We start from the raw sequence: 139,281 nt of genomic DNA, 5'->3' as shown, positions 1-139,281 counted from the left end.
TCAGCACCTCCTGGGACTGACCTTGGACCTTTCAGCCCCCCTGTTCCACACCAGGAGCATCCTGCAGTGAGTCCACCTGAATCGGACACCTCGGAAAGCCTCACCCCCCCGAAGGGGAGTCCTGCATCCCCAACTTCCACAGTCCCCAGTGACTCTCAGCCAGCGCTGTACAACAGAAGGTTTGTTAGGGGTCTGGAATCCAGCCTGGGAAAGTTCTGTGTTCGCACAGGAAGCAGGAAGATTCAGCAATGTCCATCTTGGGGAGACCCCGAACTCAGAGCCTGGGCTCTCCCCTCGAGTCCCCAACCCAGCAGACTCCTTGCTCCCAACAGCCCGACTCAGCCAGGCCCTTTGCCCCTCATCTGTCCTTTGTCCTGTTTCCCTGGCAACCTGCTCACCTGGCCTCCAGCTCGTTCTTTGTTCTCCGACTCCTCCCAGCCAGCTGGCCTCTTGCAGCAGGTGCGCCCCGGCCATCGGTTGCTAGGAGACAGAATTTGTGGCCATTGTCTGGGCCCAGGCAGCTCGACAGCAGCCACACCTGCCCTTTGGGGGTCTCTGCCAAGATTTAACCCCCTTGTCCCACCACCGAGATCCATGGTCCCAAAACACTTCAGGGTCATGCCCCCCACCCCTGTCCATGCTCCCCCTGAGTCGTGGCTGGGAGTGGGGCCGCAGCTACAGGGGAAGGGACACAGACAGGGGTAAGGGGGCTGAGGCAGGGGCCAGAGCTGGAGCCAAGAGTGGAGCTGGGTGGCTCCTCCTCCCCACCCCCATGGGGGCTGGCCGGGCCCAGTTTCATGCCCCTGAATGTTACTCCATCCCCCTGAGCTAGAACCTGAGACTCCTTCCCCTTCCCCAGGCTGTGGGCGGGAGGCATTTCACAGAGCTCTCGGAGCTATAGCCTGTGGCTAAGGAGAGAAAAGCCTCCTATCCCCTCTGCTCTGGGGCTGGGTTTCTCCTGAAGCCTCTGCCCCCCACCTAGTGCCTAAAGCTCATCCCTGACCCTTGCTGCTGCTCCTTGCTATAGACTGTGAAAGGAGCAGAGGCAGCGCAGGAGCCTTCTGGGGACGCAGATCTGAGGCTTTGGGAGAGACACATTGTCTGAGCCATCAGAGCGCTGCAAACCCTGCAACCACCCCCTCAATCCGGGGCCTGTTCCAGCCCTGAGTCTGGGCTGCCGCGATCCCTCCCCAGAGCAGGGCGCCCACAGATTACAGCCTGGAAATAGGCGTGTGAGACTAACTCCTGTTCTCCCTGATAGTGCCTCCCCTAGGCCAAGTGGCATCCCAGGCAAGACATGTCTTCGGAACCTCCCCCAGCCCCGCTCCATATGTTAAACCATTGAATACCTTATTTTTATTGCATTTGTAGCTCATTTCATGATTTTGATGCACAGTTTGGATGCATGATTTTCTATCATATAAGACAATAAATGTTCATGCTAGAATGTGTAAAAGGGTATTTATTCATGCCATATATAAGCAAATTAAAAAATCATTTCTTTTAAGCATATAGAAACTTTTAATTTTGACAGTAACTGAAATGTACTAACATCTAGCAATGGAGCACTCACCAGCACAGGGTGGAACAGTATTAAATAGTGTTACAGTCGGAGACAGACAGCGTTAGGATGTTAACCCCAGGCCCTTTGTTCAAAGGTCGCTTCTCTCGCCTTTCCCCCATGAACTGAAGCGCAGCATTTGAGAGATCCAGAGACTAGTTGATGACGTTTCCAAATGCTAAAATAGCAAGTGATGTCCGTCTTGCATTGGCCATTATTGACTGGAGAGATGGTTTATGGAGAATAAACTCCAAGGTGAGAAGTAGCAGCCCAAAAAGGCCCCCTGCAGGTGTTGAAGTAGCTCAGTTGGGAGAGCATTAGACTAATAAGTCCCTGGTTCAATCCCAGGCTTCAGCAGGCTGTTTCATCCCTCTTCCTGCAGCAGTGGGCTCTTTCCTGGAAGCACAGTACTGCCTTTACTCAATGCAAGTCCCTCATTTTGGGCTTCACTGCAGGAAAAGGCAGCATTGGCTTCTGCACCCAGTTGGCCCACCGGACCTTTCTTTCTTCTTTTTCTGCTTCTCAGCAAGGGGAAGAAAAAGAAGCTCCCCTTCAAGCTAGAGTCACAAGGGTGATGTAAGGACGACTTCCTGATCCCTGGCTCCAGTCCTCTGCTCTTCCAGCTGACCCATCAAAGAGCTGCTGCCAGTTTCTCCAGGTTCGCCCATCAGTGTGTGCCAGGGTGAGCACCACCAAAGTGCAGGGAATTTGAGGGCAGGGCAGGGCAGTGCACTGTAATGGAGTTTCTGTAGTGTAGTGGTTCTCACATTTGCCTAACCTGCATCAAGCCGGCTAGGCAGAACTGACACCAACTTGTCTGGGGTGTTTCCCACAAGCAGAGCACAAGTTTGAAATACGGGCAGCATAGAACCAATATTCATAACATCAACTACAAAAATGACACACATCTAGAGATGGCATCATTATAATCAGCCAATCAGAACCTCTCCATAGACCCCTTACACACCAGCCTTTATACAATATTGGCTGCAAATATAGAACAGTGGTCGCAACGGTGATCTATAAAGTTACAGATTATATCAATAACGTCACAGGAGGTGACACGGCATCAGTGAGACTGATAGGAATACTGCCTCCAGTTTCGGTGTCCTCATTTGAAAAAGATGTTGTGAAATTAGAGTTTGCGGCAGCAAAGAGCCACCAAATGTTCTGAGGGCTGGAGAAAAATGTCTTCTAGTGAGCTATTGAAAGAGCTCAATCTGTTTAGCTGATCAAAAGAAGATTGAAAGGTGACTTCATTGAAGTGTTGAAGTGTCTTAATGGAGAGAAAAGAGTGGGTATTAAAGGGCTCTTGAATTGAGCAGAGAAAGGCCTAACAAGACCCAGTGGCTGAAGCAGAAAAGAGACAAATCTACATACACCAAGGCACAAATATTCAACATGAGATGATTCAACACAGGAACAAGCTACCATGAGAGTAGGATTTGCCATCTCTCTTATTGTCATTTAATGAAGACTAGATGTTTTGAATGTGTTTGCCCTAAAAGTGTTTCAGAAGCCATACAGAGGCCTGTGATATGGTGGGGTTTGTTTAGATGTTCTAATGGTCTCTTTTTCAAGTATAAAGTCGACTAATTTTGAAAATCTGAGTTTAGCATTAGCAGCGCCTGATGTTTCTGCCTAGCCGGCTTGTCCAGAACTTAACGTTTCCTGAGTGGGGTGATGAATGTAGTAGCTCAAACCTCTCCAGGCCTTCAGGCCAGGCGTGGGTGACATTGGCACAAAAAGGGGAGGTGTGGGCAGTGACATCACAAAGGTTTTTTGCAGGACTCTCACCATTGGTCTAGTAGGGGAGGCAGGACTGACAGAGAGATGCTGACACTGTATGACTGGGGTGAGGTCAGGGAAACCTCAGAGATCTTCTGTGGTTTTGTTGGGCAGCAAGTCTCCTTTCCTCCAGGTCCTCTTTGAGACTGAGACATATTTGGGTTCATGGACGTGAGCTGTGAGATCCTTCTGAGCTTTTCTCCTTCCTTCAATGATTTTACCAGAAAACAGAGATCCCTTGTTTAGAAGGTGGAGAGCCTCCCTGAGGTTTGAAACTGTCTGCCCTGATCCACTGGTGAGAGCCACCCTAAGGCATGGAAAAACATGAGTTTAAGGAGGCTAATTTATTCCAATGCGATTTTGTCTCAGGAATCACTGGACATTAGCTTAGGCTTTGAGCTTCTGACCTTTCCTCCTGCACCTCCCTCCTTTCTTCGTCTCTGCTTGATCCTTTTTCCTGTTCCTCTCCAACACCTGTGAGTGCGGCAGTGTGGTGGTGAACTGGCACATGCATGCCAAAAGGTTGCTATGTGTAGTGCAAGGCTCACAGTTCCCACTGTGAGGTCCACTTAAAATGGGCTGAAGAAGGGTTGGAGCAGTAGTGATCCTACCAGCAGACTCATATCCATTGGCTTCTGTGTGAGAACCTCAGCCTTCCTGCCCTCAGCTCCCACCCTGATTGCTGGGAGTAGGGTTATTGACAGGGAGAGACTTGGTGTCCTTGTTGTTCCTCACACCACAAAATTGTCAGGACCAGTTCTATGTTTGATGAATTTTGTTGCTTCATTAATTAATGGTCTCTATAATCTGATGATTCTCTCCAAATGTCAAAGAGTCCTCAAATACTCTAAGCCAGAATAAATTACTGTGCACTGTTGTTATCTGAGTCATCTGTGAGCACTTATCTGGTGTCATTCAGTGTATGAAATTCAACATCTGATGGTTGATTGAAAATCAGGCTTTGGGTCCTATTCCACCTGCCCTGACTGGGCTGTGTGACTCTAAGAGAAGCCAATTCTCCTTTCTCAGTAGCCTGAGAGCTTCTCTCTTCGAGTAGGAAATAATGATCCGCTCCACTAGCTCAACACACCTCACTTCTTTCCCAGCACACACACTGTCTCTCCCCAGAACACAAACAGTCCTCTACTCCCGCCACACACACCGCAGTTGAAAGCAGCTGGCAATCTAGTAAGATGCCCGTGGAACGGTGGGGATCAGAGAAACTGCATCACGTGATGCTGTACCAGCTCATGAGTATATCACTGCAAAAACCCTTCCCAAAACACTCCTGCAGCCAGTTGCACAGTGGGATAGTTACCCACAGCACTGCTCTCTGCTGCCATCCACGAACTGCCATGGAGGTGTCTGGTGACAATGAGCAGAGCGCTAGAGAGCATTATCTCGAATGCTGTCTTGAATCTGAACACTTTAACTAAAGCAGCAATGCTGGGGTTGGTGGCTTTTTTCCTCACCCTGAGCAACTCCAGCTTTTATTCCATTCTTGATGCTTCATGGAATAACAACAGACGACCGAAGAAAGACGTGGACAGGGTGGGTCTCAGGGGAGGGGCAGAGAGTTTTGAGCGGTGGGCAGAGCAGGTCTCGGAGGTGGGGGCAGTGGGCAGGGCAGGTCTCAGGGGAGAGGCAGAGAGGTGTGGGTGGTGGGCAGGGTGGGTTGCAGGGATGGGTCAGAGTGGTGGCGGCTGGTGGGCAGACCTTGTGGTAGCGGGTGGAGAGGCACGAGCAGGAGGCAGGAAGGCCTTGGGGGAGGAGAGGAGCGAGCGAGAGGTGGATCAGCCGTCCTCAGCCAAAGAGGAAGAGCGAGGGTGGGAAGTGGCCAAACAGGAGCAAGGGGGAGCACAGGTGGGGCCTCAGAGAGAGAAGGGGGCAGTGCCATGGTCTGGGCACCAATGGGCCCCCCACTTCTAGGGAGCTTCCAGCGCGCTCACCCAGCCTCCCCAAATGCAAGAGCCATGGGCCACCTATTCTCTTCATCTTCACTAACCAAGCCCCTCCCCAAGCTATGTTGTTGGGAGAAGCCCTCCTGTTGGCACAGCGCTATCTGCACCGGGGTTAGGCTGATATAACTGCATTGCTTAGGAGGTAAATTTTCACACCCTGAGTAATGTAGTTGCACCGATCTAATTTTGTAGTGTCGACCTGTCCAAAGAACCTTGGGAGTAAAACTTCACCTGCTCCTCTGCTTTACTGAATCCAAACACCAGCAAAGCTTGTCAGGCCCAGATGGAGGTTGGCAGAGAGTCAGGTGTGTGCAGACATGATCCCTTCAGCAGCTGTAGGCACCATGGCTTAGCTGGCTAAAACCACTGTTTTGTATACAGGACATCCTGGGTTCAAGTTCCAGTGGTACCTTACTGAGTTGCTTTTGGGGCACCTGGTACTGGCTACTGTCAGAAGACAAGATTCAGAGCTAGATGGACCTTCGGTCTAGCCTAGTGTGGTTTTCCTTATGGTTTGAATTACACTCACAGGCACTGATGATAGAGTTACTGAAAGTTTGGAAGTTAGGAGCTGATAGGTCAGTGGTCCAGTCCCTTCACAGACGACCCCATCCCTCTGGGACAGGGTAGGTCTGAGCTCTCTCAAATGCTCATTGTGGCTGCCAGAATCTGTGGGCAGCTCGTTTAGTTTATGCCGAGGGTTGAGTCCTGTTTTGTGCACTGTGTCTGAGAATGAAAATCCTAACCTGCCCTTTGAAATAACAAAAGCAGCAGGACGTGTTTCTGTCCCTGCCCCAGAGCAGACAGACCGATGGAGAAATGCCATGAGTCCAGGGTAATACTCCCCTGCGGTTTTACCATTTCCACTTGCTAAACCCCCTCCCAACCTTCTGGGCTCCTGGAGCAGGGGACTGAGCCTGAGCCGAGACACGGACACTGCAACTTTACAGCCCAAGCCGCATGACCCTGATTAATGTGACATGGGCCAGTCATGGGTGTTTCATTGCACTGGAGACGTAGCCTAATGTTATGTCTGCACTGTGATTAACACACCCAGGGCCTGTCGCAAAGCTCGGGTCAGCTGACTCAGGGTTATGGGGCTTGGGCTGCAAGACTATAAAATTACAGTGCAGACAGATGGGCTTGAGCCCACCCTCTGAGACCCCACGAGGGGTGAGGGTTTCCGAACCCAGGCTTCAGTGTGAACACAAATATCTGCACCACAGTTTTTAGCCTCTCAGCTTTAGCTTCATGAGGTCAGATGGTCCAGGCCAGCCACGCTGCCATCTTTATCCCAGGAGAGATGGACGTGCGTCTCCATTGCAATGTCAGCCAATGGGTGGCACGCTGTGCTCAGAAGCCCCATATTCACCACTCTCATATGATGATGATACGGTTTGTACAACGTCTGCCTGGTGAGGTATCATTTCAAAAGTCTTGGTCTGTTGAACATTACTATTGTGTTGGATTGTGTGTGTAGCATTGGCTGGGACGTTTTGCTCTGTGTGTGTTACTGAGATGAGGTTGGGAACTGCCCACCACCAGCCTTTCAGGTGTGACAATGGAGGAGCCAGACCCACTGCTGGCCCATTAAAGGGAGTCACACTCCCAAGGACTATCCCAGGAACCGGGTACAATGCAGACTTCTCCGAGATAGCACAGCGACAATGGACACTGCTTGACTCCCATCCTAGCAAAGGTACTTCCTAGCCAGTTGGAAGAAACTATGAAAGGGGCGGTAGAGACATTATGAGTTGGCCTCTCTCCCACAACTCAACAGCTGGAAACACACCTGGATGACAAAACTGATTCAGAAATCAGAAGAGAATAATAATAGTACATTCAAACCAAAGTCGCCAAACAGACTAGTAGTGGTTTTTCAGCAGAAAATTTTCAGTTTGGGGAATTTTGTTTTCTCAATCAGACTTTGCCAAGGGAAGCAGAGAGAAAATGGTTGAGTTGTCTCCTTCAGAACAGCTTGGCCTAGACACTGGCTCTGGTTCACTGTTGTGGCCTTGCTCAGGTGGGGGTATTTTAATTATTTGGGGAGGTCCCAGGGTGTTCAGGGCAGATTATGAGGCTGTTCCCTTTTGAGATAAAAACTAAGAAATGCTGGACTAGAGAATTTTTTTAGAAATCTGGGATTTAGATATTTTATTTGAAGCAAGGGGGGAGGGGCAGCTGAGATTCTGAGAAGGTTTTTGCTTGCAAGAAGCAACATTGTTTGATCTGTCATTGTACCAAGGGGGGAGATGGTTGTCTGTAAAGGAGAGTGAAGACTAAATGCAGCCCATGAGGATGGAATTTGAACCCTGCGTGCAGAGCACAATGGATTAACAGTCCATCACCTTAACCACTCAGCCACCTCATCTAAGCTGCTAAGACAGGGACAGGAGGAGAAATCTAAGGCCGGCAGAGATAGGGCCACTAAGGAGTTTTTAAATACTAAGCATAAGCAGGGGCTGAATGAGCTCCCCCGTCACATCTAGTGAGGAGCTGGGGGAAGACTTCAGGAACAGGCCGTGTTTGCATAGACACCCCTACTCTGCCTAGCTATGCAGCATGAGTGGGCCGCTTCCCCAAAATGACCAGTTTGGGATGGTGGTGGGTTGCAAATCACTAAAGCATTGAGTGCAATGAAATGTTATTCTCCTCCCTGTATGAGTGAAGGGCAGCAGAATGTACCTAGGCCATCCTGAGGGAGGGGTGGATGGGTGGGTGAGGAATCGCTTTCATTGGACGGCAGAGAAGTGATTGAGGACGTCCCCCTAACCCAGTGGTCCCCAAACATTTCACACTGCGCCCTCGTATCCATGGCTGTTGCCCCTCGGAAGCCACGGTCGAGAACCGGGGCTGGGAGTGGGGCTGGTGCTTGCTGGGGAGAGGGGTGCGGACAGGGGTAAGGGGGTCGAGGCCGGGCTGGGAGCCGGGGCCCAGGCTGAGGGGGGTTGAGGAAGAGCTGGGACAGAGTGGGGCTGAGTGGGGCTCCCTCCCTGCCCTCCATGGGGGCTGGCTCAGGCCCTGAGGTGCCCCCATCAATCTTCCTCTGTGTCCCCCTAGGAGTCACGCCCCTCATTTTGGGGACGACTGACCCCTACTCGCTAAGCAGGGGCTAGTGATGCCAAAGCCCAGGGAAAGGGAGAACAAGTGTGGGGGTCCCAGCACCGGAACCCTGCCCCCCCCCACTTCTGTGTGTGGCTCCGCCCCCTCCCAGACCTTCCACCCACGGCCCCACCCACTGTCACCTCTGTTCCACCCCTTCCCCCACTGGCCCCACCCGGTCACTCCTTTACCCCGGCCCCGCTGCGGCCCCGAGACCAGAGAAGCTCTGTGCCCTGCTGCAGCCCCCGGGCCGTAGCAGGGAGTGGGAGCTCCTCCAGCCCTGGGGCCGACATGGGGGAGACTTTCCCAGGGGGGCCTAATTTGGCCAGGGCCCCTAGTCATGGGCCCCACTGTCCCCTCGGCAACGCAAGGTTTGGGGAGGCTGAGCCCCCCCGAGCCTCCACACGAGCCGCCCAGGCTACCTCGGCTCAGTGGGTGGCCAGTCTCCCTGTGTCTCTGCTGCTCGTGCTGGGGAGCCTGGCCGGCCTTAGGGGTGGGGCCCCCGGCAGCCGCCCAGGGCTCCAGGGGGGTCAAAGGGCACCGTGTGGCCGTGCAAAGGTGCTCACTGCTCTCCCTGCCCCAATGCTCCTCCGTGGCCCCACAGAGGCTGGGGAGCGAGGAGCAATACTATGTGCTCCATGCGTCCTGGTCACTTTCCCCACCTGGGCTGGGCTGTGAGGGGAGCATCAGAAGCTGCCGCTCTCTGCCCTCCTCTGACGCAGCCCAGCTGAGGAAAGTGACCTGGATGCAGGGAGCTCGGATGATGTCCCTTCTCGCCCCCCTGCCCCTGCTAGAAGGCTGCTGTGTGGTGTCTCCATGGCTGCACTGTCAGTGATGCAGGTTTCTCGATCCCATTGTTCCAGGGGCAGCCTACTAGATACAATTGAGCAAGAAATGCTTCCCAGTGGTTTTTGGGACTGGAATTGCTCTTTTCAACAGCCATTGCCATTTTTTTCCTAGTTTTGTTTGTTTAAAAGGAAGACAGTGATATTGCAGTGGCAAATTCCCCAGAGAAACAAAGAACAATAAAGGCTCCTCAACTTTTCCTCATTTATGGAGGACAGTCTTATAATATGCATCCAGATATCCTCCAATCACACAAGCTGAAAATTGTTCCACTTTACTGCAGTTCTGTAACCATGGGAACCAGTCCTGTCTGTGTTCTGTGCACATCCAAAATTCCTGCTGAATGACCCGCCCTGGGAGCAAGTTACCAGTGACCCAGGGCTGGGGCGGAAGCAGGAGTGCAGGTAAGGGGGAGCCCAGGGCTGGGGCAGCAGGGAGTGTGGGTGGGGAGCACTGGTGGGGAAGGGGGAGCCCAGAGATGGGGCAGCATGGGGTGTGTGTGGAGGCGAGCCCAGGGCTGGGGCGGCAGGGGGTGCGGGTGGGGGAGGCCCAGAGCTGGGGCGTCAGGGGTGCGGGTGGGGGGGGAGAGCCCAGGGCGGGGAGGCAGGGGCTGCGGGGGAAGCCCAGGGCTCGGTCAGCAGGAGCATGTGGGGGGGACCCCAGGGGTGGGGTGGGGGCAGCCAAAATATTTTTGCTTGGGGCGGCAAAAACCTAGAGCTGGCCCTGCCTCCACGCACTGTGAGGTGGGTAGGAGCGGATCATTATTATCCCTACTTGAAAGAGGGAGAAGCTAAGGCTGAGAAAGGAGAATTGAGTTCTCTTAGGTCACACAGCCAGTGGCAGAGTTGGGAATAGGACGCAAGAGCCCTGATTTTCAAACTAACCATCGGATCTTGAATTTCAGACATTGAATGACCTGAATAAAGTGCTCTCAGATGAGCTCCAGACCAACAATAGTGCATTGGAATTATTCAGCAAGTATTTGAGGAGAACTGCAATGTTAGAGAGAATCGTGAACTGCTCAGAGACCATTAATGCAGAGAAGCAGCAAAATTCATCAAACACAGAACTGGTTCTGACTTATTTACTTGTTCATAAAAGAGAACACCAAGGACCTGAGTCTCCTCCCTGTCAATAACCCCCTGCTCAGCCAATCAGGGTAGAGACTGAGGACGGGAGGCTGAGGGTTCTCACCAGAGAGCCCAAAGGATGGCCCAGGTCATTGGTGGGGATCACTGCCCGAGCACTATTTCAGCCCCACATTTTTGGGTGGACCTCCCACAGTGGGAGCTGCAGAGCACTCCCCTGCAACGCCCCCCCCCCACCCTCCTGGTGTTGGGAGGGGAACAGGTAAAAGGACAAAGGAAGCAAGAGAAAAAGAGGAGGGAGGAAGAAGAGGGAAGCTAAAAGAACAAACCCTAATGTCCCCAGTGATTCTAAGGGACAAAATCCCAGGCGTGGAATAAAATTCTGCCTCCTTAAGCTCGTGTTTTCCATGCATAGAATTCAACTGTCACCAGATGGATCAGACTGAACAGGTTTCACACCTCCAGGAGGCTCTTACCTTCTAAACAGGGACGGCTGTTTTCTAGTAAAATCACTAAAAGGGAAGGAGAAAACTCGAAAGGTTCCTCCTGGTGCTCACGTCCGTGAACCCGAATACTCTCTCAGTCCTCAAAGAGAGACCTGGAGAAGGAGACTTGCTGAAGCAAAGCCACAGGGGTCTCTGAGGTTTCCCTGGCCCCTCGCCCCTGTCCTGCCTGGCTGATGTCAGCATCTCTCTGTGAGGTCACCACCTCCCCACCACCTCTGACCAATAGGCTGAGGGCCTGCAAAAGGCCTTTGTGATGTCACTGCCACACCCCTCCCTTGCTGTGCTAATGTCCTGCCCCTGGCCAGGCACTTTGCAGGTTTGAGCTACTCCCTGGGGATCACCCCACTCAAGGAGCGTTCGTTCTAGGCAGCAAGCTGGCTAGACAGGGAAACATCAGACCTTTGCTCCCAAAGCTACACTCAGTTTTTCAGAAATTAGTCGACTTTATGGCCAGAAGAGACCATTAGAGCATCTAATCTGATCCCCTGCATATCACAGGCGTCCTGTATGACACGAGCTACTTTTGAGGCAAAGACATTCCAGAAAGGCATCTAGTCTTCATTAAACGACATCAGGAGTTGGAGAATCCACCACTTTCCTTGGTAGCTTGTTCCTGTGGTGACTCATCCTCGCTGTTGAATATTTGTGACTTAGTTGTAATATGAATTTGTCTCTTTCACCTTCCAGCCATTGGGTCTTGTTAGGCCTTTCTCTGCTATTTTAAAGAGTCCTTTAATATCCAATCTTTTCTCTCCATTAAGGCAGTTCAACACTTCAGTGAAGTCGCCTTTCAAGCTTCTTTTGATAAGCTAAACAGGTTGAGCTCTTTCAATAGCTCACTATAAGGCATTTTCCTCCAGGCCTCACAACATTTGGTGGCTCTTTGCTGCCCCAGCTCCAATTTCACAACATCTTTTTCAAATGAGGACACCAAAACTGGAGGCAGTATTCCAGTATCAGTCTCACTGATGCTGTGTCACCTACTGTGATATTATTGACATAATCTGTAACTGTATAGATCACCATTGTGACCACTGTTCTATATTTGCAGCCCATATTACAGAAAAGTGGTCGTGTAAGGGGTCTATGGAGAGGTTCTGATTAGCTGATTAAAATGTTGCTATCTCTAGATGTGTATCATATTTTGTAGTTGACATTATGAATATTGGCTCTGTGCTGCTTGTATTTCAAACTTGTCAAATGCAGATGTGCCTGTGGAGGTCCGCTGGTCGCAGCTCGGTGGAGCATCCGCAGGCGTGCCTGTGGGAGGTCCACCGGAGCCGCGGGACCAGCAGACCCTCCACAAGCATGTCTGTGGGAGGTCCACCGGAGACGTTGGACCGGCGACCCCCAGAGCGCCCCCCGCAGCACGCCGCCCTGCTTGGGGCGCCATAAATCCTTGAGCTGCCCCGGAGCACACTCACTGCTGTGCAGCTCTGTACGTGTGGCCATGGCTGAACAGCAGAATTCCTGCCCATTTCCCTACTGGCTGGAGCATGATGAGAGTGTGTTTGTGGTTAATGATGTTGCTGTAAATTGTTCATTCCCTGCCTTGGCAATTCAGACAGTCCCTTTTCCCGTTGTATCGCCAGCACCTCTGTGATTCCAATAACAGGGGCAGGTTTTCTCTGGGCACTGAGATTTTTGAGGGCATTGGTGGCTCCTTTCTTTCCTCACCCTGGAGTAAACTCAGCTTTTTATTCCATCCTTGATGACTCATGGAATAACAACAGCAGCAAGAAGAGGAGAGTGAATATCTCATTGCCAGGGGGAAGGTGGACGCATTTCCTCTGTCTGACCATTGCCATTGCAGGAGAGAAGGTTTCAGTGGAATCGAATGCCCTGGCTCAGACAACAGACACAGGGAGGTTTTGCTGTTCATGGATCTGTGCAAAGGAAATTGTGTGTCTGTGTGAAAATGAGGAGGGATATGAAATGCCCATGTGGTGGTGCCTAAGGCAAAAGGGAACCCTAGAGGATTGGAATAGGATAAGTTCTCAAGCAACATGTTTCTTACTTTGCCCATCTGTTAGTTTTGATGATTATCGATGGAAAGATTTTGCCATTGGGTCATGTGTTTTTACACAGAAATTGACATTTACCAACAAATATGTAATTCTTCCAAGCCTGCCTAGTCTGCTGGTGGTGAGTTTAGAGGGACACATTCACTCTCCCCACCCCCCATGCCAGGCCAGTGCTCTCCAGAATGTCAACTTCCCACAGAGCTGGGATCCTTCCCTCATCTCCCCCCAGACCGCTGCCCCACCCCCACTTCTGGGTTCCCCTCCCAACACTGTCCAATGCCCCTGCTGGCAGGATCCCTTCCCATTCCTTTCATTTACTGTCGCCCCTCTGAGCAAAAGCTCTGCATTGTTCCCACACTAGGAATTGAACCCAGGCCGCCTGGGTGAAAACCAGGAATCCAGATCACGAGACCACACGGGACTTGTATAGGCAATAGCACGTTTACACATTCACACCCAACAATTCAAAGTAGCCATTCAAAAAAACTTCAGAAACAGACTTCAAAGAGAAATTGCAGAGTTACAATTGATTTGCAAACTTAACACCATTAATTTGAGCTTGAATAAGGACTGGGAGTAGCTGGCTCACGACAAAGCAATTTTCCCTCTCTTGGTATTGACACCTCCTCATCAATTATGGGAGAGGACCACATCCACCCTGACTGAATTAGCCTTCAGCACTGGTTCTCCTTGTGCGGTAACTCCCGTCACTTCATGTTCCAATCTATATTTATGCCTCGATCTGCAATTTTCACTCCAGGCATCTGAAGAAGTGGGCTTTTTACCCACGAACGCTTATGCCCAAATAAATCTGTTAGTCCTTAAGGTGCCACCGGACTCCTCATTGCTTTTAATTCCAAGCTGATCTTAACCCTTTCAGTACCCTTACAAACTCAGATGCTTCTCACCACAGGCTGGCTGGTGGCTTTTCAGCCAGGCTCTCCCTTTCATCAGCGCTTCAGTTGCTTGGTGTGGGGGTGTCTGTAGATGTAGGTGGCAGAGAGAGATAAAGCCTAGCAAATGTCTCTCCTTTTATCATGTCCTTTCTTCCCTCATGGCTTTGCCCTCCTTCCCCCTTCAGAGTCAGGTGAGCATCACTGCGTCTCTCCAAGCAAGTCTGAGCACTTCCCCTGGGGTGTCCTCATGCAGGTGAGTCATTGCATTGTAGCTCCCTTGCTGGGCAATGGCCGTCGATGGGTTGTTTGACACCCTGTCCGGGTGTTGGTTACTTTCCTTGCTGTTGCCACTGGGGATCTAATATTTGGCTGACTCCCCCACCTTACAGCACAGTGACAACCACACTGCACAATTCTCATAACTTCATATGCATGCATGGTATACATCTATGGGTAGAGAAATGACTTTCAGCAGATCATATCCTTTCCCTGATACCTTACAAGTCATGCTCTATATGTAAGATCTCAATGATATGAAAATGAGGATTATGGGGGTTACAGCCGCTCCCCAAAGGTATAGTATGTCACACTGAGATTCTATTTTCCTTTGTTCTGTAACAGCATTACAGGGATCAATGACTGACCAATGGCATTTCCAAGTGCTAAAATAGCAAGCGATGTCTGTCTCTCATTAGCCATCAGCGACTGAAGATGTGGTTTAATGAGCCGGGCTTGAAGGCGAGGTGGCTCTGTCCACTGCCATCCGTTGCGCTGCAGGGCCCCAATTCCATGGGGGCCAATATGTTACGCTCGGAGACGAGAGTGGGGGGGCTAGGGGCGGCAGAACTGTTGCCACCAAGGTCTAGCTGCCCAACTTCCTCCTGGTACTGCTGGCCCCCCGTCACCTTCAGGTAACCCAGGAACTGAGGCAGGAATAGGCGAGGAAGCAAGTAAAGCCCGAGCAAGGAAGGCAAAAGTGAATCTTGTCTTCATGGGCCGCTCGCAATGACGTCCTTTCTCTGTGCCACAACTGACAACAACATCCCAGACAGAAAAGCAGGAGGCCAAAAAGAAACCGAGCAGCTGCTGAAGTAGTTCAGTTGGGAGCGTGCTAGACTAACAGGCTCTTCTATCCCCCTTTGTGCACGGGTGGGATGTTTTCTGAAAGTGCAGCAGTTCCTTTAACTGCCACGAGTCCCTCATTTCAGGCTATGCAGCAGGAAAAGGCAGCATGGGCTTCTGCACCGAGTTGGCCCACCTGACCTTTCATTCTTCTCTTGCTCTTTGTCAGCAAGGGAAGAAAAGAAGCTCTCCCTCAAGCTGGAGTCACAAGGGTGACATAAGGACGACTTCCTGAGTCTGGCTCCAGCCCTCTGCTCTGCCAGCTGACCCATTGAAGGGCTGTCACCACTTTCTCTAGGTTTGTCCATCGGTCTGTGCTAGGGTGAGCAACATCCAAGCAGATGGAGTTTCTGTAGTGTAGTGGTTATCATGTTTGCCCAACATGCAAAAGGTCCCTGGTTCAAAACCAGCCAGAAACATCCTGACTTCTTTTCCCAGATCCTTGCTGTTCAGGAAGGCCTCCTCCTTCTCCTATTGGCCTGTCCTGGGATAACTCCAACCCCTGCATGACAGAGGGTGCTGACAGCAGTGGAGAAAGCACCTTGGCGTCAGGCTGGAGAACCTAGAGGAGTGCGGCGTGTCACCTTTTGGAGGCTTGTGGCTTGGCCTCCTCTGCTGTTGGAGGTTGGCGGTGGAGGCCGGCTCTTCCTGCTGGCCTCCTCTGCGTGACTTGCCAAAGGAGGAAGTGAGGCAGGAATGGGGCAAAGAGGAAAGTCGAGCTGAGGAAGGCAGGGCAGAAAGTAAGCACATCATTGCGGCTAAATGGGGTTAGTAGAGCATCACCATTCATTCTGCAAAGCCGGGGGAGGTGCGGTTGGCTGCTGGGAGGCAGAATCCTGTGCCTGCCTCTTGGCTTCCCAGGGGTGGCTACTTGCAGCCCAGGAGAAGCGGGGTTCTGGGGGGACGGAAAAGCAGCAATGGCGAGGCTGAGTGGGCTCCTTTCTGGCCGACATGGTGGGCTGTGGGCTGTGGTGGGTTTGGGAGTTGCCTGTAAGCCATAAGTGGACTTGGTGCAGTGAAAACCGCTGCTCCATTCTGGCTGACCTGGGGGAGCCATTAATGACTTGGGAGTGGGGGCAGGGTGCTGGCTGTGAGCAAATGGGATCCAGAAAGCCCCATCCTGCCCCTCCAGGGGCCGAGTCTTCTTCTTCTCTCCTGCCATGGGGAGCCCGGCCTAGAGCCTGCCCAGCATGCACTGCAGCTCGAGCATTAAGCCTTCCTGTGTGGCCTGTGCTGGAGCTGACCCTGGACCCCTGTGGGGCACTGTTGGGGGAAATCCCGACTGCAAATAATTCTGGCCACAAGATCAACCCATTGGGTCGAATGGGGCAAGCTGGAGGCCTGGTGCCTTAGTCTGTGGGGCCAGCAGGTCAAGCCATTTTCCTGCATGTGGGGGAGGCAGCCGCTGTGGTTCGCCCTTCCTGCTTCCTGCGCTGCTGCACCCTAAAATCCCTGTCGGCCGTCAAGATGGGCTGGGAGCCTGGAGAGAGGAGGCAAAGGGGTGGCCCGAGCCCCCTTGGCCACTGCCCCTGCCCCAGGCAGCCCACAGAGACCTGATGCCTCCCCAAGTGACACACGGAGATGTGCCGGCAGAGCTAAGGCGGCTCCCTGCCCACTCTGCCCTCCTCCCTGCCACACTGCTCCTGGAAGTGGCCGGCATATCCCTGCAGCCCTGAGTGCAAACGCCACAGCTGACCCGCCCCGTATCCCACTGCCTAGGAGCCACTGCCGGAGGTGTGTGCCAGTCACTTTGGGAGCTGTGCTGCCCGAGGTGGCACCTCCACCCCCCGACCACCTCCTGCACCCCTACCCCTGCCCCAGCACAGAGGCTCCCTGTGTCTTGAACAAGCACTTTCAAGGATTGGCCAAGAACTTCTGCTCTGTTTCTGTGAAAGAGACACAAAAAAGGGAGCCCAATGGACAAGTTTAGTTCGCAAGCACAAACTGGCAGGGCCAAGCCTGGATCTCTCAGTTACTCAGAAGGCTCTTCAGCCAGATCTTCCCAAAGGCCAGTCTCTAGAGGCTTTTGTGACATGATGTACTTCAAAATAGCTCCCTGTAGCTCACATAGTCATCATTCATATATGGCTGTGATATGTCCTACCAACCATTCCATGTAAGTTATCATATGAAAAGTCATGATCTGCTGAAATCGGTTATTCTGTCCAAATATGTATAGCATGAGGGTGTGTGAAGTTATGCATTTTGCTGTATGGTTGTTACTGAAATAGGCTATAATTTTGCTAGTGACCCCTGCCGAGGAGGGTGTTCAACAGCCATGAATCAGCAGAGGAATTGTAATTAAGGGATTTCCAATTCAGTGACAGATGCCCAAACACAACACTGTGGGGACCGCTCAAGTCTATGACTCAGTTGCACAAGACCACACCAGGAGGATTCCCCAACCTAGTGACTCAGCAGAGCCCACCCGGACACGTCTGGGCAAGTGTCTTCTAGACACTTGAACTAAAGATATAAAATAGGAGACTGGGGCATCATGTTTTTGCCTTTCTCCTCCCCCACCTATGCTGGAAGCAGCAGGAATCCTGAGAAAATGAAGGTCATCTGAGGACAGTAATCCAGGTTTTAGGGAATTCTATGTATTAAGGAGGGTAACATCCAGTAGGATGAGAACATTGCTTGACCTAACTACTGCCTAGTGTAATAAGGTGTAAAGTTTAGATTTTGCTGTGGTCATACAGTGCTTAGTGCTCTGCGTTCTGGCCTCAAGAGCCATGGATGCAAGTGGAGTTACGATGACCTTTTCCTTGTCTCCACATTTCTTATGTGCCTCCTTCTGACACTTGTCAGAAAAACAACTGGTTTCTTTTGCAAGCCTTTGCATTTGCAAGGCAGAGGCAGTCTTCTCTGTTTCCGCAAAAGATTCACCAAAAGGTGGGAAGAGCAGACACATTTGTTAAGGCACTACTGGGAGCTGCATCCCTAACTCCACCAAGCAGGTGAGTCACCCAGCTTAGCCACGGTGTGACTCTCTGGGACTTTTCTACCAACCGCTCCATTTTTCATCGAATGACAATCAAAAGGAAGGTGACATGACATCTGTGTGTGAACATCTCCAGGGAATCACAAGGATGTGTGGCGAGGCTCTCGTGTTGCAGCAATTGCAGTCGAAGCAACCGCCATGCCAATGCCAGTCATAGCAGTGTTTTCATCAACTCCAGGTTTGTGATTTGATTGTTTCCAATGCTTCTCTCCAAAGAAGCCTTTTCCTTAGCAAGCAATGACTTGGATACCAAGGGAGGCCTCTTCTGTTTCCTAGGAAGACGCAGGAAAATGTGAGCAGAGGAGACAAAAGCCGTACACCAAGGCACCACTGGGAGTTGAACCCAGGATCTCCTGTTTACTAGACAGGTGCTTTAGCCAGCTAAGCCATGGTACCTGCCTGAAGAAAGTATTTGCAACTGTTTCATTTGATGGTTCAAGTCAACACCTGCAAATTTGAAAGTACAGACGTTCCCCATTTCCCTCAAGACTTGCAGACCTTGAGGTGTCTGGCTCTCTGTGCACAGAAAGCCACAGCTGAGTAGACAGAGGGCTTCTAAGATGTGCCTCTCCCACCAGTCACTGTGATCATATAATGGTTAGTGATCTGTGTTTCAGTCGCAGCAACCTCGGCTCAGTTCTGAGTCATGGTAACCTTTCCTTCAGCTCCAGACTTCTCATTTGCCACTTTCCATGTGTGGTGGGCTGTCTGCCTGAAACAAGCAGGAGAAAGATTAAGGCAGCCTTGAAGAGGCTGTGCAGAACCCAGCCTATCAAGAAAGGGCTTATTGGGAGAGCCAATCAGGAGAAGGCTTGCTGGAGCAGCCCATATATAAAGAGCTGCTCAGCCCAGCAAGAGTTAGTCACTCCTTGGAGTTTGAGGAGGGAGGGTTGGCTGCTATGAAGGAAGGCAGGAGCAGGGAGGGCACCATGATCATAGTGCTGGGGTAAGGGGTACATGAGTGACCTCCTGGCTGACTACTGCCAGACTAAGGCCCTATACAAAGGTGGAGGAAGGTTCTAGGTCTGTTGGGAAATGGTCCAGGGAAACAGATGGCAGGGTTGGAGGTTCACACCTTTTGCCTCAGTAGCCACTGACACAGGTGGCTACACCCTGGACTGCAGCCGGCCACTGAGGCAAGTGTCTGGGTAGAGGACATCCCCTCCCCCCCCCCAGCAGCGGGGAGAGAACTGAGTGGGGCACAGCCAGAGGGCTGTGACCGTAAGAGGACACTGAAGTCCTGAGAGCAACATGGATCCTAATGATAGAACCGATGGTGGCCAGATGCTACTAGATGAAGGCGCACCGGTGAACCAGAGCTAATTGCTAGGATGGTCAGCAGGAGGTGCAGCAGTGAGGCATGCCCCATGGCACCAAGACTTAGCCGCAAGGAAGGCTCTCTCTGTCTTGAACAAGCACTTAGAAGGATTCTGCTGACAGATCTTTTCTTTTTCTGAAAAGAGCTACAAAAAAAGGAGCCAACAGACACACTAGGTTCGGCAAGGAAGAACTGCCAGGCCAAGCCAGGCTCTCCTGGTTAGTAGGAAGGTTCTTCAGCCAGCTCTTCACAAAGATCACTATCTAGAGACCTTTAAACAGTCACTGCAGATGTTCACCACAAAAGAGATGCCAAAATGGAGTTCTCCACTGCCTGCAGCCATCACGCTACCAGGAGTTCTGTGCACAGAGAGGCCCCTGCTGGTGGGAAAAGGCTTTGGTAGAGACTCTTCTGACACCACCCGTTCTCATATAGTGTTTAGTGCTCTGTGTTGTGGCTTCAGCATCCACAGATGCCAGTTCAATTGGGGACATTTTCCTGTCTCCACATTTGACTAATGGCTCCTTTCAACACTTGTAAACAAAAAGACCTGTTTCTTTTGCAAGCGATGTACAGCTAGGCAAAGGCAGTCTTCTCCATTTCCTCAAAAGATCACCAAGCTGTGGGGAGAGGAGACACATTCAGCCAAGCTGGATGCTGAATCTCCTCTTTATTCAGCAGGTGTCTGTGAAGGACATAAATCTACACCGTGTACAGGTCAAGAATAGGACTTTATTACACACAGTGCTGGCAGAGTGGGCTTATTAGGCTCAGAGACACTGTTAATTAATTAATTACAATAGAATATATAGATTTTCCATGGGCGGGGGAAAGTGACAGGCTAGGCAGTTCCACACCCCGGGACAGGTTTTGCAAGACAGGATAAGCACATTAGCCAATGATTAACAGATTAGATAATATCTCCACCCATGGTCTCAAGTTACCAAGTTAACATTTCATGAATACTTTGATAAAATATTATTAGTATAAAATATATATGTTGAATTCTGATTTGGGATCCATAGGAATGGAGCAACTCCTTTGATTGTCCAACAGGTACATTCCTAGGGGTTAAAGCAAAGAAAGAGTGAAAGTATATGGCAATAAAGATTGTTTTCTGTGTGTCTTAAGGCAGGCATTGGTCCCTTGGAAGGGAGGTGGAAGGATGCCATATGTTATACTGACGTGCCAACTTTTCATAAACTCAAGGTTGGATCTGTGGGAAGAATGTCTCCCTAGAGAAGAAACAAACACAATAGGGATTCTTTGTTCAGTCTGCAATTCTGAATAAGACACAATCATTTAGTTCTAAGCTCCAACACCTGGCAATTTGCTGACCAGGCCTATCTTAGCAAGCAAGGCTTTCTGTTTACCCAGCTTTCTCTTAGCTGGTCACTATTTGCTAGGCCTGTAGTCCTTGACCATAATCCGGACTTTGGGTCTGGAAAAGAACTGGCACAATCCATAGACCAGGTTGTTATACAAAACACAGATGGATTTGAACCCTTCACATACAGTAATGGCAAAGTTCTTGGTTCAGGCTTGTAACAGTGATGGAATAAACTGCAGGTTCAAATCAAGTCTCTGGAGTCTATTCAAAGCTGGGATGGGTCATTCAGTCCTTTGTACAGAGCTTCAGTTTGTAGCAAAGTCCCTCCAGAGGTATGAAGCAGGATTGAAGACAAGATGGAGACGAGGCATCAGCCTTTATAGTCTCTTGCCATGTTGTCTTTGCTTTCTTTGTCCCAAGGACACTCTATCCAGCACGTGGCATAGAAAACCTTAGAGTTCTCTCCATAGGCAGGTCCCTGCTACCTTGCTGAGTCACAAGGCGTATCTGCCTTCTCTCAGTGGGGCGAATGTATAGCTGATGGTCCTTAATGGGCCATCAAGCAGGCTAGACAGAACTGACACCGGAAGCAGAGCACAAGATTGAAATACGGGCAGCATAGAGCCAATATTCATAACGTCAACTAAAAAAAAGATACACATCTAGAGATAGCGTCATTATAATCAACCAATCAGAACCTCTCCATAGACCCATTGCACGACACCTTTCTACAATATTGGCTGCAAATATAGAACAGCGGTTGCAACGGTGATCTATACAGTTACAGATTATGTCAATAATGTCACAGGAGGTGACACGGCATCAGTGAGACTAATACTGGAATACTGCCTTCAACTTTGGTGTCCTCATTTGAAAAAGATGTTGTGAAATTGGAGCTGGGGCAGCAAAGAGCCACCAAATGTTGTGAGGTCTGGAGGAAAATGCCTTCTAGTGAGCTACTGAAAGAGCTCAACCTGTTTAGCTTATCACAAGAAGATTGAAAGGTGACTTCATTGAAGTGTTGAAGTGCCTTAATGGAGAGAAAAGATTGGGTATTAAAGGGCTCTTGAATCGAGCAGAGAAAGGCATAACAAGACTCAGTGGCTGGAAGGTGAAAAGAGACAAATTCATATTACAACTAAGGCACAAAAATTCAACAGCGAGGATGATTCACCACAGGAACAAGCTACCAAGGAAAGTGGTGGATTCTCCATCTCCTGATGTCATTTCATGAAGACTAGATGCCTTTCTGGAATGTGTTTGCCCCCAAAGTAGCTCTTGTGTCCTACAGGAGGCCTGTGATATGCCGGGGGTCAGATTAGATGCTCTAATGGTCTCTTCTGGCCATAAAGTCGACTAATTTCTGAAAAACTGAGTGTAGCATTGGGAGCAGCATCTGATGTTTTCCTGTCTAGCCGGCTTGCTGCCTAGAACGAACATTCCTTGAATGGGGTGATCCACAGGGAGTAGCTCAAACCTCCAAAGTGCCTGGCCAGGGGCAGGACATTAGCCCAGCAAGGGAGGGGTGTGGCAGTGACATCACAAAGGCCTTTTGCAGGACCTCAGACTATTGGTCCAAGGTGGTGGGGAGGTGGTGACCTCACAGAGAGATGCTGACATCAGCCAGGCAGGACAGGGGCGAGGGGCCAGGGAAAACTCAGAGACCCCTGTGGCTTTGCTGCAGCAAGTCTCCTTCTCCAGACCTCTCTTTGAGGACTAAGAGAGTATTTGGGTTCACGGACGTGAGCGCCAGGAGGAACCTCTTTCGAGTTTTCTCCTTCCCTTTTAGTGATTTTACTAGAAAACAGTAAAAACCTGTTTAGAAGGTAAGAGCCTCCTCGAGGGAAGGGGTGTCATGGGGTGTCACAGTTCGGATGCCGGTGGCCCCCCCATGTATGGAAGTTCCCGCCCCCTGCTCTGTGTTCGCAGTGCCGGAGAGCAGCATTCCACGGCAGTGATTTGCTCCTGGCTGCCGGAGCAGAGCAGCAGGCTCAGCTGTCAGAATTTCCTGGAGCTAGGAAAGGGGAGGGGCCCAGCCTCTTTAGCAGGAATGCAGGGCAGGTGGATTCACGGCGGGCATTGTGGGATACTGGCGGAGGCCAGTTATGGTGATTTAATGACCAGCAGCATTTACACTGGCACTCTGTCACTGTAAGTTTGCTGCAAAAAGCTCTAGGCCTCTCATCGAAGTGGTTTTATTTTGTCACCAAAACAGGGCAGTTTTGTCGCCAGACGTGGCATTGCAGTGTGTACACCAGCCACACCAAGCTGCCGACCGAGGGAGCGTTGTGTGTTCTTCACACACCTGAGCAATATATTTCTGCTGAAACAACTTTGTAGTGCAGACCTGGCCAAAGATTCACTCACACACACAGCTTGCAAGGAAAACGTCACCTGCTCCTCTACTTTGCAGAATCCAAACACAAGGAAAGCTTGTCAGGGCCTGGTGGAGATGGCAGGGAGTCAGGTGTGGGCAGACACTATATCTTACACCTAGGCAGGCACCATGGCTTAGCTGGCTAAAGCACCTGCCTTATTAACAGGTGATCCTGGGTTCTACTCCCAGTGGTGGCTTTGGGGGCACCTGGTATTGGCTACTGTCAGAGGACAAGATTCAGAGCTAGATGGGCCTTTGGTCTAGCCTAGTGTGGTTTTTCTCATGGTTTAAATTACACTCACGGGCACTGATAATAGAGTTACTGAAAGTTTGGGAGTTAGGCACTGGTAGATCAGTGGTCCAAGCCTCTTGTAGACACCCCCCCACCTCCCTCTGGGGCAGGGCCAGGTCTGAGCTCTCGCACCAAACGCTCATTGTGGCTGCCAGAACCTGTGAGTGGCTTATTTCGTTTGCACCCTGGGTTGAGTCCTGCTTTGTGCACCGTGTCTGAGAATGAAAATCCTAAACCACCCTTTGAAATGATGAATGCAGCAGGACGTGTCATTGTCCCTGCCCCAAAGCAGACAGACCAATGGAGAAATGCCGTCGAGTCCAAGGTAATATTCACTGTGGTTTTACCATTTCCACTTGCTAAACTCCCTCCTATCTGCCCAGCCCAGGTGTCCTCTGCCTCAGCTGCTGCTCCCGGCCTGCTCTAGCATCAAACATGCAGGGCCCCCAGGGGAACAGAGGCTGGGACAGGGCAGCAGCCTGGGCTGGGCTGGGCAGATGCTGGGAGTTCTCGTTCCCTGAGAACTGGCCTGGCTCCCTTCTCAACAGCAAACAACTCAATTCCACGCCCCCTCCCCAGAAAAATCAGCCTGGAGCCAAGGGCAGCAGGGGATGATTCCCTCGAGTTCCCACCGAGGCAGGAGAGAACCCAGGGCCTTTCTAGCAGAGCTTATGGAACTGACGTGGGGAAACCAGCCTTTAATAACAGGCAGTTCACATTTAAGCTCAGTGTTTTTAACAATTTTTTACAACCTTAAATCACCCTTCAATCGCAGTGTCACTATCCATAACATTGCTTCAGCCTTATAGGTTCCCAAGTGCAAAACTCAACATCTCTTCAAACACAAGAGAGTGCAGATCAGTCAGTGTTCAGAGTCATCCCACATAAAAGAATCATGTTGCGGTACATATTGGCCTCATCATGTGGCCGTTGCCTTTCCCTCCGCTCTATTAAAAGTTTTGGTATTTTTCACAGAAACTTTCTTCCCTCAGGAGAGACCTGGGAACCAAGGCTGCCAGACAAACACCTTTAAGAGGAGGCGTAACCTGTCAAAAAATGATCTCCCTCCTTCAGTTCAGTGACAGCCTGAAATGTTACTTATCCCGGCAGAGCCGGAGGATTGAAAGCAGCGACATCAAATCCCTGTGTAGCTAGCAGGAATGAACACAAACACACCCTGCTATCTGAAGAGATGTTTAGTTTTACCCTTGGTAAACTAGAAGTCTAAAGGGAAGGAAGGTGGTGCCATATATAAAGAGTGAAACACAAAACAATTATCATAGTTATGCCCATAGTGACTGCAAAATATTTCTATATTCTTATCATCAGTGTATTATTTTCTCTGGCGTCTATACATTGACTATGCCTTGACCAAGAAATTTGAATCTTGATAAAATAATCGAATACCCCTGGTTAAGGCAATGGACTTGATACCCACTCGGGTGTCCCTACACAGGTTCAGGTACTGACAACAGTGCTGCCTTTTAGCCATAGCTTTTAATCAGGGCAATACATTGATCCTGTGAAATCATTCCCAGCCAGAGTCCATCGCCCACATTCCTTAGGGCATTGGGCCACCATGTGGACGTTTCATTTCCCTCCTCAATTTCACACAGACACAATTTCCTTTGCACAGGTCCATGAACAGCAAAACCTCCCTGTGTCTCTTGTCTGAGCCAGGGCATTCAATTCCATTGAAACCTTCTCTCCTGCAATGGGAATGGTCATGCAGATGGGACGAGGCCACCTTCACCTCTGACAGTGAGATATTGGATCAGCTCTTTCTTTACGCTGCTGTTGTTAGTCCATGAAACATCAGGGATGGATGCAAGGCTGAGTTCATGCACCAACCCCCTGAAACATTTCAGCGCCCCAGAGAAATCCTGATTCCGGCTATTGGCATGATCTGGTGGAGATTCGAAGAGGAACGGGACGGTCTGAATTGTCAGTGTGGGGAATGAACAACAATCTATAGCAATGTCGTTATCCACAAACACTCTCTAATCATGCTCCAGCCAGAAGGGAAATGGGCAGGAACTCTTGTTGTTCAGCCATGGACACACCTACACTAATGCACAGTCAGGAGTGTGCTGGGGGAGCTGGTCTGAGCAATGTGAAGTGACAATTCAGTGAGAACAGAATCATTGTGTAGTGAAGCACCTATACACCAAGTAGTTGTGGCCGAGTGGTAAAGGCAATGGACTAGAAATCCATTGGGGTCTCCCCAGGCAAGTTTGAATCCTGCCAACTACGGAAGCATCAGTGTATTGTCACTGCTCTTGTTGTAGTGCCTGAGCATCCACAGAGCCAGACCTGGTCTCACTCTGAGGCTTTCTACACTTAAAATGCTGCTGTGACACTGCTATAGCACTGTGGAGTAGACAGTTGCTACAGTGAGTGGAGGGGTTTTCCATCCCTGTAATAGCTACATTGACAGAACAATCTGTCCTTTCATTTAGCACTATCTAACCATGGCTTAGGGCAGCTTAATTATACTGATTCCAGGGTTTTTCACACCCTGAAAGATGTACTTCTTAGAGGGGTTATCCCATCACCCTCCCATTCCCTGGTCCTTCTCGCATGACCTGAGAGCAGCAATACCCGCAGTTCAAGAGGTGCAAACAATTCCATGTTTATTGGGGTAAACTTCCAGCAAGCAATGATGCCAATTTCCTTCCTCGGTATCGCCCTTCCCAGCTCTGACACCACAGAGGCTTGTCTATGTCCCTGTTCCCATTCCCTCTTCCTATTCCCCTCTTAGCAAAACATAACTCCAATTCCCCTACCCCCATTCCATTCCCCCCCTTACTTCCTGATTGACTGCAGACTATACAGTAAAACTGGAGTTCTGCTTAGCTATACCTTAACCAATCATTTTACTGAAATGTAACTAACCAATCCTAACATATTGTAACATGATTATCTAACCAGTTATACCCCACCACCTGAATTGCTTTACACCCAACAAATTAATTATCCAGCAGACAGAAACAATCACAGAACCAGACAGAGATTATGCAGACAAGCAATAGGAAAGTGGAGACTACAGTGATAGAACAACAAAGAAATGAGGATTTCAGACCCCAGCTATTGATAAGTGAGTTGTCGCTAGACAGGATGCTATCATGGTAGAGGTTGTGGATGCTGGTTGCTTAACTGTCTGGCCCCCAGGGCAGGATTTTGAGGGTCTCAGAATGCCAGCACCCATCACATTCTCCTCTGATCCATCCAAAGCAGCTTTACTCAGCACTCTCTCAATAGTCAGTTATGTTATTTACAAAATTGTAAGTATCCCAGCATCCCATAATGGGGGACAAAATAGTCCTCTTGCCAGAAGTAGCTTTACCAATAGATGAAACCTGGAATTTAAACGCCAAATAATCACACTATGTTTGGGATCCATTTAAATTCCCCTTCCAGGTCTTTGACACTTTCATCTCCAGCATAGCGACTCTGATATAGGAGGAAAGAAATCAAAGCATCATCTCCAAGCACAGACAGCTGAGAACTCTTCCTCACATGATATTTTGAGAAGTGGAGGGATAGAATGTGATAAACTCTGCACAGAGAAGCCAAAATGTAACAGTTCTGGAGTGATGGGGAAGGAGGGAATCTCTGAACCACCCCATCTCCTTCCAGTGTCACAGAGACTGAAATGACACTTTTTTCCCCTGCTCCTCTTTATTTAACTATAACATGAAAAATTCCCAAAGTAACTGCTCTTCAGCACAACCCAGAGCAACGTGAGAACAACTGGCAAGGATTCAATCTGTATCACTGGCGACTCTAACAATCACTTTGCAATAGGAGGAATGGTATAAATGTGACGCTCCCTGGTTCCTCACAGGAAGGGCACACTCCAGTTACTTGTGGGATAATTGAGTTGATAGAAAGGACAAATGGGCGCAGCTCAAAAGAAGGCAAACTACAAAAGGCATAAATGGGCCACTCATCTGGCCAAGCTGAGGGATAACGGTGCTGCAAACAGTTCAAACAGATTTAAAAAGTTGTTATGTGGGAATCAGGAAAAGTATTAAAGAAAAAAAATGGATAGCCCTAGAGCGTTTTATGGTGTTCACTGCCCTTGCAGATTCTCTGATGGCTAACATGGGCTGAGTGCCAAGAGGTTTTCCCACATTCTCTGCATTCATAGGGCCTTTCCCCTGGTGTGGATTCTCTGATGTTTAGAAAGGCCTGATCTGAGAGTGAAGGTTTTCCCACACTCACGGCATTCACAGGGCCTGTCCCCTGGTGTGGATTCTCTGATGTTTAGAAAGGTCTGATCTTTGAGTGAAGCTTTTCCCACACTCACTGCATTCATAGGGCCTGTCCCCTGTGTGGATTCTCTGATGAACAGAAAGGGCTGAGCTGCGATTGAAGCTTTTCCCACAATCACAGCATTCATAGGGCCTTTCCCCCGTGTGGATTCTCTGATGTTTAGAAAGGTCTGATCTGCGATTGAAGGTTTTCCCACACTCATGGCATTCATAGGGCCTTTCCCCCGTGTGGATTCTCTGATGAACAGAAAGGACTGATCTGCGATTGAAGGATTTCCCACACTCACGGCATTCGTAGGGCCTGTCCCCCGTGTGGATTCTCTGATGAACAGAAAGGGCTGATCTGCGATTGAAGGTTTTCCCACACTCACGGCATTCGTAGGGCCTCTCCCCTGTGTGGATTCTCTGATGTCTAGAAAGGGATGATATTTGAGTGAAGGTTTTCCCACACTCACTGCATTCATAGGGCCAGTCGCCTGTGTGGATTCTCTGATGATTAAGAAGGGCTGAGTAGTCACATAAGTTTTTTCCACACTCTGTGCATGTATTTTTTCTCTTTCCAATGATGATTTCCTGCTCTGTTGTGGTTTCCTTGAGGTCCTTCTGAGTTCCCTGAGAGGAAATACGTTTACCCATTTTCACCCCGGCTGGTTTCCTTGTTCTCTTCTGGTCCGTGCTGAATCTCACAGGATTTTTCCTCCTCATGACTCCTGGACACATTGCTTTTTGATCTTTGCAATAATGCTCTGTGCTTATCCACTTGCTGAACATTTTTCTGCTGAGAATTCTGCTCCTCTTTCTCACATGCCATTGCACCACCTGCTGTGAAAAAGACAGAAACATCAAACAGGGATGAAAAGTGAAAAGCCAAAACAACCTAAGTGCTGGAGGGAGGTCAAATAAAAATCACAAACTGAACTCCCCGATACTCTTCCCCAAACAGGAGAGAGGAGGGATCAATTTGGCTTTCAAATGCCATCCAAATTCTCAGGGGGAAGGGAGGAAGCTACTGCCTGGTGTCTGCTAGAATCTACGGGAAGCCATGAGCTATAGTTACCCTGAGGATATGACCCCTGCTGGCAACAATAATGAACTGAGAGACCTCTCAAGGGCTTGGTAGGGCATCCCAGATGTTTCCTTCAGGCACTTTCACACTCAAGAGTTGGTTTAATGTTTCCTCACCTCTGCAGGAAGATCTCAGGGTCTGTTTTCCCTCTGAACCCTGCAAGTCTGAGACCCACGGCTCTTCCCCTTGTTCCAGCTGGGAGATCACATCAGGTTTGGAAAATGGAAACCCTGCTCAGATGAAAGAAAACAAAGGAGTTCCGTTGATTTCATAAAACTTTGTCATAAAAAAACATTCTATTAATTTAACTTTAATACTTGGTGTGAGCCGGTGTGTCTGGGCTAGTCCTCACTGAAAATGCCAAGACCAGGGCAGGCTGAAAAAGGGAGAGCAGAGGCTCCCCAAACTGGTGGTTAACATGGAAGTTAAACTCACCAACCAGTCACCAACTGTACATCTGATCCCCCACACTGGTTATCGAGAAACTGAAAAAAGAAATCACACGGCCCCCTTTATTGCATCCCAGTTCTCTGACTCCTAATCAGAACCTAGGTCCAGCACAGTGAGAGGTTATTTAAAAACTCTGCTCACATAAACAAAGTGTTCTTCTGACCCCAGAGTCAGCCACATTACCAGGTCAGTATAGGTTTGGATCTTACTCAAAATACTACGATGCCAGCCAATCATTGGCATCTAACCTAAAGGTTTATAAGCAAGAAAGCATCTAAACTAAAGGTTTATTATAAAAGAAAGAAAAAGGGAGTTGTTAAATGGGAAAGCAGTCAGACACATTCAGAAATCTATACAGCTGGTTCTTAGCAGTATTGGTGAGTTCCTGGCTTGAAAGGCTCTCTGGTACACATCCACATTATTCAGTCCTTTGTTCAAGCCTTCAGCTTGTAGAAAAGTTGCTCCAGAGGTAGGAAGAGGAATTGAAGACAAAATGGAGATGATGCAGCTGCCCTTTATATTCCTTTTGCCAAGTGGCTTCTAATTCCTGTGTCCCAAACACAAGCTTCACAGCACATGACATGGAAAAGCCTTGGAGTTCTCAGTACACAGTGTGATACAGCCTGGCCAGAGGGCAGCAGGAGAGGGTTAGAAGGGAGCCTTATTCCCTGTAGAGGGAAGAAAGTTTGCTATAGATTAACTAGAACACCTGAAGCCAATTAGAGCACCTGCAGTCAGTCACCTGATAAAGACCCTTTTCAATTAAAATTGAAAAGGAAAACAATACATCTGGAACTTAGGCTTTTGCTAGATCTTAAAAGAAAATTTTTGTAAGCACCCAAAATAGCTTTCTTGGGGGTTCAGCTTAAAGCTTACAAGCAAACACACACATCTGGGATAGAGCAGAGGAGATCCAAAAGCCAAAATAGGTATGGAAGATGAATTTTCATACCTGCTTCAAGCCTTACACAGCATTGCTACTCCGTGTCGCCTTTTCCGGAGAACAAGAGACAAAGGGAAAGTTACTTTCCCATTTAAAAAAGTTCTAGCCTTTCCATTGGCTCTTTTGGTCAGGTGCCCACTCCTTTTCTTTTACCTGTTGGCTTGTTAACCCTTTACAGGCAAAGCAAGCAGAGAAGTCGCACCAACAGGGATTTTACAGCAATCTGCCTGGCTGGGTGTTTATAAAAGGGAGAGCCCTCCCCTCCCCTTCATTTATCACTGTAGGGCTTGTGAGGTACCATTTTAAAAGACATAATCTGCTGAATATCCTCCTGTTAAACTGTGTAGCAACATTGTATGGAAAGTGATGAGATTTTACGCTATGATATTACTGAAAAAGCTGCAACCCTAACCCTAAGTTCCTCAGAGACAGCAAGGCAAACAGCTGGTCAAATAGCCATTCTCCACCAGGGGGAAGGTGTGAAGAAGACATTTACATTCCATCACAGGGACCACTTGAAGCTCGTATCTATGACAGCCTGTCACCATGACTCAGCTGAGAACTGAAGTGGTTTCTAGTACAAAGGACTGAATTATAAAAAGAGGTGAGGAAAATGCATGAGACTCTCTCTCTCTCCCCTTTCCTCTGCTCATGACAACTCCTGAAGAACTGAATGTGGGCGGCAGGGGCAGGTTAGGGGGAGTCCTGGCTGAAAGGAAAACCAGCCTATCTCAGCAGATGGAGAAACATTTGTTTTAAATCCCTTTTAGCTTGTTAAGTTAAACATTAGTTTGTGTTTTATCTTTGCGTTTCTTTCATAAACAATTCTGACTTTTATGCCTCATTACTTGTAGTCACTTCCAATTTTTTTTTTCAGTAGTTAAAAGTCTTGGTTTATTGTTTTATCTAACCAGTGTGCTTGGATTAAAGTGTGTTGGAAACTCCATTTGGAATAACAAGGCTGGTGCATGTCATTTTCCACTGATGAAACAACAGATTTCATATGAGCTCCCATTGTTCAGGAGTGTGCTGGACAGTGCAAAATGCACATTTCTGGGGGAAGTCTGGGAGCAGAGAATTTTCTGGGGTTCTCCTGTGGGGTACTGTAATTTGTGAGTCACTGACTAGCAGCACTCAATACTGTGTAGCTGGGAGCGAGTTACATGCTGGAGACTGCGTGTGAACTGCCCAGGAGTGGCTGCTCTCGCAGTAGAGCAGTGTAAAAGGCACCCCAGCTTGGGGAACTGAGGGGACACAGCTGTTAACAGTCCAGATTGTACTGTGCTTAATGTCACAGACACTCAATTTCAAAGAGTCTCCTAAAACATACAGAAAGTAAATCCATGTCCCAAAAACCGAAGTCTCCCTGGCACTGCTTCTTGCTGACAGATGGGTCCAGATACAAGGACAGAGTCCAGGGGAAGCTGGAAACATAAGCGTGGGGTTCAGTGGAGAACGGGAACAGGAAGGGCAGGGATATTGAATGCAGGATCTCAGCAGTCCTAGATGTCAGGATAACACATAGTGCAGCCCATTGGCAAACATAATCCCAAATATACATAGAAAATGATGGGGTCTAAATTAGTTATTTCCATTGATTTATACAAGGGCAATAAGATATTCTCTGTATTACTGTCTGTCCCTTTTTAAATAATTCCTAACATCCTGTTTGCTTTTTTGACTTCCGCTGCACACTGCTGGATGTCTTCAGAGAACTATCCACAATGACAAAAAGATCTTTTTCCTGATTAGCCTAATTTTGCCCCCATCATATTGTATGTATAGTTGGGGTTATTTTTTCCAATCTGCATCACTTGACATTTATACACATTTGCCATTTTGTTGCCCAGTCACTTAGTTTTGTGAGATCTTTTTGAAGTTCTTCACAGTTTGCTTTGGTCTTAACTATCTTGAGCAGTTTAGTATTGTGACGTTATTGATATAATCTGGGACCATATAGAACATGGTTGCAACCAAGGTCCTGTAGTGGCACCAAATCTTATGTAAAGGGGGTCATATAAGGTGTCCAAGACCAGGTTATCTGTTGCTGGTTATAATTATGGGGTCTATATGTATGTATCATTTTGTAGTTGAAGTTATGAGTATTGGCTCTATCCTGTCTGTATTTCAAACTTATGCTGTGCTTCTGGGAGACAGCCCAGACAAGCTGGTATTAGCTCTGCCTAGCATGCTTGATGGCCCATTAAGGACCATCAGCTATTCAACTGACCCATTGAGAGAAGGCAGATACGCCTTGTAACTCAGCAAAGTATGCAGGGACTTGCTCATGTGACTCCAGACTCCATTTTGCTGTAATTTTCCACAGTAAGGAACAAAGAGGTTCTTACACCTGGAAAAGCCTATAAAAGGCTGATGCCTCATCTCCATCTCATTTTCAATCCTGCTTCTTACCTCTGGAGGAACTTTGCTACAAACTGAAGCTCTGAACAAAGGACTGACTGACCCATCCCAGAGGAGGATGTACTCCAGAGACTTGATTTGAACCTGCAGTTTACTCCATCACTGCTACAAGCTTGAACCAAGAACTTTGTCATTACTGCATGTAATTGATTCCATTTAACCAATTCTAGCTCTCATCTCTATCTTTTTCCTTTTATGAATAAACCTTTAGATTCTAAAGGATTGGCAACAGCATGATTTGTGGGTAAGATCTGATGTGTATATTGACCTGGGTCTGGGGCTTGATTCTTTGGGATCGAGAGAACCTTTTACTTTTATTGGGGTGTTGGTTTTCATAACCATTCATCCCCAAGACAAGTGCACTGGTGGTGATACTGGAAGACTGGAGTGTCTAAGGGAATTGCTTGTGTGACTTGTGGTTATCCAATGGGATGAAACCAAAGTCCTCTTTGTCTGGCTGGTTTGGTTTGCCTTGCAGGTGGAAAAATCCCAGCCTTGGGCTGTAACTGCCCTGTTTTAAGCCATTTGTCACTCTCAGTTGGGTCCCACCAGAACTGCATTACCACAAGTAGCATCTGCAAACTTTGCCACCTCACTGTTTACCCCTTTCTCCAGATCATTTATGAATATGTTGAATAGGATTGGTCCTAGGACTGACCCTTGGGGAACACCACTAGTTACTCCTCTCCATTCTGAAAATTTACCATTTATTCCTACCCTTTGTTCCCTGTCTTTTAACCAGTTCTCAATCCATGAAAAGATCTTCCCTCTTATCCCATGATAACCTAATTTATGTAAGAGCCTTTGGTGAGGGACCTTGTCAAAGGCTTTCTGGAAATCTAAGTACACTATGTCCACTGCATCATCCCATACTCGGGGGTGGGGGGGGTGGAGAGGGGAGTGGCACTGTATGTTAAAGAAAATGTAAACTCAAATGAAGTAAAAATCTTAAATGAAACCACATGTTGCATAGAATCTGTACGGATAGTAATTCCATGCTCTAGTAAGAATATAACAATAGGGATCTGTTATCGACCACCTGTCAAAGACAGTGAGGATGAAATGCGAAGGGAGATTAGAGAGGCTATCAAAATAAAGAACTCCATAATAGTGGGAGATTTCAATTATCCCCATATTGACTGGGTACATGTCACCTCAGGACAAAATGCAGAGACAAAATTTCTGGATACTTTAAATGACTGTTTCTTGGAGCAGCTGGTACAAGAACCCGCAATGGGAGAAGCAACTCTCGATTTAGTCCTGAGTGGAGCGCAGGATCTAATCCAAGGGCTAACTGTAACAGGGTCTGTGGCAGTGTGTGTGTGTGTCACTGGCATATTAGGGTGATGCTGCAACAGGACAGAGTAGAGGTGGCATTGTGGGGCTGGCGTGAACCATCTCCCTTCTTTTCCCCTTCCAAGAATAGAGGGGAGAGTAACCCTTACCCAGCGAGGTCACATTCTCATAGTTCTCCTGCATGACATCCCTGTAGAGGGCTCTCTGAGCAGGGTCCAGCAGAGCCCCCTCTCCCCTGGTGAAATACACAGCCACCTCCTCGAAGGTCACCGGCCCCTGAAAGAGCAAGAGTCCAACACTCAGTACCTGCTGCCCCACTCACAGCCCCCCTATACATGGGGGACAGGAGCCAAACAGAAATTCTGGGTGGATTGCAGTCAGAGTCCCACCCCCACCCTGCTCAGAGCATCCAGGAAACACCAGGGGGAGGGGACGAAGCGAGAGCCCCTCCTCTCTCCCAGCAGAGCCATCACACACCTACTAGCCACAGACTGATTCAGGAGATGGAGCCCCTAGCAGGGTCCAGGGACAGCTCCCTGGTAGGAAGCCCAACACCCTCCCCATTCTGAAGAGCTGGATGTGAAGGGAGGGGAATCTCCGCTAAGCCTTACTGGTGGGTGCCTCCTTCATATCTCACAGCAGCCGCTGGTTAGTCAGGTCGGGCTCCAGCACTACGAGTCTGGTCAGTTTTCCCAGCCCCATGCAGCGGGGTTATTTTCTGCTCCACAAACTAGAGCATTTCCACCGCCGAACCTCCTGGGCCTGTTCCTAGAATCTAGGCCACATATTAAATAACTCCCAGCAGGTTTAGCACACCCCTGTCCTCCTCCCTTTCTCTACCCTGTGCATTTCCTGCAAACCAGCCTGTGCAAACCTTCCCATCTCCCACGTATTTGCTGTCCCCCTCCCCCCCCCCCGGAGGAACCCACCAGCAACCCCCTGATAATACCTACCTGAACTGGCTCCTCTGCAGCCATTTCTCTCCCCTGTCCAACGAGAGGATGGGATGAACTGGAGCGAAACATGGACGTTATTCTGCAGCCTGGCAGGGCGAGAAGGGCAGTTGTGAAGGTTTCAGAACAGGCTTTAATTCATTTCACAGCATGATTCCCCCAGGCCCTTTCCCTGCAGACAGGCACCCTAGAGTCTGCCATGCTGAGAAAGGCTTGATCTCTTTGTACAGTGTAGACCTGGCCTCTCCTGCCAGGCTAAGCCCACGGAGACATTTTAACCGCCCTTCTCCCTCCTCACCCTGTAACAGTCTCTGAACACAAGGCTAGAAAAAGCAGAACCAAAGGAGTCACTGTGGGGGATCCCCTCAGACACTGACCCCACGGCAGCCACACCCCAGCAGGAGGGATATGGAGTCAGGAACTGGATTTTCCTCTGTCTGTTTCTCATCTTTTCCACAGGAAAGTGACTCTACCCAGGGTGCAGCAATACATCTGTCTGGGCAGATTAGAGATCTGGAAATCTCTCTCCAAACTCTTCTCTCCCACAGCCCCTTTCAGTCTCTTTCTCCTTCTATCTCCTTTTCCCCTCTCCCTGCCCATCTGGTAGGTAAGTCCCATTCCTGGGTAGTTTGCTCCCCCATGGCTGGATTTGCTCCTGCAATTGTTAATTGGACGAGAAATGAGGGGGGGGGGGTCTGTTTGTGTAGAGTCATTTTAAGGCCAGACCCCAGCATTTTCCCTTCGTTTCTTTCAGTTACCTGGAGACTCTGGCTCAGAATTTAGTATTAACAGGGCCCAGGGCTGCCCTAGGGGGCTAGGACCAGCTGGAGAAAGTCATCCCCTGGGCCAGGCAGAGAAGCAGCTTTAATTCAGGTCACTTCCCAGCACAGAACCCCGCTGGGGGAGCAGCAGCTGCTAAGCCTGGTCTCCCAGATCACAATGGAGGCTGCAGCCTCTGACCCAGGAAGCTGAACCCCAATATCCTGAGCAGAGAGGGACAGAGCGTTTGAGCAGCTTCCCTCCTTTAGCTCTCTGGGGAGATCAGCTAATGAGAGCCCCTCCTCACAGGGAGAATTGCTGATCTCATTTGCCCCACTGTCCATCCGGAGTCACTCCTTGTCTTTCCATACAGTGACTCTGGATTAACAATGGTCTCAGTGAAACCAGAGTTCAGAAAGAATGAGTCCAGAACGCTGTGGAAGAGACCATTGTGCAGCAGTGCTGACCCCCCTCCCACCTCCCTCACCCCCCAGATCGAGGACAAGGACTGGGGGGCACAAATTTTCCAAACAGAATCGAAAGTTCCTGCAGTTTTCAAAAGAGGAGAAAAGCAAAATCTGTGATTTCACACTAGCAGTGACTGATAAGTGGATAGAAAGTTATCACAGTGACAGGGCCTGTGACTGGGGAATGCCGGGCAGTGCTTGGAGCCAGGACTCTGGCACAAGTTGATCAGAGAGAAGGATCATAGTTAGTAGAAGTTCCCAGAGCCCACAGCCCTGAGAGTCCCCAGCCAGGGACCCCAGATACCCTCAAAGCCCCACCGGCCAGGAAGTCCCACCAGACCATGAGTGTCAGGTTGGGAATCCCAGAGGGTTCCCCCCACCATGAGCCCCCAGCAGCCAGGGACCCGCCCACTGGGAACTCAGTCCCTCACTGCCTGCCTAGGACTCCCCACCAGCAGGATCTGCCATTTGCCTGGGATCCTCCCCACCCAGCGGGACCCCTGATGCTTTCAGTGGGACCCCTCACTCTGCTTCCCTGGCATCCCCTGACCTAGTGCCAGGATCCTCCCCAGCTCTGTGCACTGGGCACGGCAGCGATGCCAGGAGCCAGCCGGGAAGCCCAGACAGAGCCCTGGCACAGCACCAGGCTCCCTCTAACCCCTGTCCCGCCTCCCAAGAGACGCCCACCCCGGCTGTTCTGCAGCCACCAGGCCCCAGCAATACCCACCTCCAGGACCCACAGCCTCAGGGCTGGGCACATCCACCCTTGAGATGTGCAGAGAAAACGTGTCACGACCTGCAACTGAAGGTGGAGAATCAGACTCCTGGAGAGACCAGGGGGAAATGGGGGAGACGGGAGAGCGGCTCATTGGCGGGGAAAGGGGCGAATCTCCCCGGATTTTACAGCCCGGGTGAGACACTGAGCGAGAAAAGGGGCAGAACTGGAGAGAATTTGTATCGGGGGCGAGAGACAAGTGGCACCAACAGGGACAGGATCCAATTAACCCCCTCCCCCTGCACGCCACTCCCGGGAATTTCCTGGCTGCACAGAGACAGTTCAACCCCCCCCCCCCGCATCCCACTGACCTTCCCCTACAACTCCAGCTTCTCCCCGCCCGACACCCCAGGGACCCCTGTCGGGCCCCATCCCAGCGGCTCCGAGGCTTCTCCCGGGTTCCCCGGGGCAGAGTCACGTGCCCGCCCCCCCCCCCGGGGGGCTCCGGGCGGGGCTGGGGCGGGCAGAGCCCGGGGCTACCCGGGGGGCGGGGCCCAGCTGGAGAAACCCCGCAGTAACAGCGGTTAGAACCCTCCCTTCCCTGGGCTGGAGAGAGCAGAAGCGGCCCCGGGGCAGGCTGGGAGTTGTAGTTCCTGTCTCTCCCTGGACCGGAAGTGACGTCGACAGAGGAGCCGGAGCCGGGCTGGAAAGGAGCGTTGGGCGCTGGGGCTCTGCCTGGCTCGCGCGGGGCCGTTGGAGCCTCTCCCGGCCGGAGAAGGGTTGGTGCCGTTGGAGCTCTGGGCATGCGCAGATCGCGGCGGGAGAGCCCTTCATTAACACCCCCCCCGTGCCCGGCCCGGGGTCCCTGCGTGGGGCCGGGGCCGGGGCCGGGGGGTGAGACCGGGCGCGGGGGGGTTAGGGCGGGAAATGTCGGTGCAGCCCGGACATGGCCGGGGGGGGGCAGGTGACCCCCGAGGAGCGGGGAGGGAAAGGGGGGGCTGAGATCCCCTCGGATTTACCGCTGCCCCCTCCCGTGGGGACCCCTCTCCTCCCCCGTCCTGCCCCCGTTCTCCCTAGAGAGCCACGAGCAGCGCCCAGGGTGACCTCCCCAACCCCTGAGAAGTTCCCTGTCCCCCCGATTGTGCCCCATTTTCTCTCCCCTTCGCCAGTGGCCAGTTCAGGTCTCAGGTTTGGGGGTTTCCCCCATTTCCACCTGCAGGGATTTGTCCTTGTGCGGGTGGGAAATGGTTCCCCCGAGGGATTCCTGAGCTGGGCAGAGGGTGAATGGGCAGAGGCTGGGGGGGCCCTGAGACAGGGACACCTCTGGGCTGCGCTGGGGGGGCCACTCTCTGCTGGCAACGGGGCCTGGGAAGGGCCAGGAAGGGGAGGGAGGAGCAAGTGTCCCCCATGGAGACGGCCCAGCCCCAGGTTTCCCAGTCCAGCTACTCCCCAGCACCTGCTGGCCATGTGAGTGTGAGGCAAGAAGAATCCGTCACATTCTGTTGTTGATTCAATATCCTTGTATAATCTCCTCCAATTTCCCATCTTTTCTCTTCAACTGTTAAATGGTGACACACAATCTCCCAGATGTTGGTGCTTCTCTCTTATATTGGCAAATATTTAGTTTGTGCCCCATTTTCTCCTCAGTTCTGAAATACTGATATTGAATTCTCAAAATCTTCCCGCTTTTCTCCCCAGGTGTGTGACTGAGATCAGGGCTCCTATCGTACTGCCAGGCGCTGCAGAGACCCCAACTGAGATCTGGGCCCTGTTCTGCCAGGCACTGAAGAGACCCCAGGTGAGATCAGACCCCACTGTTGTGCCAGGTAAAACTGAGACCTGGACTGAGATCATGCCCCCCCCCCCCTTGGGCCAGGCAGCGCACGACTGCGACCCAAACCACTGCCTCCATTGTGCTGGGCACTTCAGAGACCTCGACTGAGATCTGTGTCCCTGTTGGGTCTGGCACTGCACTGACCCTAATGAAGATCGCACCCCACCACTGTACTGGGCACTGCACAGACCCTGACAGAGATCCTGCCCCCACATTTTGCCAGATGCTGCAGGGGCCCTAAACAAAATCCGGGATCCTGTAATGCCGGGAGTAGCAGAGTCCCTGACTGAGGTCAGGTCCCTGTTGTGCAGGGCTCTGCACAGACACCGAGATCAGGGTCCCCATTGTGACAGGTGCTGCACAGACACCAAGGGTATCTCTACCCTGCCACTAAAACCCCCCAGCTGGCCCATGCCAGGTGACTCAGGCTCACAGGGCTCAGGCTCAGGGGCTGTTTAATTGCAGTGTAGATGTTTGGGCTCGGGCTGGAGCCAGGCTGTAGGACCCTGCGAGGTGGGAGGGTGCCAGATCTTGGGCTGCAGCCCCAGCTGGAACATGGACACCACAATTAAACAGCCCCACAGCCTGAGCCGTGTGAGCCCAAGTCAGTGGGCACGGGCCAGCCGCTGGTGTCTAACAAGTTTGCATGGAGAATTTGGGGCAAAACTGGGAACTGAACCCAGATTGTTTGAATTCTTGCCTCTCCCCTTAACCCCAAGCCCAGCGTGTGTGTGTGCAGCGTTGTTTTGGTCTGTGTTTGCCTTGCATTGGCTTCCAAGGGAGGCTGTGGAATTTCCTTCACTGGAGGTTTTTAAGACCAGGTTAGAGATGCACCAGTCTGGGAATGTCTAGGGATACTTGGTCCTGCCTCATCACAGGGGGCTGGAGTAGACGCCCTCTCAAGATCCCTTCCAGGCCTACACTGAAATAATTCTCTTTTGTGCTGTGCCCTGTTCTACGCTGAGCTGTTTTGCATGGGGCCATTTGGAACTGTGATCGCACCATGTTTTGTAGCAGTTTTGTGGTGCGTTGTTTTGCCTCAGCTTGTTTGGTGCCTGTGCTGTGTTGGTTTGAGTTGAGCTATTTTCCATTGTGTACTTTTGTCCTAGGATGTCGTTGTTTGCATCTGTTGCTTTCTTCTCCTTTGTATTGTCATTTTATGCTGTGGAGTGTAGGTTGTGTTTTTTTTCCCCCCTGAATTGCCTGACATTATGTTGTGGTGGGTTTTATTCTGTATGTTGGGTTTTTATACGTATATATCGCATCACATCCTAGAAATGTAGGGCGTGATAGGACCTCAAGATGTCATCAAGTCCAGCTCTCTCTGCCGAGGCAGGACCAAGTATATGTAGATTATCTCTGACAGAGCTTTGTCCTATCTGTTCTTAAAAACTTCCATGGACAGAGACTCCCCAGCCCCCCTTGTAAGACTATTCCCGAGTTGACCTGCCTTAGCTCTGGGGACACCCACACAGATTGTAGTGGTGAGAAGCTCTGGAGAGAGGAGACCCCAGTGAGTGGCAGCTGGGTAAAGAGACTGAAGTTGGGAGGAGAAACATTGACGTGTCCAAGGTCACCCAGGCTGTCTGTGACCGAGCTAGAAATAGTTTCTAGTGCCACCGTACTGCTGTTTCTGAAGGTCTCTGCCACCCTGGTGTTTTAGGCACTGGTGCAAACCCTTAGTACAGACAGAATTTACACTAGTGCACTCTGATTGGCACTGGTGCACCATGTCCCAGTTTGAAGGTTTGAGGTGGGGGCGGGGAGAAGTGACCTCACAGAGGCCTGGGGCTGGCTGAACAGTGCAGCTGGTAAGGGAGGGGCAGCAGTGAGTGCTGGAGGTATGAGCCAGGAGCACAGCCCCACAGGACTGGACACTGACTTCTCCTGACCCAGGGGACACCCCCCCCAGCGAGGTGGTTTGTCTAGGGATGCACAAGCTGTCTTGGCAGGGCAGCTCAGCTGCAGTCCCCGCACACCTCTTCCTGCAGCCTAATACAGTGTGCTCGGGGGGCCTTTCCAAGCTGTGGGTGACGGGGCTCTGGCATTAACAGGGTCTGTTCCTGGCTCTGTCACAGACCTGTTTACTGACCATGGGGAAGTCACAGCCCCTCTCTCTGTAACGCTGTCTTCAGTGACTCGAGAGCACGAACAGCAGCCTCAGGCAGACTGGTAAGAAGCAGGGAACAAACCCCAAATTGGGTGTGAGGTCTGTATGGAGATTTCACCAACCAAGTATCCAGTGTAAACGCTTCAGGCACTGTAACAGCATTAACATGGAATCACAGACAATCCCCTTGGGTGATCCCATATATCTTGCCACGCAGGTGAGCTCACCTTCGTGACAGATGATCCCTTATTCCAAGGGTTCTCAACCTTTTTCTTTCTGAATCCCCAATGATGGAGATTCCACAACCTCTCTAGGCAATTTATTCCAGTGCTTAACCACCCTGACAGTTAGGGAGTTTTTCCTAATGTCCAACCTAAACCTTCCTTGCTGCAATTTAAGCCCATTGCTTTTTATCCTGTCTGCAGAGGTTAAGAAGAACAATTTTTCTCCTTCCTCCTTGAAATGACCTTTTATGTACTTGAAAGCTGATCATGTCCTCTCAGTCTTCACTTCTCCAGACTAAACAAACACAATTTTTTCATTCTTCCCTCATAGGTCATGTTCTCTAGACCTTTAATCATTTTTGTTGCTCTTCTCTGGACTTTCTCCAATTTTTCCACATCTTTCCTGAAATGTGGCACCCAGAACTGGGCAAACATTTCCAGTTGAGGCCTAATCAGCGCGGAGTAGAGCGGAAGAATTACTTCTCGTGTCTTGCTTACAATACTGCTGCTAATACATCTTAGAATTATACTTGCTTTTTTTGCAACAGTGTAACATTGTTGACTCATGTTTAGCTTGTGATCCACTGTGACTCCCAGATCCGTTTCTGCAGTGCTTCTTCCTGGGCAGTCATTTCCTATCTTACATGCGTGTAAGTGATTGTTCCTTCCTAAGTGGAGTACTTTGCATTTGTCCTTATTGAATTTCATCCTGTTTACTTCAGACCATTTCTCCAGTTTGTCCAGATCATTTTGAATTTTAATTCTGTCCTCCAAAGCACTTGCAACCCATCCCAGCTTGGTATCGTCCACAAACTTGATAAGTGTAACAGAGAGACTCTGCTGCTGGGAGGGTTTCACCATGTCTCGGAGGGTTACACCCTGGTGGGAGGGGGCTAGGCCTGAACTGGGATAAGGTCACTGTGCTTCACAGTGTGGCAGAACCTGGAATGTCCATTAGCAGGGAACAATGCTGGGGGGAAACGACATGTGGAAAGGACAGAAACCCTGTCTGAATTCTCTCACATTGCCCTTCTCGCCCTGGCAGGCTACAGAATAACGTCCACATTTTGCCCCAAATCATCCCCTCCTTCCAGCGGGAAGGGAATGGCTGCAATGGAGCTGGCTCAGGTAAGGGATTCTCAGGGAGCTGGTGGTGGGTTCTACTTGGAGGGAGGAGCAGTAAATGTATAGGAGGGTGGGAGGCAGGAACTATCTAGGTGCGGAATGGGAGGGGAAAGGATGTGAAAAACCTGCTGAGACTTGTGTACTCTAGGGTGTGATGGGTTGTCACCCCGGGGTGCAGTCTGGGGAGCTTCTGGGAACCGCTGTGCCCTCTAACCCTCAAGCTGGGCTGGCCCTTCTGTCACGGAGCGTGGGGGAGTCTGGTCCTGCACCCTTCTTCCTGGGACTCACAGTGACTCTCAGCCAGCCAGTAAAACAGAAGGTTTAATGGACAACAGGAATGCAGGTTACAGCAGAGCTTGGAGGCACAGCCAGGACCCCTCAATCAAGCCCCTCTGGGTCCAGGAAGCTTAATCCCCTAAATTCCAACCACCCAGCCCAAAACCGAAACTAAACTCCCCTCCCTCCAGCCGGCCCCTTCCTTTGTCCACCTTCCCGGGCAAAGGTGTTGACACCCCTCCCTGCTCCCTGGCTCAGGTTACAGGCTGAGCACTTGTCTCTCACCTAAAGTAATCCCCGGCTCTGCCATCTCCCACACAGACAGCCCCTACTCCATCACACCTTCTCACACTGCTTTGCTGGAGATTACGCCAGCCTCTCCAGGCCCTGTTATCACCCAACACGACAGCAGGTGGCGCCATACACCCAACTAAGCTACCTGAGTGGTTTACCTGAGCCACTCAAGGAGAGACAGACGACAACAGCCAATTTCCCAGCGATAAGTGTTAGCAAACAGATCAAAGCAGATGACTTAGCAAATGACCAAAAACTCAAAAAAGCCTAACATACTAGATGGATAGAATTTGAATTAGCAATTTCTCACCCTGACTGATGATAGAAGCAGTCCACCAAGTTTCCATACACAAGCTAGAAATCTCTTTACCCTGGGACCAGCACTTCCCCCAGTTCAGTCTTTGTTCCTCAGGTGTTTCCAGGAGTTCTCTTGTGTGGGGAATGAAGCCAAGAAATGATGTCACATCCCACCTTATGTAGCCTTTCCATATGGCGGGACCCCTTTGTTCCAAACTCAGTTCCCAGTCCAGTTTGTGGAAAAATACAGGTACCAAAATGGAGTTTAGTGTCAAATGGTCTGGTCACATGCACTAGCATGTCCTGCTGAGTCATAGTAGCCATGACTCATAGGCTGGCTGAAACATTCACAAGAAGGCTCAGCTCTTCCATGGTCCATTGTCTTTGTTGATGAGCCATGAACACTGTCTGGCTTCTTTGTTGTACCTGAAAGGCTCGTTGTGGCTGTTACCTAGAGTAAGCACATTTGAAAGACAGATACAGAGTCAATATCCATAACTTCAGATACGAACATGATACATGTACACAAATAGGACAATCATATTCAGCAAATCATAACTTTTCCAATGACACTGAACGTGACACATCTTGCACAAAATGCATCATAATTATGTCCTAATCATTTGATAATCATACCACTATGCTGAATGTGGGGTGTAGTGTCAGGGCCTAATTTCAAGGCACAGGAGTTGGGAATGGAACTTCCTCTTTGTGAAACAGGAAATAACCCTCCAGCCAGGGCTGGGAAAACTTCCCAGTCTCCCAGTGCTGGAGCCTGAACCTACTGACACTTCATTAGTTACCCCCACCCGCAATCTTTGTGGCAACTGCAAACGTTATCAGTGATGATTTTATATTCTCTTCCAGGTCATTGATAAGAATGTTAAATAGCACAGGGCCAAGAACCAATCCTCGTGGGAACCCGCTAGAAAGAAATCCACTGACCATGGTTCCCATTTACAATCATAGTTTTTAATCTATTTAATGTATGTTGTGTTTATTTTGTATCTTTCTAGTTTTCTAGTCAAAATGTTGTGCTGAACCAAGTCATATGCCTCACAGAAGTCTAGGTGTATTACATCAATACTATTAGTTGCAACCAAACTTTTGATCTCATCCAATAAGGATATCCAGTTAGTTTGATTGGATCTGTTGTCTCTGAACCTTTGTTAATTGGTACTAATTATATTACCCTCCTTCAATTCTTTATTAATTAAATCCATATTCGCTGCTCCATTATCTTGCCCTGTATCTGAGTAACACTCTTGTAATTAACTGGGTCATCTCTTTACACTTTTAAAATACTGGCACGGCATTAGCTTTATCCCAGTCTTCTGGAATTTCCCCAGTCTTCCAAGTCCTAATTATAATCACCATTAAAAGTCCACCACACTCTCCACCAGGTCTTTCAAAACTCTTGGGATACAAGTTATCTGGACCTGCTTATTTAAACATGTCTAACTGTAATAGCTGCTGTTCAACATCCTCGTGAGTTATTGTTGGAATGGAAAGACTGAGTAGACGCCCTCTCAAGATCCCTTCCAGGCCTACACTGAAATAATTCTCTTTTGTGCTGTGTCCTGTTCTACGCTGAGCTGTTTTGCATGGGGCCATTTGGAACTGTGATCGCACCATGTTTTGTAGCAGTTTTGTGGTGCGTTGTTTTGCCTCAGCTTGTTTGGTGCCTGTGCTGTGTTGGTTTGAGTTGAGCTATTTTCCATTGTGTACTTTTGTCCTAGGATGTCGTCGTCAACGTCTTATATGACTTACATCATCCGTTTTTCTCCAAATCCAGGAGAGAAATATTTATTGAACACTTTTACCTCTTCTGCATTATTTTTGATAATTCTGCCATTTCCATCTAGTAATTTACCACTTCCATTGTTAGGATTAATTTTGTACTTAATATACTTTTTAAAAACTTTCTTCTTCTTTTCATTAATTGGTCATTGATTTCTGATAGCTTCCCTTGCCAACTTTCTACAATTCTGACCTTCTATTCTTTACTATTGACTTCCCCTTTCTTCCATATATTTTATTTGGAGAGTGTTGGGATTCCTACCAGGGAGCCACCAGCAGGGTCCGGAGACAGCCCCATCTCCTATATTAAGCTCTGGCTAGTAGGTATGTGATAAACGTGAAGATCCTGCCTCCGTCTGTCAGCTGAGAGACACAGAGGTTCTCTCTTTCCACCCTCTGATGCCTCCTGGCTGCTCTAAGCAAGGTGGGGTGGGACTCTGTTAACATGTGCCTCCCGGAGCTTCCATTTCCCTGGTGCTGCTGTTCCGTGAATAGTGGGGTTGTGAGCGGGGCAGCAGGTACTGAGTGTTGGGCTCTTGCTCTTTCAGGGGCCGGTGACCTTCGAGGAGGTGGCTGTGTATTTCACCAGGGAAGAGTGGGCTCTGCTGGACCCCACTCAGAGAGCCCTCTACAGGGATGTCATGCAGGAGAACTATGAGATGGTGACCTCGCTGGGTAAGGAGTCCTGTCCCCCGGGTTATTAGAAGCTGTGGGGTCTCTAAAGAACCTGAGCAGTAATAACTTTATACCTTTATTTGTCATACAAGTTTTGACAAGTTTCCTTGCCCCCCCTTTTTTTTGCCTTATCTCTCACCCACTAGTATCATTTTTGGACATGTGCCTTTTTGGTGCAGACAGACATTTTAAAATTGCATTTAATGTATCCTTATTGGATACATTAATAACTGTAGCTTTCATGCCTATTCCTCATTTTAAGAGGAAAATATACCTCCTGTAGAATTCTAAATTGAGGAAATAGGTGTATGACTCATGCATGGCTTGTGAGAGTCAGATGAGCTCCTATTTTGATAGGAGAGCGTATAATGTTGCCATTCAGGACCCCACGGATGAAGGGAGAACAGCTGTGGGAGGGGAGGAGAAGGGGGGAGTAGATAATTCTGGGGTGTCAGGACATGGGGAGGGTGTGTGCAGGGTTAGAGCTAAGAAGCAGCAGGGAGGGATGAGGTGGTGAGAGACGAGGAGGGAACACAAGATTCTCCCAAGGTGCCGGCAGGTGGTGCTGGCTGAGAGTAATGGGAAGAAGTGGAGAGGAGTGTGGAGGAAGGGCACTGAGGAAGTGGCTCAGTCTCAGGTGTTGAAGCTAAGTGGCCTATCTTTGTGGAAGAGTGGGACCCTTGGGGATCTAGTGCACTCAAGAGGCACCTCCCAAGGACTATTTAAAAGCCAGGGCATTGCAGAGATCCTATGGATCCATGACAGCGTGCCAGAGATTAAGCCTTATGGGGAAAATATATAAAACAAGAAAAGGATCTAAATGCGTGTTTACCATCGCTCCCTCTCAGTCCTCATGGGAATCCCTGATCCGTTCCAAAGTGTATTAAAACCTTTCTTAAAGGCTTACCTCTTGGTTATCAGGTCATGTCCATTTTGTTAGAGGGTTTTCCCTTCACCTTCTCACTTCCCTGGTTCTTGTCACGCAGACAGCAAGCAGCGAAACACCAGACGTCTGAAGCACAGATAATGTGATGTTTATTGGGGTTATTTCCAAGCAAGCAATATTCCACTGCCCTAATGAACTTACACCTAGAAAAATTAATTATGCAGCAGACAGAAACAATTAGAGAACCAGACTGATTAACAAGGTAAAAGTGGTGGCCATAAAGATAAAACAATACAGAAATGAGGGTTTCACAACCACAACCATTGATAAGGGATTTCTTGCCAGACAGGCTGCTGTCAAACTAAGTTTTCTTTAACCATCTTAAGATCTGTTTCTTTATCTGGTGGCGATGGGCACTATCAGGACAGGATCATCTTTCTAACAGCCCAATAGCACCTTATTTCAGTGTGACTGGTATGGGATGTGAGGATGTGACCCTTCGCTTCCCAGCTTATGGCTGCCCCTGCTGCTTAGCCAAAGGCCTTAGCCTAAGAACAAGGCCTCAGACGGTCACAGTGAGAGAAGGCCCAGACACAGGCAGATTGAGATTTTGATTCTTAGCTAGTTACAGGGATATAAAGACAAAGTGATAAAAATACCCCTAAATTCTTAAAGTCTAGGCTTTACAGGCAGGCCTGAATATGTCTATTCTAACAGTGGGTTCTAGCCCTTCCCCTGTTCTGTGTCTGTCTTGTCTATTTAGATCAGGGGTCGGCAACCTTTCAGAAATGCTGTGCCGAGTCTTCATTTATTCACTCTAATTTAAGGTTCTGCGTGTCAGTAACACATTTTGACGTTTTTAGAAGGTCTCTTTCTATAAGTCTATAATATAGAACTAACTATTGTTTGTAAAGTAAATAAGGTTTTTAAAATGTCTAAGAAGCTTAATTTAAAATTAAATTAAAATGCAGAGTCCCCCCCCCACCCCCCTTGGACCAGGGGCCAGGACCCAGGCAGTGAGAGTGCCACTGAAAATCAGCTCGCTGTCGCAGGTTGCCTACCCTGATTTAGATTGTAAAATCTTCAGGGCATGGGCCATCTACTGTTCTCTGTTTGCACTTTGCCTAGCACAATGGGGACCCAGTGTTAGTTGGTCCTTAGGCACTAAGGTAGTGAATATGATTTGTTATAATAGTAACTCTCCTGCCACTTTGAGCCAAGGAAGATGGCCTTGGGATGCGTAGCCTTATATGGGGTATGTGAGTAATGTTGATTTGATTTATCAACTTAATTTAATTTGTATTGTAAATATTTAATTAATTAATAATAATACTTAATTATTTATATTAATTAATATGGGTTTAGGCTCGCCAGTTTGTTTGATCAGAAGATAAAAGTTCGTGTTTCGAATCGGGTTCCACAGAATTGATAAAGGGACCTTCGGGGGTATGACAGGAAGCTCACAGTGAGACAGATAGAGTCATAAAGACTTTTTATTAAACTCAATGAAATAGTAAGTAAATTGTAAAACAGGTAGAATTACAGAGTTACAATTGTATTACTGTTATTCAAGAGATACATATGATGATACAATATTATGTGCTGAAAACTTTGGTTAATATTCACACCCTGTTTTGATAAACTGCTGTTGGCCTCGCCTCTGGCGATTCTGGTTTCACAGCTCTTGCAAGGGAAACTAATGCAAAGAGCTGTCAAATCTACTTTGGAATTTACTTTTTAGGTCTACTAAATAATCTGATACACAAATTAAAATAAAGTTTTAGAGAGACCAAGCTTAGCCGAGTCCCTTTTGAACTTAAGGTTTGAAAATAAAATAAGTGCAGCGTATTACTGGTTAATAGCTGTCGTAGATGGATAGCATGAATACGTAGTTGAAGATGGTGAAGTGTAGAGAAGAAGGAGGAGGTCGAGGTGGGGTGGGGATACCATAGTGAGGTAGGTTACCTCTTTTATAGAAATAAATGCTGGAAATCCTTCCTCTTATGCCCAAATTTCAGTCTTCCCCATAGAAATGTTAGGTACGCTTACTCCATAGGCTAGTATGTGTGTGCGTATGGATGACAGGTATCTGCGCACTTGTGGGGTACTTGTTCAGTCTGTGAGTGCAACTTTGAAAATCCCCTTTGCTATTCTTCATTGTCTGTTGGTCTAGGTAAAGGGTCTTAGACCTAAGCGTAGGCACTTTATTTGGGTATAGGAAAACAGTTCCTTTTCTGGGTAAAAGGGCACAGGATGTAGCTATGCTAACTTTGCTTTAGCTTAAAATGCAGGTTTTTGGCCTGTAGGTTTCTTGCATTACAGCCAAACGTATTTTTAATATGAATTAATAAACCTATCACAATACTGTACTTATAAGAAAAGAGATATTGATGCAGGCAAGCAGATGAATCCTGAGAACTACAGATGTTACTGTCTAAAAATGAGATGGGGTTAAAACTATGGAATATTCTTTGTGACAAGTATCCCACAAATTCCACTGACCTCCCTTGTTTTCTTTGCCTGCAGTAGGCTTTCCAGTTTCCAAACCTGATGTGATCTCGCGGCTGAACGAAGGAAGAGCCATGGGTCCCGGACCTCCAGGGCTCTGAGAAAGAAGTGGTCCCGAGAGCTGCCTTTGCAGGTGAGGAATTGGTTCAACAACTCAACAACTGCTTAGGAATGCAGGAAACATTTGGGATGCCCTACAAAGACCCCGTGAGCTCTTCAAGTTCAGGATTGTTCCCTGCAGATGTGGAATCATTATGGCAGATGTCACTCATGGCTTCCCTCCTATTCTGACTGACAACTGGTAGCAGGTCCCTCCCTGATCTCACTTTCCCCGAGAGTTATGGTGCAATGAGGACCCAGAACTGATCCCTTCCTCTCTTCTCTGTGGAAGGGTTTGGGGAAAATCAGCACCTGATAGGTTTGATCTCTCCCAGATATATTTTGGTTTGTTCATCCCTTTTTCCATTCCTCTCTGACATTTCCTTTTCTCAGGCACAGGAGTGACCTATGTCTGATTCTCTCTGTCTCCCATCCGGCGATGGGCTGGTGAGTGAGAACGAGGAGGAGAAACCCCAGCAGGAAGACACTGTGCAAGTAGATCCACATTGGATGTTATCAGGAAGATACAAAGGGAATGTTTCCAGGAGTTGTGCAGTCCCAGAAAACACAAAAGCCTGTGAGACTCAGCAGAGGCCAGAGGAAAACTACAGTAGCGACTCAACCCTTATTCCACGCAACAGAATCAACTTGGAAGAGAGACGCTACATGTGCCATGAGTGCGGGAAAAGCTTCAATTGGTGCTCACACCTTATCGCACATCAGAGAATCCACACAGGGGAGACTCCCTACACGTGCTCTGAGTGCGGAAAAAGCTTCAATCGGCGCTCAAACCTTATCGCACATCAGAGAATCCACACAGGGGAGACGCCCTACACGTGCTCTGAGTGCGGGAAAAGCTTCGGGCGGAGCTCAACCCATATCAGACATGAGATAATCCACACTGGGGAGACGCCCTACACGTGCTCTGAGTGCGGGAAAAGCTTCAATCGGAGCTCACACCTTATCGCACATCAGAGAATCCACACAGGGGAGACGCCCTACACGTGCTCTGAGTGCGGGAAAAGCTTCAATCGGAGCTCTCACCTTATCGCACATCAGAGAATCCACACGGGGGAGACGCCCTACACGTGCGCTGAGTGCGGGAAAAGCTTTGGGCATATCTCAACCCTTATCACACACCAGAGAATCCACACAGGGGAGACGCCCTACACGTGCTCTGAGTGCGGGAAAAGCTTCAATCAGCGCTCAAACCTTACCACACATCAGAGAATCCACACAGGGGAGACGCCCTACACGTGCTCTGAGTGCGGGAAAAGCTTCAATCAGCGCTCAAACCTTATCAGACATCAGAAAATCCACATGAGAGAGAACTGTTATAAATCTCTTGATTAGGGCTGGAGAAAGGTTTTTTGTTTGTTTTTTTTAAATCACATTTGCTAATTCCCACACACTGATTTTTGTACCATCTCCACCGTGGTGTCTCAGCTCCACCAGATCAGTTGCCTGCTTCTGCCTTTTGCAGCTCATCCTTCTTTGGGGTCAGTCCTGTGATCTTTTCTATCAACTCCTTTCCTTTGAGTCAAATGAGTGTGTTTCCTCCTGCCAGGAATGTTCGTCAGCTCGAGGTGGGAGAGAGGTTTCATCCCAACAAGCTACACTGAGGCTAAAGCTACCTGTGCCTTCCATCCACTAGGACTGTATATGGCGTTGGCTGCTCAAGTTAGTGATCTTGGTGTAACAAGACAATTATAGTTGTAGTGCAGATGCAGCCCAGGTGCAGGGGTTGGCATTAGCTTCCCCCTTGACCTGACCTAAACTCCATCACTTTCCCTAGTCTAAACAAACCCTGAGCATCACGGTTATACTGTTCCCCCATTTCAAAGCCATTGTTAGTCATCGAGTTCACTCTTGGGGAAGAAGTTGTTTCACTCCCAGTTGCTCTGATGTTGGTTCAGGTTGTGCTGGGGAGCAGATATTTTTACTACCATTTTTCTCACTTAAAATATATTGAACTATAACAAAGAGGAGGAACTGGGCAGGGATAGGGGGAAATGTCATTTCACCCTCTGGAACAACAGAAGAAGATGGGGTAAATCAGAGGGATTCCCTTATTCCCCATCACCATCCCAATCCCCCTGTTGTGCAGTTGGTTAGGTCAGTATTTTTTCTAAAGGGCTGGGAAGAGGATTTCCTCGTAAATAACTAAACAAAGTGCCCATGCATTGGGCTCCCAAAGCCGTTGTGGCCCAGGCCCTGCAGGGAGTGGCTCCTGAAGAGATCTCCTTCCCCATTAGCTGCATGTTGCCTATTGTTTGGCAAATACAATCCCTAGCTAGGTAGAGATGGGAAACATGGAAGTGACTTTTCTCATCAGCTCACCCCTGGGAGATGCTGCAAAAGTGTAGAAAATGAAATCCGTGTTGAATGTGCTGTAGCTGCAGAAAGATACCTATTTTTAATAGAGACCTGGCATTTGGTGTCTTACAGGGATTCTAAACCGCACCTGAATTTAGTCCCTAATTTAAATCTGTGCCACCAGATTAAAGAAATAAAAGGACATAGTTGGGGGAGTTGTACCTCACTGTCACTACTGATCTGTTGTGTGGTTGGTGAAGAATTCTACACCAGAGAAGTGTCAAATTACTCCAAGTAAGGTCAAAGATTTGACAAGAGCTCAGGTAGAAATTGCAGGTACTAGTGGTTGATTTTCACCCCTGAGATGGAAGCTATGGTGACCTGTGGCCCAGGTAAACTATTTTTAGAACGCTGCTCCCTAGTTAAGTGGCATTGATCACACTCCTGAAGGATGCCATGATTAAATTGGGCACAACTGTCTTTTACCATTTGGATCCAAAGTTAGATGAAGCACAGAGAGAAACAGCTGATTCCTTCAGAGCCATTCCATGCCTATGGGTCCCAGTCTGGCTGCCTTGTTGGACAAGAAGCACTTCCCTGCTGGCCAAACAATGGTAGCCAACGAGGGAATGTATCAGATGTGAAGTTCAGACTGCAGGATACTTGAATGCTGAGTCCCAGAGTCTCTGGTTTAGTCTAGGCCTGCACAACTCGTAAAGCGGCGAGGGCAATATTACTCCAAAGAAAACAGCGGAGGGATGAAACCCCCCCCGCCGCCCTGAACACCCCCCAGCGCTGCTGAGCCCCTCCCCGAAAAAATCCCCCCCAAGCGCCACCCGCCCCATGGAAACAAACCCGCCTTCCCTAGCACCGTCCCGCCAAAACTGTGGCATTGAATCTTGGTAATATGTTATAGCGGGCCTCTAAGGTAGTATGATTAAGGTAAAAGAAAAATGTCTTTTTGCTAGAAGTAGAATAAGATCTTCCCCCCACTTTGTAATCAGTTGCTCTGTGGAGTGAATGAGGTGGGACTGAGGAAGGCAGCACCTCCAGACAGCTGGAACCCTTGGAGAGGGGCTGGGAGCCAGACCAGATCAGCAGAACAGGTCAGCCACCGACTCATAGCTCGTCTCCTCAGTCCCCTGCTGCCGGCTCACCCGCCCCTCCCACTCGCCTCCTCATCCCCTTCATGCTGCCGGCTCACCCACCCCTTTGCCACTGCCCGCCCACTCGCCCGGCTCACCCACCCCCTTGCCACTGCGCGCCACTCGCCTCCTCAGACCCCCTCCCTCACCTGCTATTGTGTCATACAGGGGTCAGATTAGATGGTCTAATGGTTTCTTCTGGCCATAAAGTTGACTAATTTCTGAAAAACTGAGTGTAGCATTGGGAGCAGCGTCTGATGTTTCCCTGTCTAGCCGGCTTGCTGCCTAGAACGAACCCTCCTTGAGTGGGGTGATCCCCAGGGAGTAGCTCAAACCTCCAAAGTGCCTGGCCAGGGGCAGGCCATTGGCACAGCAAGGGAGGGGTGTGGCAGTGACATCACAAAGGCCTTTTGCAGGACCTCAGACTATTGGTCCAAGGTGGTGGGGAGGTGGTGACCTCACAGAGAGATGCTGACATCAGCCAGGCAGGACCGGGGCGAGGGGCCAGGGAAACCTCAGAGACCCCTGTGGTTTTGCTTCAGCAAGTCTCCTTCTCCAGGTCTCTCTTTGAGGACTGAGAGAGTATTCGGGTTCGTGGACGTGAGCGCCAGGAGGAACCTCTTTTGAGTTTTCTCCTTCCCTTTCAGTGATTTTACTAGAAAACAGCCGTCCCTGTTTAGAAGGTAAGAGCCTCCTGGTGGTTTGAAACCTGTTCAGTCTGATCCATCTGGTGAGAGTTGAATTCTAGGCATGGAAAACACGAGCTTAAGGAGGCAGAAGTTTATTGCGCACTTGAGATTTTGTCCCTTAGAATCACTGGGGACATTAGGATTTGTTGTTTTTGTTTCACCTTTTCCTCCATCCCTCCCTCCCTCCTTTCTCTTCGTCTCTTGCTTCTTTTGTCCTTTCTCCTGTTCTCCTCCCAACATTAGGAGAGAGGTGTGTGTGTGTGTGTGTGTGTGTGTGTGTTGCGGGGGAGGGCTCTGCAGTTCCCACTGTGGGAGGTGAATCCAAAAATGTGGGGCTGAAATAGTGCTCGGGCAGTGATCCCCACCAGTGACCTGGGCCATCCTTTGGGCTCTCTAGTGAGAACCCTCAGCCTCCCGTCCTCGGTCTCTACCCTGATTGGCTGAGCAGGGGTTATTGACAGGAGGAGACTCAGGTCCTTGTTGTTGTCTTTTAAGACCAAGGAAATAAGTCAGAACCAGTTCTGTGTTTGATGAATTTTGCTGCTTCTCTACATTAATGGTCTCTGAGCAGTTCATGATTCTCTCTAACATTGCAGCTCTTCTCAAATACTTGCTGAATAATTCCTGTGCACTGTTGTTGGTCTGGAGTTCATCTGAGAGCACTTTACTCAGGTCATTCAATGTCTGAAATTCAAGATCTGATGGTTAGTTTGAAAATCAGGGCTCTTGGGTCCCATTCCCAACTCTGCCACTGACTGGCCATGTGACCTAAGACAAGTCAATTCTCCTTTCTCAGCCTTAGCTTCTCTCTCTTTCAAGTAGGGATAATAATGATCCGCTCCTACCTATATCAACACACTCACTCTTCCCCAACACACACGCTATCTCTCCCCACACACACACACAGTCTCCACACCGCAGTTGAAAAGCAGCTGGCAATCTAGTAGGATGCCCATGGAACAATGGTGGAGAGAAACCTGCTTCACTGAAAGTGCAGCCATGGAGCCACCACACACCAGCCTTGCCTAGCTGGCACGAATCAAACCTCCACAGAAACACCCTGTGGCGTCTAACCCAGCTCCCTAAGACCTCAGCCACAACCACTTAACACAGGGGCCTTTCTACACTCTGATTCTGTTCTCACTGAAGGGTCATTTCCAATTGTTCACTCGGACCAGCTTCCCCAGCGCACTCACTACTGTGCAGCTCTGTACGTGTGGCCATGGCTGAGCAGCCAGAGTTCCTGCCCATTTCCCCACTGGCTGGAGCATGGCTAGAGGGTGTGTGTGGTTAATGACGTTGCTGTAGATGGTTCGTTTCCTGCTTTGGCAATTCAGATGGACCCTTTTCCTGACGTATCTCCAGCACATCAGTCCCTGGCTGGGTCTCCTGGGCAGTGGAAAACATCCCTTGTTTGGCCCTGCCAAGGAGATTGTGGAGGGTGAGACACCCCTTGGCTTGTATCAAAGGGAGAGTTGGATGGAATTTATCACACAACCCTCCCTGCTCCCCAGAGCCCCACGGGGAGAAGCTAGAGAAGGGGGAGTCGTTCCTCCCCTGCGCTCCCAGTTCCTGCCAGCTACTTACCCCTGGATCCAGCCTCAGCTCCAGGGATCTTTCTGCTCCAGAGGCTCGGGGTGGGCAGGGCGTCACTGCACGGTCTGACACACAAGGGAGGTTTCTGGAATTGAAGGAAGGCACAGAAAACGGAGAGGACAGAAACAGAGAGAAATCCCCTCGTTTCTCCCCCCCCCCCCTCCCAGCAAGAAATGTTACCAAGGAGCAGCGTCAGGGGAAATGGTGCCCGGGGAAAAACTTGTACTTTGGCACTTCCCCATCGCCCCTGGACGACCCCGCTGCCCCTTTACCGCCAGCTCCTGCACTCCTGAGCCTTGCACCTCCCCCACCCCTAACTCTGCCCCCTCCAGTGCCCTAACCCCTACACTGTGTCCCCTTTGCCCTTAACTCCTGGGCTCCCCTCCTGCCCCCTTCACCCCTAACCCCTGCGCCCTCCTGTGCCCCCAGCCACTGCCTCTCCTGCACCCCTTCACCCCTAACCCCTGCACCCTCCTGTGCCCCCAGCCACTGCCCCCTCCTGCACCGCCTTCACCCCTAACCCCTGCACCCTCCTGTGCCCCCAGCCACTGCCCCTCTCTGCACCGCCTTCACCCCTAACCCCTGCACCCTCCTGTGCCACCAGCCACTGCCCCTCTCCTGCACCCCTTCACCCCAACCCCTGCACCCTCCTGTGCCACCAACCACTGCCCCTCTCCTGCACCCCTTCACCCCTAACCCCTGCGCCCCTCCTGTGCCATCAGCCACTGCCCCTCTCCTGCACCCCTTCACCCCTAACCCCTGCACCCCTCCTGTGCCATCAGCCACTGCCCCTCTCCTGCCCCCTTCACCGCAACCCCTGCACCCCCTCCTGTGCCTCCAGCCACTGCCCCTCTCCAGCACCCCCGTCACCCCACCCCCCGCCAACCCTCCAGTGCCACCAACCACCAAGACACACCCTGTAATCCAAAGTGTGGGAGGTGCGGGGCAGGGACCACGCACCACTCCTGCCATTGAGGGTACATGGGTAGCTGCTTCTGCCCTAGCACCTGGCTTTAGTGTGTAGCCAGAATCCCTTGCGAGCAGGCAGAGGGATCCTGCTAGCAAAGGGATCGTTTGATTTTAGAGTCTGATCCAAACAGACCCAGCAGAGAACCCAACAATAGCTCTGCCTCCGCCATCCCAGCACAGGGCCCATAAACAAGAGAGGCAGAGACGTGCTTAATACAGTGCATCGGGTGGAGAGGGAGCACAGACCAGGGACGGGGCATGGAGAAAAACCACAGAGAGGGAGAGAAGGAGAAAGTGAGGAAGGAGGAGAAGCCAGGACTGTGTCTCTGGAGGGAAGGCGCGTTCGGATGCAGCATGTTAATGAGACCCTTGCAAACACAAGGGAAAGAAGCAGGGAAGGGATTGCAGAGGACAAGCCGGGCTACTCACTTAGTTTCCCCTGTGGGGCCCTGTGGCATTGGGTAGCAGGGCCCAGGAAATGAAAATCTCTTAACCACACAGAATTGTTAACTGCTCCCAAATCCTTTTGTGCCAGGGCCGCAAGCTTAGAAGAGCTTAAGCTGTGAGCTGCATGGACGGCCTCAAGAAACCTCTCTTGTGCGGAGCCTCAAGCAGGTTTGCATTGTGTGACCCGATGAAAAGCCCAGCAGAAAGCTTGCAACTCTCCCAGCTCTTTCAGCCGCGTTTGGGGCCTTTCAATCACTCAGGCTGCATCTTCCAACTAAAATGCATTAACAATACAGCTCAGGCAAGCGGGCTGGGGGCCGGGCAGGCTGCCCGGGCCAGCTGATAGCACTTCCCGCTAACGGCTGCTTTTCTACGCTTGTGTTTTGCTGTTGGACAGAAGCCCAGACTTCCTCCCATCTAACCCCCCCTGCTCCCTGACTGCCCCAGCCCCCCGAAAGTCCCCCCCCGAACCATCCAACCCGCCCCGGGCTTCCGGACGGCCCCCCCGGACTCCGCGTACCACCCGGCGGCGCGAGGCGCGGACTGCCTCTGGTGCAAAAGTTAAACACGTGCCAGCACACAGCCCCTCCCCCGCAGCGTGCTGAGGCAGCGTGTGTGTGTGTGTGTGTGTGTGCGCGCGCGCAAGGGGGGGGTCTGGCTGCTGGAGGCCCAATGGGAGCAGCTCAATCAGGCCCCGGCGGCCAATCAGCAGTGCCGCACTCTGCATGGGGGGGATGGAGGCGGGGAGAAATCTAGATCTTTCCACCTTATTCCAAATTCCTACTAAGCGCCACTTTGGGGAATGTGCTCAGTGGGGAGCGGCAGCCCCCTGCTCCCCAGCTACGCTCCTGCTTGTGGGGCCCCTGCAAGACCCAGGGCCTGGGGCAAATTGCCCCCTTGCCCCCACCTCTGGGCGGCCCTGCTAGCAGCTCTTCTGGGAGCGCAGGGGAGGAATGACTCCCTTCTCTAGCTTCTCCCCGTGGGGCTCTGGGGAGCAGGGAGGTTGTGTGATAAATTCCATCTAACTCCCCCTTTGATCCAAGCCGAGGGACGTCTCAGCTCTGCACGATCCCCTTGGCAGGGCCAAACAAGGGACGTTTTCCACTGCCCAGGAGACCCAGCCAGGGACTCAAGGCGGCCCCAGACTTTCCCTTCTCCCTTCTGGGAAATCAAGTTCAAGTTTTACAAGGAGCTAAAGAAGCCTCAACCCTGCATCTGAATTAATGTGTCATTTCTCACTCCCAACACAAACAAATGTCATTTCAATCCCAGGTGAGTCCACTTCAGTCATTCCTCAGCCCCATTCCTTCCCCTCCTGCCTTAGCTTAGGGCATTGCGCCACCCTGTGGGCGTTTCATGTCCCTCCTCAGTTTCACACAGAGACACAATTTCCTTTGCATGGATCCATGAACAGCAAAACCTCCCTGTGTCTCTTGTCTGAGCCAGGGCATTCAATTGTATTGACACCTTCTCTCCTGCAATGGTAACGGTCAAACAGAGGGGACGTGGCCACCTTCAGCCCTGAGAGTGAGATATTCACTTTCCTCTTTCTTCAAGCTGCTGTTGTTATTCCATAAAGCATGAACCATGGAATAAAAAGGTGAGTTTACTCCAGGGTGAGGAAAGAAAGGAGCCACCAACTCCCCCAGAAAATCTCAGTGCCCCAGAGAAAAGCTGCCCCTGTTATTGGAACTAATGATGTGCTGGAGATATGTTGGGAAAAGGGACTGTCTGAATTGCCAAGGCAGGAAACAAACAATCTACAGCAACATCATTAACCACAGACACACTCTAGCCATGCTCCAGCCAATGGGGAAATGGGCATGAATTCATAACGTCAACTCTAAAATGATACACATCTAGAAATAGCATAATTATAATCAGCCAATCAGGACCTCTCCATAGACCCCTTACGTGACAACCTTTCTAGAATATTGGCTACAAATAGAACAGCGGTCGCAATGGTGATCTATACAGTTACAGATTATGTCAATAACGTCACAGGAGGTGACATGGCATCAGTCAGACTGATACTGGAATACTGCCTCCAGTTTTGGTGTCCTCATGTGAAAAAGATGTTGTGAAATTGGAGCTGGGGCAGCAAAGAGCCACCAAAGGTTCTGAGGGCTGGAGGAAAAATGCCTTCTAGTGAGCTATTGAAAGAGCTCAAGCTGTTTAGCTGATCAAAAGAAGATTGAAAGGTGACTTCATTGAAGTGTTGAAGTGCTTCAGGGAGAGAAAATATTGGGTGTTAAAGGGCTCTTGAATCTAGCAGAGAAAGGCATAACAAGACACACTGGCTGGAAGGTGAAAAGAGACAAATTCATATTACAACTAAGGCACAAATGTTCAACAGCGAGGATGATTCACCACAGGAACAAGCTACCAAGGAAAGTGGTGGATTCTCCATCTCCTGATGTCATTTAATGAAGACTAGATGCCTTTCTGGAATGTGTTTGCCCCCAAAGTAGCTATGGTGTCCTACAGGAGGCCTGTGATATGCAGGGGGTCACATTAGATGCTCTAATGGTCTCTTCTGGCCATAAAGTCGACTAATTACTGAAAAACTGAGTGTAGCATTGGGAGCAGCGTCTGATGTTTCCCTGTCTAGCCGGCTTGCTGCCTAGAACGAACGCTCCTTGAGTGGGGTGATCAACAGGGAGTAGCTCAAACCTTCAAAGTGCCTGGCCAGGGGCAGGACATTGACACAGCAAAGGAGGGGTGTGGCAGTGACATCACAAAGGCCTTTTGCAGGACCTCAGACTATTGGTCCAAGGTGGTGGGGAGGTGGTGACCTCACAGAGAGATGCTGACATCAGCCAGGCAGGACAGGGGCGAGGGGCCAGGGAGACCTCAGAGACCCCTGTGGCTTTGCTCCAGCAAGTCTCCTTCTCCAGGTCTCTCTTTGAGGACTGAGAGAGTATTCGGGTTCACGGACGTGAGCGCCAGGAGGAACCTCTTTCGAGTTTTCTCCTTCCCCTTTTAGTGATTTTACTAGAAAACAGCTGTCCCTGTTTAGAAGGTAAGAACCTCTTGGAGGTTTGAAACCTGTTCAGTCTGATCCATCTGGTGACAGGTCACTTCCCTTCTCTATACCTCAGGCTCCTCCCCAATGGGAACAGGGACAGTTCTCGAACTCTGGGCAGTCGTGAGCCTGAGTGAGATAAGGGGCGATAAAGCCCTCTGTGAAGGAGAAAGGGGAGTTTCAGGGTGTTTAGCACCAAGGAATTCTAAAGTTTGCTAAAATGTCTAGTTTGTGGAAACAAGAAATGGCCAGGGCCAAACTTTTTAACCATTGCCTTTTCTAAAGCCCATTACCTGTCTTTTAGGTACCTGGGGTTCTTTGCCAGCAGGAGAGAAGAGGTTCCTGCCTCCATTTTTGTGGCCGTAACAAACCGTAACAAACCAGGTGTTGTGCCTCAGTTCTCGTCTGAGATCCCTGAAAAAGAACATCTTCCCATCCATGAACAAGACAGGACCCATTTTTAAAAGGGGAACAAAGAGACCCCTGGGACTTACAGACTAGCCAGCCTCACTTCCACAGCTGGAGAGATACTGCAATATATTCTTAAACAATCAGTTTGTCAGCAGCACCTACAGGATAATTTGGTTCTTAGGACGAGGGAGCATGGATTTGTCAAGAACAAATCATCCCAAACCAATCCTCTTTCCTTCTTTGGCAGGGTTCCGGGCCTAGTGGAGGTGGGTAAACAGTAGATGGGATCTATCTCGGGGTTACTAAGGCTTTTGGCACAGTCCTGCAGGACATTCTCACAAGCAAATGAGGGAAATGCAGTCCAGCTGCAATCAGTGTCATGTGGGTGCAGAGCTGGTTGAAAGCCCAGACTCCAAGGGCCCTTCTCCATGGTTGGCTGCCCAACAGAGAGGGTGCACCTAGTGGGTCCGGCAGGGATCAGTCCGGGGTCCGGTACTATTCAATAGTTTCATGAATGATTTGGAAAATGGAGTGGAGAGCCTGCTTCCAAAATGTGCAGCTGACACCAAGCACTTTGGAGCTCAGGACTGGAATTCAAAACACCCTTAACAAATTGGAGACTTGGTCTTCTTGAGCCAAACCCATGGCTGGGCCCCTCTCTAGACTGGGCTGAAGTGAAACCCCAGAGCCAAACACTCCTCCTCCTGGGCAGTGCGCTCCGACCTTGAATGGTCAGATGCTGCTTAGCGCTGTCAGAGCAGCTTTGGCTGGGGGATTCTCCCAGCACTTTCCAATAGCGGGAAGGTACGAAATCCCCATTTGCCTGCTGGGGACGGAGCCCTAGAGGGGGGAGCAACTTGCCCAGAGTCCCCCAGGAAAAGGAAAACAACCAGCAGTGGAACCAATAGGAAACCCAGCAATGGAACCCCGGAGTCCTGACTCCCAATCCCCTGGCCCAGTCACTCCAGCGGAGCACACTCCCTCTCAAAGGCAGGGGGAGCGGCCATGAGGGCCTGCTTCTCATTGCCAGCTGTGGGAGGGAGTGTGCAGCAGTGGTTAGCGAAGGGGCCTGGAAAGAAGGCCTGCTGGGTTCCATCCATACTTCTGACACTTGGTGTGACCCTGAGCCAGTAGCTTCCCCTCCCCAAGCCTGTTTCTTGTCAGTAGGGTTGGGGTCGCAGTCCCGACAGCCCAGGGGGGTTGGGAGGCTCTAGGAAGGTGTGTAAAGTGCTGGGATGTCAGGATCTCGGAGGCGCTGTCACCCCCACACTAGGACGATGTTCTGCACCCCCTGCTGCTGGTCGAGTTTCTCCGTCCCTTGGCAATAAGACAGCCTAGAACCCCCACCAGGATTATTGTATCTGCTGCCCAAGATCCATAAACCTGGAAATCCTGGACGCCCCATCATCTCAGGCATTGGCACCCTGACAGCAGGATAGTCTGGCTATGTAGACGCCCTCCTCAGGCCCTACGCCACCAGCACTCCCAGCTATCTTCGAGACGCCACTGACTTCCTGAGGAAACTACGATGATCTTCCAGGAAACACCATCCTGGCCACTATGGAGGCAGAAGCCCTCTACACCAACATTCCACACAACGATGGACTACAAGCCGTAAGGAACCGTATCCCTGATAATGTCACGGCAAACCTGGAGGCTGAACTTTGTGACTTTGTCCTCACCCATAACTATTTCACATTTGGGGACCATGTGTATCTTCAAGCCAGCGGCACTGCTATGGGTACTGCATGGCCCCACGGTGTGCCAACGTTTTTATGGCTGACTTAGAACATTTCCTCAGCTCTTGTCCCTAAGGCCCCTACTTGACTTGTGCTACACTGCTGACATCTTCAGCATCTGGACCCATGGAAAAGAAAACCCTTGAGGAATTCCACCATGATTTCAACAATTTCCAACCCACCATCAAACTCAGCCTGACCAGTCCACACAAGAGATCCACTTCCTGGACACTACTGTGCTAATAAGCGATGGTCACATGAACACCACCCTATACTGGAAACCTACCGACTGCTATACTTACCTACATGTCTCCAGCTTTCACTTAGAAGTCATGGAGGTCGCGGGAAATCACAGAATTCGTCACTTCCACCACCTCCGTGACAGACACGGATCCCTTCCAATGAGATAAAGCCCTCCCTGCTGTGACTGCAGTTCCTGGAAGGAAAGAGAGACTCCCTGTCACCCAGGGCTGGCTCCAGGCACCAGCCTACCAAGCACGTGCTTGGGGCGGCACCTGGGAGGCGGCGATTGGGGTTTGGTTTTGTTATTTTGGTTGGGCGGCGCGCTGCACCGCCGGTGAGGGTGGGGCGGGAATTGGCTGGCGCCACGAGCCACTCGGGGAATTGGCCGGTGCCACGCACCGCTCGGGGCGGGGAATTGGCCGGCGCTATGAGCCACTTGGGGCGGGAATTGGCTGGCGCTAGGAGCCACTTGGGGGCGGGAATTGGCTGGCGCTACGAGCCACTCGGGGCGGGAATTGGCTGGCGCTACGAGCCACTTGGGGGCGGGAATTGGCTGGCGCCACGAGCCACTCGGGGCGGGAATTGGCTGGCGCTACGTGCCGCTCAGGGGGGGGGGAATTGGCCGCTTGGGGGAGGGGTTTGCGCTACGCGCTGCTGGGGGCGGGGACTTGGGCGGAACGATGCGCCGCTGGGGCGGCACTCTCCTTTCTGCTTGGGGCGGCAGAAATGTTAGAGCCGGCCCTGCTGTCACCTCTCTCCCTGCTGCCTCCCCCCTTGTATTCTGTAACCCCATCTCACTGGGTTCCTGTGCTGGTGCCATGGGGGGTGACACTAGAGTTCTGGGGATTTGGGAGAAGGGGCTCTTCACTTCTCAGCATTTCACACAAATTTGTCTTTGGGCTGAAATTTCTCCTGTGAGGCCTCTCAGTCAGAGCTGTACCCCACCCTGTTTGCGGGGGGATGTAAATTGCAGAGCAGGCAGAGAAGTCGCCCATAAAGGGTCATATTGATCTGGTGACTGGTTCTGACCGGGGTCACACGTCCTCTGACACAGGCTCATGTGCAGAACATGGGAGCTCTGGCTTGTCCTAAATGCTGTAGAGTGTGAGTTCCTGGAAAGGGCAGGGGAGAGGGAGCAAGAGGAGAAAGGCAGAGACATTGGAGATGAGGAATTGGGAGGAGAAGAAGGAGAGAACAGAGAGACAATAAATGATTGAAGCAGAACAGGTGTCCCAACTCCATCTTGCTCATCACAGGTGTTCAGAGAGACAGGTAGTTGCGGGTTTTCCAGTGTCAAGTCTGAACTTTGATTCTAACAATGTGCGTTGAAATATCAAGGATCTCCACATACCTGATCTCTTCCCTCTCCCCTTTTAGTATTAATTTTTATTTTGAAGTGTTTGGCTTAACCGTGATCGTCTCTTTCCCCAGCTGTATTGCAATTTGGGGGTTATGTTTATTTTGCCTCCCTGTTGTTCATGTCATTATAATTATAACAGCAAAGGAATCTGCAGGAGCAAAACTGACTCAAAATTTCATTTCCCTGTCATGCCGAACATCATACAAACAGCTCACGCAGCTGGAATCATAACCCGCAAGGCCAGGGATGGGAGATGCAGGTTTCCAAGTGTTCTGTCTTTCTCAGATGACACATTCCAGCCCCTTGTGTGCCTCCATCTTGTATGACCTGCTTGACTTTGACACATTTATTGTCTCATTCTATAGATAATGTGATTGTAACACAATGTGACTGAAATTAAGCCACTTCCAGATGAGGAAACAACAAAAGAGAAAAGCCATTATTGCATTGGCTGGGAATCAAACCCAGATGAATTGCTTGGAAGACACCTACGCACACCACTATATCACCAGTGCATCTGGCAGGAGTAGCTTTCCTGCAGGCTCTGTGTGCTGGCAAAGGGGGTGACACATGACCATGGAAGTAGTGAGCAGGGTGGTTGGGCTGGAAGCTGCCTGACAGCTGGGAGCAGAGTTACCATCCCAGAGTGACTGAAAGGGGGCAAAGGTAAAAACAGATCTTACTGGGAGCTGGCCCCACACCTGCCCCGCCCCTAGGAGAGGGGAACTGAAGCTCAACTTCAATCACAGAAAAATCTTCCCTGAGAAGGAAGGGAACAGCTTGTTTTAAAGATCAGGTTTGTGTTTGTTCCTGCTACATACGGAGGGGCTGGGTAGTGCTGATTCCAACCCCCAGACTCCGGGAGGATAAGGAACAAATTCAGGCTGCCAGTGACCTGCAGGAGGGAGATGATCTTTTGACAGTGACGGATGCCTCGTCCTAAAGGCCTTTGTCTGCCCCCTTCCAGTGACTGTTTGGTACAGGAATGCAGCCCCCCCTCCTGGGTCTCTCCTGGGGAAATAATGTTTCTGTGCAAAACACCAAAGCTTTTAACAGAAAGGAAGAAAAGGAAATGGCCACATGATGGGACTAGGACATAAGGAATGAAACACAAGATGCTTCTCTCACGTGCATTGACTTTTAACCTTGTTTGTGGTGGTGTTGTATCCATGTTGGTCCCAGGGGTCCTCTGGGGCGCCGGGCATTGGCCACTTTCGGGAGAGTGGGTGAGATGAACTGGTCTGACTCAGTGTGGCTGTTCTTATGTTCTAACTGCTGGTTATGGAAGAGATGACCTTCCAGGCTACACAGAACTGAAGAAGGGTGCTGAGTTAGCTCCACAGCTTGTCTCTTTCACCAACAGAGGTTGGTCCTCTGCAAGCTCTTACCCTCACCCACCTTGTCTCTCTTGGACTCTGAAAAGTATTTTCTCTCCACTCCCCTTGGAAAGACGTTAAGTTTTCCCTTTGGGCAACTATCAGGCTGAAGCAATTGTATTGATTGTGACACTAGAATTGAAGATTTAATATTATAAATGAATGAGTCTAAACCTGAGGTTCTGGTTTTCACATTGGTTTTTCTAACTCAGTTCCCAATTCTCTTCTAGAAAGGCCTCCAGGCTGCCTGCCCAGCCCAGCAAAAGTGGCCAGGAGAAAGCCCACACTGCTGCTCTTTCAGGTAGTTGAAGGCTGCTATCAAACCCCACTCACTCCGTCAGTCCCCAGTCTGTGGCAGTGCCTGGGATTCTTGGGTCCTAAGTGCAGGACTCTGCACTTCTCCTTGTTGAACCTCCTCAGATTTCTTTTGGCCCAATCCTCCAATTTGTCTAGGTCACTCTGGACCCAAACCCTGTCCTCCAGCGCTTGGATTCTTTACATGCTTTCACAGGGCTGGTCTACACTGGGGAGTGGGATCAATCTAAGATCACGTAGCTGAGGTTGTGTATCTTAGATCGATTTACCTCGCATCCTCACGGCGCGGGATCGACGTCTGTGGCTACCCCTGTCGACTCCGCTACCGCCGTTCGCGCTGGTGGAGTTCCGGAGTCGACGGAAGCACTTTCAGGGATTGATATATCACGTCTAGATGAGACACAATATATCAATCCCCGAGAAATCGATCGCTACCCGCCGATACGGCGGGTAGTCTAGATGTACCCACAGAGTGAAGAGCATATTTTCCATGATTTCATAGGGCAGATCCTAAAATTTGTGAACTGTTCTGATACTTTACATAGACAAATAGTTATGAGATACTCTTTTAAATACTCAAGAGGTGTGATGCAGAGTTTGATGGAATATCGGGAGCTTTCCCTGTGTGAATTTGACAGGTGGATCAACACAGAGACACATTGTGACCCTTCTCAGGGTGCTGAGGGCTGTGAGTCTCTTGTTGCCACCTGCCACTAGGAAGAGGGAGTTTTCCATTTGGATGTTAGTGACCAAACTCACCATCCTGCTGGAACTCAAGCACCCTCCTCTGAGCTACAGCAGCCACCCTCACCCCTGAGTTCCTTCAATGTGTCCCCCTCTGGGGTCCAGCCCGGATCACCAGATACTCAGTGAAATCCCAGATCCTATCTGCCCAAGTATCCCAGGTTACTAGTTTTACTGTGGACCATTTCTACTGTATCTCACACAGCACCTGAGTACAGTTATCAAACAAGCAAAAAATGTATTTAACAATGGATAGAGATTTAAACAAACAAACGTGAGTGATGGAAACCAACTGTTACCAACTAAACAAAGGCAGAAAGTGATAGACTAGAAAGGCCAGCACAAAAAACAGAGAGAGGAACAATAAGATACTAAAAGGACAATGGTTGGAACTCTCCATTTCTCTCAGTCTTTGGACTGATGGGTAGTAGTGCTGTAGCAACAGTTGAGGAACCAGGGTAAATTAAATCTAATTAACTTTTCAAGATTAGCCATCATTTCCTGTATGACTAACAAAACACAAAATCAAGACAACTTTCAGTTTTCCAGAATAATTCAGATTATCCCAGTCTCTTACTCTTTAACCAATAACTTCACCTATCATTTTAATTGGTAACAATAACATATTCAAAGATCACAAATTCTTGTCATATATGTTAGTTTTCTTTTAATCCCCATTGCCAACTGAACCCTGGTTCTTATTGTAGTTTGTCCCAACGTAGGTCCCAACCACTTCTGTGAGTTCATATATCTCAGGATCTTCTGCCATATGTGTTGGTAGAAGGGGTCTTCTATGTCGGAATGTTTGCATCATGGAGAAAAATACCTCTCTTTTCACACTTTTTAATCTTTCAAAGTAGGAGGAGGTAGAGAAGTAAGGTAAATGCATAAAACACAAGAGAAACCTCTCTGGTCTACACTAAAGACATTTATTGGGATAACTATATTATTTAGGGGAGTGAAAAATCCACACAGCTGAACAATGTAGTTACACAGCCCTAACCCCCTGTGTAGATAGTGCTACATGAGCAGGAGAGCTTCTCCTCTCAACATAGCCACCACCACTTGCAGGGGCTGGACTAATCAAGTCTGATGGGAGAAATCTCTCCCATTGGCTTACAGCATCTGTTATTGCAGTGCTACAGCAGCACAGCTACATTGGTGGAGCTGTGCCAACATCAGCTTAATTGTGTAGCCACAGCGTCAGACACAAAACCATAGTCTCAGGACTCAACATGCGTGTATCTGAAAATCTGAAATTGTAGGCTGACACATTCTTTGCCTTATTGGTTACCATAATTTCTACAGCCTGAAAGTCCTTGTTACCCATCCAGGCAGCCAGTTTGGGATCCACAGGGAAGGACTGTCCTATGAAGCACTCTCTCTTTGCATCCAAACAGTGAAGGATGACTGTTCTCAATCTAACCCTGGCATACTTTGGAAGTGTAATCAGTGACACTGAACTTGGAAGTGGAGCTGTACAAACGATTTTCCTTGGGTCACCATAGCTTCCTTTACTGGGGTAGAAACCAAGAACTGGGTGTGGACTCTTTCAACCTCAGCTCTTTCCAAATCCTTGGTCTTGGATAGGTAAAGTTACAGTTCTCTGAAGTAGAATACTTTACAAAACCACTTAAAATCTCAGCAGTGTTAATGAGGAATGGCTTCCTGAAACATGCCCAGCTCTTCTTTAATTCGGTGGCACAGGTCCAGGGAAGGGACTGGATACAGGCCTGGATCAGAATCTTCGTTAGTTACCAGAGCTGGAGATTCTATTTAAAAATGGCTATTTTTCAGAAGCTATTACATTTTCAACACTGGTTTCATTTTATACACATCTTTAGCACCTACAAAGGATAAATTTGACAAAAACTCCACTTCTATTTCCTCAACATCTGTGTCATGAAGGGCTGCATTTCCCATACCATAGGATTAGCTAGGAGAGATCTTCTGTAGGGCCTGGGTTACAAATGCTTTGGGAACCAAACCCATGGACATTTTGCCTAGTTCAAAATCACTTACCATGGAATTCTCTTCCCAGATCATCGAAGACAATATTGCCTTAAACAACTGAAATACACTGTGATCAGATGCACTTCCTTCAGTTAGTTGGGGTTCTGCTGTTGTTCACCATTTCTGAGTGGAGATTTTAAATCACTGCTGTTTCTTTGTTAGCTTGTCCAGTAAATTAGAGAGTTCTCTCCTGTTTATAGAACTACACTTCAACTTTCTCCATGTCATCATGGAGGGATGGGGAAAAAGCAAAGCTGAAATCATAAATGAGGACTTTAGCAAAGGGTCATTGTCTTAAATTCTTCAATAAATCTGAGCTACATCCTACCAAATGAACTAATATCCAATTGGGTGACCAAACAGCCTTCAGGAAAGATAGAAACCCGCATCACAGAGAGAGAATACATGACAAAGAAAGTGTCAAGTGAAATTCCAGAGCAGGTTACATCTGATTATTCAGAATCGGGACAAGAGAGTCTCCCATCACATTCTCCTCTGATCCATTCAAACCTGCTTCCCTCATCCCTGTCTCAATAGTCAGTTATGTTATTTACAAATTTTTTAGTATCATAGCATCCCCATAATAAGGGAAAAACAGCCCTCTTGCCAGAAGTGGCTTTACAATAGATGGAACCTGGAATTTAAACTCTAAATGATCACACTGTATTTGGGATCCATTTGAATTCCTCCCAGTTCTTTGACACTTTCATCTCCAGTCATAGCGACTCTGATATAGGATTAAAGAAGTCAAAACATCATCTGCAAGCACAGACAACGGAGAATGCTTCATCACATGACACTTTGAGAAGTGGATGGATAGAATGTGATGAAGATAAACTCTGCCTGGCTCAGGCAAAGGTAACAGTTCTGCAGTGATGGGGAAGGAGGGAATCTCTGAGCCCTGGTCCACACACAGCCCCTAATTCGAACTAGGGTACGCAAATTCAGCTACGTGAATAACGTAGCTGAATTCGAACTACCCTAGTTCGAAAACTTACCCGTCCAGACGGCGGGGAAGCGAACTCCGCGGCTCCAGGGTCGACTCCGGCACCTCCGCCTGCCGCGGTGGAGTACCGGAGTTCGAACTAGCGCCCGGAGTTCGAACTCCGAAGTCGAACTCACCGCGTCGACCGGGAAGGTAAGTATAGACGTGGCCTGAGTCACCCCATCTCCTTCCAGTGTCACAGAAGCTGTAATTATACTTTTTTCCTGCCCCTGCTCCTCTTCATTTACATATAATTTGAAAAATTCCCAATATAACTGCTCTTCAGCACAACCCAGAGCAACATGAGAACAATTGGCAAGGATACAATCTGTATCACTGGCGACTCTAATAATAACTTTGCAATAGGAGGAATGGTATAAACGTGATGCTCCCTGGTTCCTCATAGGAAGGCCACACTCCAGTTACTTGTGGGACAATAGAAAGGACAAATAGGTCCATCTTAAAAGAGGGCGAACTGCAAAAGGCAAAAATGGGCCACTCATCTGGACAAGCTGAGGGATAACGGTGCTGCAAACAGTTCAAAGAGCTTTAAAAGTTACTATGTGGGAATCAGGAAAAGTATTACAAAAACAAAGTATTGATAGCCCTAGAGATTTTTACAATGTTGATCTCTCTTGCAGATTCTCTGATGGCTAACATGGGATGAGTGCCAAGAGAAGGTTTTCCCACACTCACTGCATTCATAGGGCCTCTCCCCTGTGTGGATTCTCTGATGCTGAGAAAGGGCTGAACTCTTCGTGAAGCATTTTCCACACTCACAGCATTTATAGGGCCTCTCCCCTGTGTGGAGTCTCTGATGGGTAATAAGGTGTGAGCGGTGATTGAAGGTTTTCCCACACTCTCTGCATTCATAGGGCCTCTCCCCTGTGTGGATTCTCTGATGAAGAGAAAGGGCTGAACTTTGAGTGAAGGTTTTCCCACACTCACTGCATACATAGGGCCTTTCCCCTCTGTGGATCCTCTGATGAACAGAAAGGGTTGATCTGTGAGTGAAGGTTTTCCTACACTCTCTGCATTCATAGGGCCTCTCATCTGTGTGGCTTCTCTGATGAACAGAAAGGGCTGAACTTTGAGTGAACGTTTTCCCACACTCTCTGCATACATAGGGCCTGTCCCCTGTGTGGATTGTTTGATGACTAATAAGGTGCGAGCTGCGACTGAAGGTTTTACAACACTCACGGCATTCGTAGGGTCTTTCCCCTGTGTGGATTCTCCGATGTCTAGAAAGGCCTGATTTGTAAGTGAAGGTTTTCCCACACTCACGGCATTCAAAGGGCCTCTCCCCTGTGTGGATTCTCTGATGTTGAGAAAAGGCTGATATTTGAGTGAAGGTTTTCCCACACTCTCTGCATTCATAGGGCCTGTCCCCTGTGTGGATTTTCTGATGTTGAGAAAGGGCTGATATTTGAGTGAAGGTTTTCCCACACTCTCTGCATTCGTAGGGCCTGTCCCCTGTGTGGATTCTCTGATGTCTAGAAAGGCCTGATCTGCGATTGAAGGTTTTCCCACACTCACTGCATTCATAGGGCCTGTCCCCTGTGTGGATTCTCTGATGTCTAGAAAGGCCTGATTTGTAAGTGAAGGTTTTCCCACACTCACGGCATTCGTAGGGCCTCTCCCCTGTGTGGATTCTCTGATGTTGAGAAAGGTTTGAGCTGCTAGTGAAGCATTTTCCACATTCACTGCATTCGTAGGGCCTGTCCCCTGTGTGGATTGTTTGATGCCTAATAAGGTCCGAACTGCGATTGAAGGTTTTCCCACACTCACTGCATTTGTAGGGCCTCTCCCCTGTGTGGATTCTCTGATGTACAGAAAGGTCTGAACTCTCAGTGAAGCATTTTCCACACTCACAGCATTTATAGGGCCTATCCCTGTGTGGATTTTCTGATGGGCAATAAGGTGTGAGCTGCGATTGAAGGTTTTCCCACACTCACTGCATTTGTAGGGTCTCTCCTGTGTGGATTCTCAGATGAACAGAAAGGTTTGATCCGTGAATGAAGTTTTCCCACACTCAGGGCATGTATTTTTCTCTTTCGCCTAAGGATTTCCTGTTGTGTTGTGGTTTCCATGAGGACCTTCTGAGTTCCCAAGAGAAAATAAATTTATCCAATTTCTCTCCTGGCTGGTTTCCTTGCTCTGTTTCTGGTCTGTGCTGAATCTCCCAGGAGTTTCCTGCTCATGACTCCTGGACACATTCCTTTCGATCTTTGCGATAATGCTCTGTTTTTACCCACTGGCTCGACATTTTCAGGCTGAAAATTCTGCTCCTCTTTCTCACATGCCATTGCATCACCTGCTGTGACAGAGACAGAAACCTCAAACAGGGATGGAAAGGGGAAGACCAAACAAAAACAAGTGCTGAAGACAGGTCAAATAAAAATCAGGAGCTGAACTCCCCCAAACTCTTCCCCCAAACAGGAGAGAGGAGGGGATGAATTCAGCCTTCACATCCCATCCAAATACGCAGGGGGAAGGGAGGAAGCTACTGCCTGGTGTCTGCTAGGATCTATAGGAAGCCATGAGCTATAGTTACCCTGAGGATACGACTCCTGCTAGGGATAATAATGAACTGAGAGATCTCCCCAAGGGCTTTGTTGGGCATCCCAGATGTTTCCTTCAGGCACTTACAGATTCTGGGTGGTTTAATGTTTCCTCACCTGTGCAGGGAGCTCTCAGGATCTCTCTTTCCTCTGAACCCTGGAGGTCTGGGACCCATGGCTCTTCCCCCTGTTCCAGCTGGGAGATCACATCAGGCTGAGTAACAGGAAACCCTGCTCAGATGAAAGAAAACAAAGGAGTTCACTTGATTTCATAAGACTTTGTCATAAAAAACATTCTATTAATTTAACTTCAGTGCTTAGTATGACCTGGTGGGCCAGAGGCAGTTCTCACTGAGAATGCCAAGATCAGGGCAGGCTGAAAAAGGGATCACCCACTCGGGTTATCGAGAAGCTGAAAAAGAAATCACGGCCCCTTTATTGCATCCCAGTTCTCTGACTCCTAATCAGCACTTAGGCCCAGTACAGTGAGAGGTTATTTCAAAACTCTGCTCACATAAACAAAATGATCTTCTGACCCCAAAGGTCAGCCACATCACCAGGCCAGTATAGGTTTGGATCTTACCCAAAATACCACACTGCCAGCCAATCCTTAGCATCTAAACTAAAGGTTTAAACGAAAGAAAAGCAGAAAGAAGTTAAATGGGAAAGCAGTCAGATACATTCCAAAATGGATATATCAGGTTCTTAGCAGTATTGGTGAGTTGCTGGCTTGGAAGTCCGTCTGGAACACATCCATAGCTTGGATGGGTCATTCAGTCCTTTGTTCCAGGGTTCAGTTTGTAGAGAAGTTGCTCCAGAGGCACGCAAGGGGATTGAAGACAAAATGGAGATGATGCAGCTGCCCTTTATATTCCTTTTGCTATGTGGCTTGTACTTCCTGTGTCCCAAACACAAGCTTCACAGCATGTGGCATGGAAAAGCCTTGGAGTTCTCATTACACAGGCATACCCCGGCATGTCTTGCTGACGCAATAGGTGTATCCCCTTGGTCCTTTCCATGGGCTCATTGTATAGCTGATGACCCTCAATGGGCCATCAAACAGGCTAGGCAGTGTTGATGCCAATATGTCTGGGGGTGTCACCCAGAAACACTGCACAAGTCTGGAAATACAGATATACCCTACATATCTATAACTCACAATACAAAGGTGATACAGACATAGAAACAAAATGATCATACTTGGAAAATCATAACATTTCCCCTGACACCTTAAATGGCATATCTAGCATGATTCATTGCAATTTGATAAGATTATATTATTTTATTATTAATACCAAAGTGTCTCACAATTCCATACAGTGTCACACTTGGTAAACCAGTGAATTCGCAGGACCAGTTCCCCAGGTCCATGAAGATGCCAAACACTGTGCTTATGAGGGATTGAAATACCCACATATCTGCTGGGAACACACACACAGACACTGTGTCAGTCTACACCCTGTGATGGAGCAAGGCCGGATGGCTACAGGAAAGTATTGAGGAGCAGGTATGTTAGCTCCAGGCTAAGCAAATCCCTAGGACCATAGGAACCAAAATGGCAGTTTCTCCAGGCTAATCAAGGCACCTGGGGCCAATTAAGAACTTTCTAGAAGGCACCGGAGAGCTACATTGATTGGAGCACCTGCAGCCAATCAGGACAGGCTAATCAAGGCACCTGGTATAAAAAGGGGAGCTCACTCCAGTCTGGGGAGGAGGAGCCAGAGGAAAGAAGTGCGCATGAGGAGCTGGGAGCAAGAGACACAAGGAACTAAGAACTGAGAGGGGGTACTACTGGAGGATTGAGGAAAACACCGTACAATCAAGCAGCATCAGACACCAGGAGGATCCTGTGGTGAGGATAAAGAAGGGGTTTGAAGGAGGCTATGGGGAAGTAGCCCAGGGAGCTGTAGCAGTCAAGCAGCGGTTACAAGTAGCACTATAGAGACTGCTGCAATTCACAGGGCCCTGGGCTGGAACCCGGAGTAGAGGGTGGGACCGGGTTCCCCCCTAACTTCGCTACTTCTAATCAGACATAGGAGTAGTTGATCCAGACTATGGGTTTCACCCAAGGGGAAAACCACTGAGGGGAAGAAATCCGCCAATAAGCGCAGGACCTACTAGAGGAGAGGAGGAACTTTGCCACAACCCCTATGTTCACTCTTCTAGAAAATTATCAATTTTGTACACAGTATGGCTTGTGAGATATCATTTGAAAATGCATAATCTACTGAATATTATCCTCCTGTTAAAATGTGTAGTAACACTATCTGTAAAGTTATGAGATTTTACAGTATGAGATTATGGAAAAAGTTACAATTCTGGGGAACACCCACAGAGCAGTTCCTCAGAGACAGCAAGGCAAACAGCTGGTCAAACAGCCATTCTCCTGCAGGGGGAAGGTGTGAAGAAGACATTTACATTCCATCATAGGGACCACTTGAAGTTGTTGCGGAAAACAACCACACGATTGATTTTGAATCAGCTCAGCCTGAGGCTCTTTTCTTGGTTAAAAGTGCGCAGGGGGCGACAGCTATTGGAATACTGTCCCCCTGAGCTAAAAATCACACAAGCCTTTTAAAGCTTAAAACCACAATCAATGGCACATACGTTGCACGTTAATTTCCTTATTTGGAATATATTGCCAAATATGATGCAGGTCAAAAGCAAACTGAACAATCAGTTTTCCATATTCGGCCTTTCCTGTTATTGTTATTCCTAGTCTAGTTTGTGGTTTGACTTTTCTAACACTTCCATTGTGGTTATGTTTCAAAAGTTCGGTTACTGCAAATCAGTGTGTTTGGGGACTTTCCACTTCACCTACTAGGGCCCTTATGCACACAAAGCCATTGTTCCCCAATTTGGGGGATTTAAATTAAAATAAATAATTAGATATACCAATCTCCTAGAACTGGAAGGGACCTTGAAAGATCATCGAGTCCAGCCCCCTGGCTTCACTTGTTCCCCAATCTGGGGGATTTTCCATTCCACTTTGCCTTTCTATGCCCTTTACACAGAGAAGCAAGCTCAGCTAACACTTCAGGCCTACTAGCTTGACCAAAGCTCCAAAGCTCTTTCTGTAGACTTTCCCTCACAATTCTCATATCTCCGACAGACAGCCTGGCACCATGACTCAGCTGAGAAATGAAGTTGTTTCTAGTACAAAGGACAGAATCATAAAAAGAGGTGAGCAAAATGCTTCAGACTCTCTCTCTCTCCCCTTTCCCTCTGCTCATGACAACTCCTGAAGAGCTGAACGTGGGAGGAAGGGGTGGGTTAGGCCGAGTCCTGGCTGAAAGGAAAACCAGCCTGTCTCAGCACATGGTGAGAGAAACATTTGCCTTGAATCCGTTTCAGCTGGTTAACTTAGATGTTAATTTGTGTTTTATCTTTGCATTTCTTTTGTAAACAATTCTGAGCTTTATGCCTCATTATCTGTATCTTAAAATATTTTTTTTGATTGTTAACTATCTTGTTTTATTCTTTATCTAACCAGTGTGTTTGTAATAAAGTGTGTTGGAAACTCCATCTGGGATAACAAGGCTGGTGCATGTCATTTTCCACTGATGAAATGACAGACTTCATATGAGCTTGCGTTGTTCAGGAGTGTGGCTGGACAGGGAAAGATGCACATTTCTGGGAGAAGTCTGGGAGCAGAGAATTTTCTGGGGTTCTCCTGTGCTGCACTGTAACTTGTGAGTCACTGACTAGCAGCACTCAATACTGTGTAGCTGGGAGTGAGTTACATGCTGGAGACTGTGCGTTACCTGCCCAGGAGTGGCTGTTCTCACAGTAAAGCAGTGTAAAAGGCACCCCAGCTTGGGAACTGAGGGGACACAGCTGTTCAACAGTCCAGGTTGCACTGTGGTTAATATCACAGACACTCAATTTCAAAGAGTCCCTAAAACACAGAGAAAGTAAATCCATGTCCCAGAAATCAAAGACTCCAGAGAGAGGGCAAGTCTCCCTGGCACTGCTTCTTGCTGACAGAGAGGTTCAGAGACAGTGAGAGAGTCCTGGGGAAGCTGGGAACAGGAAGCATGGGCTGGTGAGGTTCAGTGGAGAAAGGGAACAGGAAGCGCAGGGATATCACTGAATGCAGGATCTCAGCAGTACTAGATGTCAGGATAACACATATTGCAGCCCACTGGAAAACATAATCCCAGCTATACATAAAAAATGATCGGATCTAAATTAGCTGTTTCCACTCAAGAGAGAGATCTTGGAGTCACTGTGGATAGTTCTCTGAAAACATCCACTCAGTGTGCAGCAGCAGTGAAAAAAGCGAACAGAATGTTGGGAATCATTAAGAAACAGATAATAAGACATAAAATATCATATTGCCTCTACACAAATCCATGGGACGCCCACATCTCAAATACTCCGTGCGGATGTGGTTGCCCCATCTCAAAGAAGTTTACTTGAGCAAACAGGAGCTATTTGACACTGCAATACGGCTCCTGTGCGCTGTTCCCAAAGTGTTCTGCAGCAGGAGGGTCTCTGGTAGTGTGTGTGTGTCACTGGCATATTGGGGTGATGCTGAAACAGGACAGAGTAGAGGTGGCATTGTGGGGCTGGCATGAACCTTATCTCTTCATTTCCTATTCCAAGAGGACGGGAATCCTTACCCAGCAAGGTCACATTCTCATAGTTCTCCTGCATGACATCCCTGTAGAGGGCTCTCTGAGTGGGGTCCAGCAGAGCCCACTCTTCCCTGGTGAAATACACAGCCACCTCCTCGAAGGTCACCAGCCCCTGAAAGAGCAAGAATTCAACACTCAGTACCTGCTGCCCCACTATTCACGGAACAGCAGCACCAGGTAAATGGAGGAACATGTTAACAGAGTCCCACCCCACCTTGCCTAGAACAGCCAGGCGGCATCAGAGGGTAGAAAGAGAGAACCTTTGTGTCTCCCAGCTGACAGACGGAGGCAGGGTCATCACATTTATCACATACCCACTAGCCAGAGCTTGATACAGGAGATGGGGCTGTCTCTGACCCTGCTGGTGGCTCCTGGTAGGAATCCCAACACTCTCCAAATAAAATATATGGAAGAAAGGGGAAGTCAATAGTAAAGACTATAAGTTAGGAGGTCAGAATTGTAGAAAATTGGTAAGGGAAGCTATCAGAAATCAATGATCAATCAATGAAAAATAAGAAGGAAGTTTTAAAAAGTATATTAAGTACAAAATTAATCCTAACAACGGTAGTGGTCAATTACTAGATAGAAATGGCAGAATTATCAAAAATAATGCAGAAGAGGTAAAAGTGTTCAATAAATATTTCTCTCCTGGATTTGGAGAAAAACAAATGATGTAACTCATATCATAAGATGTTGACGACGACACTTTCCATTCCAACAACAACTCATGAGTATGTTAAACAGCAGGTATTACAGCTAGATGTGTTTAAATCAGCAGGTCCAGATAACAAGAGTTTTGAGAGACCCGGTGGAGAAGCGTGGTGGACTGTTAGTGTTGATTTTCATTAGGACTTGGAACACTGAGGAAATTCCATAAGACTGGAATAAAGCTAATGCTGTGCCAATATTTAAAAAGTGTAGAAGAGATGACCCAGCTAATTACAAGAGAGTCTAAAATCGATACTGGGCAAGAGAATGGAGCAGCCGATACTGGAGTTCATTAATAACCAATTAAAGGAGGGTAATATAATTAGTACCCATTAACAAAGGTTTAGACACAATAGATTGTCAAACTAACTGGATATCCTTACTGGATGAGATCAAAAGTTTTGTTGCAACTAATAGTATTGATGTAATATACCTAGACTTCTGTAAGGCATGTGACTTGGTTCAGCACAACATTTTGACTAGAAAACTAGAAAGATAAAAAATACACAGGGCATATATTAAATAGATTAAAAACTGGGATTGTAAATGGGGAACTATGGTCGAGTGGATTTCTTTCTAGGGGCTTCCCACAAGGACTGGTTCTTATTAATGACCTGGAAGAGAACATAAAATCATCAGTGATAAAGTTTGCAGTTGCCACAAAGATTGGGGGTGGTGGTAACTAATGAAGTGTCAGTAGATTCCGGCTCCAGCACTGGGGAGTCTGGGAAGTTTTCCCAGCCCTGGCTGGGGTTATTTCCTGTTCCACAAAGAGGGAAGTTCCATTCCCAACTCCTGTGCCTTGAAATTAGGCCCTATCTGACACTACACCCCACATTCAGCATAGTGGTAGGAGTATAAAATGATTAGGCCATAATTATTAGGCATTTTGTGCAAGATGCGTCATGTGCAGTGTCATTGGAAAAGTTGTGATTGGCCGAATATGATTATCCTATTTGTGTGCATGGATCATGTTTGTTATCTGAAGTTATGGATATTGACTCTGTATCTGAAGAACAAAACATGTCAAACCAATCTGAGAGCTTTCTTTAATAGGATAACAAGCCTTGTGGATAAGGGAGAAGTGGTGGATGTGGTATACCTAGACTTTAGTAAAGCATTTGATACGGTCTTGCATGATATTCTTATCAATAAACTAGGCAAATACAACTTAGATGGGGCTACTATAAGGTGGGTGCATAACTGGCTCGATAACCGTACTCAGAGTAGTTATTAATGGTTCCCAATCCTGCTGGAAAGGAATAACAAATGGGGTTCCGCAGGGGTCTGTTTTGGGACCGGCTCTGTTCAATATCTTCATCAACCATTTAGATATTGGCATAGAAAGTACACTTATTAAGTCTGCAGATGATACCAAACTGGGAGGGGTTGCAACTGGTTTGGAGGACAGGGTCATAATTCAAAATGATCTGGACAAATTGGAGAAATGGTCTGAGGTAAACAGGATGAAGTTTAATAAAGACAAATACAAAGTGCTCCACTTAGAAAGGAACAATCAGTTTCACACATGCAGAATGGGAAGAGACTGTCTAGGAAGGAGTACGGCAGAAAGGGATCTAGGGGTTACAGTGGACAAGCTAAGTATGAGTCAACAGTGTGATGCTGTTGCAAAAAAAGCAAACATGATTCTGGGATGCATTAACAGGTGTGTTGTGAGCAAGACACGAGAAGTCATTCTTCCGCTCTACTCTGCGCTGGTTAGGCCTCGACTGGAGTATTGTGTCCAGTTCTGGGCACCACATTTCAAGAAAGATGTGGAGAAATTGGAGACGGTCCAAAGAAGAGCAACAAGAATGATTAAAGGTCTAGAGAACATGGCCTATGAACAAAGGCTGAAAGAATTGGGTTTGTTTAGTTTGGAAAGAGAAGACTGAGAGGGGACATGATAGCAGTTTTCAGGTATTTAAAGGGGTGTCATCAGGAGGAGGGAGAAAACTTGTTCACCTTAGCCTCTAAGGATAGAAGCAGCAGCAATGGGCTTAAACTGCAGCAAAGGGAGGTTTAGGTTGGACATTAGGAAAAAGTTCCTAACTGTCAGGGTGGTTAAACACTGGAATAAATTGCCTAGGGACGTTGTGGAATCTCCATCTCTGGAGATATTTAAGAGTAGGTTACATAAATGTCTATCAGGGATGGTCTAGACAGTATTTGGTCCTGCCACGAGGGCAGGGGACTGGACTCGATGACCTCTCGAGGTCCCTGCCAGTCCTAGAATCTATCGATCTAGGAATAAGAACGGCCGTACTGGGTCAGACCAAAGGTCCATCCAACCCAGTATTCTGTCTACTGACAGTGACCAATGCCAGGTGCCCCAGAGGGAGTGAACCTAACAGGTAATGATCAAGTGATCTCTCTCCTGCCATCTATCTCCACCCTCTGACGAACAGAGGCTAGGGACACCCTTACCCATCCTGGCTAATAGCCATTAATGGACTTAACCTCCATGAATTTATCCAGTTCTCTTTAAATGCTGTTATAGTCCTAGCCTTCAGGATCTCCTCAGGCAAGGAGTTCCACAGGTTGACTGTGTGCTGCGTGAAGAACTTCCTTTTATTTGTTTTAAACCTGCCGCCCATTAATTTCATTTGGTGGCCCCTAGTTCTTATATTACATGAACAAGTAAATAACTTTTCCTTATTCACTTTCTCCACCTGAGGAAGCACCTGAGGAACAAAGACTGAACTGGGGGAAGTGTTGGTCCCAGGGTAAAGGGATTTCAAGCTTGCATATGGAAACTTGGTGGACTGCTTCTATCATCAGTAAGGGGGAGAAATTGCTAGTTCAAATTCTATCCATCTAGTATGTTAGCAAATAACCAAAAACTCAAACTAGGCCTAAGTAATCTGCTTTGATATCACTTACCGCTGGGAAATTGGCTGTTGTCTTCTCTGTCCTTGAGTGGCTTAAGTAAAGCACTCAGGTAGCTTAGCTGGCTGCATGGCACCACCTGCTGTCGTGTTGGGTGATAACAGGGCCTAGAGAGGCTGGCTGAATCTCCGGCCAACCACTGTGAGAAGGGCCAGCCCAGCTTCAGGGTTAGAGGGCACAGCGGTTCCCAGAAGCCCCCCACAGTGCACCCCGGGGGTGACAATCCATCACACCCTACATTACACAAGTCTCAGAAGCTTTGTCACATCCTGTCCCCTCCCTTCCTCCACCCTAGATAGTTCCTGCCTCCCACCACCTCGAGCAATTCCCACCCTCCTATGCATTTACTGCTCCTCTCCCTCCAAGCAGAACCCACCACCAGCTCCCTGAGAATCCCTTACCTGAGCCAGCTCCACTGCAGCCATTTCCTTCCCCCTGGGAGGAGGGGATGATCTGGAGCGAAACGTGGACGTTATTCTGTAACCTGCCAGGGCGAGAAGGGCAAGGTGAGAGAATTCAGGTGGGGTTTTTGTCCATTCCACAAGCCGATTCCCCCCCCAGGATTTTCCCCTGCTAATGGACATTCCCGGTTCTGCCACACTATGAAGCACAGAGTGACCGTATCCCAGTACAGGCCTAGCGCCCTCCCACCAGGGTGTAACCCTCTGACACATGGTGAAACCCTCCCAGCAGCAGAGTCTCTGTGTTACACTTATGTTTGTGGACGATACCAAGCTGGGAGGGGTTGCAAGTGCTTTGGAGGATAGGATTAAAATTCAAAATGATCTGGACAAACTGGAGAAATGGTCTGAAGTAAATAAGATGAAATTCAGTAAGGACAAATCCCAAGTACTCCACTTAGGAAGGAACAAGCAGTTGCACACACACAAAATGGGAAATGACTCCCTAGGAAGGAGAACTGCGGAAAGGGAACTAGGGGTCACAGTGCATCGTAAGCTAAATATGAGTCAACAGTGTTACACTGTTGCAAAAAAAGCAAGACACGAGAAGTAATTCTTCCGCGCCACTCCGCGCTGATTAGGCCTCAACTGGAATAGTGTGTCCAGTTCTGGGGGCCACATTTCAGGAAAGATGTGGACAAATTGGAGAAAGTCCAGAGAAGAGCAACAAAAATGACTAAAAGTCTAGAGAACATGACCTATGAGGGAAGATTGAAAACATTTTGTTTGTTTAGTCTGGAGAAAAGAAGACTGAGAGGGGACATGATCACAGTTTGCAAGTACACAAAAGGTTCTTATTAGACGACCTCTCGAGGTCCCTTCCAGTTCTATGATTCTATCAATCAGAGGCCAGAGAAGAGCAGAATCAAAGGAGTCACTCTGGGATTCTCCTGTCACTGTCCCCAAGGCAGCTCTCTCAGGTTTACAAAGCCGTTTGATGCTCCAGCCTTTATCCAGTCTCTCTGGCAGTGCCCCTTCATGGGCTGGGCCTAGTTTTAGCCTTTGGGAAGCGTGACCCCGGGGACTCTGAGACAGGGCCTTCTTGCCTCAGCACATCTTGTTCCTTTCTGTGGCTCCCCAGTGAGTCTCAATGAGTAGATACTCCTCATACAGACTGTGAACATAAGAGCTGCCCACTGCATCAGACCAATGGTCCGTCTAGCTCAGTGGCCAATGCCAGGTGCTTCAGAGGGAACTAACAGAACAGGTAACCATCAAGTGATCCATCCCCTGTCGCCCATTCCCAGCTTCTGGCAAACAGAGGCTAGAGACACCATCCCTGCCCAGCCTGCCTGTGACACTGGCAGATGAGGTGTAATTCTTGCAAAAGCTCCCAAGTCTTAACTGAACATGGACAAACGCATCGCTGGGATCAGTCTGACTCACCTGTGTTAGTATTGTTAAAAGAGGTATTAGAATTATAACAATGGGTTTAGACTTTACTAAATGTGTGTGATTTGCTGCCAGGGTTAATATCTGAGTAGCTGCATTGTGAGCCTCTGTAAATCACCAGACAGGAGAGAGACTTTACCTAGTCGAAGTGCTGACTGGCAACCGAATGCATTACACCCTGCCTGGCAGGAAAGGTCCATCCACACCAGATAGACTATTATGGGATATTAAAGACGACACAAGACTGTTGTTGTGCTCTTCACTTCCCTCTGGCTGAGTTTGCAGCTCAGAGCACATGGCAGGAAGGGGGTAAAAAAACCCCATACAGAAGGAACTGATGATCTGTATGCTGCTTGGACTCTGGGGGGCAAAGTTTCTAGGCATAAGCAAGAGATCCCCAGCTCCTTATTCTTTAGGACTAACCCAGGTTATGTAGAACTTGCTTATTATAGAAGCTTCTGTTACCTTTTGAAATTTAAGACTGTAACTCATCTGCATCTGCTTTAACCTGCCTTAACTTTGTAAACAACTCTGGTTTTAAATAAAATTTAATACAGGTTATTACAGGACTGGCTACAAGAGTTGTCTTTGTTGGACGATCTAAGATTCAATTGACCTAAGGAAGTGACTGGTCCTTTGGGACTGGCAGTAACCTGAACATTGCTGTGATTAGTGGGGTAAGGCAGTGGTTCTCAACCAGGGGTCTGGGGCCCCCTGGGGGGCCGTGAGCAGCTTTCAGGGGGGCTGCCAAGCAAGGCCGGCATTAGACTCGCTGAGGCCCAGGGCAGAAAGCTGAAGTCCCAGCGCATGGGGCTGAAATCCAGGGCCCTGAGCCCCACCACTCAGAGCTGAAGCCAACGCCTGAGCAATGTAGCTTTGTGGGGGGCCCTGTGCCCTGCTTGCTGCCCCCTAACGCCAGCCCTGGATTTTATATGCAGAAAACCAGTTATTGTGGGCCACGTGGGCAGTGGAGTTTTTATAGCATGTTGGGGGGAGGGCTCAGAAAGAAAAAGGTTGAGAACCCCTGGAGTAAGGGACCATCTGTCACACAGGTTGGCTCACCTGCGTGGTGAGATATATGGGATCACCCAAGGGGACTGTCTGTGATTCCATGTTAATGCTGTTACAGAGCCTGAAGCGTTTACACTGGATACTTGGTTGGTGAAATCTCCATACAGACCTCACACCCAATTTGGGTTTGTTCCCTGCTTCTCACCAGTCTGCCTGAGGCCGGTGCTTGTGCTCTCCAGTCACTGGGGACAGCGTTACAGAGACTAACGGGCACAACGCCACCAGCAGCAATTGGCAGCACTGCAGAGCAGGCTTCACAGGGACACAGTGTGGGCCAAAGGGTCTGTGGTCTCCACCAAACCCCCGTTCTCCTCCAGGGCATGTTAGCATCCCGGCAACCTTCAAGGGGGGGTCCAGGCTGCCACCCCTCCAGTGATGATGGATCTGCAGCACAGCATCACCCGCACCCCATGACCCACCTTGTCTCCTGAGACAGAGGTGAGTGATGGAGGGGGCAGAATGGATCCAGGGGGCAGGGAAAGGGATAACAAAACACACCTCCTGGGGTCACCCCTCAGGAAGTGACGGTGACAGGCAGTGAAGGGGGAGGGGAGGGAGTGGGAGCAGCACCCTCAAGGGCAATGCTGCCAGTGGGTCTCCCCACCACCTCAGGCATGGGGCTGATAGGGGGCCATTCCCTGGGCCTGGGCGCCTGTGAAGGGCTATATAAACCCCACGCTGGCATAGAAGGGGTTAAACTGCTGCTTTAGTCTGGACTGGCCTGTCAGGACTGGAGCAGGAGTTAACAGGAGAGACCTACTCTACTCTGGGGAGGGGGGCACCCTGGGGAGGGAACAGTCTGTGGAGCATTTCCAGCCCCAAGGAGAGGGCTGGCAGCATTCGGGGCTCTGGCCTTCACTGAGGGAGGGTGGGGATCCCGGAGCTCAAAGGGGGAGCAGGTTAAAACTTGTGCTGGGGACCCACTAAACTCTGAAGGGGACTGAGACGCTCCCAGGGCTCTCAGAAGTAAGAGGGGCCCAGATCCTGATGGGAGCTGTCCACAGGGCTTTCCCCGTTTCTTTCTTTCATTCTTTATTTACCCTTGTTTGCCGACAGTCGGCTCTTCTGCTGTTTCACCTGGTGCCCCGAGAAGGACGTGCCCCCGGAGCACCCCTGGGGCAGGGGCCAATGGGACTCTCAGAGCTGCACCCCAGAAGGCCTGAGGCCCAGCAGTTGGGCACCAGTTTGATGGGCTGGATGGCCTCTCCCTGGGGGCTGCCAGCAGCCTGGCACATGGAGTAGACATGGGGTGGCCTGGGGAGCAGGAAGCGGGGCAGCGTCCCAGACAGCACAGTGAGAAGGCAAACGGAGAGGGGACATGGAGCACTGCAGTGAACTCAGCACCCGTCCTGAAGGCCATTGGCATAAAGTCGTCCTCTCCCTGGCCTAGGGGGGTCAGACAGTGACACAGAGATCCCTTGGCAAAGGGTCACTTGGTCTTTGCCAGCAGCTCTCACCTGAGACCTGACAAACCCACCACACCAAAAACATCGCTTGGAGGAGGGTCCTGTGAGGTGTCTACAGAAAGCTCATAACTGGTCAAGACTCACTGACTCAGAGATCAGCATATGGGTCATATGTACGGAACAAAGCACTGACACTGAACATCTACTTTATAAACTCAACTGTCCAGCCCTGCTCCCTCCCAAACTATCAGTCGAAAACCATCGGGATACCACCAAACAACTGAAACTGGAGTGTGGGGGAGCTGAAGGTGGGGGACTGTGATGGGGAGTGTGGGGGAAACTGGAGTGTGGGGGAGCTGAAGGTAACAAATTTAATCTTCCCAAATCCAAACTAGGAATAGTTTCAAGGCACATGTTACACGTGTACGGGGTGCAGGGGCAGGCCAGAGTGTATAGGGGAGGAGACGCAGAGCTAGGGCACTGCTGGACCAGGAGCAGAAGGCCCAGCTGGGGCACAGACCATGTCAGAGATTTCTCTCGCTGGCTCTCTTACCACTGCCCACCGCAAACACTTGAAAGAAGGGGAGGCGGAGCTGCAAATGGTGTCAGGAGGAGGAGAGAGACACTTGAAAGCATGACCATTATTCCCATTCCACCGTAACAAAAAGTACAGGAGAGGGGAGCAAAACTTCAGAATCACGCAGCACCTAGGTGGAGAGAGCACTGGACCCTTACTATTCCTGGCTCTGCCACGGGCCTGCTGGGTGACATTGGGTAAGTCATTGCACTTCCCTGTGCCTCTGATTGCAAACTTGTGTGAGACCCAGAACTGCCTATAGCCCTGCTAACTCCTCCTGCCAACATTGCTCTGTGCAAAAAGCTAGGAAATTCACCTATTAAAACTTTATGAAAGGACGATTTAAGGTTGCCCGAAGCTGTCTGGTGCCCCTCCAGAAGAGAGATCAGCAAAACTCAAACTTGTAATAATCAGGAAATGCAGAGAAAGTACACACCAATGGAATCCTAATTCTGCAATTCACAAAGGCAGCAAAGCCTTGGGAAAGGCAACTTTCAGAAGCAAACAGAAGGGGACAGAGCTTACCTCTGCTAAGGCAGAATGTGGTTTTAGGTGAGCTGCGCTGTACAGGAGCTACCGACACCTGTTCTACACTCAGATACTGGGCCTGCTCCCCAGAAGCAGCCGCACACTTGGTCAATTGAACACCCCTTCACCCCTTTTTACAACTCTTTCATCCTTACTCACAGAAGTTCCACTTAACAGTCTCCATTCACTCACCCATCGTGAAGCACACAGACTGCTCTCACATCCCATCTCACTGCTGACCATTCCCATGGCAAACAGTCCCGTTTCCTCCTGACAACGTGCACCGCTCAGTGCAGAAACGAGACAGACTGGAAGCTCAAGGTACACATGCACCTCTCTCCTTTCATCGCACAATGGGGGACTCAGACCCAGATCTTCTCATATCACAATCGCACCTCCACCAAATTGCTTTAACTAACACCTCGACCAATCAGTGCGGTCCTTGCCCCAAAGAGCTCACAATCCAAGTAGACAATGGGTAGGAGGAAAGCACAGAGGGGCTGTGACTTCCCCCAGGTCACCAAGCAGGTCAGGGACAGAGCCAGGAACAGACCCCGGTAACTCCAGAGCCCCGTCACCCGCAGCTTGAAAAGGTCCCCAGACCCCATTGTATTAGGCTGCAGGAAGAGGTGGTTTGTCCATGGATGCACAGGCTGTCTTGGCAGGGCAGCTCAGCTGCAGTCCCTGCACACAGCTGGGGGGTGTCCCCTGGGTCAGGAGAAGTCAGTGTCCCCATCCCCCCCACAAGCCTTCAAACTGGGACATGGTGCACCAGTGCCAATCAGAGCGCACTAGTGTAAATTCTGTCTGTACTAAGAGTTTACACCAGCGCCTAAAACACCAGGGTGGCAGAGACCTTCAGTGCCCAAAACAGCCCTAGAACTGGGCTCTATTTCTAGCTCGGTCACGGACAGCCTGGGTGACCTTGGACACGTCAATGTTTCTCCTCCCCACTTCAGTCTCTTTACCCAGCTGCCACTCACTGGGGTCTCCTCTCTCTCCAGAGCTGCTCACCACTACAGTCTGTGTGGGTGTCCCCAGAGCTGAGGCAGGTCAGCTCGGGAATAGTCTTACAAGGGGGGCTGGGGAGTCTCTGTCCCTGGAAGTTTTTAGGAACAGGTAGGACAGAGATAATCTACAGAGACCGGATCCTGCCTCAGCAGGGGGAGCGGGACAGAGACATGGCAGCTGAAGGCACTAGGCTGCCCTACAATAGATACGTATGAAAACAAATCACACAGAATAAAACCCACCACAACATAACGTCAGGCAATTCAGGGAAAACCAACCCCCCCACACACACACACACGGGGGGGGGGGCAGGTGTCGATCAGGGATAAGATCTGAGCGGTTCCCACCAGGGTCTGGCCGAGGAGCGGGGGGAAAAGCGGCGCCGTTGGCCCCCAAGGCCCCGTCCCGCGGGGGGGACCCGGGCACAGGGTCGATCCGGGCGGTGGCTCGCGCGGTCCCGTTACCGGGGCGGGGTCCCGCGCTCGGCCCGGTCCGGCGGCAGCAGCGAAGGCGGGAGAACGGGGCGGGGGGGGTTGGGATGTTTTAGATCCGGGTCGGAGAGGTGGGGGGAAAACGGGTCACAGACTCCGCCCCCGGCAGCGGGGAGACAAACCCCAGCGCGGGGGCAGGGCGGGGTGAGGGGCCCGGGGATTTACGGGACGCTCCAGCGCACGCGGGCAGTGACGGTTCCCCCCCCTCACACGGGCCGCGGGGAGCCCGGGGGGGGCGGCAGTGGGGGAGGGGCAGGTGCGAGACACGGACACACACTCACCTTCCCTTCCCCGCTACGGAGGCCGCACTGGGACCCCTGCCCCGCCCGCCCCAGCTCCCGGCCCAGGGCGGGGTCTCGACCCAGGTGTCTGTTCCCCGCGCCCCGCTCGGCTCTTACCGGTTCTGCGGCGCGCCCGGAGCCGCCCCCCGCAGCGGCCGGAAGTGCCGGAGTGAAAAGCCCCGGGGGGCAAATCGCAGCGGGGGGGGAGGGGCTGCCAGGGGCTGAGCGGGGCAGAAATTCACTGGCCGGGGGGGAAATGGGGGGGAGCCGCTGCCAGACCCTGTGCGGGACAAACCCCCTTGGGGGAACAGGGGCCTCGGGCCGAGCCCCCGCTGCGCGCGCAGATCCGGGGGCCGGGCGGGGGCACCGGCTGTCTCGGTTCTGCCGCGTGTCAGCCCGGGGGCGGGTTCCCGGGGCTCCAGGCACCGCCCCCGCCTGTCCGAGCCCCGACCCCGCAGCGCCGCTCGGTCTGTGCCAGCGCTGCGGGGCGGCCCCTGCTCCGCCGGGAGCCCGAGTGCGGGACACACCGGCCAGACCCCGCCCCCCCCGGGCTCTGCCTCCCGCCCGGGACTGTGGGAAAGTGTCTGTGTCCGTGTGAAACCCCGCAGCCCCTTCCCTGGTACAGCGCCGAGCTGCCAACTCCCAGCCCGCGTGTCCGCCCCCTGCACCCCATCCCTGCCCCAGCTCAGAGCCTGCCCCCTCACTCAACCTCCCCATAGCCTGCAACCACCCCGCCCCCAACTCCCTGAGCCCGCGTGTCCGCCCCCTGCACCCCCATCCCTGCCCCAGCTCAGAGCCTGCCCCCTCCTCAACCTCCCCATAGCCTGCAACCCTCCTGCCCCCAACTCCCTGAGCCCGCGTGTCTGCCCCCTGCACCCCCATCCCTGCCCCAGCTCAGAGCCTGCCCCCTCCTCAACCTCCCCATAGCCTGCAACCCTCCCGCCCCAACTCCCCAGCCCGCGTGTCCGCCCGCTGCACCCCATCCCCTGCCCCAGCTCAGAGCCTGCCCCCTCACTCACCCTCCCCATAGCCTGCAACCCTCCCGCCCCCAACTCCCCCGAGCCTGTGTGTCTGCCCCCTGCACCCCATCCCCTGCCCCAGCTCAGAGCCTGCCCCTCACTCACCTCCCCATAGCCTGCAACTCTCCCGACCCCCAACTCCCTCCCAGAGCCCGCGTGTCTGCACCCCCTGCACCCCCATCCCCTGCCCCAGCTCAGAGCCTGCCCCCTCACTCAACCTCCCCAGAGCCTGCAACCTCCCACCCCCAACTCCCAGAGCCCGCGTGTCTGCACCCCCTGCACCCCCATCCCCTGCCCCAGCTCAGAGCCTGCCCCCTCACTCAACCTCCCCATAGCCTGCACCCTCCTGCCCCCAACTCCTCCCCGAGCCCGTGTGTCCGCACCCCTGCACCCCATCCCCTGCCCCAGCTCAGAGCCTGCCCCTCACTCACCCTCCCATAGCCTGCACCCCGCCCCAACTCCCTCCCAGAGCCCGCGTGTCTGCCCCCTGCACCCCTCCTGCCCCAGCTCAGAGCCTGCCCCTCACTCAACCTCCCCATAGCCTGCAACCCTCCCACCCCCAACTCCCTCCCAGAGCCCGCGTGTCTGCACCCCTGCACCCCCATCCCTGCCCCAGCTCAGCCTGCCCCCTCACTCAACCTCCCCATAGCCTGCAACCCTCCCGCCCCAACTCCCTCCCCAGCCTGCGTGTCTGCACCCCCTGCACCTCCATCCCCTGCCCCAGCTCAGAGCCTGCCCCCTCACTCAACCTCCCCATAGCCTGCAACCCCGCCCCCAACTCCCCAGCCCGCGTGTCCCCTGCACCCCCATCCCCTGCCCCAGCTCAGAGCCTGCCCCCTCCTCAACCTCCCCATAGCCTGCACCCTCCCGCCCCAACTCCCCAGCCCGCGTGTCCGCACCCCCTGCATCCCATCCCTGCCCCAGCTCAGAGCCTGTCCCCTCACTCAACCTCCCCATAGCCTGCAACTCTCCTGCCCCAACTCCTCCCAGAGCCCGTGTCCACCCCCTGCACCCCATCCCCTGCCCCAGCTCAGAGCCTGCACCCCTCACTCAACCTCCCCATAGCCTGCAACCCTCCTGCCCCCAACTCCCCCTTAGCCCGCGTGTCCGCACCCCTGCACCCCATCCCCTGCCCCAGCTCCCTACGCCCAGCGCCGCACCACCCAGAGACCCCACAAACCCCTTGCCCGGCACCCTCCGACCCCTACGCCCAGCGCCGCACCACCCAGAGACCCCCACAAACCCCCTGCCCGGCACCCCTCCAACTCCCTACGCCCAGTGCCGCACTGCCCGGAGACCCCCACAAACCCCCTGCCCGGCACCCCTCCACCCAACGCCGCCCCACCCAGAGACCCCCACAAACCCCCTGCCCGGCACCCCTCCGACTCCCTACGCCCAGTGCCGCACTGCCCGGAGACCCCCGCCAACCCGCTGCCTGGCACCCCTCCAACTCCCTATGCCCAGCGCCGCACCACCCAGAGACCCCACCAACCCCCTGCCACAACTGCACAGTGCCCCACACAGATCTCCCCCACTGCACAGCCCCCCAACACACACAGATCTCCCCACCCCCCCACTTCCCAGCACCCCGCAGACCCACTAGAGACCTACTCTCCCACACCCCCAACCCCCAGCCACAGTAGCCGGCCCTGATGGGAGGTGACTGTGTCTGCCAGGCTGAGCTGGCAGCGCAGCCAGAGCTGGTCCTGGGGCAGGAGAACTCCGGCCCCTTGGGAGTGGTGGAAGCAGCCAGGCTGGAGCAGGAGCAGAGCCTACCCGGGCCAGGCTCCCTCAGGACCCAGCTGAACCTCCCCCCTCCCCGACTGTTCCCTGTGAGTGTCTGAGACTGGCCCAGCCTCTGCACCAGTCCCAGGTGGCTCTTCCCCCGGGCAGGCAGGTGGGGCCCCACAGGTCCCAGGCAGTGGAGACAGCTCAGAGCTGGAGCAGTGCTGGGGAGCAGGGCAGATCCCTGAGACGTGACTCCCGAGATCCTACCCAGCCCATTCACACCCATTGGCCCTGTGGCCAGCAGTCCTGCTGAGCCCGCATGGTGGCCCCCAGCTGCTGGGTGATGAGCCCTCTACAGCGGTGGCATAGCCAGGTTCTAACACCAGGGGAGCAAACACGTAAAACGAGGCACCACCCAACATATCAAATTACTAATTACATACTTTTAAATTTGTTATATGTATTTATTTTGTACTTAAAATAAAAACCCAAGAATGATCCAGCCACAGAAGGATTTGCACAGCCAGCATTTTGCAGGAGAATTTTAGATTATACTTAGATATACTTTTTGATTCTAGAAACTAAACGACAGAATACAGTAGCTTATAATTGTCACAGGTTTAAAAAAAACTGGCCATTTTTCCAGTTACTAATTTCATTTTAAAATCAATCAGTGAAATGCACTTTATTTATAATAGATCATAATACTAAAGTCACCAAAAAGGCATAGCAAACACAAGTTTTATGAGAATTGGGGAGGAAAGATCTCATAGGTCTTCAGGGTGGTGCCGCGAGTGCGACCAGTATCGCGATGGAGAGTGGTGCTGACCCTCGCCGGCACCGATGTCGGCTCGGCACCACTCCCTATCCCCGCGGCCCAGGAAGCAACATAAGGCTCCTGCTTCTTCGGCACCGTCTGCACCGCAGACGGAGCACCTACCCAAGATGGATCGCCTGGCACCGAGATCCGCCACAGCACCGTCGATTCCGGTTCTGCAAGGGCCATCGAGTCCGGTGCCCGAAAGCTCCCCGGCTCACGCTGTGGTCGAGCTCGCTATCCCATCGACCCCGTAGACCTTCTCCACGGTGAGGGAATTGATCACGATGATGGAGACCGCGCTGCCTCAGCCCCCGGCACCACCGGTGTGGGTCATTCATTCCATTGGTAAGCCTGCCCTCCATGGGAACCGCTGAGACGTGCCAATCAAGATCTCGGTCCTGCCGGCGTTCTTGGTCCCATCGCCGATCCCGGTCCTGACGCCGCTCGCAGTCCCAGCACCACTCTCCATCGCGATACTGGTCGCACTCGCGGCACCACTCAGCCTCCCATTCACCTGCCCGGTACACCCAGTACCGATCAGGCTCCCGGCACCGTTCATGGCACTGCTCATCTCGCAGCCATTCTAGGAGAAGGGGATCGAGATCCTGGTCGACCTCCCAACACCGATACGGTCGTAGGTCCCGGTCTCGTTCGCGGTACCATAACAGCTCCTGGTACCGCTCCCTGGTGCTGACCCGAGAAAGACCAACCCGAGATGTGGCTCCTTCTCAAGGTCTCTCAGCACCCCCTTGGCCGTTGAGACACACCTCGGTGTCATCTCATGCTGGTAACGCTTCCTATGCACAGGACCGTGACTCGGACGTGCCCAGCCACGTGTTCCCGGAGAGCCAAGGCCACGAGCAAGGCCCCCATCAGTGGTCTTTCTGGTCACCTTTGGCGGACCACCAAGCCCAAGGTGCTCCCAGATGCACCACGGTCTGCCCCATCGAACACCGGGTGCCAGAGGCGACCATAAGCCGCCCGCCACAAGGGTACGGATGAGGCTTCGGTTCCACCGGCAGACACCCAGGCCCCACCTGAGCTTGACGCCGCCTCAAGAACAGGAGCCCCACAGGACCCTCTTGTCCCTGGCCTCTCCTCTTCCTCCTCACCAGATGAGGCGGTGGCGGGGACATCCTCCTCCGGCCCTCCCCCAATTGATCTGAGGGATCATCAAGACCTTCTGAGACGGGTGGCTCAGAATATGCATCTGCAGGTGGATGAGGGCCCGGAAATAGAGGATCCAGGGGTGGACATCTTATCGGCAGACACCCCTACAAGAGTGGCCCTGCCTTTTATTCGCCTCTACAGGCGAACGCTGATACCATCTGGCAATCCCCAGCCTCTATCCCCCCCTCAGCCAGGGGAGTAGAGCGGAAGTACATGGTGCCCTCTAAAGGGTACGAATATCTGTACGTGCACCCTCCTCCTTGCTCCCTAGTAATGCAATCGGTCAACGAGAGGAAACGCCATGGCCAGCAAGCTCCTGCTCCCAAGTCCAAAGAGGCTAGGCGCATGGACTTGTTGGGCCGCAAAATATATTCTGCTGGGGGCCTCCAACTTAGGGTGGCAAACCAGCAAGCTCTACTCAGTCGCTACAATTACAACACCTGGGCGTCTATGGGGAAATTCACGGAACTGTTTCCCCAAGACTCCCGTCATGAGTTTACAGCCCTGTTGGAAGAGGGAAAGAAGGTAGCGAGAACCTCCCTCCAAGCTTCATTGGATGTAGCCGACTCTGCAGCCAGGACTCTGGCTTCAGGAGTGGCGATGAGACGAATTTCCTGGCTTCAGGTGTCAGGCCTTCCACCTGAATTACAGCAAACTATACAAGACTTGCCCTGTGAAGGCCAGGGGCTATTTTCGGAAAAGACTGACCCTAGGCTGCAAAGCCTAAAGGACAGCAGAATAATCATGTGCTTGCGGGGGATGCACACCCCGGGGACCCAGCACAGGTCCCTCTGTCCTCAGCCTCACCACACTTACCCCCCACCTAGGCCACGGCAGGACTTCGGCAGAAGATGTGGCCGGGGGAATCGCAGAAGACAGTCTGGGCCCCAAGGGGGTCAAAATCAGGGCCCCCCTAAACCAGCGGTGGGGCCCAAACAGAACTTTTGAAGGGACGCCCGAGGACGGCGCACCACTTGTTTCCCTGGATCCTTCCCCACCTTCTACAACCACCTCTCTCATTTCCTCCCTGCGTGATCCCAGCTAACATCGGATTGTTGGGTCCTGCGCACGGTGGAATTGGGATACCACCTTCAGTTTGTTTCACCCCCACCTTCCCACCCCCCTCCTCATCCCTCTTCAGGGACCCCCCTCACGAGCAATTCCTCTTACAAGGGCGTATGGTCCTCGGAGCATGGGCTGTCTCTTGTCGGGGAGGGTTGGTGTGCTCCCAACAGTGGCTTCCCTCGGGACCGGGGACCCATCTCAGGCGGCACACCCGGCACTGGGAGGGAAAGGGTGTCACGCGTGACCTGTGCAGCCTCCAGCATCAACAGCATTCTCACCGCGGTAGAGGCACGCGCAGATGGGAACAGACTACTCTGCTCGGTGTAAGTCGGAGGTCTGGGTCCCGGGGGGGGATCGTGGGCTGCCCAACTTGGGTCCGGCCTCACCTCTGTCCTTTTGTCGGCGCCGCTGAGTCTTCCCTTGCTTCTTAGCAGGTGAGCAGTGCCGACTGGTGGAGGGCGCCTCGCTCTGCACCGAGGATGAGGCACCTGGTGCTGAGTCCAATCGGCGTGCCGGTGCCGGGGCCAATGCAGATTCCATCCAGCGGGACCTGGAGCTGGATCTCTCACATTTCATTCGAGGCTTGAACGACCGACAGATCTTACAGTGATCAGTTACATGAGTCTCACGCAAGGAGCGAAGACACTGAGTGTGCGGGTCGCTTCTTGGCATAGAACTGCGACAGGAGTCACATGACTTGAAGCCAGGGGCATGGGGCATGCCCCGCACCACACAACAAACTAAAGAAGTTATCCAACTAAGGAGAAGATGAGTACTACTAAGGCTACTAGAAGGCCTATTGCAAGGCTGGAGCACAAAGTTCTGACTACCTTCACTGGCGGCAAGAAGGAACTGAGGGTGGGGGGAGTGCGCAGCTCCCCTTTTAGCGCTATAGAGGCGCCACGCCAGGGGTCGCAGCAGTGCTCCCCCGCTATGGGTACTGCTAAGGGAAAAACTTCCGGCACCGGTGCATGTGGCGAGCACACACACCTACTGTGGAATACACAGGAGCAATCACTCAAAGAAGAATAGCTAGTTCCACATTGTTCTTCAAACCTCAGATCATTGAAATGCAGCTGTGCATTTGAGATACTATATGACTGTAGTGCATTTTGCACTGCCTGCATCTAACATCAGGACAGGAGAAGAGGACAAGACTCTCCCTAGCTTATACGAATAAAAAAAAAGGTGAGACACACCCATCCACTATCAATGCAACAAGAAGGGAGAACAGTAGCTGGGCCAAGAGAGAAGATGCAATGAAACCCTTCTGTACCCAAACACGTATTCACACACAAACAAGTGAAAGCGTGTGCCTCAATCATCCAGTAGATCAATTTGGCACATTAGACAGGAGGAAGCAGATCGTGAGTGTTTTCGACCACAAACTCCATCCCTCCCGATTTGCAACCATCCCTGGACCAGTGACAGGTGCACAACCATCCCCGGACCAGTGACAGGTGCATAGGCAGCCAAGTCATTGGAAATAAGCAAGGAGGAAGCCAGTGGAAAAAATGAAAGGGGCCGCTCTGGTATCACCTTGGGGTCAGGGGTGTGCTCTGTACCCCCAAACCTTACCTCCCTTTTCACGTAGTCACATACAAAAAAGTGAAAGAGCGCACCTCACTCATCCAAAAGACCAGGGTTCGGCAACCTTTCAGAAGTGCTGTGATGAGTTTTCATTTAGTCTCTCTGATTTAAGGTTTCGCGTGCCAGTAATACATTTTAATATTTTTATACGGCCTCTTTCTATAAGTCTATAACATATAACTAAACTATTGTTGTATATAAAGTAAATAAGGTTTTTAAAACGCTTAAGAAGCTTCATTTAAAATTAAATGAAAACGCAGAACCCCCCAGACCCCTGCAATAGGTCAATGTGGCACATTAGGCAGGAGGAAGCAGAATGTGAGTGTTTTCGACCACAAACCCTGTCCCTCCTGATTCGCACCCCATGGACCAGGTGGCAGCAAGTCCTGAGCAGGAGCCCAGATGGTTACGTTGTGCGGCAGAAACTGCACCTAGCTGCAAAACGGGAGGGTTGCACAATGTGTTGTCACACCGGCAGCAGGTCAGTCCTGGGGGGGGCCGAGCACCCGCCTGCAGCCGCCGCAGCCTCCTCCCAGGAGCCCCCACGGGAGGCGGGAAGCAGCCTCCCAGCCGGGGCTCAGGGCATTGGGGTGCCGGGCTCTCCCCTGCGCACGCCTGGGCCCGGGACACTCACACACACACTCTGCCCCGGGCTCCCTGGTGCCCAGAGACCGATCAACCCCCGCCTGCCCCGCCCTTCCCCACCTGCAGCTCCGGCCTCTCTCCCGCCCCGCCAGCCGCACCCAGGGGAGCCCCGGGCCCAGGCTCTGTCCCCACCTGGAGCCCAGCGGGGCCGGGGGCAGCTCCTGCTGCAGCTGAGAACAGCGGCTCCGCTCCGGCCCGGGCGGCTCCAGCGCTGCCGGCAGCACGTGGCCACCAGGGAGCAGCTGCTGGGCCCGGGCACCTGCGTCACAATGTGCCAGAGCCCCGCCCCCAGGAGCTGCCCCGCCCCCGGGCTGTGCCAGAGCCCCGCCCCCAGGAGCTGCCCCGCCCCCCGGGCTGTGCCAGAGTCCCGCCCCCGGGCTGTGCCAGAGCCCCGCCCCCAGGAGCTGCCTGATGTTGGGTCTCTGGGATTTGTTCTCCTGCCTCCTTCTTCCCAGCACCCACCGCTCCCAGCTGGTCCCTTCCTGTGTCTGCAAACACTCCCCCCCGGGGCGGGCTGCAGTGCTCGCTGGGGCTGGCTCCAGTGGCTGAAGTTGCCTCCATCTCTGCTCACCTGGGGGGGAGGGGAGGGATGAAGAGAGGAGATGGGCCCAGGGTGTGAAAGCAGAATCAGGGGGCAGGGAAAGAAGGACTGTTTGGAAAGGTGGTTTTTGCGGGGGAGGGTGATCCAGATGGAGTCAGAAGCAGTTGGGCAGCAGAGGCTCAGGGAAATTGAGGAGAACCCCCTGGGTGTCCCAGTGTTGGCCAGGGATTGTACAGCACCTAGCGCAATATGGGGTCCCAGAGCCATAACTAGCTATTTTTACACCCAAGGCAAGAATATAAAATTGTGCCTCCTGCTGTGCCGAAACACCCCCCCAGCGCCACCCATCCCTGTGGAAACAACCCCCAGCAGCGCCGCCCACCCTGCAGAAACAAACCGCCGTTCCCCAGCACCGCGCCACCAAAACAGCTGTGGGCCGAAAAGGAAGGTTTGGGGGAGGGAGAAGAAACGGCCCCCATAGGGTGACCAGATCTCACCGTCACACCCCTCTTCACCCCCTAGCCCCCCACTGGCCTGCTGCATCTCCTGCTAGTCAGTCCCCCACCCACCACTAGCCTCCTTTCACCTCCTCCCTCCCCTGCCAGAAACCCCCATGCCCACCCCTAGAGCCCCTGCTGGCTCACTGCTCATCTCTGTGCCCACCTGCCACTTGGCCACCCGCTCGCCCACCTGCTCCCCCCATGGCCCCACACCCCCACCCCCAGTATAAAGCCTCATTCAGAGACCCAGGGGTCACTATATCACTGCACACAGCAGTCACTCACTGCGGTTGTAGATAAATCTCTGCATTACGCATTTTTGTATAACTTGTCTATGACTTTGTATTGAACCTTGGTAATATGTTATGGGGGCCCCTAAGGTAGTGTAATTAAGGTAACAGAAAAATGTCTTTTTGCTAGAAGTAGAATAAGATCTTCCTCCCACTTGGTAAAACATCGCCCTGTTGAGTGAATCATAGAATCTCAGGGTTGGAAGGGACCTCAGGAGGTATCTAGTCCAACCCCCTGAATGAGGTGGGACTGAGGAAGGTGTGGAAGGCAGCACCTCCAGACAGCTGCAACCCTTGGAGAGGGGCTGGGAGCCAGACCAGGGACAATCAGACTTGGCAAGTGGGCTGGCTAGAGAAGAGCCGACACACTGACGGCCTCGGGGATTAGGAGCAAGCACCTTCCTGTGGGAACCCCCTCTGTTCAGCACTGGGACAACCCCCAGCCCAGAGAAAAGCAGCAAAAAGGACCAACAGCCACTGTCCCAGATTTTGAATCTGGGAGATTTGCCCCTCTCCATCCACCGACTCGCCACTTACCTCCTCACTCCCTCCTCCCCCGGTATAAAGCCTCATTCAAAGACCCAGGGGTCACTATATTAATGCACACAGCAGTCAATCACTGCAGTACCAAAAATTAAAATACTGAAAATGGATGCTCCCCTCCATCCGACTCGCCATTCGCCTCCTCACCCCTCCTCCAAGTATCTGGGTCAGCAGGTTTGTAGAAATTTTGGTGGTGCCCAGAACACTCAGAGCCTGCCCCCCCGCGAACTCTGCCCCCCACCTGCCTAAGGCTCTGCAAGGGAGTTTGGGTGGGGGGAGGACGTCTGGGGTGCAGGCCCTGGTTGGGGCAGTGGTTTGAAGTATAAGATGGTTGTGAGATAGGGGTCTGGTATTGTGTTTGGTACAGTCTCTGGAATGCAGCTTGGGTGCTGGTTGCAGGCTCGGGCTGGGGCACAGGGTGGGGGTGCAGGATGGGTGGATGCAAGGGCAGCTATAGGCACCAGCAAAGCAAGCAGGTGCTTGGAGCAGCCCATTTACAGGGGCAGCAGCTGGCAGGGATCCAGCCTGGGAGCTGATAACCAACAGGGAGCCCTGGGAGCTGTAGTTCCTTGGTTAGCTCCCTGCCTATAGAGCCAGCCCTGGAGCAGGGAAAGAACTACATTTCCCAGCATTCCCTTGGCTGCTATCAACAGGAAAGGGAGGGGGAGGGAGTATGGTAGCTGAAACCTCATGCTGCACCTTGCTGTAAATGGAGAGGGGGGTGGCGCTGTGAATGGGGAACAAGTGTGCCCAAGAAATAGAAAGCTTTGGCCCAGAAGCAGCAAAATTCATCAAACATAGAACTGGTTCTGACTTATTTACTTGGTCTTAAAAGAGAACAAGGACCTGAGTCTCCTCCTTATCAATAACCCCCTGCTCAGCCAATCAGGGTAGAGACTGAGGACGGGAGGCTGAGGGTTCTCACCAGAGAGCCCAAAGGATGGCCCAGGTCACTAGTGGGGATCACTGCCCGAGCACTATTTCAGCCCCATATTTTTGGGTGGAGCTCCCACAGTGGGAGCTGCAGAGCCCTCCCCCGCAACCCCCCCCCCCCCCCCGCTCTCTCTCCCAGTATTGGAAGAACAGGAGAAAGGACAGAAGAAGCAAGACACGAAGAGAAAGGAGGGAGGGAGGGAAGGAGGAAAAGGTGAAATAAAAAGGACAAACCCTAATGTCCCCAGTGATTCTAAGGGACAAAATCCCAGGTGCGCAATAAAATTCTGCATCCTTAAGCTCGTGTTTTCCATGCCTAGAATTCAACTGTCACCAGCTGGATCAGACTGAACAGGTTTCAAACCTCCAGGAGGCTCTTACCTTCTAAACAGGGATGGCTGTTTTCCAGTAAATCACTAAAAGGGAAGGAGAAAACTCGAAAGAGGTTCCTCCTGGCGCTCACGTCCGTGAACCCGAATACTCTCTCAGTCCTCAGAGAGAGACCTGGAGAAGGAGACTTGCTGAAGCAAAGCCACAGGGGTCTCTGAGGTTTCCCTGGCCCCTCGCCCCGTCCTGCCTGGCTGATGTCAGCATCTCTCTGTGAGGTCACCACCTCCCCACCACCTTGGACCAATAGTCTGAGATCCTGCCAAAGGCCTTTGTGATGTCACTGCCACACCCCTCCCTTGCTGGGCTAATGTCCTGCCCCTGGCCAGGCCCTTTGGAGGTTTGAGCTACTCCCTGTGAATCACCCCACTCCAGGAGCGTTCGTTCTAGGCAGCAAGCCGGCTAGACAGGGAAACATCAGACGCTGCTCCCAATGCTACACTCAGTTTATGGCCAGATGAGACCATTAGAGAATCTAATCTGACCCCCTGCATATCACAGGCCTCCTGTAAACAAAAGAGCTACTTTGGGGGCAAACACATTCCAGAAAGGCATCTAGTCTTCATTAAATGACATCAGGAGATGGAGAATCAGCCACTTTCCCTGGTAGCATGTTCCTGTAGTGAATCATCCTCGCTGTTGAATATTTGTGCCTTAGTTGTAATATGAATTTGTCTCTTTTCACCTTCCAGCCGTTGGGTCTTGTTATTCCTTTCTCTGCTATTTTAAAGAGTCCTTTAATATCCAATCTTTTCTCTCCATTAAGGCACTTCAACACTTCAATGAAGTCACCTTTCAAGCTTCTTTTGATAAGCTAAACAGGTTGAGCTCTTTCAATAGCTCACTAGAAGGCATTTTCTCCAGCCCTCAGAACATTTGGTGGCTCTTTGCTGCCCCAAACTCTAATTTCACAACATCTTTTTCAAATGAGGACACCAAAACTGGAGGCAGTATTCCAGTATCAGTCTCACTGATGCCGTGTCACCTCCTGTGACGCTATTGACATAATCTGTAACTTTATAGATCACCGTTGCGACCACTGTTCTATATTTACAGCCAATATTGTAGAAAGGTTATTGTGTAAGGGGGTCTATGGAGAGGTTCTGATTGGCTGATTATAATGATGCTATCTCTAGATGTGTATCATTTTTGTAGTTGACATTATGAATATTGGTTCTATGCTGCCCATATTTCAAACTTGTGCTCTGCTTCTGGGAAACACCCCAGACAAGTTGGTGTCAGTTCTGCCTAGCCGGCTTAATGCAGGTTAGGCAAATGTGATATCCACTACACTACAGAAACTCCATTACAGTGCACTGCCCTGCCCCGCCCTCAAATTCCCTGCACTTTGGTGGTGCTCACCCTGGCACACACTGGTGGGTGAACCTGGAGAAACTGGCAGCAGCTCTCTGATGGGTCAGCTGGAAGAACAGAGGACTGGATCCAGGGATCAGGAAGTCGTCCTTACATCACCTTTGTGACTCTAGCTTGAAGGGGAGCTTCTTTTTCTTCCCCTTGCTGAGAAGCAGCAAGAGAAGAAAGAAAGGTCCGTTGAGCCAACTGGGTGCAGAAGCCAATGCTGCCTTTTCCTGCAGTGAAGCCCAAAATGAGGGCCTTGCATTGAGTAAAGGCAGTGCTGTGCTTCCAGGAAAGAGCTCACTGCTGCATGAAGAGGGATGAAACAGCCTGCTGAAGCCTGGGATTGAACCAGGGACCTTTAGATCGTCAGTTTAATGCTCTCCCAACTGAGCTACTTCAGCACTTGCAGGGCCCCTTTTTGGGCTGCTGCTTCTCACCTTGAAGTTTATTCTCCATAAACCATCTCTCCAGTCAACAATGGCCAATGCAAGATGGACATCGCTTGCTATTTTAGCCCTTGAAAACGTCATTAACTAGTCTCTGGATCTCTCAAATGCTGCGCTTCAGTTCATGGGGGAAAGGCGAGAGAAGTGACCTTTGAACAAAGGGCCTGGGGTTAACATCCTAACGCTGTCTGTCTCCGACTGTAACACTATTTAATACCGGCCCACCCTGTGCTGGTGAGGGCTCCATTTCTAGATGTTAGTACATTTCAGTTACTGTCAAAATTAAAAGTTTCTATATGCTTAGAAGAAATGATTTTTTCATTTGCTTATATACGGCATGAATAAATACAGATTTACACATCCTAGCATGAACATTTATTGTCTAATATGATAGAGAAAATCATGCATCCAGATTGTGCATCAAAATAATGAAATGAGCTACAAATGCAATAAAAATAAGGTATTCAATGGTTTAACATATGGAGCGGGGCTGGGGGGTTCCGAACAGGGGCGGCTCTATAAATTACGGCGCCCCAAGCAGGGCGGCGCGCTTTGCCGCCCTTCCCCGGTCCCGCGGCCGGGGCAGAAGTGTCTGCGGCGGGTGCGCTGGTTCGCGGCTCCGGTAGAGCATCCGTCCGAGCCACGGGACCAGCGCGCCCGCCGCAGTCATGCCTGCGGGAGCTCAAGCGGAGCCGCGGGAAGAGGGGACCCTCCGCAGAGATGCGTGCGGCAGGTCCGCTCCTCCTCCCGGGCTCCGGTAGACCTCCCGCCGGCATGACTGCGGAAGGTCCGCCGGAGCCAAATGCCGCCCTGCCCCAACAATGCCGCCCCACGCGCCTGCTTGGCCCGCTGGGGTCTGGAGCCGGCCCTGGTTCCGAAGACACGTCTTGCCTGGGACGCTACTTGGTCTAGGGGAGGCCCTGTCAGGGAAAGCAGGAGTTAGTCTCACACGCCTATTTCCAGGCTGTAATCTGTGGGCGCCCTGCTCTGGGGGAGGGATCGCGGCAGCCCAGACTCAGGGCTGGAACAGGCCCCGGATTGAGGGGGTGGCTGCAGGGTTTGCAGCGCTCTGATGTCTCAGACAATGTGTCTCTCCCAAAGCCTCAGATCTGCGTCCCCAGAAGGCTCCTGCGCTGCCTCCGCTCCTTTCATAGTCTATAGCAAGGAGCAGCAGCAAGGGTCAGGGATGAGCCATAGGCACTAGGTGGGGGGCAGAGGCTTCAGGAGGAAACCCAGCCCCCAGAACAGAGGGGGATGGGAGGCTTTTTCTCTCTCCTTAGCCACGGGCTATAGCTCCGAGAGCTCTGTGAAATGCCTCCCCGCCCACAGCCTGGGGAAGGGGAAGGAGCCCCAGGTTCTAGCTCGATTTGGAGGAGGATCACTGGACCCTAGAACCACTCACTGCCCTTTCCCAGAGAAACCTGTGATGCCCAGAACGGGGCTGAGATAAATGCTGACAGGAGCCAGGAATTGCTCCCCTGGAATAGCAGCAGGACTGGGCAGCTGGAAATCTCCCCAAAGGAGCTGAAGCCTTGGAGGGTCAGACATAGATGCCCCAGGTACTGCATGGGGGGCTTAGGTTTGTATCTGGACAAGAGCAGTGAGAGTTTTATTGCCTCAACATTTCAGTAGAAAAATTCAGACCCAAAGTGTGTGTGGTGGGGAGGTCGATAGCGGTTTCTTTGGGTTTGATTTAGTTTGTTTTCTCATTCTCGTTGTAAAAGCCCTGGGTCATTTTGATGGGAACAATGTTTGTGGAAGGCCAAGGACAAGTAAGAAAAGTTAAAAATCTGCGTTGGAGTGAGGGGGTCTCTGTGTGCCAGGGCAGGGGTGGAGATTTTCATGGGGAGGGGGTTAGGGGATAAACGAGAGGCTTTTGCGGGAACACAGGGGGATGTTTTGCAGTTTAACCTCCCCACTTTCCTGTGCTGCTGCCCAGCTCCGACCCCACTTACACCCCTGTGACGAAGTGGGAATTTTCTGGATGTTTTGTTTGCATCTTGTGTGTACCTCAGTTTCCCTTATTTGTTGCACGATTATCTAGGTTAAAGGTCCAAAATGTGGGGTGCACCCTGCCAGGGGGAATGGAGTAACATTCAGGGGGATGCAGCTGGGCCCGGGCCAGCCCCCATGGGGGTGGGGAGGGGGAGCCACCCAGCTCCACTCTTGGCTCCAGCCCCAGCTCTGGCCCCTGCCTCAGCCCCCTTACTCCTGTCTGTGTCCCTTCCCCCTTAGCTGCGGCCCCACTCCCAGCCACGATCCGGGGGGAGCATGGGTGGGGGGCATGACCCTGAAGTGTTTTGGGACCATGGATCTCGGCGGTGGGACAAGGGGGTTAAATCTTGGCAGAGACCCCCAAAGGGCAGGTGTGGCTGCTGTCGAGCTGCCTGGGCCCAGACAAAGGCCACAAATTCTGTCTCCTAGCAACCGATGGCCGGGGCACACCTGCTGCAAGAGGCCAGCTGGCTGGGAGGAGTCAGAGAACAAAACGAGCTGGAGGCCAGGTGAGCAGGTTGCCAGGGAAACAGGACAAAAGACAGACGAGGGGCAAAGGGACTGGCTGAGTCGGGCTGTTGGGAGCAAGGAGTCTGCTGGGTTTGGGGACTCGAGGGGAGAGCCCAGGCTCTGAGTTCGGGGTCTGCCCAAGATGGACGTTGCTGAATCTTCCTGCTTCCTGTGCGAACACAGAACTTTCCCAGGCTGGATCCCAGACCCCTAACGAACCTTCTGTTGTACAGCGCTGGCTGAGAGTCACTGGGGACTGTGGAAGTTGGGGTGCAGGACTCCCCTTCGGGGGGGTGAGGCTTTCCGAGGTGTCCGATTCAGGTGGACTCACTGCAGGAAGCTCCTGGTGTGGACCAGGGGGGCTGAAAGGTCCAAGGTCAGTCCCAGGAGGGGCTGAAGCCAAGGAGGCTTCCCCCAGTGAGGGCGTCCCCTGGGGGGGTCACACTGAGGAGGCTCCTGCCTGGGTTTGACTCCGAGCTGTTCCAGAGCACGGAGCCTGTGTGCCCGTCACAGCCCCCCAGCATGTGACCTACAGGCTCCACTCTGGCAAAGCTCCCTGTCCCTAGGCTTTGGCATCACTAGCCCCTGCTTAGTGACTAGGGGTCAGTTTAGGGCAGCGGACCCCAAAACATGGGGCGTGACTCCTAGGGGGACACAGAGGAAGATTGATGGGGGCACCTCAGGGCCTGAGCCAGCCCCCATGGAGGGCAGGGAGGGAGCCCCACTCAGCCCCACTCTGTCCCAGCTCTTCCCCAATCCCACCCTCAGCCTGGGCCCCTGGCTCCCAGCCCGGCCTCGACCCTCTTACCCCTGTCCGCACCCCCATCCCCAGCAAGCAACGGCCCCACTCCCAGCCCTGGTTCTCGACCGCGGCTTCCGAGGGGCCACAGCCATGGGTACGAGGGCGCAGTGTGAAATGTTTGGGGACCACTGGGTTAGGGTGACGTCCTCAATCACTTCTCTGCCGTCCAATGAAAGCGATTCCTCCCCCACCCACCCCTCCGTCAGGACGGCCTAGGTACGTTCTGCTGCCCTTCGCTCGTACAGGGAGGAGAATAACATTTCATTCCACTCAATCCTAAAGTGATTTGCAACCCACCACCATCCCAAACTGGTCATTTTGGGGAAGCGGCCCCATCATGCTGCATAGCTAGGCAGAGTAGGGGTGTCTGTGCAAACACGGCCTGTTCCTGAAGTCTTCCCCCAGCTCCTCACTAGATGTGAGGGGGGAGCTCATTCAGCCCCTGCTTACGCTTCGTATTTAAAAACGTCTTAGTGTCCCTATCTCTGCCAGCCTTAGATTTCTCCTCCTGTCCCTGTTTTAGCAGCTTAGATGAGGTGGCCGAGTGGTTAAGGTGGTGGACTGCTAATCTATTGTGCTCTGCACGCATGGGTTCAAATCCCATTTTCATCGGATGTATTTAGTCTTCACTCTCCTTTATAGACAACCATCTCCCCCCTTGGTACAATGACAGATCCAGCAATGTTGCTTCTTGCAAACAAAAGCCTTATCAGAATCTCAGCTGCACCCCCTGCTTCAAATAAAATGTCTAAATCCCAGATTTCTAAAAAAAAAAATTCTCTAGTCCTGCATTATTTAGTTTTTATCTCAAAATGGAACAGCCTCATAATTTCCCCCTAACACCCTGGGACCTCCCCAGATAATTACAATACCTCCATTCTGAGCAAGGTCACAACAGTGAACCAGAGCTAGTGTCTAGGCCAAGCTGGTCTGAAGGAGGCAACTCAACCATCTTCTCTTGGCAAGGTCTGACTGAGAAAACAAAATTCCCCAAACTGAAAATTTTCTGCTGAGAAACCACTACTAGTCTGTTTGGGGACTTTGGTTTGAATGTACTATTATTATTCTCTTCTGATTTCTGAATCAGTTTTGTCATCCAGGTGTGTTTCCAGCTGTTGAGTTGTGGGGGAGAGAGGGCAACTCATAATGTCTCTACCCCCCCTTTCGTAGTTTCTTCCAACTGGCTAGGAAGTACCTTTGCTATGATGTGAGCCAAGCAGTGCCCATTGTCACTGTGCTATCTCGGAGACGTCTGCATTGTACACGGTTCCTGGGATAGTCCTTGGGAGTGTGGATCCCTTTAATGGGCCAGCAGCGGGTCTGGCTCCTCCATTGTCACACCTGAAAGGCTGGTGGTGGGCATTTCCCAACCTCATCTCAGTAACACACACAGAGCACAACTTCCCAACCAATGCTACACACACAATCCAACACAATATTAATGTTCAACAGACCAAGACTTTTGAAATGACACCTCACCAGGCAGACTTTGCACAAACCGTATCATCATTATATGATGGTGGTGAATATGGGGCTTCCAGGGTGCTGCTTTGAGCACAGCGAGCCACACCTGGGCTGACACTGCAATGGAGACGGACCCTTAGAGTCCATCTCTCCTGGGATAAAGATGGCAGCATGGCTGGCCTGGGTCATCTGACGTGGGCTCATGGAGCTAAAGCTGAGAGGCTAAAAACTGTGGTGCAGATATTTGTGTTCACACTGAAGCCTGGGTTCGGAAACCCTCACCCCTCGTGGGGTCTCAGAGGTTGGGCTCAAGCCCATCTGTCTGCACTGTAATTTTATAGTCTTGCAGCCCAAGCCCCATAACCCTGAGTCAGCTGACCCGGGCTTTGCGACAGGTGCCCTGGGTGTGTTAATCGCAGTGTAGACATAACATTAGCCTACGTCTCCAGTGCAATGAAACACCCACGACTGGCCCGTGTCACATTAATCAGGGTCATGCGGCTTGGGCTGTAAAGTTGCAGTGTCCGTGTCTCGGCGCAGGCTCAGTCCCCTGCTCCAGGAGCCCAGAAGGTTGGGAGGGGGTTTAGCAAGTGGAAATGGTAAAACCGCAGGGGAGTATTACCCTGGACTCATGGCATTTCTCCATCGGTCTGTCTGCTTTGGGGCGGGGACAATGACACGTCCTGCTGCTTTTGTTATTTCAAAGGGCAGGTTAGGATTTTCATTCTCAGACACGGTGCACAAAACAGGACTCAACCCTCGGCATAATCTAAATGAGCTGCCCACAGATTCTGGCAGCCACAATGAGCATTTGGTGTGAGAGCTCAGACCTGCCCCTGTCCCAGAGGGACGGGGTCGTCTGTGAGGGGACTGGACCACTGACCTACCAGCTCCTAACTCCCAAACTTTCAGTAACTCTATCATCAGTGCCTGTGAGTGTAATTTAAACAATAAGAAAAACCACACTAGGCTAGACCGAAGGTCCATCTAGCTCTGAATCTTGTCTTCTGACAGTAGCCAGTACCAGGTGCCCCAAAAGCAACTCAGTAAGGTACCACTGGAACTTGAACCCAGGATCTCCTGTATACAAAACACGTTTTAGCCAGCTAAGCCATGGTGCCTACAGCTGCTGAAGGGATCATGTCTGCACACACCTGACTCTCTGCCAACCTCCATCTGGGCCTGACAAGCTTTGCTGGTGTTTGGATTCAGTAAAGCAGAGGAGCAGGGGAAGTTTTACTCCCAAGGTTCTTTGGACAGGTCTACACTACAAAATTAGATCGGTGTAACTACATTACTCAGGGGTGTGAAAAATTTACCTCCCTAAGCAATGCAGTTATATCAACCTAACCCCGGTGCAGATAGTGCTGTGCCAACAGGAGGGCTTCTCCCATCAGCATAGCTTGGGGAGGGGCTTGGTTAGTGAAGATGAAGAGAATAGGTGGCCCATGGCTCTTGCATTTGGGGAGGCTGGGTATGAGCGCTGGAAGCTCCCTAAAAGTGGGGGGCCCATTGGTGCCCAGACCATGCCACTGCCCCCCACCCTTCTCCTATCTCTGAGGCCCCACCTGTGCTCCCCCCTTGCTCCTGTTTGGCCACTTCCCACCCCTGCTCTTCCTCTTTCGCTGAGGACTGCTGAGCCACCTTTCGCCCGCTCCTCTCCTCCCCCAAGGCCTTCCTGCCTGCTGCTCGTGCCTCTCCACCCACTACCACATGGTCTGCCCACCAGCCGCCACCTCTCTGACCCATCCCTGCAACCCACCCTGCCCACCACCCACACCTCTCTGCCCCTCCCCTGAGACCTGCCCTGCCCACCACTTGCACCTCTGTGCCCCTCCCTGGAGACCCACCCTGCCCACTGCCCCCACTTCTCTGCCCCTCCCCTGAGACCTGCCCTGCCCACTGCCCCCACCTCTGAGACCTGCCCTGCCCCCTGCTCGAACCTCTCTGCCCCACCCCTGAGACCCACTCTGTCCACGTCTTTCTTCGGTCGTCTGTTTTTATTCCATGAAACATCAAGAATGGAATAAAAAGCTGAGTTTACTACAGGGTGAGGAAAGAAAGGAGCCACCAACCCCCTGGCATTGCTGCTTTAGTTAAAGTGTTTTAATTAAACCGCGGTTGCGTGTCTACACTATGCCCCTTGTGTCACTAGAGCACATCCACGCTAGCATCTCTTGGATCACCACAGAGAGCAGTGCACTGTGGGTAACTATCCCACTGTGCAACTGGTGCAGGGTAATTTGAGAAGGGTTTGCAATATCTCACAGGACAGTACAGCATCACATAATACAGGTTTCTCCATCCCATTGTTCCATGGGCATCCTACTGGATTGCCAGCTGCTTTTCAACTGCAGTGTGGAGACTGTGTGTGGGGAGAGACAGTGTGTGTGTTAGGGAAGAGTGAGTGTGTTGAGGTAGGTAGGAGCAGATCATTATTATCCCTACTTGAAAGAGAGAGAAGCTAAGGCTGAGAAAGGAGAATTGACTTGTTTTAGGTCACACAGCCAGTCAGTGGCAGAGTTGGGAATAGGACCCAAGAGCCCTGATTTTCAAACTAACCATTGGATATTGAATTTCAGACATTGAATGACCTTAACAAAATGATCTCAGATGAGCTCCAGACCAACAACAGTGACAGGAATTATTCAGCAAGTATTTGAGGAGAACTGCAATGTTAGAGAGAATCATGAACTGCTCAGATACCATTAATGCAGAGAAGAAGCAAAATTCATCAAACATAGAACTGGTTCTGACTTATTTCCTTGGTCTTAAAAGAGACCAACAAGGACCTGAGTCTCCTCCCTGTCAATAACCCCCTGCTCAGCCAATCAGGGTAGAGACTGAGGACGGGAGGCTGAGGGTTCTCACCAGAGAGCCCAAAGGATGGCCCAGGTCACTGGTGGGGATCACTGCCCGAGCACTATTTCAGCCCCCCAGTTTTGGGTGGACCTCCCACAGTGGGAGCTACAGAGCACTCCCCCGCAACACACACACACACACACCTCTCCTAATGTTGGGAGGGGAACAGGAGAAAGGACAAAAGAAGCAAGAGACAAAGAGAAAGGAGGGAGGGAGGGAGGAAAAGGTGAAACAAAAACAACAAATCCTAATGTCCCCGGTGATTATAAGGGACAAAATCCCAGGTGCGCCATAAACTTCTGCCTCCTTAAGCTCATATTTTCCATGCCTAGAATTCAACTGTCACCAGCTGGATCAGACTGAACAGGTTTCAAACCTCCAGGATGCTCTTACCTTCTAAACGGGGACGGCTGTTTTCTAGTAAAATCACTAAAAGGGAAGGAGAAAACTCGAAAGAGGTTCTTCCTGGCACTCACGTCCGTGAACCCGAATACTCTCTCAGTCCTCAAAGAGAGACCTGGAGAAGGAGACTTGCTGGAGCAAAGCCACAGGGGTCTCTGAGGTTTCCCTGGCCCCTCGCCCCTCTCCTGCCTGGCTGATGTCATCATCTCTTTGTGAGGTCACCACCTCCCCACCACCTTGGACCAATAGTCTGAGGTCCTGCAAAAGGCCTTTGTGATGTCACTGCCACACCCCTCCCTTGCTGGGCGAATGTCCTGCCCCTGGCCAGGCACTTTGCAGGTTTGAGCTACTCCCTGGGGATCACCCCACTCAAGGAGCATTCGTTCTAGGCAGCAAGCCGGCTAGACAGGGAAACATCAGACGCTGCTCCCAATGCTACACTCAGTTTTTTAGAAATGAGTCGACTTTATGGCCAAAAGAAACCATTAGAGCATCTAATCTGACCCCCTGCATATCACAGGCCTCCTGTAGGACACAATAGCAAGTGAGGGAGGGGGGGCTGAGGTTAGTGGGTGGGCAGTGGCCAGGGGGGGCAGGTGAGCTGGTGGCTGGCCCCAGCTCACCTCCACTCCGCCTCCTCCCCTGAATGCCCCGCCTCGCTTTCCCCCCTCCTCCTGCTAATCAGCTGTTTGCGCAGGAAGCCTTGGAGGGAAGAGAAGCCGTGTGGCGGCTTCGCGCTCAGGCCCAGCAAGGTGGAGACGGAGACGAGGTGAGCTGGGGCAGGGGGGCCGCCCGCACCACAGCAGGTAACCCGGGGGGGCACTGGGGATCCGCTCCCCACCCCAGCTCACCTACCTCCCCTCTGCCTCCCTGGGCCTGAGCACGAAGCCGCCATTTACTTCTCAGCCTTCCTGCGCGAACCGTCAGGGGACAGGGAGAAGGGGTGGTTGGATGGGGCAAGGGTCCCAGGGGGGCCATCAGGAATGAGAGGAGGGGTTGGATGGGGTGGCAGGGGGCAGTCAGGGGACAGGGACGGTGGGTCGTGGGGGTCGGGGTCCCGGTGGGGGGGTCAAGGAACGTGGGGGGTTGGATGGGGCAGGAGTCCCAGGGGGCAGGCGTGGGCCACAACCCCCATGTGGGGTGAGGAGGGAACTGGTTGTTAATATTTTGGCAGCTCATCACTGGCCAGGGGGGTGGGAGGCTGAGGAGGCGAGCAGTGGTGGGGTGAGTATGTGAGCCGGGGAGGGGGAACGGAGGTGAGCGGGGGTCTGAGGAGGCAAGTGGGTGGGCATTGGCGGGGGCAGGTGAGCTGGCGGGGGAGGAGAGGTGAGGAGGCGAGTGGGTGGGCAGGCAGGTGAGCCGTGGGGGGCTCAGGTGAGTGAGCCGGCGGCAGGGGAGGGGGGTTGAGGAGGTGAGCGGGGGGCTGAGGAGGTGAATGGTGAGTCAGTGGCTGACCTGTTCTACTGATCTGGTCTGGCTCCCAACCCCTCTCCAAGGGGTGCAGCTGTCTGGAGGTGCTGCCTTCCTCAGTCCCACCTCATTCACTCCACAGGGCAACTGATTACCAAGGGGGGGGGGGGGGGGAGAAGATCTTATTCTATCTCTAACAAAAAGACATTTTCCTTTTACCTTAATTATACTACCTTAGGGGCCCCCTATAACATATTAGCAAGGTTCATTACCGCTGTTTTGGCAGGGCGGTGCTGGGGAAGGAGAGTTTGTTTCCACGGGGCAGGCGGCACTTTGGGGGGATTGTTTCGGAGGGCCTGGGCAGTGCTGGGGGCGTTGTTTTTGCAGGGTAGGCAGTGCTGGGGGAGTTGTGTTTCGGAGGGGCTGGGCAGTGCTGGGGGGCGGGGTGCGGTGGGATTTTCAGCCCTCAGCTGTTTTCTTTGGAGTAATATTGCCCTTGCCACTTTACGAGTTGTGCAGGCCTGGACTAAACCACAGCCTCGGGACTCAGCATTCAAGTATCCTGCAGTCTGAGCTTCGCATCTGATACATTCCCTCGTTGGCTACCATTGTTTGCCCAGCATGGAAGTGCTTCTTGTCCAACAAGGCAGCCAGATTGGGACCCGTAGGCGCGGAATGGCTCTGAAGGAATCAGCTGTTTCTCTCTGTGCTTCATCTAACTTTGGATCCAAATGGTAAAAGACAGTTGTGCCCAATTTAATCATGGGGTCCTTCAGGAGTGTGACCAATGCCACTTAACTAGGGAGCAGGGTTCTAAAAATAGTTTACCTGGGCCACAGCTTCCATCTCGGGGGTGACAATCAACCACTAGTACCTGCAATTTCTACCTGAGCTCTTGTGAAATCTTTGACCTTCCTTGGAGTAATTTTATACTTCTCTGGCGTAGAATTCTTCACCAACCGCACAACAGATCAGTAGCGATAGTGAGATATAACTCCCCCTACTATGCCTTTTTATTTCTTTAATCTGCTGGCACATATTTAAATTAGGGACTAAATTCAGGTGCGGCTTAGAATCCCTGTAAGACAACAAATGTCAGGTCTCTATTAAAAATAGGTATCTTTCTGCAGCTATATCACATTCAACATGGATTTCATTTTCTACACATTTGCAGCATCTCCCAGGGGTGAGCTGAAGAGAAATGTCACTTCCATTTTTCCCATCTCTACCTAGATAGGGATTGCATTTCCCAAATAATAGGCAACATGCAGCTGATTAGGAAGAAGATCTCTTCAGGAGCGACCTCCTGCAGGGCCTGGGCCACAATGGCTTTGGTAGCCAAATGCATGGGCACTTTGCTTAGTTATAAGTTATTTATGAGTGAATCCTCTTCCCAGCCCTTTAGAAAAAATATAGACCTAAGAAGCTGAACAAAAGGGAGATTGGGATGGTGATGAGGAATCAGGGTAAATCAGAGGGATTTCCTATGTTCTTCTGCTGATAGAGGAGAAATGACGTTTTCCCCTATCCCTGCCTTGTTCCTGCACTTTGTTATAGTTCAATATATTTTTAGTGAGAAAAATGGTAGTAAAAATATCTGCTCCCCAGCACAACCTGAACCAACATCAGAGCAACTGGGAATGAAACAATTGGTTCCTAAAGGGGGAAACTCGATGACTAACAATTGCTGTGAAATGGAGGAACAGTATAACCGGGATGCTCAGGGTTTGTTTAGACCAGGGAAAGTGATGGAGTTTAGGTCAGGTCACGGGGGAAGCTAATGCCAACCCCTGCACCCGGGCTGCATCTGCTCTACAACTCTAATTGTCTTTTTACACCAAGATGACTAACTTGAGCAGCCAACGCCATGTACAGCCCTAGTGGATGGAAGGCTCAGGTAGTTTTTGCCTCAGTGTAGCTTGTTGGGTGTGACGATGCGGTCTTGGTAGGACCCAACTGAGAGTGCCAGTTCAGGACCAATTGCTTAAACAGGGCAGTTCTAGCCCTGGGCTGGGGTTTTTCCACCTGTAAGGCAAAGCAAACCAGCCAGCCAAAGAGGACTTTGGTTTCACACCACTGGCTAACCACAAGTCACACAAGCAATTTCCTTAGACACTCCAGTCTCCCGGTATCCCCACCAGTGCCACTCATCCTGGGGATGAATGGTTATGAAAACCAACACCCCAATAAAAGAAAACGGTTCTCTCGATCCCAAAGAATCAAGCCCCAGACCCAGGTCAATATACACATCAGATCTTACCCACAAATCATGCTGTTGCCAATCCTTTAGAATCTAAAATCTAAAGGTTTATTCATAAAAGGAAAAAAAGATAGAGCTGAGAGTTAGAATTGGTTAAATGGAATCAATTACATGCAGTAATGGCAAAGTTCTTAGTTCAGGCTTGTAGCAGTGACGGAGTAAACTGCACGTTCAAATCAAGTCTCTGGAGAACATCCCCCGCTGGGATGGGTCATTCAGTCCTTTGTGCAGAGTTTCAGTTTGTAGCAAAGTCCCTCCAGATGTATGAAGCAGGATTGAAGACAAGATGGAGATGAGGCATCAGCCTTTTATAGTCTCTTTTCCAGGTGTAAGAACCTCTTTGTCCTTACTGTGGAAAATTACAGCAAAATGGAATCTGGAGTCACATGGGCCAGTCCCTGCATACTTGTTACAAGGCGTGTCTGCCTTCTCTCCATGGGTCAATTGTACAGCTGATGTGGTCCTTAATGGGCCATCAAGCAGGCTAGGCAGAGCTAACACCAACTTGTCTGGGGTGTCACCCAGAAGCATAGCACAAGTTTGAAATACAGACAGGATAGAGCCAATATTCATAACTTCAAGTAAAAAATGACATGTATACAGACAGCATAATCATAACCAGCAACCCATAACCTGGTCTTAGACACCTTATATGACCCCCTTTACATAAGATTTGGTGCCACTACAGGACCTTGGTTACAACCATGTTCTATATGGTCCCAGATTATATCAATAACGTCACCTGGAGCTGATGAACATTCCTGGCTGGAGGGACACACACTCCTTCAATTCAAAGGGACAGGAGTTGATAGAGAAGATCACAGGACTGACCCCAAAGAAGGGTGAGCTACACAAGGGAGAAGCAGGAAACTCATCTGGGGGAGCCGAGACACCACGGTGAAGATGGTGCAAAGATCACTATGACGGAATTAACAAATGTGATTAAAAAAAAAAATCTTTGGTCAGTCCTAGTCAAGGCGTTTGTGGATTTTCAGATGTCCAATAAGGACTGAGCTGTAACCGAAGCTTTTACCGCACTCAGAGCATGTGTAAGGCACCTCGCCTGTGTGGATTCTCTGATGTCTGTTCAGGGCAGAGCTCTGCTTGAAGCTTTTCCCACACTCAGAGCATGTGTAGGGCGTCTCCCCTGTGTGGATTCTCCTATGTCTGATAAGGTGTGAGCTCTGCTTGAAGCGTTTCCTGCACTCAGAGCATTCATAAGGTTTCTCACCAGTGTGGATTCTCTGATGTGCGACAAGGTTTGAGCTCTGATGAAAGCGTTTCCCGCACTCAGAGCAGGAGTAGGGTTTCTCTCCTGTGTGGATTCTACCATGTGCGAGAAGGGTTGAGCTCAGATGGAAGTTTTTCCCACAGTCAGAGCACGTGTAGGGCGTTTCTCCTGTATGGATTTTCTGATGTGTGATAAGGATTGAGCTTCGATTGAAGCTTTTCCCACACTCATGACACATGTAGCGTGTCTCTTCCAAGTTGATTCTCTCACGTGTAATAAGGTCTGAGTGGCTACTGAAGTTCTCCTCTGGCCTGTGCAGAGTCTCACAGGCTTTTGCTTTTTCTGGGAGTGCACAACTCCTGGAATCGTTCCCTTTGGATCTTCCTGATAACATCCTAGGTGTTTCTACTTTCTCAGCATCTTCCTGCTGGGGTTTCTCCTCCTCATTCTCACTCACCTTCCCATCACCTGATGGGAGACAGAGAGAATCCAGACACAGGTCACTCTCTGCACCTGAGAGAAAGGAAATATCAGTGAGAGGAATGGAAAAAGGGAGGAACAAACCAAAATATGTGCAGGAGAGATCAAACCTATCAGAAGCTGATTTTCCCCAAACCCTTCCCCAGAGGAGAGAGGAAGGGATCAGTTTTGGTCTGCATCTCATGAGAACACTCAGGGGAAAGTGAGATCGGGGAGGGACCTGCTGCCAGTTGTCAGTCAGAATAGGAGGGAAGCCATGAGTGACATCTGCCATAATGATTCCACATCTGCAGGGAACAATCTTGAACTTGGAGAGCTCACAAGGTCTTTGTAGGGCATCCCAAATGTTTCCTGCATTCCCACACAGTTGTTGAGTTGGTTTAACCAAGTCCTCACCTGTGCAGGCAGCTCTTGGAAGCACTTCTTTCTCAGAGCCCTGGAGGTCTGGGACCCACGGCTCTTCCCCTCGTTCCAGCTGCGAGATCACATCAGGTTTGGAAACTGGAAACCCTACTGCAGGCAAAGAAAACAAGGGACATCAGTGGAATTTGTGGGATACTTGTCACAAGGAATAGTCCTTGGTTTTAACCCCAGCTCATTTTTAAGCAGTAACATCCCACGGCCAGCTTCCTTGGCTCCAAGTGGCAGGAGCGTTATTATGATTATTAGAAATTGGCGAGTGAAATTGCAAGCCCGTTAGCGATAATTTTTAACGAATCTCTAAACTCGGGGGTTGTACCGTTTGACTGGAGATTAGCTAATATAGTTCCTATTTTCAAGAAGGGGAAAAAAAGTGACCTGAGTAACTACAGGCCTGTTAGTTTAACATCTGTAGTATGTAAAGTCATGGAAAAAATATTAAAGGAGAGAGTAGTTACAGACCTAGAGGTCAATGGCAATTGGGACAAATTACAACATGGTTTTACGAAAGGTAGATCGTGCCAAACCAACCTGATCTCCTTCTTTGAAAAAGGAACAGATTTTTTAGACAAGGGAAATGCGGTGGATCTCATATATCTTGATGTCAGTAAGGCGTTTGATACGGTACCGCATGAGGAATTACTGGTTAAATTGGAAAAGATGGGGATCGAAATGAAAATCCAGAGGTGGATAAGGAACTGGTTAAAGGGGAGACTGCAGCAGGTCGTATTGAAAGGTGATCTGTCGGGTTGGAGGGAGGTTACCAGTGGAGTTCCTCAAGGTTAGGTTTTGGGTCCGATCTTATTCAATCTATTTATCACTGACCTCGGAACCAAAAGTAGGAGTGGGCTGATAAAGTTTGCGGATGACACCAAGTTGGGGGGTATTGCCAATTCGGAGAAGGATCGGGATATCCTCCAGGGAGATTTGGATGACCTTGTAAACTGGAGTATTAGTAACAGGATGAAATTCAATAATGAGAAGTGTAAGGTTATGCATTTAGGGATGACTAACAGGAATTTTAGTTATAAGCTGGGGACGCACCAGTTGGAAGTAACGGAAGAGGAGAAGGACCTCGGAGTCCTGGTTGATCGCAGGAGGACTATGAGTTGGCAATGTGATGTGGCCGTTAAAAAAGCTAATGCGGTCTTGGGATACATTAGGCGAGGTATTTCTAGTAGAGAGAAGGAGGTGCTAGTCCTGTTATACAAGGCATTGGTGAGACCTCATTTGGAGTACTGTGTGCAGTTTTGGTCTCCCATGTTTAAGAAGGATGAATTCAAACTGGAACGGGTACAAAGAAGGGCCACTAGAATGATCCGAGGAATGGAAAGCCTGTCGTATGAAAGGAGACTTGAGGAGCTCGGTTTGTTTTCCTTAACCAAAAGAAGGTTGAGAGGAGATATGATTGCTCTCTTCAAATATATCAGAGGGATAAATACCAGGGAGGGAGAGGAATTATTTCAGCTCAGTACTAATGTGGACACGAGAACAAATGGATATAAATTGGCAGTCGGGAAGTTTAGGCTTGCAATTAGACGAAGGTTTCTAACCATCAGGGGAGTGAAATTCTGGAACAGCCTACCGAGGGAAACAGTGGGGGCGAAGGACCTCTCTGGCTTTAAGATTAAGATTGATAAGTTTATGGAGGGAATGGTTTGATAGGATAACGTGATTTAGTCAATAGGTCAATAACGTGCCACCACTGGTAATTAGTACCGAGGGTCAATGTTGGGATATTGAAAGTCTTTTTCCTAAGTGTCTGGCTGGAGAGTCTTGCCCGCATGCTCGGGGTTCAGCTGATCGCCATATTTGGGGTCGGGAAGGAATTTTCCTCCAGGGTAGATTGGCAGTGGCCCTGGAGGTTTTTCGCCTTCCTCCGCAGCATGGGGCAGGGGTCGCTTGCTGGAGGATTATCTGCTACTTGAAGTCTTTAAATCAGGATTGGGGGACTTCAACAGCTGAGTCAAGGGAGAGAATTATTTCAGGAGTGGGTGGGTCAGCTTTTGTGGCCTGCATCTTGCGGGAGGTCAGACTAGATGATCATAATGGTCCCTTCTGATCTTAAGTTCTATGATTCTAAATCATATGAATTACCTTAGGACCCACTAACAGTGGGTCTCCATTGTGCTAGGAGAAGTACAAACCCAGAATAGTAGCTGGGCCATGCCCTGAAGAATTTACAATCTGAATACACAAGACAGATACAGAATGGGGGAAGGGATAGACCCCACTGTTAGAACAGAGATATTCAGGCCTGCCTGTAAAGTCTATAGTTTAAGAACTTAGGTGTATTTTTATACTTTAGCTAGTTACAGGGGTATAAAACAAAGAATCAAAATCTCAGTCCACCTGTGTCTGGGCCTTCTCTCACTAGGATAGTCTGAGGCCTTGTTCTTAGGCTAAGGAGTTTGGCTAAGCAGCAAGAGATGCCATAAGCTGGGAAGCAAAGGGTCACATCCTCACATCCCAAACCAGTCACACTGAAATAAGGTGCTATTGGGCTGTTAGGAAGTCAATCCTGTCCCGATAGTGCCATCTCCACCAGATAAAGAAACAGATCTTAAGACGGTTAAAGAAAACTTAGTTTGACAGCATCCGGTCTGGCAAGAAATCCCTTATCAATGGTTGTGGTTGTGAAAGCCACATTTCTGTATTGTTCTATCTTTATGGCCATCATTTTTCTACTGTTAATCTGTCTGGTTCTCTAATTGTTTCTGTCTGCTGTATAATTAATTTTGCTAGGTGTAAGTTAATTAGGGTGGTGGGATATAATTGGTTAGAGAATTATGTTACAATATGTTAGAATTGGTTCGTTACATTTCAGTAAAATGATTGGTTAAGGTATAGCTGAGAATATTACTATATAAACGGGGTCAAACAGGAGGGGGAAGGGAAATTGGAATCATGTTTGTTAAGGTGTGTGTGGGGGAAATGGGAACACAGGCCAGGCTCAGCTGCATCAGAGCTGGGAAGGGGGACACGGGATAAACACTCTGCGGCATCAGAGCTGGGAAGGGAACACTGGGGAACAGACTGTATCCGTATATCGAGATAAGCCCTTCACACCAGTCGGGCTTCGGAATATGCTTCCTTGGAAACTAACCCCAATAAACATGGCATTGTCTGCGCTTCAGACTTCTGGTCTGTTGCTGCTTCCTGTCTGCATGACAAGAGCCAGGGAAGTGGGAGGGTGAAGGGAAATCCTCTAACAAAACTGACATGACCTGATAACCAAGAGGTGAGCCTCAGAGGAAGGTTTTAATACACTTTGGAACAGATCAGGGATTCCCATGAGGACTGAGAGGGAGCGATGGTAAACACGCATTTAGATTCTTTTCTTGTTTTATATCTTTTCCCCAGAAGGCTGAACCTCTGGCACTGTCATGGATCCATAGGATCTCTGCAATGTCCTGGCTTTTAAACCGTCCTTGGGAGCTGCCCCTTGAGTGCACTAGACCCCCAAGGGCTCCCACTCTTCCACAAGGACAGGCCATGTAGCTTCAACACCTGAGACTGAGCCTCTGGCTTCAACACTCCTACTTCAACCTGTGAGCTCTGCCAGCAGGTCCAGCTGAACGACACTCCTGTTCAGTGACGGTTCCTCAGTCAATGCACAGAGCAAGTTTTTGCTGTGACACTGGGCAGACTTTTAAAACATAGCAGGGTTCATTAGTCAACTGAAAACACAGAACTGGAAAGTCCTTAGATTAGCACAGGGAAGTGAAGACGACAATATAGTCCATACTGGCCAATGCCCTTGAGCCAGGCTGCTGTAGAAAACAGTTTGTTTTCCTTTCACTGTGCCTGTCCATTTGTCTTCACTCCGGTAGAGCTCCCTGCATCTGCGAGCCCAGTTCTTCCTGCTTCCAAAAACATAAGTCTATGTACACTTCACTCAGCCAAGCTGAGATACACAGGTGACAATTATTCCCCTGTCTTTGTCAGGTATTCCACTGATGTAGGTTGGTCCCAGCCTGTCCTTAATGGCCCATTCATATCACCCCATGACAGCTACGTGACAAAACACCTCATATCTCCTGCTCGTTCTAATCATAGCAATACCAATCACAGAGGAAAACTGAGGTGTGTATTGGCATCATACAAGTATCACCAAAATTCCCACCTCTATCACACACACACTGCTCACAGCCCCTGGAGAGAAAGCAAAGCACAGGAACTGGACGTTAGTCCAGTGAACACAGTGGAGGACAAGCTGCAATCCTCAAACCCTAGTGAAAAAGGAGAGGCATGTGAGTTCCTATCCAAGTGCGTGCCCGGGATGGCAAGCCACGGGGGCCGCCCTGGAGGTCCCTGTGAGGGCGGCAGTCAGGCAGCCTTCGGCGGCTTGCCTGCAGGAGGTCCGCCGATCCCATGGATTCGGTGGCAATTTGGCAATGGGTACATTATGTGTATTGATCCTTGTCTATGATTTCAGTTATAACTGTCTCCATTCAATCAAGTTTGTGTGTGTTTCACCAAATTTCATCTTCTCAATTAACTTTGCGTAGCCATGTACATGGGTGAGTTGTGCCCCAATACGTCATCTTATAGGTGTAAAAATTGTACAGGCTACACCACCAGCCTGTGACATCATCAACAAAGTGCCCATTTGTGCCTGGGTAGGGGCCCTGCTATGGAAGGGAGGATGCAGCAAGGACTCAGGGTCGGTGGCCGGGGTCGCTGTGCACAGAGATGGGGAGGTTATATCGGGAGGGGGGTAATGAGCGGGAGAGGGAGGTCAAGAGTTAAAATAATAATATTTGGGGGAAACATGTATATAAGTGAAACAGAACAGAAAGAACTGGAGTGAAGGCTCTAAAACAGGGGTCGGCAGCTTACGGCACGCGTGACAAACATGGCACGCGAGCCGATTTTGAGCGGCACGCAGCTGCCTGCCGCGGACCCGACCCCAGCCCCACTCAGCCCCGCCCACCGCTCCTGCGGGGCAGGAGGCAGAAGCTTGGTCCTGCAGCAGCCAAGCTTCCCCCTCCCCCACTTCTTCCCCCAGCAGGATGCTTTCCTGCCCCGCCCCTTCTCCGTCCCTGAGCCAATCAGCTGATGGCCCTTGCGAGGGGGAGGGGGAAGAGCGGCAGCGTCCACACCGCTCCGTGCAGGACGCCGAGAGGTGGGGACGGAGCCTGGGGGAAGGGGGTGGAACAGGGCACCTCCCTTCCAGCCCCCTGCCGTGAGCCACTCAGGACAGGGGTCTGGGAGCACCCCCACGAGCTGAGCACCCCAGCCCTCTGCCCTGACCCCCCCCACACTCAGCATTCTGCTCTGCACCCCCCATACCCCCAGCCCTCTGCCCTGACCCCCCCACACTCACTCAGCCTTCTGCCCTGCACCCCCATACCCCCAGCCCTCTGCCCTGACCCCACACTCACTCAGCCTTCTGCCCTGCACCCCATACCCCAGCCCTCTGCCCTGACCCCTACACTCAGCATTGTGCCCTGCACCCCATACCCCAGCCCTCTGCCCTGACCCCACACTCAGCATTGTGCCCTGCACCCCAGCCCTCTGCCCTGACCCCCACACTCAGCATTCTGCCCTGCACCCCATACCCCCAGCCCTCTGCCCTGACCCCACACTCAGCATTCTGCTCTGCACCCCCATACCCCATCCTCTCTGCCCTGACCCCACACACTCAGCATTCTGCTCTGCACCCCATACCCCCATCCTCTGCCCTGATCCCCACACTCAGCATTCTGCCCTGCACCCCCAAACCCCAGCCCTCTGCCCTGACCCCCACTCAGCCTTCTGCCCTGCACCCCATACTCCCCATCCTCTGCCCTGATCCCCACACACTCAGCATTCTGCCCTGCACCCCCATACCCCCAGCCCTCTGCCCTGATCCCCACACACTCAGCATTCTGCCCTGAACCCTCCATACCCCCATCCCTCTGCCCTGATCCCCACACTCAGCATTCTGCTCTGCACCCCATACCCCAGCCCTCTGCCCTGACCCCACACTCAGCATTCTGCCCTGCACCCCCACACCCCAGCCCTCTGCCCTGACCCTCCCACACACTCAGCCTTCTGCCCTGCACCCCATACCCCCAGCCCTCTGCCCTGACCCCACACACACTCAGCATTGTGCCCTGCACCCCCATACCCCAGCCTCTGCCCTGACCCCACACTCACTCAGCCTTCTGCCCTGCACCCCCATACCCCAGCCCTCTGCCCTGACCCCACACACACTCAGCCTTCTGCCCTGCACCCCCATACCCCAGCCCTCTGCCCTGACCCCACACTCAGCATTCTGCCCTGCACCCCCATACCCCAGCCCTCTGCCCTGACCCCACACACTCAGCATTCTGCTCTGCACCCCCATACCCCCATCCTCTGCCCTGACCCCACACTCAGCATTCTGCCCTGCACCCCCATACTTCCAGCCCTCTGCCCTGACCCCACACACACTCAGCATTCTGCTCTGCAGCCCCATACCCCCTGCCCTGACCCGCCACACACACTCACCATTCTGCCCTGCACCCCCATACCCCCAGCCCTCTGCCCTGACCCCCCCCACACACTCAGCATTCTGTCCTGCACCCCCATACCCCCAGCCCTCTGCCCTGACCCCACACACTCAGCATTCTGCTCTGCACCCCCATACCCCCATCCTCTGCCCTGACCCCACACTCAGCATTCTGCCCTGCACCCCATACCCCCAGCCCTCTGCCCTGACCCCACACTCAGCATTCTGCCCTGCACCCCACACCCCCAGCCCTCTGCCCTGATCCCCACACTCAGCATTCTGCCCTGCACCCCCATACCCCAGCCCTCTGCCCTGACCCCCACACACTCAGCATTCTGCTCTGCACCCCCATACCCCCAGCCCTCTGCCCTGATCCCCACACTCAGCATTCTGCCCTGCATCCCCATACCCCAGCCCTCTGCCCTGATCCCCACACACTCAGCATTCTGCTCTGCACCCCATACCCCAGCCCTCTGCCCTGACCCCACACTCAGCATTCTGCTCTGCACCCCATACCCCCAGCCCTCTGCCCTGATCCCCACACTCAGCATTCTGCTCTGCACCCCCATACCTCCCAGCCCTCTGCCCTGACCCCCACACTCAGCATTCTGCCCGGCACCCCATACCCCCATCCTCTGCCCTGATCCCCCCACACTCAGCATTCTGCCCTGCACCCCCATACCCCCAGCCCTCTGCCCTGATCCCCACACTCAGCATTCTGCCCGGCACCCCCATACCTCCCAGCCCTCTGCCCTGACCCTTGAACCCCCCCCACACCCAGCCATCTGCCCTGAACCCTCCCGCCCTCTGCCCGGAACCCCCGCACCCCACCACAAAACCAGCTTTCTGCCCTGCATCCCCACAGTCCCATCCCTCTGCCCTGAACCCCAACACACCCAGCCCTCTGCCCTGCATCCCCACATCCCCAGCCCTCTGCCCTGACCCTTGAACCGCCCCACCCCAGCCCTCTGCCCTGACCCCTGAACCTCCCCCAGCTCTGGGGTGCTAGTCCTGGCCGCAGGCTCTGCTCAGCCCACAGTCAGCCTAGGAGAACAGAACCCCAGGCTGGCAGCGAGCTCAGCAGGCTGGCGGCGTAAGATCAGCATTTTAATTTAATTTTAAATGACGCTTCTTAAACATTTGAAAACCTTGTTTGCTTTACATACAATAGTTTAGTTATAGACTTATAGAAAGAGACCTTCTAAAATGTTAAAATGTTTGACCGGCACGCGAAACCTTCAATTAGAGTGAATAAATGAAGACTTGGCGCAGCACTTCTGAAAGGTTGCCAACCCCTGCTCTAAAACAACAAGGTTTGGGTAGGGATTCGGGGTTAAAGGTCTGGGATCCCCACAGCTCTAGATCCCCAAACCTCTCCTCCCTCCCACTGACACACCCAGCCCACTTCCTGGGTGCCCTGGCTCCATACTCCCCTCCCCTTCTTCCCATTACTCGCAGCCAGCACCACCTCCTGGCGCCTTGAGAGCATCTTCTGTTCCCGCCTCGTCTCTCACAACCTCATCCCCCCGTCCTCCATCTTACCTCTAATCCTGCACACACCCTCCCCATGTCCAGGCACCCCAGAATTATCTACTTCCCCCCACCCCTTCTCCTCGTCTTACATGGCTCTGTTCTCCTTTCACCTTTGGGCTCCTGAATGACAATGTTATACTCTCTTCTATCAAAAGAGGAGCTCATCTGACTGTCACACAAGCCATGCATCGGTCACACACCTATTTACTCAATTTAGAATTCTACAGGCGGTGTATTTTCCTCTTAAAATGAGGAAAAGGCATGAAAGCTATAGTTATTAATGTAGCCAATAAGGATACATTAAATGCAATTTCAAAATGACTGATGACAAATGTCTAAAAATTATTCTAGTGGGTGGGAGATAAGGCAAAAAAAGGGGGGCAAAGAAACTTGTCAAAACTTGTATGAATAAAGGTATAAAGTTATTACTACTCAGGTTCTTTAGAGAGACCCCACAGCTTCTAATAACCCAGGGGACAGAACTCCTTACCCAGCGAGGTCACGTTCTCATAGTTCTCCTGCATGACATCCCTGTAGAGGGCTCTCTGAGTGGGGTCCAGCAGAGCCCCCTCTCCCCTGGTGAAATACACAGCCACCTCCTCGAAGGTCACCGGCCCCTGAAAGAGCAAGAGTCCAACACTCGGTACCTGCTGCCCCACTCACAGCCCCACACTCATGGGGGAAAGGAGCCAATCAAATGGAAGCTCTGGGTGGCTCACAGGCAGAGTCCCACCCCCACCCCGCTCAGAGCAGCCAGGAAACGCCAGGGGGAGGGGACGAAGCAAGAGCCCCTTGTCTCTCCCAGCAGATCCATCCCCCCCTACTAGCCACAGACGGACACAGGAGATGGAGGCCCTGGCAGGTGCAGGGAGAGCTCGCTGGCAGGGAGCCCAGCGCTGTTCTCATTGTGAAGAGCTGGACGGGGCCAGACTCAGTGGGGGGCAGATGACATGACGGTCCAGGGGGGCTTTGCTGAGGGGGTTCCTCCAGCAGGGGTGTCCTGTCTCTCCTCCCCCCACTTCTCTTCATCTGCCTCCCCTGCAACTGTTCCTGCAGCCCTGCCCCCTCCCCCCACACTTGGAGCTGCCCCGGCCAAGCTGCTCCCAGGAGCCTCCTGTGTGCTGACATAAGTAAACGGCCGAGGAATAACCCGATGCCCTAAGATGATGGAAAAAGAGGTACCAAGTGGTAACAGGGTGAAAAATTAGCCAGAAGATTAATTTTAAATAAAAAAATTGTGGAAAGGCATCTCTGTTTCCAAATGTGCCTTAACCACAGGATACAGGTCGTGTGTCTATGCTAATGAGGTATAATCAGAATCACATTATATAAAGGGGGTCCCCAGAGCGGGAAAATTGAGCTCCCTGTGGGAAACTCCAGCAGGAACCATCCCTCTACTGATGGTCAATCCATGAGAGACACATCAGACCCTAATACTATTGTTCAGGATGTGAGTAGAACTAGAGGTGTAACTTTTGCACAGGTCTTTATAGAATTTCTCTGCACTTGGGGCGTCATAACCTTAACTGTAACTTTAATAAAACTTGTAAAACCGACTAGACCTTGTGCTTGTGAATGTCTGTGTGGTCACTTCCCTTGGTCTCTGTGTGTTCCTAGAGACTGTACGTTTGAAGCAAGTAGCAGAGGCGACTTTCACTCTGTTAAGCTTGAAACTGTCGCCACCAGAGCCGACCCCGCGGGGGTGAAATGCCACATTACAAACTGCACTTTACATAAAATAAAAGGCTGCACAATACACCACACACCAGGCCACCCTCACTTCTGCGCTGCTGCTGGCGGTGGCATGGCCTTCAGAGCTGGGCGCTCGGCCAGCAGCCGCTGCTGTGAGGCCGCCCTGCCAGTGCTGAATTTGTGCCAGGGCTGAGCTCTGGCGCCTCTTTCAATACAAACTAAGCCCTAGAGGGAGGCACCAGGGTCTGGACGTGATGGTGGGGAGCCCGTGAGGGCCAGGGGGGATGGGGGGCACCAAAATACAAGTTCACCCAAGGTGCCATTTTCTCTAAGGCCAGCCCTGGAGCTGGGTGTGGGGGAGGGGCACATCCCCTAAGGCCGTGGTTCTCAGCTAGGGGTCCCTGGATCTCTGGGGGGCTGCGAGCAGGTTTCAGGGGGGCCTCCAAGCAGGGCCAGTGTCAGACTCGCTTGGGCCCAGGGCAGAAAGCCCAAACCTCCCTGCCTGGGGCTGAAGCCTGGGGCCATGAGCCCTGCCACCAGGGGCTGAAGCCAAAGCTTGAGCAATTAGCTTTGCGGGGGGGCCTGTCACATGGGGCCCCAGGCAACTGCCCTGGTTGCTGCCCCCTAACGCCAGCCCTGGCTTTTATATGCAGAGAACCAGGCACATGCAGGGCCGTGGAGTTTTTATAGCACGTTGGGGGCCTTAGAAAGAAAAAGGTTAAGAACCCCTCTAAGCCTCCCTGGTGGGTGCCCCCTCACATCTCACAGCAGCCGCTGGTTAATCAGGTTGGGCTCCAGCCCTGGGAGTCTGGCCCATTTTCCTAGCCCCACTGAGGGGGGTTGTTTCCTGTTCCACAAATTAGAGCATTTCCACCCTGTAACCCCATGGGTCTGTTCCTAGAATGGAAGCCGCATATTGAACAAGTCCCAACAGGTTTGCTACACCCTGGCCTCCTCCCATTCTCCACCCTGGGAATTTTTTGGCAAACTCCAACCCCCAAACCAGACTGCCCAAGCCTCCCTCCTCCGGTGCATTTGCTGTCCCTCTCCCTCCAGCAGAAACCCACCAGCAACCCCCCCACAACCCCTACCTGGACGGGATCCTCTGCAGCCATTTCCCTTCCCTGTCCCATGGGAGGATGGGATGAGCTGGAGCGAAACATGGACGACATCCTGCAGCCTGGCAGGGCGAGAAGGCCAGTTGTGGAGGTTTCAGAACAGGCTTTAGTTCATGTCACATCACGATTCCCCCAGGATCTTTCCCTGCAGAGACACAGCCTAGGCTCTGCCATGCTGGGAACATGCTCCAGCTCTTTATTGCAGGGAAGACCTGGTCCCTCCTGCCAGGCTAAGCCCACAGGGAGATTTTTCAGCCTCCCCAGTAATAAAGTCTCTGAACAAAATGCTGGAAAGGAGCAGAACCAAAGGGGCTGGGCCGGCTCCATAGGGACACTGGCTCCTCCCTTCCCCTCCTGTGCGGCCATGTCCTGTCACTGGCAGAGATCGACCCCCCCATCTCCCCCCCAGAGGCAGCCGTGTCTGCGGGCTCCCCCAGCCAGCACCTACTAACCCCCACCCACGCTGGGGGAGTGACACAGGACAGCAAATTCCCACCTACCCAAGGACAAATTGCTGCAGATAAACGGGCTGGGTTCACATCCCAAAGCTGAGGAGAACTGAAGAATTACAGAGAAAATAGGGCAAAATGAAAGACTAAAGAGTCAATAATTTTAGGGAAAACGAGGGAATCTCCTTGGATTTTCTAGCCACATGTGGGAGGGGAGAGAGAAGGGAAGAACTAGAGAGAATTGTTCTCAGGTTTTGAGACGGAAAGAAATGGCACAAACAGGAAAAGGATGCAAGTAGCTCACCCCCGTGACCATAGGCATGTGCAGCACATTTCATTAGGGTGCGCACCCAGGGAGCCCCGCCCTAGCCCCACCCCATCCACTGCCTCCCACTTCCTGCCCCCTGGCTGCCCCTCAGAACCCCCAACCCCTGCTCCATGTCCCCTGACTGCCCCCTCCTGAGACCCCCACTGTAACTGCCTCCCTAGGATCCTACCCCTACCTGTCCTCCTGACCCTTATCCACCCCCCAGCCCCCAGACAGACCCCCGGGACTCCCACGCCCCATCCAACCGCTCCCCGCTGATACCAGACACATCTGTGTTCTAGGGGAACCAGGGTGCAATATCCAGCCTGACTCATGAAAGACACCCCCCACCCTCTGCTTAAACCAAAACCCATCAGAGAAAAACACTTGCAGAGAGCAGTGAAGCGCGTTGGGAGACACACCCAGACCCCTCCTGACAAGGGTGACAAGATTAAGACATCTCCATTAGCATAGAGAATGGAGAGCGGAGACAACTCTCCTAGCCTCATCTGCATGAAAGGTGGGACAGGAAGCCATCTCAATTTACATACAGAATGGAGAACAGAGAACCACACTGAATTCTGGGACCAGAAAAAGCAGGGAAGCACTGCATCGTGGGAATCTCTGCTCCAGATGCTAATGAACCTACCCCTGCCCACACCCAGCTAAGCAATTATCAGACCAATTGTAGCAATGGATCCTTAATTGATGTCCAAATAGTGAAGCCGCCTAGTTGCATTGTGAGCTCCCTGGAAGAAAACACCACCGATAGCCAAGAGTGATCAGCTCCTATTGTCTAGTCTATAGAAAACCCTTGAGTTATCAGCCTTACCTATAAACAAATGCATTGTTCTCCCTTGAACCATTGTATTTTCTCTACAAAAATCCCCACTCACCCTCCAGTCAGGGTGCTGATGCTTAGATTCAAACTAGGCATCAGTTCCACTGGGACTCCATCTTCTCCTGACTGATCGTGCTGGGGGCTCTGCCTGTCTCCAGCCCTCAGGACCCTCAGCTACCAGCATCACCTGGGAACCCCGACCAGTTCAAGCCTCATGGAGTGGCTGAGACCCCCACACACACACTTTCTCTCTCTTGCTCTGTTTTCCTTTCTACCGTAGCTATTAACCTTTAATAGTGGATGTTAGGTTGGTTTAGGCTCCTTGTGCAGTGATCACCAGTATTCAATACATAACCTGCATGCTTCAGCTGGCTGCTTCTCTCTCTCTTGCTGAACCTCACTCTTTTGTGTTTTAGCTTCCCCCAGTCACTCTGCAGCAACGCGTCTCTTACCTAAGCTACAGATCCCTGCAGCGCCCAGAATCCTGTGGGGTTTGCTCATCAAGGCGGTTCCTGCCAGTACAATTGTGATGTGAGAGTGGGGACAGGGCCGTGCTGAATCTGGGACACATAAGGGTAACAGCTTGGAAGTGCTGCTTCATCCAGCCCAGTGAGTCCAGGGGCAGATACGGGGTCAGTGTGGCAGTGCTGATTGACCCGGTCCGCTCAGACTTGCTCTGTTACTGTAGGGGCCGGTGGGTGGGTGGGTGGGGGGCTCATCTGGTTTGGGGGCTGGAAAAACCCAGCCCTAGGGAACCCAGGTCCTGCAGCAGAGCTCCATTGGGCGGGGACGTGCAGAAGGGAGGAGCAGAGCTCCATTGGGAGGGGACGTGCAGAAGGGAGGAGCAGAGCTCCGTATGAAAACACACGTGACACAAGCAGCACATTGATAGAATTACAGAATCCCCTCCCCAGAAATGTAACCCGAATAAATGAGCGTACTCCAAAGTAAGGGGCAACTCTGGTAACACCGCCCCCTGACAGGACCCCCAGAACTCCTGACCCATCCAACTACCTCTGCTCCCTGCCTGCCCTGACCCCGCTCCACCCCCAGGCACCCCAGAACCCTCAACCCATGCAACCCCCGCTCCTTGTCCTAACCGCCCCCTCCAGAGACCCCACCACCCACTAAACACCCCCCCAACAGTCCAACCCCCCACCCCACCTCCAGGCAACGCTGTCAACAGCCCAGCACCCACCCCCCATTCAAAGGGGCAGAGCAGGTTCCTCTCCTCGGGGGAAGGTTGCCTAGTGGTTAAGGCACAGGACTCAGGCTCAGGCATCCTGGGTTTGAGTCTCTGCTCTGCCACAGACTCCCTGCTTAGCCTTGGGAAAGTCACTTCACCTCCTTGTGCCCTAGATCCCACCTGCCCAATGAGGCCAACACTGACCCTGCCTCCTGGGCTAAATCCATCCATGGCTGGGTGATGGGGGGAAATGGAGATACCAACATGGGGAGATTTGGGCTGAATTTCTCCACAGCAGGAGAGTGAAAGCCAGCTCCACAGGGGGGATGGGAGCGAGAGGGGCTCAGGCCAGCTCCACACAGAGGGGGGTCAGGGCTTCAGCCCTGCAACTTCTGCCACTAAGGTGGCTGGGGCTCCCGAGTCGGGGACTTCAGCCCCACATCTTATGCCAGGGTCCGGGCTTCTCCTGCCTGCCCCAGGGTGGCTCCTCTCCCCTCCCCACCCAGTGCAGCTCCTGCAGGCCCAGGGCTTCTCCTCCACCCCCCACAGCTCGGCTCCTCTTCCCCGCCCCCCACTCCCTGCCGGTACCTGGATGTTGTGTATTTGGTTGTCATGGGTTTTGTTACTATGGCAACTGAGTTAGACTATTAAGGGATAGCTCAGCTGGTTTCAACCGGCTGAGTGAGCTCTCTGTATATCTGTAAATAAAATGGAGGTTTTGGTTAGCTGCCTGCTCTCTGGCCTCAAGTGATTGCTTCCTACACCGGCTGCCCCAAGGATATAACACCGGAGCTTCTCCTCCCCCCAACCTTGTCTTAGGTCACACAGCCAGTCAGGGGCAGAGTTGGGAATAGGACACCAGAGCCCTGATTTTCAAACTAACCATCGGATCTTGAATTTCAGACATTGAATGACCTGAATAAAGTGCTCTCAGATGAGCTCCAGACCAACAGTGCACAGGAATTATTCAGCAAGTATTTGAGGAGAACTGCAATGTTAGAGAGAATCATGAACTGCTCAGAGACCATTAATGCAGAGAAGCAGTAAAATTTATCAAACACAGAACTGGTTCTGACTTATTTCCTTGGTCTTAAAAGAGAACAACAAGGACCTGAGTCTACTCCCTGTCAATAACCCCCTGCTCAGCCAATCAGGGTAGAGACTGAGGAAGGGAGGCTGAGGGTTCTCACCAGAGAGCCCAAAGGATGGCCCAGGTCACTGGTGGGGATCACTGCCTGAGCACTATTTCAGCCCACAGTTTTGGGTGGACCTCCCACAGTGGGAGCTGCAGAGCACTCCCCCACAACACACACACACCTCCTGGTGTTGGGAGGTGAACAGGAAAAAGAACAAAAGAAGCATGAGATAAAGAGAAAGGAGGGAGGGATGGATGGAGGAAAAGGTAAAACAAAAAGGACAAACCCCAATGTCCCCAGTGATTCTAAGGGACAAAATCCCAGGTGAGGAATAAAATTCTGCCTCCTTAAGCTCGTGTTTTCCATGCCTAGAATTCAACTGTCACCAGATGGATCAGACTGAACAGGTTTCAAACCTCAAGGAGGCTCTTACCTTCTAAACAGGGACGGCTGTTTTCTAGTAAAATCACTAAAAGGGAAGGAGAAAACTTGGAAGAGGTTCCTCCTGGCGCTCACATCCGTGAACCCAAATACTCTCTCAGTCCTCAAAGAGAGACCTGGAGAAGGAGACTTGCTGAAGCAAAGCCACAGGGGTCTCTGAGGTTTCCCTGGCCCCTCGCCCCTGTCCTGCCTGGCTGATGTCAGCATCTCTCTGTGAGGTCACCACCTCCCCACCACCTTGGACCAATAGTCTGAGGTCCTGCAAAAGGCCTTTGTGATGTCACTGCCACACCCCTCCCTTGCTGGGCCAATGTCCTAGAATGGAAGCCGCATATTGAACAAGTCCCAACAAGTTTGCTACACCCTGGCCTCCTCCCATTCTCCACCCGTGAATGTTTTGGCTACTCCAACCTCCAGGCCAGACTGCCCAAGCCTCCCACCTCCTGTGTATTTGCTGTCCCTTCAGCAGGAACCCACCAGAACCCCCCCCCCCCCCAATAATCCCTACCTGAGCCGGCTCCACTGCAGCCATTTCCCTTCCCTGTCCCATGGGAGGATGGGATGAGCTGGAGCGAAACATGGACGACATCCTGCAGCCTGGCAGGGCGAGAAGGGCAGTTGTGGAGGTTTCAGAACAGGCTTTAGTTCATGTCACATCATGATTCCCCCAGGATCTTTCCCTGCAGAGACACAGCCTAGGCTCTGCCATGCTGGGAACATGCTCCAGCTCTTTATTGCAGGGGAGACCTGGCCCCTGCTGCCAGGCTAAGCCCACAGGGAGATTTTTCAGCCTCCCCAGTAATAAAGTCTCTGAACAAAATGCTGGAAAAGAGCAGAACCAAAGGGGCTGGGCAGGCTCCATAGGGACACTGGCTCCTCCCTTCCCCTCCTGTGCGGCCATGTCCTGTCGCTGGCAGAGATCGCCCCCCCCATCTCCTCCCCAGAGGCAGCCGTGTCTGCGGGCTCCCCCAGCCAGCACCTACTAACCACCAACCACGCTGGGGGAGTGACACAGGACAGCAAATTCCACCTACCCAAGGACAAATTGCTGCAGATAAATGGGCTGGGTTCACATCCCAAAGCTGAGGAGAATTTAAGAATTACAGAGAAAATAGGAAAAATGAGAGACTAGAGAGTCAATAATTTTAGGGAAAATGAGGGAATCTCCTTGGATTTTCTAGCCACATGTGGGGAGGGGAGAGAGAAGGGGAAGAACTAGAGAGAATTGTTCTCAGGTTTTGAGACGGAAAGAAATGGCACAAACAGGAAAAGGATGCGAGTAGCTCACCCCCCGTGACCATAGGTGTGAGCAGCACATTTCATTAGGGTGTGCACCCAGGGAGCCCCGCCCTAGCCCCACCCCATCCACTGCCTCCCACTTCCTGCCCCCTGGCCGCCTCAGAACCCCAACCCCTGCTCCTTGTCCCCTGACTGCCCTCCTGAGACCCCGTAACTGCCTCCCTAGGACCCTACCCCCTACCTGTCCCCCAGACCCTTATCCACACCCCAGCCCCCAGAACGACCCCAGGGACTCCCACGCCCCATCCAACCACTCCCCGCCCCAACAGGCCCCCAGAAATCCCGATCCATCCAACCCCCTCTGCTCCCTGCCTGCTCCAATCCCGCTCCACCGCCCGACAGGCACCCCCCCCCCGAACCCTCAACCCATCCAACCCTCCTGCTCCTTCTCCCCTGACCGCCTCCTCCACAGGCCCCCAACCGCTAATCACCCTCCAACTATCCAACCCCTCCCCACCTCCTGGCAGCTTTGTCTAGTGCCTGGTCCCACCCACACACTCAAAGTGGCAGAGGAGGCTCCTCTCTCCGGGGGAAGGTTGCCTAGTGGTTAAGGCACAGGACTCAGGCATTCTGGGTTTGAGTCTCTGCTCTGCCACAGACTCCCTGCTCAGCCTTGGGAAAGTCACTTCACCTCATTGTGCCCTAGATCCGACCTGCCCAGTGGGGCCCAACACTGACTCTGCCTCCTGGGCTAAATCCATCCATGGCTGGGTGATGGGGGGGGGGGGAATGGAGATACCAACATGGGGAGAGTTGGGCTGAATTTCTCCACAGCCAGAGAGTGGGAGCCAGCTCCACAGGGGGGATGGGAGCGAGAGGGGCTCAGGCCAGCTCCACACAGAGGGGGGGTCAGGGCTTCGGCCCTGCAACTTCTGCCACTAAGGTGGCTGGGGCTGAGCCGGGACTTCAGCCCCACATCTTCTGCCAGGGTCCGGGGTTCTCCTCCCCTGCCCCAGGGGGGCTCCTCTCCCCCCCGTGCAGCTCCTGCTGGGGTCTGGGCTCCGCCCTCCGCCTCCCAACCCAGCGGGGATTCTCCTCCCCTGCCCCAGCCTGGCGCTTCTCCCCTACCCCCCGCACTGCAGCTCCTGCAGGGGCCCGGGGCTTCTCCTCCCCCCACTCCAGCTCGGCTCCTCTCCCGCCCCCACGGGAGGGGGGGGGGAAGCAGCCTCGCCAGCCGGGGCTCAGGGCATTGGGGTGCCGGGGCTCCCCCCCTGCGCACGCCTGGGCCCGGGACACTCACACACACACTCTGCCCCGGGGCTCCCCTGGTGCCCAGAGACCGATCAACCCCGCCTGCCCCCGCCCTTCCCGCCTGCAGCTCCGGCCTCTCCTCCCGCCCCGCCAGCCGCACCCAGGAGCCCTGGGCCCCAGGCTCTGTCCCCACCTGGAGCCCAGCGGGGCCGGGGGCAGCTCCTGCTGCAGCTGAGAACAGCGGCTCCGCTCCGGCCTGGGCGGCTCCAGCGCTGCTGGCAGCACGTGGCCACCAGGAGCAGCTGCTGGGCCCGGGCTCCTGCGTCACAATGTGCCAGAGCCCCGCCCCAGGAGCTGCCCTGCCCCCGGGCTGTGCCAGAGCCCCGCCCCAGGAGCTGCCCGCCCTGGCTGTGCCAGAGCCCCGCCCCAGGAGCTGCCCTGCCCCGGGCTGTGCCAGAGCCCTGCCCCAGGAGCTGCCCTGCCCCGGGCTGTGCCAGAGCCCTGCCCCAGGAGCTGCCCCTCCCCGGGCTGTGCCAGAGCCCCGCCCCCAGGAGCTGCCCCGCCCCTGGGCTGTACCAGAGCCCCGCCCCCAGGAGCTGCCCCGCCCCCGGGCTGTGCCAGAGCCCCGCCCCCAGGAGCTGCCCCGCCTCCGCAGGATTTGTTCTCCTGCCTCCTACTTCCCAGCACCCACCGCTCCCAGCTGCTCCCTTCCTGTGTCTGCAAACACCCCCCCCCCGCACCCGGGGCGGGCTGCAGCGCTCGCTGGGGCTGTCTCCAGTGGCTGAAATTGCCTCCATCTCTAATCACCTGGGGCGGGGGTAGAGGGAACGAAGGGAGGAGATGGGCCCAGGGTGTGAAAGCAGAATTAGGGGGCAGGGAGAGAAGGACTGTTTGGAAAGGTGGAAAGGAAACCCTGTCACCGCTCCTGGGTGATCCAGATGGAGTCAGAAGAAGTTGGGCAGCAGAGGCTCAGATAAATTGAGGGGAACCCCCTGGGTGTCCCAGTGTTGGCCAGGGATTGTACAGCACCTAGCGCAATATGGGGTCCCGATCTCAATCATGGTCTGTGCAGCACCTGGGAGCCCTAATGTCTGTTTCCTGATCACAGGCACTGGGGATGGAGTGAGGGAAACCTCAGCACCTGAAGGGTTAATGCAGCCCTGTGTGCAGCCCCTGCTAGGGTGACCAGACAGCAAATGTGAACAATCGGGACAGGGAGTGGGGGTAATAGGAGCCTATATAAGAAAAAGGCCCAAATATCGGGACATCTGGTCACGCTAGTCCCTGCTGCGCTCACGAGGGGTTGGCTTAGAGAGTTGTAGTAATAACAGCAGCAAAGAGTCCTGTGGCACCTTATAGACTAACAGACGTATTGGAGCAGGAGCTTTCGTGGGTGAATCCCCACTTCGTCAGATGCACCAATAGTCCCATATGGGCTAGTGGTCAGGATTCCTGGTTTTCATCCATGGGGCCTGGGTTCAACTTCTGGTGTGGGAACAGTGCAGAGCTTTTGCCCAGAGTGGAGACAGTAAATGAAAGGAACAGGAAGGGATCCTGCCAGCAGGGGAGTTAGACAGTGTGGGGAGGGGATCCCAGAAGTGGGGTGGGGGGCAGAGGTCTGAGGGGAGACCAGGGAAGGATCCCAGCAGTGTGGGAAGTTGAGAGCACAGGCCTGGCCTGGGGACCTGGAAGAGTGAATGTGTCCCTCTAAACCCATCAACTGCAGACTAGGCAGGACTGGAAGAATTACATATTTGTTGGTAAATGTCAATTTCTGTGTAAACGCACAACCCAATGGCAAAATATTTCCATTGAGAATCATCAAAATTGGCAGATGGGCAAAGTAAGAAACATGCTGCTTGAGAACTTACCCTGTTGTAGGAGCAGCAGTGATCTGTGTGCTCCATATAACCTGTATGCCCAAAAGGTCGGTTACACTCCCCCCCCGCCCCATCTCCTCTCCCTCTCTGAATGCCTGTGAAGTGGCTTTCCTCCCCTCCCTCCTGCAATGCTTGTGGGATGAAGGGGCTGGTTGAACAGCTGGAAGATCAGAAGAGCTCCTAGATAGACAAGGTGTCTGGGACTCTCATTAGGCAGCATTGTGAAAGCACAGCTGAGCACAGGGCCCCTTCCCCTTTTAAGGACCTGAACCTCATGGCCTGCGACTAGAGATGACTTGGCTGCATCCGGTGGGTCACACTCCACCTCAGCCAGTGTCCATGCAGGGTCCCTGCTCTGGGTGTGTGAGCGCTGCCTAATGAGAGTCCCAGACACCTTGTCTACCTGGAAGCTCTTCTGATCTTCAACCAGCCCATTCATCCCCCAAGCATTGCAGGAGAGAGCGGGAGGAGGAGGGGGAAAGCCACTTCACAGGCATTCAGAGAGGGAGAGGAAGTATAACACACATTTTGAGCATAGAAATCACTGCTGTTCCTACAACAGCAGGGACAGGCCACTAGGAGCTGAGAAAAGGAAACCATCCTGTTTCTGCCTGGCTTTGAACCAGGGACCTTTTGCATGTTAGGCAAACATGATAACCACTACACTACAGAAACTCTGTGATGGGGCTGTGCCCTTCCCTTCATAAGAACATAAGAATGGCCATAGTGGGTCAGACCAAAGGTCCATCCAACCCTATATCCTATCTGCCAACAATGGCCAATGCCAGGTGCCCAAGAGGGAGTGAACCTAACCGGAAATGATCAAGTGATCTCTCTCCTGCCATCCATCTGCACTCTCAGACAAACAGAGGCTAGGGACACCATTCCTTACCCATCCTGGCTAATATCTATTAATGGACTTAACCTCCATTAATTTATCTGCAAAAAGAACAAAGAGAACACGTGGCACCTTAGAGACTAACAAATGTATTTGAGCATAAGCTTTTGTGGGCTAAAACTCACTTCATCGGATGCATGCAGTTAAAAATTCAGTAGGAAGATATATATATACACAGAGAACGTGAAAAAAATGGGTGTTGCCATACACACCATAACGAGAGTGATCAATTAACGTGAGCTGTTATCAGCAGGAGAAAAAAAACTGATTTTGGGAGGGGAACAGGAGAAAGGACAAAGGAAGGAAGAGACGAAGAGAAAAGAGGGATCAGACAGTGGATGGAGCAAGAGGTGAAACAAAAAGGACAAACCCTTATGTCCCCAGTGATTCTAAGAGACAAAATCACAGGTGCAGAATAAAATTCTGCCTCCTTAAGCTCGTGTTTTCCATGCCTAGAATTCAACTGTCACCAGATGGATCAGACTGAACAGGTTTCAAACCTCCAGGAGGCTCTTACCTTCTAAACAGGGATGGCTGTTTTCTAGTAAAATCACTAAAAGGGAAGGAGAAAACTCGAAAGAGGTTCCTCCTGGCGCTCACATCCGTGAACCCGAATACTTTCTCAGTCCTCAAAGAGAGACCTGGAGAAGGAGACTTGCTGGAGCAAAGCCACAGGGGTCTCTGAGGTTTCCCTGGCCCCTCGCCCCTGTCCTGCCTGGCTGATGTCAGCATCTCTCTGTGAGGTCACCACCTCCCACCACCTTGGACCAATAGGCTGAGGTCCTGCAAAGGCCTTTGTGATGTCACTGCCACACCCCTCCCTTGCTGGGCCAATGTCCTGCCCCTGGCCAGGCACTTTGGAGGTTTGAGCTACTCCCTGTGGATCACCCCACTCAAGGAGCGTTCGTTCTAGGCAGCAAGCCGGCTAGACAGGGAAACATCAGACGCTGCTCCCAATGATACACTCAGTTTGCCAGAAATTAGTCGACTTTATGGCCAGAAGAGACCATTAGAGCATCTAATCTGACCCCCTGCATATCACAGGCCTCCTGTATGGCACAATAGCTACTTTGGGGGCAAATACATTCCAGAAAGGCATTTAGTCTAGATGAAATGTCATCAAGAGATGGAGAATCCACCATTTTCCTTGGTAGCTTGTTCCTGTGGTGAATCATCCTTGCTGTTGAATATTTGTGCCTTTGTTGTAATATGAATTTGTCTCTTTTCATCTTCCAGCCATTGGGTCTTGTTATACCTTTCTCTGCTTGATTCAAGAGCCCTTTAATTCCCAAATCTTTTCTCTCTGAAGCACTTCAACACTTCAATGAAGTCACCTTTCAATCTTCTTTTGATCAGCTAATCAGGTTGAGCTCTTTCAATAGCTCACTAGAAGGCAGTTTTCTCCAGCCCTCAGAACCTTTGGTGGCTCTTTGCTGCCCCAGCTCCAATTTCACAAAATCTTTTTCAAACGAGGACACCAAAACTGGAGGCAGTATTCCAGTATCAGTCTCACTGATGCCGTGTCACCTCCTGTGACGTTATTGACATAATCTGTATCTGTATAGATCACCGTTGCGACAACTGTTCTATATTTGTAGCCAGTATTGTAGAAAGGTTGTCGTGTAAGGGGTCTATGGAGAGGTTCTGATTGGCTGATTATAATGATGCTATCTCTAGATGTGTTTCATTTTTGTAGTTGAAGTTATGAATATTGGCTTTCTGCCGGCTCACCCGCCCCCTCGCCACTGCCCACCCACTCGCCTCCTCAGCCCCGCTCCCTCACGTGCTATTGTGTCATACAGGAGGCCTGTGATATGCAGGGGGTCAGATTAGATGCTCTAATGGTCTCTTCTCGCCGTAAAGTCGACTAATTTCTGAAAAACTGAGTGTAGCATTGGGAGCAGCGTCTGCTGTTTCCCTGTCTAGCCGGCTTGCTGCCTAGAACAAACGCTCCTTGAGTGGGGTGATCCACAGGGAGTAGCTCAAACCTCCAAAGTGCCTGGCCTGGGGCAGGACATTAGGCCAGCAAGGGAGGGGTGTGGCAGTCACATCACAAAGGTTTTTTGCAGGACCACAAACTATTGGTGGGGAGGTGGTGACCTCACAGAGAGATGCTGACATCAGCCAGGCAGGACAGGGGCGAGGGGCCAGGGAAACCTCAGAGACCCCTGTGGCTTTGCTTCAGCAAGTCTCCTTCTCCAGGTCTCTCTTTGAGGACTGAGAGAGTATTCGGGTTCACGGACGTGAACGCCAGGAGGAACCTCTTTTGAGTTTTCTCTTTCCCTTTTAGAGATTTTACTAGAAAACAGCAGTCCCTGTTTAGAAGGTAAGAGCCTCCTTGAGGTTTGAAACCTGTTCAGTCTGATCCATCTGGTGACAGTTGAATTCTAGGCATGGAAAACACGAGCTTAAGGAGGCAGAATTTAATTTGAATTTTATTTGATCCCCACCAGTGACCTGGGCCATCCTTTGGGCTCTCTGGTGAGAACCCTCAGCCTCCCGTTCTCAGTCTCTACCCCTGATTGGCTGAGCAGGGGGTTATTGACAGGGAGGAGACTCAGGTCCTTGTTCTCTTTCAAGACCAAGGAAATAAGTCAGAACCAGTTCTATGTTTGACGAATTTTGCTGCTTCTCTGCATTAATGGTCTCTGAGCAGTTCATGATTCTCTCTAACATGATTCTCCTCAAATTCTTGCTGAATAATTACTGTCACTGTTGTTGGTCTGGAGCTCATCTGAGAGCATTTTATTCAGGTCATTCAGTGTCTGAAATTCAAGATCCGATGGTTAGTTTGAAAATCAGGGCTCTTGGGTCCTATTCCCAACTCTGCCACTGACTGGTTGTGTGACCTCAGACAAGTCAATTCTCCTTTCTCAGCCTTAGCTTCTCCCTCTTTCAAGTAGAGATAATAATGATCTGCTCCTACCTACCTCACGGTGGGTGGAGGCAAGGCCGGCTCTAGGTTTTTTGCCGTCCCAAGCAAAAAGAATTTTGGCTGCCCCCACCCCAGCCCTGGGCTCCCCACTGCACCTCCCTGCCACCCCAGACCTGGGCTCTGCCCCCTCCACCTGCACCCCCTGCCACCTCAGGAGGTGTGTGGGGGGGAAATTCCAGATCTTTCCACCTTCTTCCAAATTCCTCCTAAGGCGCCACTTTGGGGGAATGTGCTCAGTGGGGGAGCGGCAGCCCCCCCTGCTCCCCCCTAGCTACACTCCTGCTTGTGGGGGCCCCTGCAAGACCCAGGGCCTGGGGCAAATTGCCCCACTTGCCCCCGCCTCTGGGCAGCCCTGCTAGCAGCTCTTCTGGGAGCGCAGGGAAGGAATGACTCCCCCTTCTCTAGCTTCTCCCCGTGGGGCTCTGGGGAGCAGGGAGGGTTGTGTTATAAATTCCATCCAACTCCCCCTTTGATCCAAGCCGAGGGGCGTCTCAGCCTCCACGATCCCCTGGGCAGGGCCAAACAAGGGATGTTTTCCACTGCCCAGGAGACCCAGCCAGGGACTCAAGGCAGCCCCAGACTTTCCCTTTCTCCCTTCTGGGAAATCAAGTTCAAGTTCTACAAGGAGCTAAAGAAGCCTCAACCCCGCATCTGAATTAATGTCAATTTCTCACTGCCTGACAGAAACAAATGTCATTTCAATCCCAGGTGAGTCCACTTCAGTCATTCCTCAGCCCGATTTCTTCACCCTACTGCCTTAGCTTAGGGCATTGCGCCACCCTGTGGGCATTTCATGTCCCTTCTCAGTTTCACACACAGACACAATTTCCTTTGCATGGATCCATGAACAGCAAAAACTCCCTGTGTCTCTTGTCTGAGCCAGGGCATTCAATTGTATTGACACCTTCTCTCCTGCAATGGTAATGGTCAAACAGAGGGGACATGGCCACCTTCAGCCCTGGCAGTGAGATATTCCCTCTCCTCTTTCTTCATGCTGATGTTGTTATTCCATAAAACATGAACCATGGAATAAATAGCTGAGTTTACTTCAGGGTGAGGAAAGAAAGGTGCCACCAACTCCCCAAAACATCTCAGTGCCCCAGAGAAAAGCTGCCCCTGTTATTGGAACTAATGATGTGCTGGAGATATGTTGGGAAAAGGGACTGTCTGAATTGCCAAGGCAGGAAACGAACAATCTACAGCAACATCATTAACCACAGACACACTCTAGCCATGCTCCAGCCAGTGGGGAAATGGGCAGGAATTCATAACGTCAACTATAAAAATGATACACATCTAGAAATAGCATAATTATAATCAGCCAATCAGAACCTCTCCATAGACCCCTTTATGCGACAACCTTTCTACAATATTGGCTACAAATAGAACAGCGGTCGCAATGGTGATCTATACGGTTACAGATTATGTCAATAACGTCACAGGAGGTGACACGGCATCAGTGAGACTGATACTGGAATAGCCTCCAGTTTTGGTGTCCTCATTTGAAAAAGATGTTGTGAAATTGGAGCTGGGTCAGCAAAGAGCCACCAAATGTTCTGAGGGCTGCAGAAAAATGCCTTCTAGTGAGCTACTGAAAGAGCTCAACCTGCTTAGCTTATCAAAAGAAGATTGAAAGGCGACTTCATTGAAGTGTTGAATTGCCTTAATGGAGAGAAAATATTGGGTATTAAAGGGCTCTTGAATCAAGCAGAGAAAGGCATAACAAGACCCAATGGCTGGAAGGTGAAAAGAGACAAATTCATATTACAACTAAGGCACAAATATTCAACAGTCAGGATGATTCACCACAGGAACAAGCTACCAAGGAAAGTGGTGGATTCTCCATTTCCTGATGTAATTTCATGAAGACTAGATGCCTTTCTGGAATGTGTTTGCCCCCAAAGTAGCTCTTGTGTCATACAGGAGGCCTGTGATATGCAGGGGGGGTCAGATTAGATGCTCTAATGGTCTCTTCTGGTCAACTAATTTCTGAAAAACTGAGTGTAGCATTGGGAGCAGCGTCTGATGTTTCCCTGTCTAGCCGGCTTGCTGCCTAGAAGGAACAGCTCCTTGAGTGGGGTGATCCACAGGGAGTAGCTCAACCCTCCAAAGTGCCTGGCCAGGGGCAGGACATTGGCCCAGCAAGGGAGGGGTGTGGCAGTGACATCACAAAGGCCTTTTGCAGGACCTCAGCCTATTGGTCCAAGGTGGTGGGGAGGTGGTGACCTCACAGAGAGATGCTGACATCAGCCAGGCAGGACAGGGGCGAGGGGGCAGGGAAACCTCAGAGACCCCTGTGGCTTTGCTTCAGCAAGTCTCCTTCTCCGGGTCTCTCTTTGAGGACTGAGAGAGTATTCGGGTTCACGGATGTGAGCGCCAGGAGGAACCTCTTTCAAGTTTTCTCCTTCCCTTTCAGTGATTTTACTGGAAAACAGCCGTCCCTGTTTAGAAGGTAAGAGCATCCTCGAGGTCTGAAACCTGTTCAGTCTGATCCATCTGGTGACAGGTCACTTCCCTTCTCTATACCTCAGGCTCCTCCCCATCTGCCCAATGGGAACAGGGAGAGTTCTCAAACTCTCGTCAGTTGTGAGCCTGGCTCTGACCGGGGTCACACGTCCTCTGACGCAGGCTCATGTGCAGAACATGGGAGCTCTGGCTTGTCCTAAATGCTGTAGACTGTGAGTTCCTGGGAAAGGGCAGGGGGGTGGGAGCAAGAGGAGAAAGGCAGAGACATTGGTGATGAGGAATTGGGGGGAGAAGAGAGAAAATAAATGATTGAAGCAGAACAGGTGTCCCAACTCCATCAGGCTCATCACAGGTGTTCACAGAGCTGGGGAGCTGCAGGTTTTCCAGTGTCAAGTCTGAACTTTGATTCTAACAATATCAAGGGGATCTCCACATACCTGATCTCTTCCCCCCTCCCCTTTTTTGTATTAATTTTTATTT

The 139,281-nt window shown here is 51.3% G+C and overlaps 1 protein-coding gene and 4 non-coding genes across 5 annotated transcripts; 1 reads left to right on the top strand and 4 right to left on the bottom strand.

The window, feature by feature from the left end:
• Positions 1 to 18,220: 18,220 nt before the first annotated feature.
• TRNAT-AGU lies at positions 18,221 to 18,294 on the bottom strand. Its single transcript has one exon. It is a non-coding gene; the product is annotated as a tRNA-Thr (tRNA).
• Positions 18,295 to 27,537: 9,243 nt separating this feature from the next.
• On the bottom strand, positions 27,538 to 89,832 carry LOC120381713 (zinc finger protein 420-like; the record flags this gene model as incomplete). The annotated part of the gene is made up of 5 exons (XM_039499835.1): positions 89,767 to 89,832; positions 75,250 to 75,376; positions 70,791 to 70,855; positions 68,718 to 69,921; positions 27,538 to 27,998 (listed from the first exon to the last, which is right to left on the bottom strand). Coding segments are annotated over exons 1-5 (1,923 nt in total), but the record flags the coding sequence as incomplete, so codon positions are not given.
• Positions 89,833 to 98,997: 9,165 nt separating this feature from the next.
• TRNAV-GAC lies at positions 98,998 to 99,070 on the bottom strand. The gene has a single exon. It is a non-coding gene; the product is annotated as a tRNA-Val (tRNA).
• Positions 99,071 to 102,952: 3,882 nt separating this feature from the next.
• On the top strand, positions 102,953 to 103,034 carry TRNAS-GCU. Its single transcript has one exon. It is a non-coding gene; the product is annotated as a tRNA-Ser (tRNA).
• A 30,070-nt stretch (positions 103,035 to 133,104) lies between these two features.
• TRNAV-AAC lies at positions 133,105 to 133,177 on the bottom strand. The gene has a single exon. It is a non-coding gene; the product is annotated as a tRNA-Val (tRNA).
• Positions 133,178 to 139,281: the final 6,104 nt, after the last annotated feature.

Source organism: Mauremys reevesii, linkage group 14 (assembly GCF_016161935.1).
Source record: "Mauremys reevesii isolate NIE-2019 linkage group 14, ASM1616193v1, whole genome shotgun sequence".
In the NCBI taxonomy this organism is placed as follows: Eukaryota; Metazoa; Chordata; order Testudines; family Geoemydidae; genus Mauremys; species Mauremys reevesii.
Note: the sequence above shows the minus strand (reverse complement) of the source record. Positions and strands in the feature narration are given on the sequence as shown.